A 144,179-nucleotide genomic window follows, 5' to 3' on the forward strand; every position below is an offset into this window, starting at 1 on the left:
ATGTGTACACTATTTAATCCAACAACTTTTTGAGTAGACACAAAAGTCCTACACGTTCTCTCTCTCTCTCTCTCTCTCTCTCTCTCTCTCTCTCTCTCTCTCTTTGCGCTTTCTCTCATTCTTTACGTTTTCCTCTCTCTCTTTTTTCTGCATTTTCCTCTCCTTCTCTTTGTCATATCCAACGACCGGTGATCACACATTTCTTATTCTCTTTCTCTTTCTAATATATAGTCACCGGTGACTGACAACCACCATTGATTGGGGTTCACTGGCAACCACCAACCACCGACATCAACTCGTTACTTCATCCTCATCGATAGCGAAGAAAATGAGTAGATCTATTCAAATTTGATGTAGATCTACATAAGATCCGACTAGATCTAAACCAAAAATAATTGCCGGAGTACAATATTCATTCCATATCTATTCTTTCCTTCGATTTCTCAATTTTTCCACCTTTCTCTATTACACACGTCTATTTTTCTATTTTAATGGAGAAAAATTTCAAGTTTTAAATAAGTTATTTTTAAGTTTTAGTTACAGGCGGTGAAAATTGTAAAATTTTACAGTTTCAGCTTTTTTGGTGCTGAAATGAATCATGCTTTAGAACTGTAAAATTTTGCAGTTTCATAACATGTTTTCTAGCTTAATAGAATAATGTTTTGAAACTGTAACATTTTACAGTTTCAAAGCTTACTTTCCAGTTTGATCAATATTACAGATTATTTGTTTAGTTGTTTGTTGTTGTTATGTTTTTTAACTATAATTTCTCCATTTATTCTTTTTTTTTTCTTTGGGCAATATTCTGAATATTCTAGTAAGTTTTCGAGGATATTCTTGACATTTTCCAGTGACGTTCAAAATACTCCGGCAAACTTCCGGCAATGCTCAAAACTCTCCAGCGAACTTCCAGTGATGCTCCGGCTACTTTTGTTTTGGGATTAGATGGACTTTGAACTTTGTGTATGAGACTTATTGGTAAGTGCCCCACCTAATAAAGACTTTACTATCTTTGGAAACAAAAAAAAAGTATGTGCAAATTTGAAATTGACACAAATTTTCCACGCTTACAGCTATATTAGCTTATGGCATTTATTTGTACAAAAATAAATGACAACTATTATTTGAAAACTGGACTATTTATTTTTTGAGAGATAAATGTAATAAAATAACATGACTATGGTTATCGAATTGATTTGATTTTTTCATGAATAATATACATATTATGCTCTAAAAAATAAATAATTCAAATCATTGACATGAGGTCCGTGATGAACCACACAAGCACGAATAGTACATTTAGTCCAATTTGTGAATTGGAGATAACTAGCTGCCTTTCAATAATATGCCATAAGATACCAACTAGTTTTCTAAAGAAAAGAATGAGGTTAGTGCTATTCCTTATGGGCATAGCACCATGTTGTGCGTCCATAAAGGCTGTCTTGAGTTTATTTTAATGATAGTGTTGGGTTCGTTGAGTAAATCATTTATGAAAAAAATTTAAATTAATTAAACATATGTAATCCACAACAAAATCACGTTTATGTTTAAAAAATAAACGGTTAGCATAATTTTAATAATTTTTAGGGTTACTATTCATCTTGATCATAGGGTTATACTTGTTTAATTAATTTTATTTTTTATATGGATAATATACTCAACGAATCCTAACATCATGAGATATGACAGCATGGATGACCTAAGTTGTTTGACATATAGTAGTTAGATTTTTATTTTATTTCAATATTTGGTATTGTTTTTCAAAATTATATATATGTATATATATTTACTTTTTATGTCAGTCTCGTACAAATAACTCTAAATAATAATAATTTTTTAAAAAAATACTAAATAAAGAAGGACAGTTGGTCTATAAATCTAAATTTAAATTTAAATTTTGTTTGGTTAAAAGTTTACATTCTAAAATAATTGGTCCATAAAGACATACTCAAACGAAATGACCCAAATAGCCCTCTGTGTATATATATTTTGTAACCACAGTTTGGGAGCCCAGACACCTATCTCTCTCTCTCTCTCTCTCTCTCTCTCTCTCTCTCTCTTCATTTCTGTCGCTGCCGTTGCCACTGACTAACCACCACCACCACTGTCATCTCATCGACTGACCACCTCTCTCTCTCTTTTTCTCTTCATCCTTTTGGTTCCCTCAGATCTATTGTCTCTGCCTTCTTCCTTCGGCATCGACCTCCTCCTCCTCCGCACTTATTCTTTGCCACCGGCGGATCTGTCAGAGGAAAAACCATGGCTCAAATCCATTTATTCTCTCTCTCTCTCTCTCTCTCTCTCTCTCTCTCTCCTGAGATCTTGAAAATTTAAAGCTTAAAAAATGCTAAGGCAAAATCAAAAACAGATCAACTCAAAACCACCACTGTTGTCCAAATCATGACAATCACGACGAGATATATGCAAAGTAAAAGCCTGGATCTGAGTTGATCTAAGGTTTTGATGATAATATCCTCAAACAGGTCTATATTTAGGGGTATATATATATATATATATGTATGTATGTATGTGTGTGTGTGTGTAGTGAATCAACAGAACTTGCTGGAAGATCCCCAATCTGAGTTTTTTTTTTTTTTTAACAGATAAGCAAATTCTCTCTCTCTCTCTCTCTCTCTCTATTATTATTATTATTATTATTATTATTATTATTATTATTATTATTATTATTATTATTTGTAGTTTTTGATTGTTGTTGTTGATGAAGATGATGAATGATGTTGATGATGAAACAAATTTGTAAAATGGATAAGAATTCTTAACAGATTTGTTTCAGAGTTGAATTGTTTCAAATATGTTAAACTTATCTGTTGGAAAATTGTTTAAGAGTGGAATTGTTTAACAGATAAGAAAAATGAATTCTTCAGATAGGTTAATAGATTTGTTTCAACCTATTTGTTAAAAATTGTAACGGATAAGAATGAATTCTTAAACCTATTTCTTATCTATTAGCAATTTAAACTTAACTGTTAAAAATTGCCAAATCCATTAAAATTTTTAAGAAATTCTTATCTTAAAAATGAATTCTTAAAATTTTAATAGATAAGAATTCTTATTTTAACAAATAAGAAATTATTATTTCAATAGATAAGAAAAATTGAATAGATAGCCCAAAAAAAATTTGAACAAAAAAAAACTGATCAAATAGTCAAAAAAATTAAACAAATAAATATTTGAATAGATAGTTAAAAAAATTAAACAGTTAGATTAAGGGTAAAATTAGAAACAAAATGTCTTACAAAATAATAAAGAGTGCTGCTATTAGCACCCCATCAATTATTTTGGACCCTTACTTATAAATTTTAAAACTTTTAAAATTTCTTTTTCCCCTTCAAATAATACCAAAATTATCCTTACGAAAACATTTCACCCGTTCAATTGAATGCACACCACTACACCCCAAAAAGCCTCTCTCTCAAAAACCCTAACAAAACCCACAAGGGTGATTACTACTTCATCTCCATATACTTGTTTGTAACCTGAGAAAATAAATATTCGGTTATCTGTTCTTGAATAAATAAGCAATGTTCGGACCTGTGTTCCCGAATTTTAGCCATATGTTCAGGAGTTTAGTCCCGAAAAAATGACGAATAGTTTTTTTATATTTTTATCATTTTTTTCAAAAAACTTATCCTTATAAGGATAATATCATTTAAGTTAGGAACACCATCAAAGTTATGAATCTCCTTTGAACTTTCGTTTTTGTATTCCTTTCGTCTCATGGTGTGGTTGACTGAAAAACTTCTATTCATTGTCATTGTCGGAGAAGTGTAGATAATCAAATGGTTGTCACCGTTACCACCGAAATATTGCCTCCAAAGGGTTTTTAAAGTTTTAAGGATAGATAGGTTTTGAAGGTGGGATTTGGAAAAGATGGATGGGTGGTGATGGAGGTGGGTACTCTTATAAACCCTAAGTCATGATTTAGTGGGTGTGTGAACTTAATTGTGAGACGGGGTGTCCCAAAATTATTGATATCCTTTTTAGTAATTTCATTTGGGGTTATTATTGTAATAAATTTTTTTTTTAAAAAGGCTAAAAAATGAGGGGTCCAAAATAATTGAAGGGGTGCTAATAGCAACACTCATGATAAATGGACTTCTTACCGAATTATTTCACAAATGGTGGACCTCTCACCAACAAAAAAAAAAAAAAGGAAAAATTGGTTTAAGATCCCTCATCTGCTTTTGATAGGAGGAGAGGTCCAAAATAATATATTTTGATGGCTAAGATTCCTCAAGTTTATTTTAGGTTATAAAGTACCTAATTTACCATTCTTTTATAACATAAATTTGTTTGAATATTAAATTGTTGACTTCACGGTGGAGATTTTGGAAACTGACTGGAGATTTCGTCGAATATTGCAGTGGAGTTGACGAGAAATTTGTTTGAATATTCTATTGTTAACTTCACGGTGGAGATTTTGGAAACTGACTTCGCAGTGGAGATTTTGTTGGAGATTTCAGTAGAGTTGACGAGAAAGATTGCTACGATCGCGTAGGTGTTACAGTGTTTTGATCGCGTAGGTTTTTCAGTGGAGTTGAATCAGGTATGTTTTCAATAGAGATTCCACATGGATTTTGATTTTTGTTTTGAATTTTTGTTTAGAGAGAGGCCAGCTTGATAGAGTTGATTTTTATTTTTAGAATTAATTTTTCATTCTCTGTTTTTTGATTAATTTCAAAAAGTGTTGATAGTGTAGTTGATTTTGATGTTTAGAGTTCATTTTTCGTGCTCTATATTTCATCAACATGCTGATCAATGATAAGTTTTGTTCTATATTTTTTCAAACTAGAGAAATTTTTTTAAACCAGAGAAATTTCATTCTCTGCACTTTTGTTGGTATAGTCCAGAGAAAATTATAAGTTTGTAATTATAATCCAACGAAAATCATAGAGAAAATTATAAGTTCATATGGATATATTATTAGAAGTTTCTAATGTAGATAGAATCTAAGAAAGTGAATGTAAGTTCATAAATTTCTCTGGACTTTTATTTGTAGTTTAGCGAAAATTATAAGTTTGTTACTCATTTTTAGCTTGTAGTTCAGAGAAAATTATATGTTTGTAGAAAGTGAATATAAGTTTTTGTTTCTCTAAACAAAAGTTATTTTTTATGTTTTTTCTTTCAATTTAGATGGACAATACAGTGTTTTTTGTTATCTCGAAGGTGTATAGAAGTTTGTAAATTTCTCTGGATTTTTCTATGAGTGCAATATTGCAGAATGACCCATAGAAAATTGTTAGCTTGTAGTTCAGTGAAAATCACAGAGAAGCCTATAATTTCATAACAGATATTTTGTGTGATTTTTTTCTATGATTGTGTTTAATAGTTAGAAGTAAATTTCTCTGTGATTCTTTCTGGATTCATTAAGTTTCTGTGATTTTGTTTTTGCTATCTTGAAGGTGAATATAAGTTTGTAAGTGTCTCTGGACTTTTATGTGAGTCCAGAGAAAATTACAATTTTTCGAAATTTCTCTTGACTTTTATCTTGTTCTTGTGAAGTGTTTTTATTTGAGCAAATTATTTTTCTTGTTTTTTCTTTCAGTTTTGATGGACAGTGCAGTGTTGTTGCTGTGCAAATATGGGAATGATACTATTGTCATTAATGTTTCATGCGAATTGAATTTTGCGGATTTGGTTGGCATTTTGTGTAAAACATGGGAGAATTTGAAATCTGAGACTATGTGTATTTCATATTCTATTGTGGGTCATTCGAATTGTATGGTTCAAAATAATATTGATTTTCTGAATATGTTGAGGTTTGTTTGTGCACGTGGTGTTGATATAGTTGATATTTCAGTTACTAGGTGTAGTACTTCTAATGAAGATGATGAAGTGGGGTCTAATTGGGTAGATGTTGTGGATGGTGAATGTGATAGGCTGGTGGATATTGAAAGAAATTCACTCTTTAAGTTTTGTTCTCACCAAAGAAAATGTGTTATTGTCAGCTGGTTGGTGAAATAACATTACGAGTGTTGGACAAAAGTTTGAGGGTAGTGTGGTTGAGTTCCGTACTTTTTTATGCAAGTATGCTATTGAGGTTGGTTTTCAGTTTACGTATGTTAAAAATGACAATCCGAGCGTTACAGCAGAATGTGCATATAAGGAATCAAGGTGATGTATGTGGCGTGTACATGCTTTAGTTGAAAAAACAAATGGGTTCTTTTACATAAGAACTTTGAACAATGAACATACGTGTGGTGTGGCGGTTCGTACTAGTAAACATGCTAAGATGACTTCCACTTAGTTTCTGGGCTGATACTTGAAGAGGTAAGTGCAAAACCTTTAACTCATCCAGTGGATGTTGTGAAAGAAATGAAAGGCAAGTATGGGGTCTCAATAAGTTATAATTGTGGTTGGTTGGGGGTTAAAAAAACAAAATGTAGTACATATGGGGATTCTTGTTTGTCATTCGATCAATTACGGTGTATTTTGATGCGGCATTGAAGAACAATCCAGGTAGTCATTTTGAGTTAGATTTTGAAGATAACAAACGTTTCAAAAGAGTGCTTGTGGCTTTTCATGCATGCATTGCTGGTTTCAAATATTGTCGGTCATTGCTTTTTCTTGATGGAACATTTTTGAAAGGACGATACAGAGGAGTAATGCATGTTGCGATGGGGAAAGATGAGAATAAAGGTAATTGTAAATATATCTAATTTTATCTAAGTATGTGAATTTTCTATACATATAGGAATTGAGTGAATGTAATTTTTCTCTGACACTTTGAATTTTCTCTGGTTTTGGGCACTGTGTGGATTTTCTCTGGTTATGGCCACTGTGAGAATTTTCTCTGGATTTTGGTCAGTGTGTGAATTTTCTCTGGATGTTGTCATTGTGTGAATTTTATCTGTAGTTGGTCACTAAGTGAATTTTCTCTGGATATTGTCACTAAGTGAATTTTGTCTGGATGTTGCCAATGTTTGAATTTTATCTGTAGTTGGTCACTAAGTGAATTTTCTCTGGATATTCTGATTGTGTGAATTTTATCTGTAGTTAGTCACTAAGTCAATTTTCTCTGGATGTTGCCAATGTGTGAATTTTATCTGCAGTTGGGCACTAAGTGAATTTTGTCTAGAGGTTGCCATTGTGTGAATTTTCTCTGGATGTTAGCAATGTCAAATTTCTGTAGTTGTTTATTGTTCTAATTTTCTTTGCATGTGCATATCTAATATGCTTATTCCTATTTGTTTTGTAGGTTTTTTTCCTATAGCTTTTGTTGTTGTTCATGCTGAGAATAAAGACAATTGGTGTTGGTTCCTTGAACATTTACGTGAAGTATTGGGATCAGAGAGGGTGATAAGTTTCATATCAGATCGACATTGCGGTATTGTGGAAGGAATTGCTAGGTTTTTCCCTAACTGCTTACATGGATTTTGTCTTGAACATCTAAAGAGAAATTTGAAGGATAAGTTGTCATGTGGAAACACAAATTTGGTTAGGGAGACGATTGTGTCCAAGTTTTCAAAATGTGCATATGCGCCAACAAAGGCATTATTTCATTTCAAGTTAAATGAATTAAAAAGCGAGGGAGGAGACGTTGTGAGTGTTTTCTTGAGAAGTTTATCATATGAAAATTGGAGTGATGTATATTTTGAGGGGAAATGTTATGGTGAGATGTATTCAAATGTTGGTGAGTCATTCAATTCATGGATACGAGAATCTCGGCACTTGCCAATAACAAATTTGGTGGACATGATATGGTTGTAAATCATGAATATGAGGTCTAATAGGAGGGTACTCTCTAGTAAATGGAATAAAGTTCTTTGTCCTCGTACGGAAAGTGTATTAGAGAAGTCTTTCTTGGATGGCAGGACATGGAATGTGAGTTTATCATCTAATAATATCTTTGAAGTGCATTGTTTTCCTTTGGTTATGGTTGATCTTGGGTTGAGAACTTGTTTATGTCGAAAATGGGAAATAAATGGGTATCCATGTCAACATGCTGTTGCTGCAATTTTTAGGAGTGGAAATAATTTGAATTCATTTGTTGAACCATTTTTTCATGCTGATATGTATCGTCAAGGATACTCGTTTTCGATTGGCCCAGTTCCAACTGTTGAAAAACCTGTGTGTAGCATTGATGATGCTATGATTTTACCCCCATTGAGTAAGAGACCAGATGGGAGGCCAAAAAAGAACATAATTGCTTTTACTGGAGAGTATAAAAGGGTGATTAAGTGAAGTCGTTGTGAAAGTATTGGTCGCCATAATAAGAGAACATGCAAGGAACCTTTGTTAAATAGTTGAGGATAATACATTTTATTGATTGAATAATACATTTGATGATTCCTTTGTGTATTTTGTTTTGTGAAATGTATTTTTTAAGCAGTGCATATAATAATACCAATCAAATTCATCCAGAGAAATTTTCCAATAGCAGTGAAAGTGTGCATTATGTTTGTTGATACATACTATAGGTAGTTGGTTTGTAACACTAGTCAAATTCATCCAGAGAAATTTGGCTATGGCAGAAAAAATTCTCTGTGCATTGTGTTTTGAAGCTTCAAATTCATCCAGAGAAATTTGCCAATAGTAGAGAAAAGTACTGTGTGCATTGTGTTTTTTGAATTTGATAATTGTTTTGTACTAACACAGTGCATTACAGATTGCATGATCAGATAGGCACCCTCTTTGGCACGATACGAGTTAAATTTCTCTGTGAATTTCTGGTAACTTCATACTAGTTAAAGTTATCCATAGAAGTTTGCCAATAGAAGAGAAATTTACTATGGGCATTGTGTTTGTTGAAATGTGCATTGTGTTTTGTGAGGTTCAATTCATCTAGAGAAATTTGCCAATAGCATTGAAAATTACAGTGTGCATTATGTTTGTTGAAACATACTATGGGCAGTCTATGTATAATACCAGTCAATTTCATCTAGAGAAATTTTCCACTAGCAGAGAAAATTATCTGGACATTGTGTTTTGAAGCTTCAAATTCATCGAGTGAAATTCGCCAATAGCAGAGAAAATTACTGTACGCTTTGTGTTTTTTGAATTTGATGATTGTTTTATACCAACACAAAGCATTACAGATTACATGATCATATAGGCATCCCCTTGGGACGATACGAGTTGAATTTCTTTGTGAATTTTTGGTAACATCATACCAGAGAAATTTCTGCAGAGAATTTTCTCTGTGTGGATTGTGTTGACAATCACAATAAAAAAATATATATATTTAACCATTAATAGGTATGAAATTTACATTAGTTAAAAAAGGATATATACATATATGTCAAGCATCATCATTCCTTCAATGTACGAAAAAACAAATTGAATGGTTAATCCTAATTATATTGTGTACATTGTCTTTCTTTCACTAGTTTCACTATTACACTTTTGGTTCTTCTTCTGGAGGTATTTGAATAGGTTCTATCCATGACCGGCCAACTTCGGTCATAAATCTCTCTATGATTTCTGCCATCATCAACCTTATGTCTTGTGTGGACAATTTCGAGCTGATAGGTTCATGCTTGCTATATTGTCTCATTTTATAGCATACAAAAGGTCACAATCCAGACTGCATACAAATTATAAGTATAGTTAGTTTTAAGAAACATTCAAATTAGATTATCTTATTTATAGATGTTGTATGAAACTTACAACTTACTGTCTTGTTGTGGAGCATTGTTGACATACTCAAAGTCGTAATTTGTGTTTTGTGAGTTTATCAATTTGAAAAAGGGTTGTGATTGTGCCTCTCTTTCAAGGCAAGCTTTCAAAAAATTCTCCACATAATCTTGTTGCAAAAAAATAATTTTTAAATAATAGAGAAATTTACAGACAAATCAATGGAATTCTATGAAAATTATCATCACATAAACATTATGATGGATCAGAGAAATTTGCACTCGTTACCAATTGTTTTGCATCTTTGAGATATTTGTCTTGTGCATCATCCCTCATTGGCCTTAGGGAGCTGTAGAACCTCCATCGATTGTCTTGTTTGTCCAGGACAAGCAAGGTCCAGTGATTTCCATTTGTTGATTTCTCATTACCCCCAGTATTTATCGGGAAATGGAGGAACCTGTAGTTTCTCTATGCTATTTCAATATGCTTGTCAAATAATGAGACTCGAAAAGTTTGGTTTTCTGTCATCTTGATGAAATTCTGTGGTCAAAGAAAATCAAAAAATGGTTATGTTATGAGAAAGTTGAAATAACAGGAATTTAAGAAATATACACACAGAGAAATTTTAAATGCATACAACTAGCCAGAGAAAATTAGACTAGTGACATAACTGGCTTCAAGAAGTATCTTAACAAGAGAAAGTAGTAAGTAAATTCCAGAGAAAATCAAATAAAAGAGTAGTAACATACTAAGCTCATGGATGTGAAAAAAAATGAAGTTGGTTGTTGTCTTTCTCTCCTTTGGGCAGCAAAAATGATCTCTCCATAGCCATCAATGACCTGAAAAATATAATTTATAATTGTAATATTGGTTTATAAAGGCTGACGGAACATTGCAGAGAAATTTTGATGAAAGACTTACATTGTTTGCAATTTCTTTTTTCTTTATTAGGTTTCTAATGTCTTTGAAGGTAATGAGATTCAACTCATTTGTCCAGATTAAAGCCCTACAAGATGACCAAGAAGGGATTTAATAGTTGTTAATGCAATATAAGTTAGTAAATTATTGTTTGTTATCTTCTATTTTATTTGTTGTACTTACTTAATTCCAGACACATTTGATATGTGCTGCAAGATGTCTTTTACATGATCTTTTATCAATCTTGAAACCGGTAGAGTTTGTGGAAAAACCCTAGATTTTCTAATACTTGTTGGTTGAGGCAAGATGTACGCATCAGCATCAAGTACTTCTTTGTCTTTCGTGGTTTGCTCGATTTGCTTTGCAGCTTGTTTTGAACCTCTAGTCACTTTCACAACTTTAGGTTGTTGAAATTCTAGATTCTGCTGCTTTTCTTTCCTTTCTTTTGCCTTTAAATTTTGTATCATTGATGTCGGATCTTTTTTGACTGTAGACAGTGAAAATAGCAATAAAAGTGAAATTTCTCTGAAGTAACAGATGATATTTCAATATGTAAATTTATTTGATTAAATATTTTCCAGTTACCATAGACTTTTGTCTATTGTTTTGGTTGTTCTTTGTGTGTCATTTGTTCTTGTTGGGTTGTTGGTTGTTGTTCCACTTGCATTCTAACTATAAACAGTGAAAATCAAACAATCCCCAAAAATTGAATAAGAAAATAGACAAAGAAAATCAAATGAGCAGTGGAAATCAATAGAAATAAGCAGTAGAAATTAATGTGTTCAGAGAAATTTAACTTCCAGAGAAAATTAGCATTGACAGAGAAAAATATAATAAATAGAAATTTCTCTGAGTTATGTCACTATAAGAAAAAGCAGAATTGGCGACTAAAAAATCCCCTTTCGTCGCTGAAAGTTGCATTTTCGACAACTAAAATGGAATTAGTAGCCAAAAGTGAAGACTTTTGCCAACTAAAACAATTTAGTAGCCAAATGTATACGTATTGGCGACTAAAAATCAGTTTGGTCGCCGATTATATGGGTTTTAGCGACTAAAAAAATTTTAGTAGCCCAAAGTGAAGGTTTTTGGCAACTAAAAACATTTAGTAGCCAAAAGTATAGGTTTTGGCGACTAAAAAATAGTTTGGTCACCGATTATATGTGTTTTACCGACAAAAATAAATTTTATAGCCAAAAGTGAAGCTTTTTGGCTACTAAAAAAAATTGGGTTTGGTTATGGTGTGCAACTTACACCTTACACCTTATACCTTGCACTTACACCTTACACTTACACCTTTTGTAAAAAATTAAACCTTACACTTACACCTTTTTTGAGGTTGCACACCATGTGCAACCCACTTACACCTTACACCTTACACTTACACCTTACACTTACACCTTATACTTATACTTACACCTTACACTTACACTTTTTGTGTAAGTGGCACATGGTGTGCACTTGCACACTTAAGAAAACTCCAAAAAAATTTAGTAGTTAAAAGTCTACAATTGGCGACTAAAATTCATTTTAGTTGCCAAAAGTGGAGGTTTTTGGCCACTAAAAATAAGTATAGTCGCCAAAAGTGGTTATTTTTAGGTGGGAATTAATTTTTTTAGCAACTAAAAGATAATTAGTAGCCAAAAGTGATCTCTTTTTTTATAGTAAATAATTTATTTTTTACATAAATTATGTTGAATAAAAATAATTATGTTTATTTATATAGTTTTATATTAATATGGGTCAATATACTATATAAATAATATATGTTACATATATAATCATGTGGTGTTGTAGAGGCATAGTGGAGATAGTGTGTTGCTTAAGGTTTAGAATGTGGGAGGTTGGTGGTTCGAATCTCAGCGGAAGAAAAGTTAGTATTTTTTTTTTCACGGACGTGCTAGGGGACTATAAGCATTTGTAGCACAATCTTTGAAAAGTTTGTACGTGCTAGGGGACTATAAGCATTTGTAGCACAATCTTTGAAAAGTCCGTACGTGCTAGGGGACTATAAGCATTTGTAGCACAATCTTTGAAAGTCCGTACGTGCTAGGGGAATATAAGCATTTGTAGCACAACCTTGTTAATGTCATCCTTTGGAACTTGAAAGTCTTGAAAGACTTTGATTGTTGAGACTTGAAGGATTTGTTAGATAAACTTGATTTGCCCTTGGATTTTGTACAAGATGTGATGTGCTTTGATTTGATAGAGATTGCGGAGATCATTCATGCAAACCCCTTTATTATTTATACCATTCACTGAGTATCCAAGCTCACCCCTCTCTATATATATGTAGGTGACGAGCAGGATGGCGGTGACGCCTAGGTGTACTTGCCACTTGTTTTGGATTATGCACTTTTGACGCATCTTGAAGATTATGCTTCTTAGTTGTATTTTATTGTATTTGTATTTGATGGCTGAGAAGCCTTTTGGTCAAGATGTATTTTTGTACTTCATTTGGTTGTATTAAAGCTATGTAAGAATGTATGCCATTCCATTTAACTTATGCACAGCTCTTATGGACTAATTAAATTTGTATTTATTGCTTCCGCACTTGTTAGCCCCATATGTAATACTCTGATTGTGTGTGAATTTTGAAGGTTGGTCTTCGGTAATCTCGGATTACTGGCCATCATGGCAACATTCTACTAGGGGCAGAATGGGGTCGTGACAGATTGGTATTAGAGCATAAGTTTCTTATAGTACGTTATTCACACACTTGAGTCCTAAAGAGCATAGGATTTTCCCTAGAAGAAAATGTTAGGATCTCATCATATTGCTTGCTATTTGACAAGGTGTGCATTATCTCGGCATGACCATTTGTTATTTGCATACAAGATTCTTGGTCCAGTTTGTTCTAAAGTTGCATTTTGCATACTCATAGCATCGTGAGGAGAGGTAGACCACCGATTGGCCGAGATCAATCAGAGGATAGACTGGACAGAGTAGAAAGACTAGTCGAAGGTTTAACCCATGAGTTGAGACAAATGAGGCAACAGAATGCTAGTGCTACATCTACCCAGGCCGAGCAGACGAATGATCAACATGCAGTTCCGCCTCCACCTCCTCCAGTGCCTCAAGTACCTCCGCAGCCAGCCTTGTATGGGGACGGCACGATCGCCTTGATTAGGGAGTTTAAGAAGATGAAACCGCCGAGGTTCTCAGGGGGTATAGAGCCGATGAAGGCCGAGGCGTGGGTTTTGGAAATAGAGAAGCTGTTCGAGATCTTTCCCAGCACCGACGCTCAGAAGGTGACATTGGCAGCATTCACATTAGACGACGATGCTCGAAGGTGGTGGATGATGATCCGGGAAGCTAATCCTGGTTTAACTTGGGCCAGATTTTTGGGGCTGTTTTACAACAAGAATTTTTCCCTTAGCGTTCGAGATCGTAAGACCATCGAGTTCCAAGCTCTAACGCAAGGCAACAGGACAGTGGCAGAATACGACCCTGCTTTCACCGAATTGGTGAGATACGCGCCTCATATGATCAGTGATGAATATAGGAAAGCCAAGAAGTTTGAAAGTGGACTACGTGGACCGATCCAGGATCGAGTCAACATGCTCAATATGCCGACTTACGCCGAGGTGTTAGACAAGTCCATTCTGGCGGAAGCCAACTTAAACCGATATCAAAATTCAGGAGAGAGTCAGAGGAAGAGACAGAACTATGAAGGTCGTTGGATGCTGTTTAATGTCAAGAAGAAGGCGAATGTGGGCAATTCCAGCAACTCAAATCGGGATGGTAATGCTAAGCCGACGTGTGCGAGTTGTGGGAAGCCACATCTTGGGGTTTGCCATTGGGCAACAAGAGCCTGCTTTGAATGTGGCGAGATAGGCCACCGCGTGAAAGACTGTCCGAAGGCAAGGGCTGATGATGGTAAGAAAAATAGGAGCACCTCGGGCTCTGCACACGGAAGCAACATCGGAAGGACACAGATGAGACAGGGCAGAGTTTTTGCTTTAGTGCCAGGAGACACCCAGAATGCTGAAACGGTAGGGTCAGGTACACTCTCCATTTGCTCTCAAGTTGCATACATCTTGATTGATTCGGGCTCTACACATTCATTTGTATCTGTTAAATTTGCCGAGAAGTTGAACAGACCGTTAGAACCCCTTGATTATGTGCTATCTGTATCCACCCCATCTGGAGGAACGAAAATTGTTGCATCCATATATAGGGCGTGTGTTGTGGTAGTTGAGGGTGTAGAGTTATTAGTTGATTTGATGCCATTAAGCATGACTCACTTCGATGTCATATTGGGAATGGATTGGTTAGTAGTGAATCATGCATCCATTAATTGTGTTACTAAGAGCGTCACATTGAAGACCCCAAGCCAAGCCGAGGTCATTTTCCAGGGTAAGGAAGTAGTACCCCCACCTTACTTAATCTCATCCATGAAAGCCTATAAGTTGATCCAAAAAGGGTGTCAGGGTTATTTGTGTAGTATACTAAGTGATTTGAATGGAAGTGTTGAGTTAGCCGACATACCAGTTGTTAAGGAATTCCCCGACGTCTTTCCAAATGAATTGCCTGGCCACTTAGTCGATAGAGAAATAGAGTTTACTGTGGACATCATGTCAGGAACGCAACCTATCTCCAAAACACCCTATAGGATGGCCCCAACTGAACTTAGAGAACTGAAATTGCAATTACAAGAATTGTTGGATAAAGGATTCATTAGGCCGAGCACTTCACCATGGGGAGCACCCGTTCTATTTGTTAAGAAAAAAGATGGCACACGTCGCCTTTGCATTGATTATAGAGAACTTAATAAGGTAACCATCAAGAACAAGTACCCATTGCCTAGGATTGATGATTTGCTTGATCAACTACGAGGAGCACGAGTCTTTTCCAAGATTGACCTTAGGTCGGGCTAGCATCAGTTGAAAGTTAAAGTCGAGGACATTGAGAAGACTGCTTTTCGAACAAGGTATGGCCACTACGAATTTTTGGTAATGCCTTTCGGAGTGACCAATGCCCCTACAACATTCATGGACTTGATGAACAGAGTCTTTAAGCCGTATCTAGATAAGTTCATAATTGTTTTTATTGACGACATATTGATCTATTCCAAGAATACAATTGAGCACGAGAATCATCTGAGACTTGCCCTGCAAATCTTGAGAGACAAGAAGTTGTACGCCAAGTTGAGTAAGTGTGAGTTTTGGCTTTTCAACATTTCATTTTTAGGGCATGTGATTAATGAAGAGGGTATATCAGTTGACCCCAGTAAGATCGAAGCCATTATGAATTGGCCGACACCGACCAACGTGTCCGAGGTTCGTAGTTTTCTGGGCTTGGCAGGTTATTACAGAAAGTTTGTGAAGGGCTTCTCGAGGATTGCAGTACCATTGACACAACTAACTAAGAAGGGAGCGGCATATGAATGGATCGATGATAGAGAATCAGCCTTCCAGGAGTTGAAGACGAAGTTAGTTACGCCACCAGTTCTCGTACTCCCATCAGGTAATGAGGAATTTCAGATTTTCAGTGATACTTCACATAAGGGTTTGGGTTGTGTATTAATGCAAGGGGGTAAAGTCATAGTATATGCATCTCGTCAGTTGAAACTTCATGAAAAGAACTATCCAACCCATGATCTAGAGCTAGCAGCCGTGGTGTTTGCTTTGAAGATTTGGCGTCACTACTTGTATGGAGCCTCTTGCCAAGTTTTTACAGATCACAAGAGCTTGATGTACTTGTTCACTCAAAAGGAACTAAATTTGAGGCAGAGAAGATGACTTGAATTATTGAAGGATTACGACATGCAGATTCAGTATCACCCAGGTAAAGCAAACTCGGTAGCCGACGCATTGAGTAGAAAGTCAGTGGGAAGTTTGGCATGCCTAGCCATGATTTCAGTGGAGCCGACTACTATTGGGGAAGTAAAGGCAAGGCAAATGGAGGATGAATTCCTGAAGAAGGTAGCCGACGAGATTATCACCAGGCCGAGGTCAGGTTACACCCTTGAGAATGGAGTGCTTAAGTTTGAAGGAAGATTGTGCGTGGCCGACGTCCCAGAGTTGAAAGGAAAGATTTTGCAAGACTCTCATGGATCCAGATTTGTAGTTCGTCCAGGGAACACCAAGATGTATCAAGATGTAAAACAGACTTTTTGGTGGCCGAATATGAAAAGAGAGATAACCGAGTTCGTATCCCAGTGTTTATATTGTCAACAAGTGAAAGCAGAACATCAGAGGCCAGCAGGACTTCTCCAATCTTTGCCGATTCCTGAGTGGAAATGGGAAGACATCTCCATGGACCTTGTGATTGGTTTGCCGAAGACACAGAAAGGAATGGATTTGATCTGGGTTATAATCGACAGGTTAACTAAGTCAGCACACTTCTTACCGGTTAAGACTTTGTTTAATGCTGATCGACTTGCTGTGTTGTATATGAACGAGATCGTTAGACTCCATGGTGTGCCGAAGTCCATTGTGTCAGACCGAGATCCAAAGTTTGTTTCTAGATTTTGGCAGAGTTTACAAAGGGCTTTGGGGACCGAATTGAGGTTTAGTATAGCTTTTCATCGCCAGACCGATGGCCAAACAGAGAGAACAATTCAAACACTTGAAGATATGCTTAGATTATGTGTATTGGACTTCAAAGAAAGCTGGGAAGTGCATTTGCCATTAGTAGAATTCGCTTACAACAACAGTTATCAAGCTAGCATTGGCATGGCGCCGTATGAAGCCTTGTACGGGAGGAAGTGCAGATCGCTGATATGTTGGACCGAGGTAGGAGATAAAGCTTTGATTGGCCCCGATCTAGTACAAAGGACAACCGAAAAGATCAAGCTTATCCAACAGAGAATCAGGACCGCTTAGAGTCGACAAAAGAGTTACGTCGACCAGAGAAGGAAGGAGTTAGAGTTTGAAGTTGGGGATCATGTATTTCTGAAGATCTCACTGATGAAAGGAGTTTCAAGATTTGGGAAGAAGGGTAAATTGGCACCCCGTTACATTGGGCCGTTTGAAATTCTTGAGAAAGTTAACCCGGTTGCCTACAGACTTGCTCTACCACCGAGATTAAGTCAAGTTCATAATGTGTTCCATATCTTGATGTTGAGGAAGTATATACGGGATCCATTGCACGTGATTGATCATTTTGGGATTGTGGTTGATGAAGACTTAAGCTATAAAGAGAAGCCGATGCGTATTATCGATAGACGAGTGAGGCAATTGAGAAACAAGGCAATACCGATGGTGAAGATTGAATGGAAGGAGCATTACGGCAAGGATGCTACATGGGAAATGGAAGAAGAAATGAAAATCCGTCATCCGGAATTATTTGTAGAGCAAGGTAAATTAAGTTTGGGGACCAAACTTCTTTAAGGAGGGTAGGATGTAACAACCCTCACTCTACCCTAGTCACGCTTGTGTACATTACATGATCTTGTCTCGATATGCTGCATCTTTGCAAACCTTGATTTGTCTTGCTTAAGTGTTTCTCGCATGTTTTGTATCTTGCTTGGTGTGAGTTTAGCCGAGGTCATCTTTAGTCTAGAATTTCCTTGGAACCACTTTGTTTGACCTCCACCTTCGCCCTGACATATTGGCCGAGATGTCATTATCTTGGCCGAGGTGTTCATCACCAAGGCCGAGATATGTATTATCTAGGCCGAGATGTTACCTTTGCACCTAAGTGATCTTGTCCTGGAGTGGTGTGACCTAGACCAAGGTGTGGCACATCTAGGCCAAGGTGTGGCACAACTTAGTCAAGTGTTGTCCTTCCTAGCCGAGATCATTGTTCCCCTACTTGCCGATGTCTTGTTCTTAGCCGAGATCATTACCCGCCGGAGTGCCCATGCCAGCTTGCTTGTTGAACACACTTTGTCATAGTCTTGTCTTTTCACTCAGTCACCTTTTTGAATAGAACCAACCAGCCGTTGCCACGTACCTCTGCAGAGGGTTAAGTCAGCCGGCAGACCCAGAAAATTTTTGTATAATATCTTTGCCTTGTAGAAAGAGAAGCTCTAGGAGGAAGAAGAAGTTTTAGAGTGAGAGAGTGGGCTTTCGAGCTTGATTCCTAGAGATCAAACCGTTAGATTCGTGTATTGAGGTTAGATTCTTGATTCACTTTTGTTGTTCTTTATGTTTATCTAGCTGCATTGCACGATCGAACCTGTTCTGCACGTCATGCATTGATTTAAAGTTGGTTTTAGAAAGAGAAAATAGTGTTCATGTGTTCTTGAAGAAAAAGTCTTGTTTTGATCCGAAAGTTTGCATTGAGAATCATGTTTTTGTGTTTATTTTCGCAAGATCTTCAAGTATGCCCAGGTCCGTGTTTTCGAACTCGTAGCATGAAAATCCCAGATTTTGTGATAACAGGTTATGATTAAGCATTCATATTTTTCATGTTCTTTATGCTCATGTTCTTCATGTTCATCAGCAAAGGGAAACACAGATTTTCCCGACTTCTTTTCCTTGAATGTGGCCCTCGGGAACACACCTCGGCGAGGAGGTGTGGGACCTCAGCCAAGACCTGGTTGGTGCCCAGCATGTTTTTCCGAGATACGAAACTATGTTTTGTTTTGATTGGACTTAGTTTTTGAAGAATGCCGAGATCATTTGTATACATATGAAGCTTGTTTGAAAGTGCATTCAATAGGCTTTGCCATGTGTTTGTAGGACTTGGACTTGCCTCGACCCCGACGTTTGAAGAACTATGTGAGTGGTATTTTTAATAAAGTTATGTTATTAAGTTTTGATAAAGTTTTGCCTTGCTTGTTTTGGAAAAGTATTTGTTAAGCATGAATGACTATCCCTATTTTGTGTATCAAGTATTAGCTTTGGTTTTGACAATCTTTGAAAAGTCCGTACGTGTTAGGGGACTATAAGCATTTGTAGCACAATCTTTGAAAAGTCCGTACGTGCTAGGGGACTATAAGCATTTGTAGCACAACCTTGTTAATGTCATCCTTTGGAACTTGAAAGCCTTGAAAGACTTTGATTGTTGAGACTTGAAGGATTTGTTAGATAAACTTGATTTGCCCTTGGATTTTGTACGTGATGTGATGTGCTTTGATTTGATAGAGATTGTGGAGATCATTCATGCAAACCCCTTTATTATTTATACCATTCACTGAGTATCCAAGTTCACCCCTCTCTATATATATGTAGGTGACGAGCAGGATGGCGGTGACGCCTAGGTGTACTTGCCACTTGTTTTGGATTATGCACTTTTGACGCATCTTGAAGATTATGCTTCTTAGTTGTATTTTATTGTATTTTGTATTTGATAGCTGAGAAGCCTTTTGGTCAAGATGTATTTTTGTACTTCATTTGGTTGTATTAAAGCTATGTAAGAATGTATGCCATTCCATTTAACTTATGCACAGCTCTTATGGACTAATTAAATTTGTATTTATTGCTTCCGCACTTGTTAGCCCCATATGTAATACTCTGATTGTGTGTGAATTTTGAAGGTTGGCCTTCGGTAATCTCGGATTACTGGCCATCATGGCACCATTCTACTAGGGGCAGAATGGGGTCGTGACAGGTATTGAATGTTGTAGTGAGCTTTCTTTCTTTAGAGTTTAACAGGTTTTTTCCCCCTTGAGCTTGAGTCTTTTGAAGTTGGGGTACTCATCTTGATGCTAGTTTCTTCATCACCTTGGACTTGTGTGTTTTTGCAAGGAGTTTGTGGTGTTTTGCTGTTGGTTTTTGATCATAGATCATAAGAAGACTGAGAGAGTTTATGTTTCTTGCTTGGTGTTTCCGGTATTTTGCTGCTGGTTTTTGATCTTAGATCATAAGAAGACTGAGAGAGTTTCTATTTTTTGCTTGGTGTTTCCGATGTTTTGCTGCTTTTACGTTTTTCCATTTCTAGACAATCATGAAAACATAAAGATGTCAACATTAAATCCCAGAGAAAATTGGACATGTTAGAGAAAATTACACATAAGGGAGAAAACTACGGTGGCCAGGGAAAATTATAAATGTCAGACAAAATCAGACACTAAAAATTAAATGTTAGAGTACTAATTGTTTTCCTGTGGAATACATCTAGCCACAAAAAATTTCCATTGCCAGAGAAAATCAATAAAGCATCATAAACATGGCAGAGAAATTTTCAATAATTGTTAAAATTACATATAGAAGTAAAATATAGCCAGAGAAAATTGAAAAAAGAAACATATATCTAGCAAGCACAGAAAATGAATGACAGAGAAAAGTAAACATGGCAAGCCAAAAAAAATTTCCATTCCATAATTAGCAAGATAAAATAAACAAAGTAATGTAAACATGCCACTGAAAATTATACCACATTAAAACCAAGAATTGAACAAACTAAACATACCAGAGAAAATTACACATTCTTGAGAAAATTTCCATTCCAGATAAAATTTCAAGTCCATAATATTAAAATTCCAAAGAAATTTACATACACAACCAGAGAAAATTAAACATGATAGAGACACACAAGGGAGAAAAGTGATGTGGCCAGAGAAAATTATAAATGCCAGAGAAACTTAGACACAAACAAAAGAGTAATAGACATTCTAGAGAAAAATACATATTCTAGAGAAATTTATAAAGCAGAGAAATTTATAGACAATATCACAGAAACATGTTTAAGAATAAGATCAAAACATAGAGAAATAACGTTTTTTCAAAATAAACATGCCAGAGAAAATTCAAAGAAGAAACATACATTCCAGTCCATAATATTAAAATGCCATCGAAATTTACATACACAACCAGAGAAAATTAAACATGATAGAGACACACAAGAGAGGAAAGTGATGTGGTCAAAGAAAATTATAAATACCAAAGAAACTTAGACAGAGACAAGAGAGTAATAGACATTCCATAGAAAGATAGACATTCCAATTAAAAATACATATTACAGAGAAATTTACAGAGTAGAGAAATTTATAGACAAAATCACAGAAACATATTCAAGAATAAGATGAAAACATAGAGAAATAGCTTTTTTCAAAATAAAAATGCTAGAGAAAATTGAAAGAAGAAACATACATCAAGCAAAAACCAGAGAAATTCAAATGCTAGAGAAATTTACAAATAAAATCACACAAACATGTTCAAGAATAAGTTCAAAACACACAGAAATAACTTTGTTCAAATTCATTAGCTTTTTATTACGAAATTGAAACCCTAATTTATGGAAGGTTAATATAAAATGCAATTAACAGTGTTTCCAGAGAAAATCTAGTTGTATTGTAGAAAAACTTACCAGAGTTAGGATGAAACTTTAATGACGAGCTGATATGCCCTGAGATGAAGATGCGACGTGATAAAGATGAACTGAGATGACGATCAACAGTGAAAACGGGGTCAGAGAAATTTGTGAGGAAGGAATGCGAATGATTTTTGCAAAAGATAACGAAGCTCTAATGTCGATGGTGAAGATGATATTAAAACCCTAGTTCTGCTGTTCTCTTGTTCGTGAAGATGGTTGGATGCTTGGAATGGAACTCAGTCGTCGGAATCACTTTCGTTTCTGTGTTGATTTTGTGAAGGGTATTTTGGTCCACCAAAATAATTAAAAATGCGCGCCATGTTGTTCAGGGACCTGATGCATCACTCGTTTTTTTGGTATTTTTTATCCTCTAAATTACTATTATTAGGGACCTTAAAAAAAATTTCTCAAAAAAATATCCACTGAACTTAATGCCTTAGATAACTACTAAATTGGATTTTTCAACAATTTTCTCAAACAAAAATGGTCAAAAAATAGCCAATTTTTTAACTTTTTTTAGACGTTTCTAATTTTTTTTTTTTTTTGCTGTGTGTCGTATCAAGTAGAGCTCAAAGTGTAAATTTTTTAAAATTTTTATTTGGAAAATGTCTCGTAACTCAAATTTTGTGGCTCAAAAGTGGCTCAAATGACCAAAACGACGTCGTTTTGGTCATTTGAGCCACTTTTGAGCCACAAAATTTGAGTTACGTAGCATTGTCGTTTTTATTTTTATAAAAAGCTCACAAAAGATTTTTAAAAAAAATCAAAAAAAAAAAAAAACTAAAACAAGCTAACCGCAAACACCCACCGAGTATTTTAATTAGGATAAGATTTCACAAGTACAAATTTCAACTTGAGACAATTGATTGGGCTCATGGTCACTATGACATGTATAAAAAAAGTGAGGTGAATTTGATAATTGTATTATTTTTATTTTATTTAATTTATTTTTAAAAATATGAAGTGATAAAATAAAATAAAATAAAAATTACAATTATTGGATCGATTTAATTTTTCTCATAAATGATATAAACAGACCTACAAAATAAATGGCTTTGTTGATTGAAAAGCTTGAGACATGTCCAGCCTTTATAATTTTTTTTCCCCAATCAATGTGAGATTAATTATAAATATAAAAATAATTATAATAAATTAGACAATTATATATCTATAAATCTAACAATCAACCCAAAGAAATCACACTTAGCCTAACCAATAACTACAAAGAAACCACCAAACTCAGGATGGACCTAGGGGGACAAGGGGGCCAATTGCCCCTTACGATTTCAAAAAACTCTCTTGTTATACTACTATTTCTATTATTTATTTTTAAATTATACAAATTTGTCTCCTAGGTTTTTTAAAAATAAGTAGCCATTCTTTATATCTATGAAATGTGAGGGTCAAAACTATAAGCTTGATGTTCATAAACATATTGGGTGTGTTTGTTTTGAAGGATTATATTGTAGTCCATTGTTTGTTTGAAAAATTTTGCTCCAGACTAATAGTTATTAGTCCCACAAATATGGGAGTATCTTATCCCATGGGGATGTGATAGAAACCATGGGATAACTCATCCCATGGGATTAGATAATGAAATTACATTTTTGCTCTCTAGTATTTAATTATATATTATATTTAGTAAAATTCAAAAAAATATAAATGTCTCAATTTAAAAATAAAATAATTTATTTAATTTTTATTTTTGTTTTACTTATTTAATTTTTTAAAATATTTTTTATAGATATTTTATTGATGTTTTATTTTAAAATTTTGTTTATATTTTATTTAATTTCATTATTTAAATTTTAATAGATGTTTTATTTTATTTCATTATTTAATTATTATTATTATTATTATTATTTAAAATAAATTTTTTTAAAATTTTAATTAAAAAATAACATATATTTTAATTTTTATTTAATTTTTTAAAAATAAATTTATTTAATTGTGCAAAAAATAAAATAAAATAAAATTTTATTTAATTTAGCTAAAAATAATTAAAATATTAAAGTTATGTTTAATATTGCTATTACTTAGTAAATAATTGAAAATGATAAAATAGTCATTTGAGTATTTATCCTTTTCCATAATATCCCAAACAAACATTGGATTCACTAAAAATAGTCTAATCCAGACATCTAATCATATGACTAAACAAACATGGGATATAAATCCAGTCCAACTAGATAGCCCGGGACAATGTATCTCAGGACCAATAGTCCGATGGATTACAATCTCCCCTATCCAGTCCATCCAAACAAACACACCCATTGAGTTCCAAAATTTGTCAATAATTTCGGAGTTGTGTCTAGCATTAGTGAAAATAGGAAAGTTAGTACTCAGTATCGATAGATTTATTCATTTTGTGTTGACTTTACCAATTTTAATAACTACAATAGAATGCTCATTTTTCGTTATAAAATTGTAAAGACTAGATTGCGAAATAGGATAGAGAATGATTTCGTATCAAGTTATTTGATCACATTCATTTATAAGACTTTGCTCAAGAAATTAGTGCCAATTCTATCATAGATGTATTTAATGACATGAAGAAACGTCGAGCACAATTTAAAATATCTCACAATAGTAAATAGATTATTTTACCATTACCATTTTTTTAGCTCAATATAGATACATGATAATATGCTTATTTATATTCATATATGATAATATGCTTATTTATATTCATATTTTATTTTATTTTTTACTTTTTATGCTGATAGAAATTAAGTGGTAGTACAGCTCTTCGCTTTTGTTTCCTCTTTACTTTTGGCCTTGCAATTCTGCTTTGATTGTTTGATTTTGGATCCAAAATCAAGAAGCCAGTTGCTCCATCTGCTTCTCCATTCTGAAAGATCAGTCTATTTTCTTTTTCTTTTTGTTTTTTTGTTTCAACATCACAAACCTATTTCAAGATTCTCTGGTCATCACCAATTTTCCTGCAAAAATCCCAATTTGTTGGCCTTTTGTCGTCTCAGAAAACTTACCGTCTCTTCCTTAGAAACCATTTGTTTCTTTCATTACTATTGTTTTCTTCTTAATGTCCGATACCTGGTTCTTGATGTTTGAGATTCATGTCTCTCCGACAGCCTGTGGACAAATTCAACCTTGGCTTCTACAAGTCTTTCTGATTCAGGTCCCCAATATCTAATCCTTTTTTAGACCACAAAAATTGAGATAGTAACACCGGATTGGGCTCAAAAAGCTGTAAAGAAACTGTGTGTGTATGTGTGTGGGAGAGAGGAGTGATGGATGGAACTGCTATGGATTCTGTCTTGAAGAAACTGGAGCAACTAATTAACTTTAAGGACAATTTGATTGTAAATGAGAGGTATCAAATTTAGTCTCTTTACAATCAGCTAAGATTCCTTGGAGCCATTCTCAGGGATGTGGAGGAGAAGCACCATGAGAACAGCGAAGCTGAAAACCTGGCGATAAAAATTAGTGGCATGGCCTACGAGATAGGAGAAATCATCCACCCTGCTCTTGCCAACTTTCTAAGGCTGAGGGAGAGCAACAAGGATAATAAAATTGGTTTTTGCTTCAATCTCAGTGATATCATGGAACAGATTAAGTGATGCAGTTTTATGACAAGATGTATCGGATTCAAGTCCTAGAAGCTGGAAAGTCTTCTGATGGAGAGCGCCTGTCTATGGGGAATAGAACCATGGTAGAGGAAGAAATTATGGTGGGCTTTGACGAGCAGGGATTGACTATAAAAAAGCAACTTGCTGGAGGGAAGAAGCAGCTAGACATTATACCAATTGTTGGGATGCCTGGACTCGGTGAGACAACTTTAGCCACAAAACTGTTCAATGATCCTTATATCACACACCACTTTCATATTCGTGCATGGACTTATGTTTCTCAAGTACCCAGGAAAAGAGAAATGTTATTGGACATTTTACATTTTTGGTAATGTCCTTACCGAGGAAGTTAAAAACATGAGCAATGAAGAGTTAGGTGAAAAATTGTAGAAGAAATTAAAGGGAAAGAGATATCTCATCGTCATTGATGATATATGGGATATTAGTGCCTGGGTCGATCTTAAAATGCATTTACCAAATGACAACAATGGAAGTAGAGTTATGTTTACTAGTCGGCTCAAAGCGGTGGCTATGCATGCATCACCTAATTGCCACCCTCATTGTCAGCATTTTCTAATGGAATGTGTTTCAGAATGGAAATTGCCCTGTAGACCTGATTGAATTTGGGAAGCAAATAATGAAAAAATGTGAAGGGCTTCCACTTGCAATTGTCATACTAGCAGGACTTCTTGCAAACAAGAAGACACCCAAAGTGTTAGCTCGTACATTGTTAGCGATCCAAACCAGTGCTTGGACACACTAGCACTGAGTAACAATCACTTGCCTCGTTACTTGAAACCATGCTTCCTTTATTTAGGAGCATTTCCAGAAGATCAGAAAATCTTGGTGTAGAGATTAATCTGGTTATGGATAGCTGAGGGGTTTATATGAAAAATTGGGCAGAGAAGCTTGGAGGAAGTAGCAGAGGATTACTTAGTGGATCTAATTCAGAGAGAAATCTGGTAATTGTTGCTCGAAAAAGGTTTGATGGTCGAATTAAAGCATGTCATATGCATGATCTTTTGCGTGATTTATGCTTGAAGAAAGCTAGGGAAACTAATTTCCTACGGCAGATTCACAATAATAAAGTCACTTATCCTTCTTCACGCGATTACAGAACAAATATTCAATGTCGCCGTTGCATCAATTATGACTTTGAAGAATTTGACCATGTTTCCTTTGGCTCTTATTCCCCAGTAGTTGTTCAGTCAATCTTGTGCTTTAATGCCTCAAATGGGTCTAAATATTCAAACAATGTGTTAAATGGTTTGTTGTTTATTTGTGAGACCTTCAAACTTCTTAGAGTATTGGACTTATGGTGTATCTGTGGCTTATTTTCAAGAAAATTAATAGAACTTGTTAATTTGAGGTATTTGGCAATTACGGTGGGGGGTTCAGTTCAATTACCGCTGTCAATATCCAATCTCTCAAGCCTAGAAACCCTTATTCTTTTTGCATCTGTGTCTGAGGTTACTTTGTCACGTAATGTGTGGAAGATTCCTGTTAGGTTTTATTTCTTGGCAATCCCGTTTGACAAAACTCCTTTGAGTTGTAATTTTATTCGCATTTCTATTTCAGTGAGGCTATGAGTTGTTAGAGGCGAATCCAACCCGAATTGTGCTTTTCAGAGAAGTTTGTGATGCTAATGTTTTCAAGATTGCCACTTCGCTGATTATGACGGGGATCAAGCTGCCCGGTCAGCTCGCGGGGGTCCAGGGGGCAGCGCCCCTTGGCGGGTCCGGGGGAGCGCCACGGCGGGATCGAGGGGCAGCGCCCCCGAAGCATAATGCAAAAATGCATTCAAAATTGCCTGTCCGCTTGAGCGGACATACCCGCGCTCGAGCGGAGAATCCCTGGTTCCAGCAGTTTTGGTCGCCTACAAAAGTACTAAGATGTGTGATTTCGCGCTCGAGCGGGATTTCTGGCGCTCGAGCGGACCTCTGTGATATCTCGCGCATATTTTGCTGAAGCCGGCTCGAGCGGGCTGTTGGGCGCTCGAGCGGAGATCGTGGGACAGATTCTATAAATTCGCGTGTTGAGTCAGATTTTAGGATTACTACTCCAGATCTTCTTTTTGTGTTTTAGGGTTTATATCTGGGGATATTTTGTGAGTTTTCTTTGATGTTTTGATTGAGTCCTCAACTGATGTTCTAAAGAGAGTACATCAAAGGTTGTGTTTTGTTCTACAAAAGAGAGAGTTGTTCTTCGGTGGATTCTGAAGAATTCGAGCCTGAAGCTTTGGTGGATTTCGAAGTGGCTCATCGTAAAGACAATTCTGAGGTGAAGACGGGTTGGAAGAGGCACATAGAGGTTGGTTCAATCAGGCGTGGATTCGCTAGGTAATTGAGAGTATACCTGTGTAATTCCTTTAAATCTTCTTAGTGGATTGTTTTTGTGGCTGTTGCCCGTGGTTTTTTGATCACAGTTGGAGGTGTCCAATTGTGGTTTTTTCCACGTAAAATCGTTGTGTTTCTTTGTCTTGATTGTTTGATTGGGATTGTTATATTCTGCTTAAACTTGATACATAATCACAAATCAACATCTAGGGGATTTCTAGATTTTTCAATTGGTATCAGAGCAGGTCGTTCTATTTTTTTTTAAAAAAAAAATTTCTTTTAGAACGAGATCTTGTTTGATTTGTGATAATGGATACAATTCGTGAAGGAAATTCTATGGTTCGACCACCCCTACTTGACGGATCCAATTATTCTTTTTGGAAAGCTCGGATGAGATCTTTTTTAAAATCTATTGATGAAAAAGTTTGGCAATCCGTCATGAATGGGTGGACTGAACCAACAATTACCGTTGATGGAGTTACAATCCCCAAACCAATTGATAAGTGGGACACAACTGATTACCAAAATAGTAGCTGGAATAGTAAATCTATCAATTCTCTCTTTTGCGCTGTCACACCTGAAGAGTTTAGTCGTATTTGCAATTGTGAAGTCGCAAAAGAGGCTTGGGATATCTTACAAACTATTCATGAGGGCACTCCTTCTGTGAAACGTTCAAAACTTCAAAGGCTCACATCTAGTTTCGAAAACCTTTCAATGAAAGATAGTGAGACCTTTGATGAATTTTATGCGAAGTTGAGTGACATTGTTAATTCCAGCTTCAATTTAGGTGAAAAAATTCCAGAATCCAAAGTTGTGGGAAAAATTTTGAGATCCTTGCCCGATCGGTTCCAACCAAAAGTTACGGCTATTGAGGAGGCCCAAGATGTTGACAACCTCAAGCTGGATCAGTTGGTTGGAAATCTCCAAACTTATGAGGCACACAGGAATTTCAAGATGAAACAAAAAGATATTGCTTTTAGTAGTGCTCATAAAGTTAGAGAGGATTCTGATGAGGATTGTGAGATAGATTCCAAGATTATGGTTGCTTTTGTTAAACAATTTAAAAAATCTTTTTTGAAAAAGAATCCTAATCTTTTGGAATCTACTCATACTCATAAATCTAAAGGCAAAGATAAACTCAAAATTAGTCCTATAGCCAAGAAGGAGAAAGGAAAGATACAAGGGAACTCTGAAAGCGTCCAATGCTATGAATGCCAAGGATTTGGCCACTTTGCTTCAGAATGCCCCACTCGTTTGAGGAAGAAGAAAGCCCTCGCCGTCACTTGGGATGATGAATCAGAATCTGATGACGATGACAGTGACAACGAAGATCAAGGCGAAGAGGGACATAAGCAATTTCTTGCTTTCATGGTGGCTTCTGAAACTGAAGGACAAACAGATTCTCCGAAGACGTCAGTTGAGAATATCACTGATGATGAATCCTCGGAGAGTGATCATGAAGAGCTTGAGCAAGCTTATGAAAAGTTGTATAAGGAATCTCTTAACTTATTCAAATTGAATGACAAACTCACAAAGAAACTCAAAACATGTGAAAGTGAGAATGTCAAACTTAAGGAGGAGATTTCTGAGGCCAGGATTAATGCCACCAAGGTAGCTGATGATCGACAAGTTCTTTGCGCAAAACTGTTGACTTGTGAGACAGAGAGGAATGAGCTACTGCAAACCCATGCCATGTATGAAGAAAAGATTGAATCTCTCGAGATGTCACAAGTTGCTTTGGAAGAACTAATGATCAAGAAAGAGGAAGAGCTCAAGTGTGCTATGGCTACCATTGGTCTTTGGAACAAAGGATCAAGGACTTTGGAGGATATCATTGGGTCTCAACAAATGAGTTGTGACAAGAGTGGCATTGGCTTTGGTGGTAAGAAAGAGCAAAAACAGATTGCTTCCACATCTCATGATACAAGAACTCAAGGAAAGGGGGAACAAAAAATTCAACATAAGGATGGACTTCTCAAACTTCCTAGAGTTGGTAAGGTAAAAGAAAACAAGGTACACCTTGTTTTTATTTGTCATCATTGTGGTATGCATGGTCATATTCGCCTTTATTGTTATAAGTTGCATGGGAGAGTACCTCAAAAGGGTAGAAATTCGACTTACATGTCTAGGCGGAATACCAAGATTCATGAGGGTGTTCACTACACCACGACACTTACCAAGACCGCTAGACCTGATTTTGTTAAGACCAAAAAGATTTGGGTGAGAAAACTTGACTTGTGTTAATTTGTTTATTTGTTTTAGCTTTTGGATTTTTGTGTGTTGTTTTTTAATGAAAAAAAAAATGTGTGTGCTTGTTCAATTTTTTTTTTTGTCTTGCTTTATTTTTGAAAAAAAAAAAGAAAAAAAAATCCCAAAAAGAGTTTCTTAGTATGGTTTTGCAAGCTTGAAATTTTTGAGTGGTCCTTGGTGCATATTGGAATTGATGAGAATATCCATTACATGTTAATATGTGTGTGCTTTCTGTGGTCATTACTCGTTTTGGAGTGTGTGTTTTTGATTAGTATGTCTCATTCTGTACACACTCTTGGATTAGCAAATTTTGGAGTCTTCCGCCTTAGTGATTATTTTTTTTATGGACTTCTGGCATTGTATCTTTTGCTTTTCTAGAGGAATTGACCTATACTAGCATATCTTGGGTGATGTTGAGTCTCTTAACCACCTACCATCTTTTTGCATCTCCATGGCTTTCCCCTTAATTCTTTGCAGTCTAGCCATAAGGAAAAGGCTACCTCAGAGTCACCAACCAGGCCATCCTTATTATATCCATGCTTCTCTGGTTCGGTTTCCATACTCTTGAGCGTGTCAGCCACCAATGATTGTGCAAAAGAAAAAGAAAAAAAAAAGAAAAAGAAAGAGAAGAAGAAAAAAAATATGCAAAAGAAAGACAAAATGTGTAGAAAGAAAGAAAAAAAAAAGATTCATTGATTGAGGGGGAGCCTCCGCCTTTACTCACCAAATACCCCTTGATTCCTAGTGGTTTGACTTTCCTTTGTCATGCTTAAGATTCTCTTGTCGGAGGTCCGGCTTTCATATCACTACTAGGATTGAATCTAGTGTTTGTCGAACTCCAAGAGTCACACACACACTTTTTATCATGGGATCTATGCTTTTCACATAATGCATCACTTTCTTTCATGAGGAATCTTCTACAAGCTGCGCACATTGTATTTTCTTGTAATGGTGCTTCTTGGATAATCTTATGTGCTTTAAGGTACTAATCTGAAATTCCTTGCTTGCTCCACCATATTGTTTTTATCCTTTTCTTCTTGTTCACTGTTTTCAGTGTTTGTGGTTGCTTTTAGTGAGGGGGAGTTTGGTTCATCTTGATTTGGGTTGGTAAGGGAGTTTGGTTTCTCATTGCAAGAATTGTTTAGCATGAACACTTTGATATGTTTGGTAAGGGAGATTGGCTATATGTTTTGTATGTTGCTATGCACTATTTGCCCTTCTTGTATGTTCATGGTATTTACATTGTCATATCATTGCTTGTGTGGTTTATGATCTTGCTTTTGTTGTTTGAGAGTTATTTTTCATGAGTCTTAGTTTTCATCTATTCATGTTTTCCATCTCATATTTCAAGATAATCGTGTCACATGTCTATTGTTTTTTCATGTACTTTTGTGGGACTAATAGTTGTTTTCGAGATTGTGGCACTAATAGCTGTTTTGCAGATCATGACCTTGAGAAAGAAGTTGGTTTTTGTAGGCTGTAATGGGTTGGGGTGTTTAGGATTTTATTTGTTAGGTGTGTTTTGTTACGGCATTGCCAAAGGGGGAGATTGTTAGGTTTTATTTCTTGGCAATCCCGTTTGACAAAACTCCTTTGAGTTGTAATTTTATTCGCATTTCTATTTCAATGAGGCTATGAGTTGTTAGAGGCGAATCCAACCCGAATTGTGTTTTTCAGAGAAGTTTGTAATGCTAATGTTTTCAAGATTGCCACTTCGCTGATTATGACGGGGATCGAGCTGCCCGGTCAGCTCGCGGGGGTCCAGGGGGCAGCGCCCCTTGGCGGGTCCGGGGGAGCGCCACGGTGGGGTCGAGGGGCAGCGCCCCCGAAGCATAATGCAAAAATGCATTTAAAATTGCCTGTCCACTCGAGCGGACATACCCGCGCTCGAGCGGAGAATCCCTGGTTCCAGCAGTTTTGGTCGCCTGCAAAAGTACTGAGATGTGTGATTTCGCGCTCGAGCGGGATTTCTGGCGCTCGAGCGGACCTCTGTGATATCTCGCGCATATTTTGCTGAAGCCCGCTCGAGCGGGCTGTTGGGCGCTCGAGCGGAGATCGTGGGACAGATTCTATAAATTCGCGTGTTGAGTCAGATTTTAGGATTACTACTCCAGATCTTCTTTTTGTGTTTTAGGGTTTATATCTGGGGATATTTTGTGAGTTTTCTTTGATGTTTTGATTGAGTCCTCAACTGATGTTCTAAAGAGAGTACATCAAAGGTTGTGTTTTGTTCTACAAAAGAGAGAGTTGTTCTTCGGTGGATTCTGAAGAATTCGAGCCTGAAGCTTTGGTGGATTTCGAAGTGGCTCATCGTAAAGACAATTCTGAGGTGAAGACGGGTTGGAAGAGGCACATAGAGGTTGGTTCAATCAGGCGTGGATTCGCTAGGTAATTGAGAGTATACCTGTGTAATTCCTTTAAATCTTCTTAGTGGATTGTTTTTGTGGCTGTTGCCCGTGGTTTTTTTATCACAGTTGGAGGTGTCCAATTGTGGTTTTTTCCACGTAAAATCGTTGTGTTTCTTTGTCTTGATTGTTTGATTGGGATTGTTATATTCTGCTTAAATTTGATACATAATCACAAATCAACATCTAGGGGATTTCTAGATTTTTCAATTCCGAAGTTGAGGCATCTTTATACTAAAGGAGAGAAATATTCTGTGTCTTTAAGTTCAGCAATGGATCATAGCTATCCCTGTATATTAGAAAACTTACGAACCATCACAAACTTAAATCCTTGTGGAGCTGTTCGGGATTTATTAGCAAGGACTCCTTATCTGACAAAGCTTGGATTTTGTGGGCCTATGATATCATATTTAGGGCGTTGGATGTTTCCTAATCTAGACTTTCTAAGACACCTTGAGACTTTGAAGCTATACAACAATTTTTGCAGTCAACCAACCACTTTCCGAGGGGTTAAGTTTCCTGCAAATATTAAGAGGCTAACCTTCAGAAATACAGGTACAAAGTGGAAGGAGATATCAATCCTTGGGATGTTGTTACCCAACCTTGAGCTTCTCAAATTAGAAAGTGAGGTTTGTTGGGGACCGCAATGGGCAACAACTGATTGGGTTTTCCTCAACTCAAATTCTTGAAACTGAAGTACCTCAATGTTGGGCGATGGATCACCTGCTCTAGTCACTTTCCAAGTCTTCAGCACTTACTGTTGGAATCGTGTGACAATCTCAAGGAAATACCATCTAGTTTGGCGGATATACTCACTCTACAAATGATTAAGGCAGCCTTTTGTCGTCCCACTATTGTGGAATCTGCCAGGAAAATTAAAGAAGAGCAAGAGAGCAATGGAAACAATTGGCTGGAAGTGCTAATTAGGAATGCTTCGAGTGACACAGGAATATTAAAAAGGACCCACCAGAAGCACTTCCAATGTTGCATCTGGGTCCTTTTTAATATTTCTGCGTCACTCGAAACATTCCTAATCAGCACTTCCAGCCAATTGTTTCCATTGCTCTCTTGCTCTTCTTTAATTTTCCTGGCAGATTCCACGATAGAGGGATGACAAAAGGCTACCTTAATCATTATTAAAAAAGAGTACAAGAGCATTGTTTGCTAAAAATGTTGATTAGGAACGCTTGGCGTGACCTTTCAGTCAAAGTGTATTGATGATGCAACTTCAAAAGGTATGTTCTTTTTTATATTTATTTTTAATATTTTCTTTTCTCTATCATATTCTTTTCTCTATGTTTTATTGTGTGTTATGCAATCACATATTCAATGACGGAGAATTTTCATGAAATTTTTCATGGTATGAAGGCTAGAATACCATGAAAAGCTTCATGAAAATTCTCCACCCTTGGATTAGTTTGTGATATTTTATTGTGTGTTATGCAATCACATATCCGAGGGTAGAAAATCTTCATGAAACTTTTCATGGTATTTTTTTCATGAAGCCTAACATTACTCTTTTTATATTTATATTTATGTTTAATCTTTTCTTTTCTTTAACATATTCTTTTCTCTATCTTATATGGGTCATGCTATAATAGGGACCCTTTTTGGGGTGCTTACATATGCAAATTATGATATTTGTGGTGTTAATATCACACGTCGCAACTAAATCATTTTCTAGTCATAATTAAAAATAAATAAAATGGGTCATAAACCAAACACCACGTAAATCCTAACCAAAAACCTTTTCTATCATCACTAAAATCATAATCACATTAAGTCATAACTAACATCACAATGAGTCAACCAAGTCATAACTAAGGGTTATAACCAAACACCACTTAAGGCATAATCAAAGACTTCTCCTGTCATAACCAAAACAAAACCATGAGAAGTTATAACTAAGTCATAACTAACATTACAATAAGTCATAACCTACAATACAATGAGTCATACCCAAAAATCATAAACGTCTAACTGGGTATGTGGTGCACATCCCGAAAAGAGGTGTACATTATAGAATTTCCCTATATATATGAGAAATTCTATATCTATATCTATGTCTATACTAATATATATATATAAACATGTTGTAAAGTCCTTGTTGACGAAAACCTCAATCTATTTTTCTCAAATTTATGAATTTTTATATTGTAAAAATATATGTGTCATCACATTATTGGTTCTCATCTATTTTTATTTTCATTTTTATAATTTTAATGATCAATTTGGGAATACCTTTCAAATTTTGTCCATTAATTAGAGAATAACCCTATATAACAACTTTCTTCTTCTTATATATACTAGCGAATTACTTATGTCTGAAGGCACTCATAACATAATTTGACACCACTTAAAATCAATCACTCTCATACAATTGACCTATCTCTTCCCATTTCATTCCCGATTTATATGTAATTGCAATTTACTTTAGATGAGTTAAAAAATATTGTACACAACCAAATGATCAAAATTGAGTTTTAGGACTGATTAAAAAAAATAACCTTACCTTAATTGTTGAATTGAGCTCAATCAAAAATATATATATATATATATATATATGGTCTAATAAAAAAAATGGTAGAGAGGAGACCTCCTAACTTATTTTAAAAAGTATATAGTCAAAGTAACGTTTAGTCAATAACATAGATATCCCATTTCCATCGTCATCGGATCCACCTGTTGAATCTACAATGAAAAAAATAATAATCAGGAAAAAAAACTAAACAAACTATGAACAAGATAATATAATATATATATATAAGAACAATATAATTTATATAATATTTAAGAACAATATAATATATAATAACTCTCTCATCCACTATCACTTCTGCTTTTGGCCAAGCTACGAACAATGGCAAGGGAGACAGGGGTTTATGTGATGGTAGGGAAGGGATAGGAATGGGTTCCCACACCAACAGCACTATGCAAAATGAAAAAGTTCACCAAAGCTGAAAGTCCAACAAGAAAATAGTTAGAAATTTACAAACTCATGAACACATTCTAGGAGGAAAATAAGCAATTTCTATTAGGAGTGAAAATACAACATAAAAACAAATATAGGGCAACCAATTATTATAGTCAACTCATTCAAATTTACATGAACAGGGAATCCTACCTTTTATACAGGAAAAAAAAAAGAAAGAAAAGGAAAGAGTGAATTGCAAATGGTTAGGAAGAAAGAATAGAGAAAAAAAACAGGAAAAGAGAAAAAGAAAAAAAAGACATGAATATGCTAGGAAAGTGTTGAAGTTTCTATGGCAAGAAGTTTATTTTTGGTCAAGCAAATCCAACCGTTAATCTCATAGACGGATTGATCTCAACCATTCTAACTAAATATAAACGAAACATTTTCAAAAACCATTCTACTTTATTATAATATATATATATATATATATATATATATTTGCATAGTATGATTTGTAGACGGGTTATGCTACGGTGAAGGATGTGTACTATATGTAAGTTATGAGGGTTAATTACTGTAAATATCATAAATGAATCTGTTTCAGTCATAATTTAAATAAATAAAAAATGAGTCATAAGGTATAACCAAAGATCTTTTGGATCTTAACCAAAATTATGTCATAGCCAACGTTACAACGAGTCATAACTAACATCACAATATGTATAACCAAATCATAACCAACACGACAATAGGTCATTGCCAAATATCACAAACGTTCTGTATGTATTAATCCACATGGATATTGTTATTTAATACTTATATATCACACATTCCAAAAATATTTACAAAAACAAAACCAAAAAAAAAATCAAAATTTAGTAATCTCCATTTTTTGGAGAAAAAAATTAAACACCAAACAAGTTTCCCCCTTTTTGTTTTTTAAATTTTTGTAAACATAAACAAAAAAAAAAATTATAAACGTAAATTTTTCCAAATGGGAGTTTAAGAACTTGACATTAAGAAAAATCATGAAAGTGGAGGAGGGGATGTTGATCCTCGGCTTGCTACCCAATCCTTGTTGGGAAGTGTTGATTCTGATAACTATTGAATATTAACCATTCAACTGCAAATCCAACGAAGTATATGTAATTGCTGGGTGGCTATCTATGTATCTTGGTTGTAATTTTTTTCTGATTGTTAGGTCCCTTATGTTGTCAATTCCACGAACAAACGTTTTCTCTATTTGTAATCAATGTTTAGTTTTGTCTTGGACTGCTCGAGCAACGGAATGGTCGCTCGAGCAAAGAATCCTATCTCCTAGAAATTGAGTCAACCTGCAAAAGTTCGAGTGAACTTATTGGTGGCTCAAGCGAAGTGACTAGTGGAGTTCACGCATATGAGGCACACCGCTTGAGCGACCATTCTATGGCTTAAGCGGTCTTCGTAGCCCTGTTCTCTATAAAGTTGCGCGAAGGGCAGAATTTAGGGTTAGATATTCCAGAGCAAATTCTTGAAGGCTAGGATTTCTCTCTGGAGATTTTTTGCTTGTTTCCTTTGATGTCTTGTTGAGTTTGTCTCATGATCTAAATTGTTTACATCAAAGGGTTGGTTGGTCATTCATATCAAAGAGTTCTTGTTCGGTGGATTCCGAATATTCGAGCGTGAAGGCTTTGAAAGAGTTTGAAGCGGCTCGTTGTCGTGGATTCGGCGTGGGTGTTGTGGATTCAACATTAGACTAATCAATTCTGAAACGAAGGCGTTGGTAAAAGAGGCACAAGTTGTTGAAGACAATTTTACAGAGTGTTAGGTATATTGTTTGGTAATCTTGTGTATTTTCATTCTTCATAGCAGATTGATTAGTGGCGTTTCGCCCGTAGTTTTTTTTATCACAATTGGAGGTGCTCCAACAGTGGTTTTTTCTACGTAAAAAATCGTGTCAATATATTAATTTTGAAACAACAATCTAAATCACTTTCGTATGTGCTAGATGATTTAGATTGTTAATTTTGTTTGTTTGGGGATTGTCGCAATTAAATCTGTTTCGAATCACGAATCACTTAGGTTTTTCAATTGGTATTAGAACAAGTCACTCATTTTTTAAAATAAAATAAAAAAAACTATAGGAGTGATTTTTTGTGATTCATGTTAATAGATTCGATTCGCGATGGTAACTCGACCCATAGACCTCCTTTACTTGATGGAACAAACTATTCTTATTGGACAGCTCGTATGAGGGCATTTTTAAAATCAATTGATGAGAAAGTTTGGCGCTCTGTTATCTATGGACAGAGTGAACCTATGGTTACCATCGATGGTGTTGATATTCCTAAACCAATTGATAAATGGGATATAATTGATTATCAGAATTCGAGTTGGATTAGTAAAGCATTCAATTCTCTTTTGCTCCGTCACACCTGAAGAGTTTCGTTGTATTTGTACGTGTGAGGTAGCAAAAGAGGCTTGGGACATTCTTGAAACTATTCACGAGGGTGTTACTGCTGCTAAAAGGTCAAAACTTCAACATCTCACCTCCTCTTTTGAAACCCTTTTTATGCGCGGGGATGAGACGTTTGATGATTTTTATGCTAAACTTAGGGGTGGTTTGGGATGATCTAAATAAGTGCACTTTTTGACTTTTTGTGAAATATGAGTTGGGTATGGTATGGGTTGGGTTTGAAGTGATGTGGTAGAGAGGTGATGTGACTTAAGTAGGATAGTGACTTTTTGACTTTTTGGATTTTTTCGGTGAAAAAATCCCTAAATCTAAAATGGTTGGAAAAATATTGAGATCCTTACTCGATAGGTTCCAATCAAAAGTGACAGCTATAGAGGAGGCTCAAGATGTTGAGAACCTTAAGCTTGATCAGTTGGTTGAAAACCTACAGACTTATGAAGCCCATTTAATTTCAAAGAAAAAACAAAAAGATAGTGTGATCTTTACTAGTGCTCATGAGACTGCTAAGAACCCGAAGGTAGAAACTGATCTAGAGTTCGAAATGACGGCTATGTTTACTAAACTATTTTTAAAAAAAAAATTAAAGAAAAAGAAGCCTAATTTCAAGGACTCTAGCTCTAAAGATAAGGGGGTTGATAAACCCAAAGTTGTTCAACCCAAAGTTGCTCTGAAGACTAAAAAGAAGACTATGAGAGGACAAGGAGTCAAGTGTTATGAATGCCAAGGGTTTGGGCATATTGCTCTTGAATGTCCTTCAAAAAAGAACCGGAAGAAAGTCTACACAGTGACTTGGGATGACGAAAGCGGGTCAGAGCAAGAAGCTGAGGAAACCAAATCTGGTGAAGACGGAGATAGTACGTATATGGCATTCTACTCTAGCTTCACTCAATCAACTCCCAAGCTGGTTGAGTTTGCTTGTGGGCCTAATCTGCATCGTGCTCCTACCTTTGATGGGAGTAATTATCTGTACTGGAAGTGCCGAATGAAAGTTTATCTCCGAGCTTGGGATCCTGAAGGTTGGCACACAATTGAGGAGAATGTTGAGGCACCGTTTGTGATCGATCCAGACACCAATCAAAAGATTGCCAAGCCGACTGAGGAATGGAGTGATGTTGAAAGGGCTGACATGGAGAGCAGTGAAAGAGTCCTGGACACCATTCGAGATGCACTCTCTGAAGGAGAACAAGATCAGATCTGTCATAGCAACAATGCCAAAGATGCATGGGTTGTTCTTATGCAATTTCATGAAAGAACAAAGTCATCTTCACAGCCATCCAGTAATACCCACATTAGTGCCTTAGTCGCTTGACTGGATGCTCTCGAGGAGAAAGAAGAACAAAAAAAAGATGATGAAACCTTAGAGGATAATGATGAGATAGATGGTGAAGAACTTCAGCAAGCGTATGAAAAGCTATACAACGAATCTCTAAACTTGTCCAAGTTGAATGACAAACTCACTATCAAACTCAAAGCATGTGAAGGTGAGAATGTCAAGTTAAAGGAGGAGATTTCTGCAGCTGAAAAGGATGTCATCAAGATTTCAAATGATAGACAAGCTCTCTGTGCAAAGCTTCTGACCTGTGAGACCGAGAGGAATGAACTTCTAAAAATCTATGCCACAGATGAAGAGAAAATTGAATCTCTCGAGATGTCTCAAGTTGCCATGGAAGAGCTGCTCAATTAGAAAGGGAAAGAACTCAAAAATGCTAGAGCCACAATTGATATGTGGAATAGAGGATGAAAGACTCTTGAAGACATCATTAGGTCTCAACAAATGGGTGGTGACAGAAGTGAGATAGGCTACGGTGATGCAACACAGCAAAAAAGAAAGGCTCCTACAACTCAAGCCAAGGAAAAGCTGAAGATTTAATAGGATGACAAGCCTCTCCATCAACCTAAAGATGGTAAGACCAAAGAAAGGGAGGTAAAACCTGTTTTTATTTGTCATCATTGTGGTAGGTATGGCCACATTCGCCCTTATTGTTTTGAGTTATTTGGTAGAGTCTACCAAAAAGTTAGAAATTCTAATACTTCATGGGTTAGGAGACAACCTAGCATGTCTAGGCAGAATACCAGGATTCATAATGGTGTTCACAACGCTAAGACATTTACCAAGAATGCCAGTCCCCCTTCTGTGAAGACCAAAAAGTTATGTGTAAGAAAGAGTGATCTTACTTGTTTTGTTGTTCACATTGCACTGAAAGCACATGACTTGCACATGTGGTATCTTGATAGTGGGTGCTCTCGTCACATGTGAGGTGACCAATCCTACTTCACATCTCTTGAGAAATATGAAGGAGGAATTGTTACCTTTGGAGATGGTGGCACTTCTAGAGTCATTGGAGGGCTTTATAAGTGTCCCCGGTCTTCCTAATCTGGAGAATGTATTGCTTGTTGGCGGCCTTAAAGCTAATATTTTGAGCAGTGTTTTGAAAAGCGTGCTTAGGCGCACGCCTATGCTCAAGGCGACGCAAGGCGTAGCTTTGCACCTCAGGCATGGTGAGGCGAGGCGACATAGGGGAAGCGTTACCTAGGCGATGAGGCGAGCGCCTTATTACGAAGCGCAAGGCGAGCGCCTTGTGCGCCTCGGCTTTTTGTGTGGATACCCACATGGGATGAAATCACATTTACAATATAAAATTTTCAAAACGTGAGTCAAAAGAGCAAAAACATTATAAAAAAAAAAAACCCTAGTGGAGAAGAAGAAGATGACGCGACGAGTACGCGCCACGCCACGCAAGTTCTGCTCTCTTCTCTCTCTACTTTTTCTCTTCTGCTTCTCTTCTCTCTCTGTTTCTTCTCTTCTGCTTCGTCTTCTCTTCTTTCGTCATCTTCTCTTGCTTCTGTCTTTCTCGCGATCGCTCTCTCTCGCGATCACTCTCTCTCGCCTTCTCCCTCGCGATCGCAATCTCTCTCTCTCTCTCTCTCTTCTGTCTCTTTCTTTATCTTCCTGATTCATATATATATATATATAATATTATATAATACCTATTATATAATATACTTACAGATATTAGATAATATAAAATATATCTGCTATACTGGTGTACTTACATAACCACACCCTTAGGCATTTGTAATCCACCTCATCCTAACCACACCCTTAGCCATATAAAATATAAAATATATCTGCTATACTTACAAATAATATAAAATATAATATATAATATATAACCACACCCTTAGGCATTTGTTGATTAAAAAAAAAATATGTAAAATATAATATACACTTATACATAGTAATAAAAAAAAAATACACATGTATATAAAATAAAATAAAAAAATTAACTGAAACACATTATTTAAAAAATATAATAAATAAATAAAATAATATATATATATTAAAAAAATTAATTGTTTTTTTTCTTCTTCTCTTCTTATTAAAAAAATTAAAAATATACATATTAAATATTTGCTTATGTTGAAAATTGTGCTATATTAATATTTTGCTTAACTTCTATAACTTGCGCTTTGATTTGGTGAGGCGCGTGCCTCGCCTCGCGCCTCAACGCTTAGGCTGTAGGTGACCTTGGCGCCTCGATGCGCCTAGAACTTTTTAAAACACTGCTTTTGAGTATTAGTCAAATGTGTGACTCACATCATGAAGTATTATTTTCAAAAAATAAATGTGAAGATTGTGAGAGGAGTGCCCAAAATGGGTAAGACTGTAAGCCAAATGTGCGGGCCATGTCAATTGGGGAAGCAAATGCGTGCCTCTCACAAGAAGGTGAATAGCTTAACAACCAAGCATCCTCTTGAGCTTGTTAATATGGATCTTATGAGATCCACTCGTACTGAGAGCATTAGAGGTAAAAGATATATTTTTTTAACTGTTGATGATTATACTCGTTTCACATGGGTTAATTTTTTAAGAGAAAAATCACATACGTTTGATGCTTTCAAATCCTTAGTCCTTAAAATCCAAAATGAATAAGGTGTTTCTATCGGACATATCATAAGAATCCAAACTAATCATGGTCGAGAATTTGAAAATAAATAGCTCATTTTCGGATTTTTGTGATATGCATGGCATTAAGCATGAATTTTCTGCATTCATTACCCCATAACAAAATGGAGTTGTTGAGAGGAAAAACATTGTCGTTCAAGAAATGGCTGAGGTCATGCTCCTTAGTAAGAAAGTTCATCCCAAATTTTGGGCTGAAGCCTTAAATACCATTGTTTATGTGGTGAATCATGTGTATTTAATGTCTGACACATTACAAACTCCATATGAACTGTGGAGAAGGTTGAAACCTAATGTAAAATACTTCAAAACTTATGGGATTAAATGTTATATTTTCAAAAATAGAGAGCCCTTGGGCAAATTTGACTCTTCAACCACAAGTAGAGCCTTCCGTGTCAATAATCTTCATACTTTATCTATAATGGAATCTATCAATGTGGTTGTAGATGGCACAGGCACCCCAATTGCATCTGTACATGAGGAAGAAGATGGTGACCCCCAAATTCTGGATATGGCACCACAAAATCAAGGAGAAGCACAAGGCAAAACTCAAGAAGGCAAACAAGCACCAACTCCTATCGCAAGCCCCAGTCCAAAAAGTACATAAAGAGACACCACCACTGATATTCAAGTCATTACCAGTCCTATCTTGAAGCCATCAGCAAGGGTGAAGCCGAATCATTTGATACAACAAGTGATTGGGAGTGTCTTAGAATGAAAATCGAAAAACAAATTCGGAAGGAGATATCTCATATGTGTTATGTCTCGTTAATTGAACCTAAAAATGTAAAAGAGGCCTTACTAGATGATAGTTGGGTTAATGCTATGCATGAAGAATTTGGTCAATTTGAACGTAACAAAGTTTGGACTTTTGTTCTTAGACCTAGAGATATGAATGTAATAGGTACCAAATAGATATTTAAAAATAAATCTGATGAAAATGGTACAGTGGTTAGGAACAAAACTAGGTTGGTTGCTCAAGGTCCCTTATGTTGTCAATTCCACGAACAAACATTTTCTCTATTTGTAATCAGTGTTTAGTTTTGTCTTAGACCGCTCGAGTGAAGGAATGGTTGCTCGAGCGAAGAATCCTATCTCCCAGAAATTGAGTCAACCTGCAAAAGTTCTAAGATGTTTCAATGTTCGCTTGAGTGAACTTATTGGTGGCTTGAGCGAAGTGACTAGTGGAGTTCACGCATATGAGGCACACCGCTTGAGCGACCATTCCATGGCTCGAGCGGTCTTCACGGCCCTGTTCTCTATAAAGCTACGCAAAGGGCAGAATTTAGGGTTATATCTTCTAGAGCAAATTCTTGAAGGCTAGGGTTTCTCTCTGGAGGTTTTTTACTTGTTTCCTTTGATGTCTTGTTGAGTTTGTCTCATGATCTAAATCGTTTACATCAAAGGGTTGGTTGATCATTCATATCAAAGAGTTCTTGTTCAGTGGATTCCGAAGATTCGAGCGTGAAAGTTTTGAAGGAGTTTGAAGTGGCTCGTTGTCATGGATTCGGCATGGGTGTTGTGGATTCAACATTAGACTAATCAATTTCAAGACGAAGGCATTGGTGAAAGAGGTACAAGTTGTTGAAGGCAATTTTACACAAGTTGTTGAAGGCAATTTTACAGAGTGTTAGGTAAATTGTTTGGTAATTTTGTGTATTTTCATTCTTCATAGTAGATTGATTAGTGGCGTTTTGACAGTAGTTTTTTTTTTTATCACAATTGGAGGTGCTCCAACTGTGATTTTTTCCTCATAAAAAATTGTTCCTATCGATTTATTAATTGTGAAACAACAATCTAAATCACTTTCGTATGTGTTAGATGATTTAGATTCTTAGTTTTGTTTGTTTGGGGATTGTTACAATTAAATCTGTTTCGAATCACAAATCACTTAGGTTTTTCACTAATCATTGAATAATCACAATGACTATAGACGTATGCCTAGTTTTGGGATGAACCACCTTTAATCTTGTGTTTTTGTGTGTACATGTGATTAGCAATTTCTATTTTGTTCCTTCTTATTTTCATATCATACCTATCCTAATTAAGTATTCCGCATGATAAACAAATGGCCAAAAATCTTGATCAACGAAGTGAAACATTCTAGACTAACCTTTGAGCTAGTGCATTGAAACATCTAATAATATCATGTCCTTTGTGCTGCTTTTATTTTTTTGTCATGTTCTTTTGTTTTTCTTTTTTTGAGATTTAACATGGGAAGATTAATGAGGATTGCAACTTCAAGGTGAATTTTATTTTTTTCTGAAGTTGAATTGCATTGTTTTGGTAGTACATATATTGATTTACATAACATTATCCTTTGGCTGAAATTGTAAAACCACTTTGATATGTTTCAGGATGAAGATTGTCATCCTTCAGCTTTCCTCCCCTGTTCTGAACCAAACAAAAATTGAGTTTTCGAAGGTGCTATCAGAGAAAATGTACTAGAAATTGGGCATGGAGATTGAGAGTTTGATTCAGCATTATTGTGCTAGAAATTGTTAGTTAAGTGTGCTTGTATGTAATATAACTGTTTGTGAGTGCTTTTCTGTTATTTAACTGTTTGTGAGGAAACTGTTGGAATCTTATTCCATGACTTGTTTGCGGTCAAAATTTCAATAGGAGTATAGATTGCAATAAAACTGTTTGTAAGTGCTTGTTTACAGAAAAATTTATACATAATTTCTATAGAGAATAATGTGATTCAATGTGAACCTTTTATTCTATAAAAAAAAAAGAAAAAGAAGTCATTATAGAGTTCCCTAATTACTTTGTTGTTTTCTAAGTAATAATGGCTACCCGTTGTTAATGAAATAAATTAGGACAAATTACATCAATAGTCCTTATATTTTTTCTACCCTTATGTTATTTGATTCTTCTAATTTCAATTGGCTCAATTTTAACTCTAAATTTATAATTTTGTTTTAATTTGGTTCAATTGATTATAATATATATATATTGTGTTTATATATATATATATATATATAGAAAATGCACACATAAGCATCATATTTTTATAGACAAAATTCTAAACTCGTTCAATTTAGTGAGTTAACATTAATAAACTCAGTGACTATTTTCTTTCAAAAATCGTAATCAGCGTTATCAATTAGACTAAATTGATACAAAATTTAAAATGAAGTGTCAAAATTGAGCTAATTGAAATGACATAGAGCAAAATGACACAAGGAGCAAATTACAGGGACTAACGATGTAATTTATCTAATAAATTAATATTCTGTTAGCAAAATGACCCATTTCAAGGTACTCTCAAAATCACAGGCTACAAGCTGTTTGATGAATTGCCTCAAACCAATCATTGATTTCTGGTATTTGGCTTGATTTCTGCTGCTGCTTTTTTTTTTTTTTTTTTTAATTTTTTTTTTCTGGGCTTTGATTTTTTGCACTGTGGATGGTGGTGGGAATGGGTGGCAGTGGGGATGAATTGCCACAAGTCTTTCTGATTTAAGTCCCAATTCTACTCCTTTTTCAGACCACAGAAATTGAGAGAGAGAGAGAGAGAGAGAGAGAGAGAGAGAGACAGCTGTGCCTGTATGTGAGTGTGAGAGAAAGAGATGAGTGATGGATGGAATTGTTATGGATTCTAGCATGAAGGAACTGAAGCAGCTAATAAATAGTGAAGACAATTTGATTGCAAATGAGAAGCCATCAAATCCAATCTGTTTACTATGATATAAGATTCCTAGGAGCCATTCTCAAGGATATGGGGGAGAAGCAGCTGCATAAGCAGAACGATGAAGCGAAAAACCTGGCAATGCAAATTAGCTGTGTGGCCTGCAAGACAGGAGAAATCATCCGCTCTTTTGAGGCCAACGTTCTGAGGCAAAGGGACAGCAACAAGGGTAAGAAAATTGGCTTTGTCTTTGATTTTCGTTTAAACCTCAGTGATATCATGGAACAGATTAAGCCCATTTAGATAAAAGTGATGCAGTTTTATGACAAGATATATCAGGTCCAAGTCCTACAAGCTGGAAAGTCCTCTGATGGAGTGCCATCAATGGAGAACAGAACCATGGTAGTAGAAGAAATTACGGTGGGCTTTGATGATGAGGCATTGACTGTAAAAGAGCAACTTGCTGGAGGGAAGAAGCAGCTACACATTATATCAATTGTTGGGATGCCTGGACTTAGTAAGACAACTTTAGCCAGAAAAGTGTACAATGATCCTTACATCACACACTACTTCCATATTCAAGCATGGATCTATGTTTCTCAAGTACCCAAAAAAAGAGAAATGTTGTTGAACATTTTACATTTTGTTAATCTCCTTACCAATGAAGTTACAAACATGAGCAATGAAATGTTAGGCGAAAAGTTGTACAAGCACTTTAAGGGGAAGAGATATCTCATTGTCATTGATGATATTTGGGATATTGCTGCCTAGGTCGATCTTAAAATGTATTTACCAAATGACAACATTGGAAGTAGAGTTATGTTTAGTAGTCATCACAAAGAGGTGGCTATGCATGCCTCACCTGATAACCAACCTCCTTGTATTCGTTTTCTAAATGAAGGAGAAAGTTGGGAATTATTTCAATGGAAGGTGTTTCAGAAAGAAAGATGCCCTTCATAACTAATTGAAATTGGGAAGCAAATAATGAAAAATGTAAAGGGCTTCCACTTGCAATTGTTGTAATTGCAGGTTTTCTTGCGAAGAACAAGAAGACAGAAGAGTGTTGGAAACAAGTTTCCCAAAGTGTAAGCTCGTACATTGTTGGTGATCCAAACCAGTACTTGGACACACTAGCACTGAGTTACAATCACTTGCCTCGTTGCTTGAAACCATGCTTCCTTTATTTAGGAGCATTTCCAGAAGATCAAGAAATCTCGGCACAGAGATTAATTTGGTTATGGATAGCTGAGGGGTTTATACAAAAAATTGACCAGAAAAGCTTGGAGGAAGTAGCGAAGGGTTACTTAATGAATCTAATTTAGAGAAGTGTAGTAATTGTTGCTCGAAAAAAGGTTGATGGTTGAATTAAAGCATGTCGTATGCATGATCTTTTGCATGATTTATGCTTGAAGAAAGCCAGGAAATAAATTTTCTACATTGGATTCACAATCATAAAGATGCTTATCCTTATTCTTCAAGTAACTACAAAACAAATAACCATTGTCGCCTGTGCATCCATTCTGACTTCTTAGAACAATTTGATCATGTTGCCTTTGAATCTTATTCCCCAGCAGTTGTTCAATCATTCTTGTGCTTCAACAATGATTCAGTAGAAGAAATTGATTATTTGAACTATACGTTCAATGATGTGTCCTCGTTTATTTGCCGGACCTTCAAACTTCTTAGAGTGTTGTGCTTCTGGTACGAGAGTACCTTCTTTTCAACCAACATAACACAGCTTCTTAATTTAAGGTATTTGGCAATTATTTTGGATGGTTACTGGAAATTACCTCCATCAACATCCAATCTCTCAAACCTAGAAACAGTTATCATTTTGACATATACAAAAGTTATTCTGTCACATAATTTTTGGACGATTCTGAAGGTGAGGCATCTTCATATGAAAGGAGTAAGTTTTTTTTGTGTCTTTGTGTTCTGATGAAGCAGCAATGGATCACAGCTATCCCTGTGTATTAGAAAACCTACGAACCATCACAAACTTAGACCCATGTGGATCTGCTCAGGATTTATTGGCAAGGACTGGGATTTTGTGGATATCTGATATCAGATTCGAGGCATTTGGTGTTACCTAATCTAGAATTTTTAAGACACCTAAAGACTTTGAAGCTACACAATTTGTCATTACTTAAGTCAACCGATCTCCGAGGGGTCAAGTTTCCTGTAAATATTAAGAGGCTAACGTTGAAATATACAGGGATAAAGTGTGAGGAGATGTCAATCCTTGGGTTGTTGTTACCTAACCTTGAGCTTCTCAAATTAGAAAGTAATGCTGCGTGGGGATTGAAATGGGAAACAATTGATGGGGGCTTTCATCGACTCAAATCCTTGAAACTGATAAGGCTCAATCTTGAGCAATGGATCATTTGCTCCGATCACTTTCCAAGCCTTCAACACTTATCATTGGAAATGTGTGCATATCTAGAAGAAATACCATCTTGTTTGGGGGATATATTCACTCTACAGATAATTGAGGTAGCCACTTGTCATCCCTATGCCGAGGAATCTGCCAGGAAGATTAAGGAAGAGCAAGAGAGCATTGGAAACAGTTGGCTGAAAGTGATGATTGACAACACTCTAGTCTATGGTGACCTTTGAGTCTGTAATGATACAACTTCCAAAGGTATTTTCTTCTTTGTATTTATGTTTTGTTTATTTTCTTTTCTTTTCTCATTTTGGATTCAACCCTACATCAAATAAAGGAGATCTATCTTAGATATGCTTGTTTTCTAGTGTTTTTGGTATCTTACGATTCATAATACATATTTTATAGTTGATATTTTTAGAGGTAAATCAAAACGTTCCATCAATATGTGTCTCAAGTTAAATGTATATTACAATACACAATATAGTACGAGATCACAACATATATGATACATGAATACTTAGACTTTTTTAGCAATTTTGAAACAAGTAATTGAATTTGTTTTATGTAAATTAATATTGTTATAAATTTTCATTTTCTTATTAATCCAACTTTTTGTTTTATTTTTGTCTACCTTTATGACAAATTTATACTAGTATGGTTTTAAGTATGATGTACTAGTACTATAGATTTATGCCAACTTACACCAGTTAAAGCTTAAACTTTTCAAACTATTTGAGAACTTAACAGTTGTAAATTAAATATTAAAACCTAAATGGAGAGTGAAGATAATATGAAAATCATATTACAAAATTACTAAGAATGAGTAAAATTTTGAGTAACCTAAATTTTGCAATTTTAAGGATTATACTTTCATGTGTTCTCAAAAGATATATATTTTTTTCATGACTATATTTATTTTACCTATTTTTGAAGATGTTAAAAATCTTATGATACACAATACGGTACAATACAGGATTAAAAAAAATGATACACCAAAACTATCATAACTTAAATATGATACATGGACTTATACTAACATGAGAGAGCCTCAACCACACTCACATAAGAGGCCGATGGATGAAAATGAAGTGCCTCGAAATGCGTGCACACGGCACGCAAACCGAGGCAATGGCATATGCAATGCAATAGCATGGAAAATGATATGCAAACATGCTACACCCCTTTTAGAGGGGTGTGTATTGTAGCATACCCTCCCAGGTTGCATACGCATAATATATCACTTATTCACCAGGCATTAGTAATTTGAATAGTTATTTAGAAACAAAATTTATTTTTTCAGAATTTTATATAGAGAATGAAGTGGCATATTGGGGTCTCTTCATTTATAAACAGATTTCCCATCATTGTTATCATGATATACAAACAGAAAATTTTAGAGGTGTGGTTGAAATTGTTCTATAATCCCAATAGATCATGCATTATCTGAAAAATCAGAGGTATGGTAGAAATTGTTATATGGCTCTAAAGCTTCGCATGAGCAAGGCCTATGATAGAGTTGAATGGCCGTTTTTGGAGGCTATTATGAGCAAGTTGGGATCTGCAATGCGGTGGATTTGGTTGGTTATAGGATTTATCTCTATTGTATCTTATTCTTTGCTGATTAATGAGCGCAAACATGGGTTCATTGTTCCATCTCGAGGATTGAGACAAGGGGATCTTTATCAGTGTTTCTCTTTTTGATTTGTGATGAAGGTCGTCACCTATGTTCAAGAAGGCAGAGTCAGTTAAGGAGATTCATTGGGATCTGGGTGTGTAGAGGGAGCATTTCTGTAAGCCATCTTTTATTTGCAGACGATACCTGAGTTGGTGGCAAGCCAAGTGAATAGGCAGGACAGAAGCTCCGTGATATTTTAAGGGATTAGAAGCAAGCTTCAGGTAAGCTTATTAATCTTTTGAAATTAGTGTTGGCAAAAGATTAGCTTGGTTTTATCCATTCCTATTAGTGTGTAAAAAAGCATATTGACTGAGCGTAAAATTATATTTGTACTCATCAGTATTTTGTGTCAAAAACACATGTTGTGTGGCTAAAAAGTATGTTGTTTATATGCCCCAAGTTTACTCTATGGTCAGTGTGTATTGCAAAAGTGAGGATCAAAACTAAGTGTCAATAACGAACAAGATGAAGTAATAATTTTTATTTTTTAAAAAGGACAAGTGCATTTGATATTTACATTTGTTCCACAATCTCTTATGTTCTTGACTTTGTTTTCCACATTACTTTTTTTTTTTTTTTTTTTTTTATCAACAAAGTGAAAATTTCATTGAAAAAATGATATTGAAGGTACAAAGAAAAAGTTCCCTTGTATATATAGCAGGGCCACTCAACCATGTAGCGGTAAGTCACGAACTCACACACAAGCGGAGATTCAAACCTACACTCCTAATACTGGGTACGATTCGCCCAGGTGTGAAAGTTTCGTCCTACCAACCATATGTGCTGTCGCCCCGGTGGCTAGCCCTGGGGAAAATGGAGCCTGGGACCTCAGGGCTTATGCCTCAAAGTCTTACCAAGGTGCTACACCCCCTTGGGTTAGAGGAATAAGTTCCCATTCACCATCACCACCGTACAAAGGGAAAAAGTGCACCAAAGCTGAAAGTCCAATAAAAAAATGTAATAAGTCATAAATTTACAAACTCGTGAACACATTTTAAGAGGGAAACAAGCAATTTTTATTAGGAGTGAAAGTACATCTATCTATCTATACTATATATTAAACCAAAGGGTCTTTCTAACCAAGAGCCATTTGAGAACTCTAATCCTTTATAGTAAATTTTTGTATTTTTTGCAATTCAAATAAATTTAAAAAATTCTATTTGCTAACCTATTAAACTAAAAATTATTCTTGATCTTTAACAAATAGAAAACTAAATTAAAAACAGCATTCCATATTTCATTTCATGCAATTAGGATCTATATATCTCTCATGTGTTTGTACACATTTCTGTCTGGAGACAACTCTTTTTTCTTCATTTGTTTTTAACAATTCTAGTCTAGCCCTGCTGTTGCCTGACCAAAATTCTAGGTTCACATTTGAAGAAATGCCCAGAAACCAATCTAGTTCAAAGTTGATCTTAACCTGCCAGGAAATGTAGAAGAAATCATGATATTTTGTAAATCATCCTTTTTTTAATTTATTTTTATTTTTTATGACCGGGTGTCTGAGCTAGCTTATGCACACCTCGACTAATTTTGGGACCCACGCAAAGTGCTCCCTCTATGTGGATCAGGAAAATCTCAGACAGAACCCATAGACATAGCCCCAAGGAGTTGGTAGCATCTAATGGGAGTTGAACCTGAGAATTGGAGAGAGCACACCCCCAGGCTCTAAGTTGCACCCACTAAATCATCTTACCTTCCAAAGAAGAGATCCAAGCAGATTTTGCTTCTCAGACCCTCCTAAAAACTTCCCTTGAGATGACATTTCTAATGTACTTTCATTCTTTTCATTGAGAGAACGCTGTTGAATCTTGTATTGGTCATCATTTGAACCTGTCCAGATTCTCAGAGAGAAGAGCAACCAAAGTATTCTATATTAGAGGGTGCTTATATATTGGTTTCCTTGATGAATAGAGGGTAATCAATGGATCAATGGACTACATATTGACAATCATCAAGGGATTTCTTTTGTTTAATACAAATTCAAAGAGAGAGGTGTTCATCAGTAGATTCCTGGGAACGTGGGTCTGAAGTTTTGGTGGATTTCTGAGTGGCTCATTGTCGTGGACTTGACATCGGCATTGTGGATTCAACATCGGGCAAGATAATTCTAAGGTGAAGACAGTGATGGAAGAGGCACATCGGATTCGGTTCAATTCGGGACATGGATTCAGTAGGTAATTGAGGGTTCTCGTGTGTAATTCTTGTCTTCATAGTGGATTGTTTTGTAGTTTTGGCCAGTGATTTTTATCACAATTGGAGGTGCTCCAATTGTGATTTTTTCTACGTTATATTATTCTACCGATTTGTCGTTTGTTTTGTAGATGTAATTCAATTATCGTTTAATTGGATTAGATCTACTTTTGTTTGATTGGGAATTGCTTTTCGTTGTTTAATATTGAATCATAATCACAAATCACAATCTCGGGATTTTCAAGAATTTTCAACTGTTATCCTTCAACTTGTTACTATTCTTATGACGATGATAGTGGTGGTGAGTATGGTTCCATGCATTGGTTCCTTTAGAATTCTCTTCAATATACCTCATGATTTTCTCTACAAGATGAAAAAGTACCTATCCCAGCTGTGGCAACCAAATATCACAATAATCCAATCTGCAATGTGCTTGATGAAAATCATATTAGGAAACAATAGCCGGAAAAAAAAAATGAATGATTAGGAAAGCAAATGAAAAATATTAATATTAAGCCATATGATGAAATTGAAATGCAATAATTCATTAAATGGCTTTCTCAATGCCTTTTTGCATTTGAATAATCTTCATTCACTTATTTGATACTTTTTTATTTGAACATTTGTAAAGTTTGATGGAACCATTAAGGAAAATAGATTGAAGTGCCTATCTCCTATGATATCATTGTTAGGTTCTTGTGACATGAAAACTTAAAAAAATTGACGTTTTCTAAGATGCTTGCTGTTGAATCAAATGGCCTTCATTCAAGAATATGAGTTTCTACATTCTAACCAAAAAAAAAGGGGGCCCTTCTGTAGACGCGCCCGCGGAGGGACCTCGCTACTACAGTTCGGACTCGATTTGTGTCACGGTTCTTAATCTGAACCAAAGAGTCCAAATCTGGCAAATCGTTTTGAGAAACAGATTTTTGAAAAAGTAGTATCAAACATGGACTGCTTTGCCAGATACAGAGTCGCCACCTAAATATTTTAAAATGGGAGAATTTAGGAAACCCTGACTTGGTGCCGAAGGCCACATGTCCGTCATCACCGGAGTTGTCTCGGCTCGGGAGCTTGGGTACGATCGGGGAAGGTCAGCTATGAGCACCCCCTTTCGCCCGGTCCGAAGACCGGCCTCTACTAACCGTGATATCCGTTTTTGAAAACTTTACGTGTTCTTATTCCATTTATTAGCCTAGAATTACTATGTTATGCGCACAGCAAACAAGTATAGACTAGATTGCCTAATTTGGAAATAAACATTGCATATCCGTCTGGTTTGAAAATGCTTTGGAATTTGCTACTCGCAAGTAGGCTAAAATACGGATTTCAACGAGTTTTTCCAACTCAAACAATCCCACCTCCACCCACAGGCATTCAAAACATTTTAACACATAAGCATCTAGCCACATGTTAAGCATGCTGTCATGTTAACATTCACACACATGCGAGATGCTAAAGCGGAAATACTTACATAGTACTCCGTGCCAAAACAAAGAACTTGTTAGCAAACATGCATGATCCAAGTCCATGTGAAGTGCCTAATGCATCGCATACAAAATGTCGCTAAGATAGGCTCGGCTAATCCTAGACATGTCATGTGAAAATGCACAATTATCACATATTCAATTTTTGATTTGAAGTACGAATGCAGTTAGCGTGATGTACCGAGCCTAATGCATGTAATACAAATGCATGGATGCACACATGCATAGCATAAGGTATGCTAAATTAAACGTGCCCTAATACTAACCATTAAAGCGGGTAAGTAAAAGGGAAGAAAGAAGTGAGGTTGGAAGACATACACACCACCCACACACACTTATTACAGATTTGCCCTCGCTCGGAGGGACCGAATAAATATTACAAATTAATTAACTACGCAAGCTAATTAATATTACAAATTAACAAATTTAATTAACAAATTAAACAAATTAATTAAAGCAGGAAAACGCCTCGGGAAGCGTGCCACCATGCGCAAACTGCCTCTGTTTTCCTTCCCTTCCTCCTCTAGAGGTTGTCAAAACCTCAGGACTACATCCTTGGACAGAGGGGATCATCACCGGCTAGATGAAGTTTCCACCGGCAGTGTTGTATGGCCATCGGCACAAAGTTGAAGCTGTCGGCAGAGAAAATAGTGCCGGTCGGCAGAGTATTCCTGCAGAACCTGCAACTCACAGCAACAGAGGGCAAAACAAGGCATGGCAGCATATTTCAAGGCATGTATGCATCAACCATGTCTCTTATCATTGTGATGACTCAAAGGGACATGTGCCTCGATTCTCGGACCACCAATCACGCATTTCTATGCATGATGGCCCAAAGAACCAAGTATGCAACTTTGGTTTCAAATGCAATGCAAACCAATCGAACAAAACTCCCAATCCCTATCACCCAAGTCAAGGGACAAGGAATGCATGCAAGATGCAATGCAACCTAGGCATACAAGCTAGGAATGCAACATGGCATGGAAATTAACTTATGCAAGCATACAAGCATGCATATGGCAATACAAATGAGTGCAAAGATGGACTTAAACATGAATTAGGCGACTCTAAAATAGGCCTAAAACAGTAGCCATTGTGCTAAAAGGTGAGGGCTAAATGGCATGCACACACACATGCGCATAAGGACCAACACTTAAGCATGAATCAAACAACATTCAAGCACACTTGAAAGGAGGAAACATGGACAATTAGCATGCGACATGAGCCCTAAAATCATGTTATAAAATGATGCCAAATCAAGTTATAAATCAAGCCAAGCATGCACCAAATGGCCTAAGTGTTCAAAGTAAACCAAAGTGGCATTGAGCTACACTTAACAAGACCAAACAAGGCATGCATTAAGCGACCAAAAACAGGTTTATAGCACATTAAAACAAGGCTAAAGGACTCTTTAGATGGCATCTAAATGGCCCAAATACAAAGGCATACACCATGGCCAAAACATGGAGCATTGCAACACATGCTTTCAAAGCATTAAAGAGACATGCAAGGCAATCAAACAAGCATGGAAATGGGACTGAAATGGCATGTAGGATGATTCCAAATCATCAAAACAATGCAAAGATGGCATGCTACACATGCACATACTCAAGGCCAACAAGCCCAAATACAAAGGAGCTATATAATGCATGCAAAGATCAACCCAAACGACTATGGACAGAGCTAAAACATGTCAAAATAAGCACATAAAATTCACAAGTGCAAGCCTAAAACATGCTCCAACAAAGGCTAACAACCTAGAACATGTTAAGGCACAAATAAGGCATTACATGGCAACTATGCTAAACATGCATGGAGTTCCAAAACCAACTTGAAATCATGTTATATCATGGATATATAAGCATGAAAAACAAACCAAACATGCTCAACACACACTCAAGCATAGGCTTCCTTAGGAGGCCAAAATATGCCCTTTTCAAGGACAACAAGGAGAGGGGGTGGCCCTCTCCTTCTTGGGACTTCAAAGCATCATCTTCACCACTGAAATCCCTCAAGATTTTAGTGGTTAAGAGACCTCAACACCAAAATCCCGGAGCTAGCACAAAATGGTCCAAAAAGAGGCCTTTCAAGGCCTAAGGGTGGTCAACAACCCTCAAACAACAAAACACTCTTAATAAACAATAAAGAGGGCTTAAAAATAGAACTTTTTTATGTTATACAATAATCACAAAAACAGCTCTAAGACTAGTAGAAAATTGATGCAAAAAAGGGGAAAAAAAGGACTAGGATCTCACCCTTGATGCCTTCTTCAACAAAGATGCTCCAATGGCCTCCTTGAGCTTGAATCCAAGACAAAAAATTCAAAACACACTCTTTAGAACCTCAGCTCCAAGAGGAAGGTGAAACACTAGGTGTTTGTGTGCAATAGTGAGACACAAAACACCTAGTGTGCAAAATGAGAGGAAAAGAGAGATAGGTTGTGTATGTCTAACCCTAACCCTAGAAAACCAGAGCACTCCTCTGTATTTTCTCTCTCAAAAATGTCTAAAGGCTCCTCCTTTTGCCTTAGAGAGAGACCCTCTCTATATGCCTCTTGTAAAGCTTACAAGACAAGCTTTGCAAGAGGGAGATCCCTCCATACACGTGTATGGAGGGGAGCAAAAGCTATACAGCTGTCTGAAAATATCTGCAAAAGCAGATAAACAGCAATCGGCCGGCAAAAAATGCCATCTTGGCCAAACAAAGTGCCGACCAGCACAAAATAGTGCTGACCGGCAACAAAGAGTGCCGACCAGCAAACTATATTGCCGGTGGCAGCAAAAACCAGCCGGTGGCATCTAGCCACTGCCGGTGATGGGTGGGGATGGTCTACAAGCCCTACCCTGCCTCTCAAAGGCAAGATGCAAGTGTTTGGTGCAAAACCAGACACTAAGTGGTCAAGTTCGGGGATCCTGAGGCAAGGCGCGTGAGCCGAGACCTCCGGGAACTCCAAACGAACACAAACATGGAAGATCACCGTGTGTTCAAACAGTGACGTCCAAGTCTTGAGGACGGTCAAAAATGGGGTGTCTACAGTTGCCCCTCTTTGACAGAACTCGAAAGTCATAACAATGACGGGAGTGAATGTCAAAGCCCAAAGACGACCCATTTTTGACAAGGCCGAAGACTTAGACAAACATACAAGACAAATAAGGTATGCGCCCGGAGGCAGGGGCAAAATGCAAGACAATGCACAGAGCCGAGCATAACTTATGATCATGCAAAGAAAGCTGTAATGAAGCAAACATGCGACAGTTTTAAGCTATCATACCAAACTACACTACAATGCAGAAAGGATGTAAGAGAATTATGGAATTCTCAATACGTCTCACTCGGGAGATACAATACCTGTGCGGCTCGTCTGGTTGCACCAGCTTCAAATGAACCGTACATACAATATCGTGCCTGAAAAGAAAACAAACTTAACACACGCAATATGGTTAGCAACATGCATGACAATGCAAAATGGATGCAAAACGAAATGCAATATATGCAAAACAATGTATAAACAATGCAAATGAAGATGCAATGTATTTGAGACAATGCAAGCTACATGCAAAGCATTTGAATCGTGATCCAATCACGAACGGTTCGAAACCACACCTATGTCAAATAGATTGATGGAGGTAACAAGTCTGTCTACCATAGAACGGTCAACTGAACTATGAGTATTGTAGACAAACGGAAGAACAAGTATTGGGTGGAATCGACATAAGTGGGGAAACAACCCGCTGGAGAAAGGACTACGATCCTAATGCCGGATGCAAAAATTACACTACAATGTAATGGATGGATATGGCACGCAGGCCAAACCAAATCTTGCCTAGGAAAGGCATGCATACATACAAGCCATGTGTAACACAGAAAAGGTGCCGCAACCCTCAACCAACATATCAACGTGGAATCGGCGCGATACACATACAGAACTGTGTTTTAACATGAAAAGTAAGGGCACATACCGGACCAAGCTCAACCTGGAAAGGCGCAAGCCATAGGCGGAAGGTGATGCAATGAATGCATGCAAACTACAATGCAATATCTACAAATATGCAATGGAATGGATATGGATACAATGGATATGGCACGCAAGCCAAACCAAATCTTGCCTAGGAAAGGCATGCACACGTACGAGCCATGTGTAACACAGAAAAGGTGCCGCAACCCTCAACCAACATATCAACGTGGAATCGGCGCGATACACATACAGAACTGTGTTTTAACATGAAAAGTAAGGACACATACCAGACCAAGCTCAACCTGGAAAGGTGCAAGCCATAGACGGAAGGTGATGCAATGAATGCATGCAATCCACAATGCAAATGCATGACAATGCACTATGATGCAATGACTATGATTGCAACTTTCCCTATCTTACCAACAGGGTGATATACTAGGTTGGTTCAGTATCCAGAACTGAGGCGTAGACATGCCGCCTCAACCTATGGGGCTTCCATACAGATTTCAAGCCGAGGGTAAACCTCTGGGTATTTAAACCAGACTTTAGTCTCGGAACTCCCGAACCTTTGCGTTCTAGGCATAAGCCGTTCGAACTCTAGTTTCCACCGTCCCAGTTGGTCTTCTAGGAACTCATCGCAAGCACAGACAGGTGGCTTTACCAGACCACCGAAAAGTCGTTCGGGCACGACAAACACCGAAGGAATTGCACCTTCAGAGGATTTAAGGTCTCCTAGACCGGAATGCAAAATGTATGCATGACTATGCACGTTTTTTTTTTGTTTTTTTTTGAAATACAAATGATGCAAGTGATGCATGTTGCATGGAATGCGCGACAACACGCGGCTCTCGAAGTGTACGACAATGCGAACACTAAAGGTCTTACACCTTCCAAGGATTTAAGGTCTCCTAGACCGTACGTGTTTAAGGTCTCGCCAGACCATGCGTGTTTAAGGTCTCGCCAGACCGGCGGTATTGCACGACGGTATGATGTGCAAAATAGCGCAATGCGTTAGGCAACGCGAGTGCACAGGACAGTGCGATGGAATGCATGCAAAATGCAATGAGATGCGCAAAACAGCGCGAAATTGAAATGCACAAAACAGTGCAATGCGCAGAACAGCGCGAGGTTTGAAATGCACAAAACAGTGCAATGCGCAGAACAGCGCGAAGTTTGAAATGCACAAAACAGTGCGATGCGCAGAACAACGCGAGGTTTGAAATGCACAAAACAGTGCCATGCGCAGAACAGCGCGAACTTTGAAATGCACAAAACAGTGCGATGCGCAGAACAGCGCAAGGTTTGAAATGCACAAAACAATGCAATGCGCAGAACAGCGCGAACAATTTTGAAATGCACAAAACAGTGCGATGCGCAGAACAGCGCGAACAATTTTGAAATGCACAAAACAGTGCGATGCGCAGAACAGCGCGAAGTTTGAAATGCACAAAACAGTGCGATGATTTGAAATGCACAAAATAGTGCGATGCGCAGAAAAGCGCGAGGTTTGAAATGCACAAAACAGTGCGATGCCAAATGTGACATGCATGCCATACGGAGTGTAAATGGGCTTGAATGCGCAACAACGCACGTATTCCGGAATGCATGACAATGCATGGAATGGAAATGCAATGATGATGCATGAGAAATGTGCACGACAATGCAAAGGGGTGCGTGTTGCAACGCATGTAACACGTGCATAACAATGCAAATGTGTGGCGCATGACAGCGCGATGCAATGCACAGAAGTAGTGTGACGAACTCGCGCAACACACATGGGGCAACTTTTGAATTTCAAAAGGATACAAAAAGGATACACCTTGTACGAATTCGAGTGCCACGCACTAGAGACACGGCCCGAAGTCAAAACGGAGGCCGGTTGAATGTCGAAGATGCACTTTCTTGCACTCTCTTGAGCTATAAAGACCCAAAACAGCTCAAATGGCCTAAACAAGGCTGTGGGAACCCCACCGGCCGAACGATGAGGCCACCGGCTGGCCATCGGCACAAAAACAATTCCATCGGCACAAAAAAGTGCCGACCGGCACAAAACATTGCCGACCGGCAAACAGTTGCTGGTACGGGGCAGTTTTGTCTTTTCACCTCGGGTGTTATAAAATAGGGCTTCAAGCCCTATTTTCTCACTTCTCCACCGCCGAAATCCCTTCCTCTCTCTCTTTAGAGTGCTTCTCTCTTATTTTTCGCCCGTTTCTTCGCGTTCTACGCCCGTTTCGTCGTCGGATTCGCGATCCTCTTCGCGTTTCGGACATTTTCCACCGATCACATTCTCGTTTCGGTGCCTCGTTCGGCGTTCTCGCCTTTTCGGGGTTCGTTCCCCTCACTTTCCTCTTCATTTCCGTGCCTTTTCACATTCCGGCCATTTCCGACCCTCTCGGGAGTTGACTTTTCAGTTGACTCTTCGCATTCCGGCTCGGTTTTCCCTTTTCCGGCCATTTTCACACCACTCTCTACATGGCGGACGACATTCCACGTGGCGGGACTCCCCCGGACCACGAGATGGATCCCGGGGTCGAGCTCTTACCACTGAGCAAGCGCCCGTTCGACCCGGCGACCTACCGGCCGGCGATCCACGTTCTGTCCCCAGACGGCCTGCGTCAGTTCCGGAGCTTTGAGAGGTACGCGGCGCCTGAGCTACTACTACGCGAGCCTACCTCCCACCTTTCATTCGGCACTTCCGAGGTAATTTTTCTTCTTTTCGCTTTACTTTCTGCAATGTAGGATACAAAACTGCCATAGTTAGTTGTATTCTCTAACTGCTGAAATCTGATATGCCATAGACCGTAGTTGACTGTAAACATACATACAACTGATATCTGCTTGAGACTGACACATGCACACAGACTGCACTAGCCCTGAATCACTCAAACACACGGCACACACTGTATGCTACTGCACACACACTGGTACCCAGTATTTGTCTGAATCTGTTAGATTTGCACACATGCTACATCTGTTCTGAAACACCCAAACACGCTGACACAGCACATGTATTTTACTGTAAGCACACCGGCACCCGGTATTTGCCTGAATCTGACAAACTTGCATACATGCCATATCCGTCTTTTCACAACTGCATTTTGAATGTTGTCTTGCAATTGTCATTTTCTGTTTGCAGGAGGGTTCCCATACCATTCGCGGGTATGGGAATACTGGTGCGCGGGAGTGGTATGATGAGCTCCCTGATGCGGTCCAGCGCATCGTAGACCGAGCGGGCTTCGGCACCTTCTGCCGAGGGCTCTCTAGGCTCTCCACATGCAGACCTCTCCTTGCTGCTTTGGCGGAGAGGTGGTGGGACACCACCGACTCTTTCCACTTCTCTGCTGCAGGGGACATGACGATGACCCCTTATGACTTCTCGATGCTCACAGGCATCGGGGTAGGGGGTGATCCGATCCCCTTCGACACCAACATGGATGAGTGGACCGCCGCTCAGGTCCATCTACTGGGGGAGGCGCCACCGCTAGCTCGTCCAGGCTTCGTCCGATACTCCTGGTTCGAGGCACAGTTCAGGGTCCAGCCCGCATTGGGGGAGGAGACTCAGATGACCGAGGAGGACGTGGAGAGGTATGCCCGCGGCTTCCTCATGTTCCTGTTCGGGACTACTATCTTCGCCGACCGGGCGAACACCGTGCCTCTCTGTCTCCTCAGCGCACTGGTGGACGTCCGGGACATCTTGCACTACGACTGGGGCGGCGCTGCTCTGGCCACCCTGTACGGCTATATGAGCTCGGCTTCTCGCGGCAGCGACCAGCTGCTTGGAGGCTACTGGCGGGCTTGGGAGGTACATTTCTTCTCCACTTTTTCATTCCTGTCTCGTACTTTCTGTACTCTGTACACTGCACACACTGCGGTCTGCTTTACACTCACTGTATACTATACACACGGCACACACATACATTCTGCTTTACACTGACTGTACACTGCTCACACTGTACACTGTACACAATACACTGCACAACACACGGCTCTGCCATTTCTGCTTTATTCTGCTTTACCCGATAGTCATACTGACATCTGTTTTGCAGTTGTGGGTTTACGCCTACTTTCCTAGGCTTGCACCTGTACCAGTTGCGGAGCCTCCTCCGGCCGTCCCGTTCTCGAGTCGCTTTGACGGGAGATGCACCCGGCGACCACGGGAGACGTTCGGCTTCTTCCGCCGATATTTCGACACCATCACCCCGGCCGAGGTATGCTTTACTTTCAGTTCATTTAGCTTCGCTTTCCCACTGCATGTTTCAATAACAGTAGATAACAAACTGTCTGTCACTTTCAGATCACATGGCGGCCATGGGCCTCCTTGCCGTCGGCGATGCGGGGTCGGTTCCCTGGTGCTGAGGAGACCTCGCGTTTCCGGATCTTGCTAGAGGGTCCGGTCTGTCGGGCTTGGTACCTGGGGGAGCGTTTTCTACGCCAGACCCGCGGGTTACCTGAGCAGATAGTCCCGGCTCACCCTCCTGCAGAGATGAGGGAGACCGAGGGGCTGACCCCTGAGCAGCTGGATGATTATTCCATCGGCTGGGAGGAGGCCGGCTTCCGAGGCATCGGCGACTATCAGGAGTACGTGCGGACGTACCTGATGCGTCCCTTGAGCGGTCGTCAGGCGGAGGGGGCCAGGCCTGTGGCATCGGCAGCTGGGACCGGAGCGGGAGCAGGGGCTGGATCTTCGAGGAGGGCCCGGGTCCGTGGCAGGGGCGGAGTGCGGGGAGGACGAGGAGCTGGCTGGCCTGCCCTGCCTGCTGTACTGACTTTCCAGGGGCAGGGTGGGTCGACCTATCAGATCCCCTTCGCCCCTCCACCGGCTGGTCACGAGTTCATTGACATCCCCGACTTACCGCCGGTATGTATCACTGCACTTCGTACAGTTATTCAATTCAGTTTACTTGATATTCCACAGAATACTAATGCATCTGATACCTTTGCAGGCTTCTTCTGAGTACACCCGTCAGTCGTTGGCGATGAATGCCTCGATGATGGGGATGCTCCAGCGGACATTTGACCTCCTAGCCCTCTACAGCATATCGGTATGTCCTTCTGACACTGGCCTGAAACCATTCATACACTGATTCGCATAATCTGATGCACGGCACAACACCCGATACACTGATCTCACAGTATTTGAACACTGCATACACTGCATTCTGCACCGTACTCTGTACTGATAAACTGCTCACGGCGTTCGTACACTGTACTCACATTCTGCATTCTGCACTGTTAAACTGCTCACGGCATTCATACACTGTACTCACACACTGCATTCTGCACTGATAAACTGTCTACAGTATACTGATGCATTTCCTTTTCGTGTACTTTTCAGCCTCCTTTCCAGATTCCCATGGCAGGAGGTGCTCCAGCTAGACCTGCTGTCCCTGCTCGGGGGAGAGATGAGGAGGGCAGGATATTTCCCCGTACCAGGGGAGGGCGTACTCACGTCGGGAGTAGCTCGCGAGCTCCAGTCCCGGACGACGACGACGAGGAGTCAGAGGCGGAGGCAGGGTCATCGGAGGAGGAGACCGGAGGCGATTCTAGCTCGGGCTCTGACGACGACGCTGATGATGCCCCTGGACCTTCGTCCAGGAAGAGGACCAGGACGGACTGACGGCCCTTGGAGTGATCGACACAGATGTAGATTTTTGTTATCTTTTCTTCTTTCTTGTGCTTTTCTTTTTATTGGTAGATAGATTACCTTGTACTGCCGCAGGCAGATTTTATTTTCAAAACTTGTACATTTGAAAAGACAATGAAATGAAACGGACTTTTTATCTGAAAAAGTGTTTACATTTACACATTTCATGCATTGCATCTCATCTCATCATGTTACACATCAATGTAAATGAAAGTGATTGGTTGTCTGAAAATTGAACACTTGCACTGTAATAATCAGATAACTAAAACAGCCAACAGCAAAATAACCCAAGCAACCCACTGCCTGATTCTGGACACACAGCCCTTGCTCTACTGGGGATTAATCTGCATACAGCCCATAACACAGCATTCGATTCATTCTGCACACGGCAATTCTCAAACAAACAGCCCAATCTGACAAGACGGCCTCAAAGGTGGAACCAGTTGAAGTTAAAACACGCTCGAATGTAGAGAATGGCACAGCATTCTTGAGCATAGATGATTTTTGAAATTGGATGAGGGTTTTTCAAACCGGGATATCGAGCCTACAACCGAACACAGCGGGGAGGACTCAAACAAAGAGGTACACGACCTAAACACAACGAGACACACTCGAAAAAGACCTAAAACAAAGGTGGAGATAAACAAAACCAAAGACACGACATACAGACGCGTAAACGAAGATGGGAGACCTCGGACCACGAGGAGCCAGTTCAATCTGGGTATTGTTTCCCACCCTTTCTCATTTGTGATCCTCACATCACTCGACTCTCAAGCTCGGATTTTCTCTCAAAACCCTTTTTTCCTCGCTTTTCTCTTAACTTACACCTCTCTATTCTTCAATCTCTCATTTTTCATCCCTCCCCGGGGTGATTGATGGATGAATAGGAAGTTGTGGGTTCATGCTCAACATCGTTAGCTCACAGCTATTTCCTCTGATGGGTAGAGCGCTCTTCTGGCAAGTACGTCGATGACGGGGGAAAGACAGAACGCCTGGCTCAACTGTGCCCCTAGTTCATCATTTTAACCATTTTTTGTTTTTGCTTTCTACTAAAACAGTTTTGATCAAAATGAGAGTCGGATTAACGTACTTGTTCGATTTTTGATTTGAAAAGCGTGCAAGTCAGGCTGCAAGCACTGAAAATTTTCCTTTTGGGGTCCAAGACAATGGTCCGATTTTGGAAAATGGAATAGTTTTCGAGAAAATAGTCAACCTCAGTAAAAATTTTCAAAAACTATTTTTCCAAACAGCTGATGCTGAACAAGCATGGAACTTACTCTTCGAGATGCGCAACCTCGGATCGGAGGCAATGGAAAATTGCCCCTGGTTTAAAGGGGGGTGGGAGGCAACAGAAAGTTGCCCCTAGTTTGGAAGGCGGCTTGCAGCGGCTCGTGGCAACGGAAAGTTGCCCCTTGTTTGGATGGTGCCGCAGCAGTCTGTAAACAGTCTTCGTTGGCGGTGGTCGAGCTTTTGAACACAGAGACGGCGAAGACGGTCACAACAAATATATGGACACAGTCGCCTTGGAAGCGTTGGCGACTAGACTTTGGGACGAAATCGAAACCATTGCATGGACTGAGACGCTATGAAAGCGTTGGGGGCTGGACTTCATGATGAAGTTGCCTACGTATCCCATACATGGGAATCAAGCCTTACGTAGTTCCGGTTAAGGTCCTCTCGGGTATTTTAACCTTCACTTTGTTTGGCTCTCACTTTTGCCAAGGCGCCCAATGCGGGTTTTCGACCTTGCGAGCTTCTTTTCATTTTCTATTTCTTTTCATTTCTTTTTCTTTTCTTCTTTTCTTTTGTCTTTTCTTTTCTTTTCTTTTTTTTTTCTTCTTTTGTCTCTTTTTTTGTATTTTTCTCTTGCTCTAACTTTTGCCTGGGTCGCCCTTCCGGGTTTTCGGCCCAGCGAGCCTCTCAAAGGGTAAAAGTGTAGCAAGTCCATGCCAAATGGTTATTCTGAATTGAAGCCTCTCTGTGTCTAGGAGAACGGCTATTGCACTGATTTGCAGAAGAATCCATCACGGTTGCTCCACGAGCTTCTTCCGACGAGATCTACTCCTTCTGATTCGGCTTTGGTGCCTCCTGCTCGAGGGCTGTTTCAAAACTGGCCACACGGGCCTTTCACGGCGTTTGTCCGTTGAACTTTCTGAACGTTCTGAACGGGTTCAAACTCGGAAAACAAATAGGTTGAATCTTGAGGCTGAGAGCGATCCTAGGCTGCGCAATCTCAAGAGCGATTCCACACAGGTCTTCGCAGGGCCGCGTAAAACATTTGTTTTTGAAAGCTTTTAAGAAAGCGACAAATCGCTCGCGCCGAAGATAGTGTGGAACCAATCTGGATCAGGCCAGGGTCCTTCTCAGTACTCATGCCGACAAGCATGGCTTCATTCATAAAAAGGCTTAGCACGCCTCTCTTTCTCTCAAAATGATCAAAATTTTGCAAAACCCGAGGAATTCCTTCCTCTTCGTTTTCATCACCGCAGTGTTCAAGAGGTTTGTTTTCTGAAAAACTTGGGTTAATGCAATGAGTTTGGCACACAGGAGAGCAGGCGAGATGTACTGTCAGCTCGATCAAGTTCTCCGGTCCTTATGTTGAAAGCAAGCATGAAGTTGAGATAGCAACAGCTGTTTCAATCGGCTCCGTTGGTGCAACTGGCCCCTCGGCAGAAACAGACTCAAGACAAAAACAGATAATTACAAAACAAGACGGTGTTCGGGACAACAACCCCTGAATCACCGGGTATTATACACAACGGGGACTGACTCGATACAACCAGACAGACCCTTAAGCACAAAAGGCTGACTCAAGACAAAGAGACAGACCCAAAACAAAAGACTGACTCGACATCCAAGCCAGGATTTACAAAACTTGGTTTCACCGATGCTCAAAAATGCGTGCCAGACGCTTCATCCAAAATACACCGAATGTTGCCCGCAGGCGATTCACTTTACATACTCGCAGTATCTGAGCCCTCGAAATCCAACAACTGAGTGGTGACGGGCTTGCCTGAGGTGGGCGGTAGGATAACCTTGTTATCAATCAAATCCTGCACTTCATGACGAAGGCGGGAACAACCATCGGTGCTGTGACCGGACTGTTGATGGTACGCGCAGTACAAAGTAGCATCATGAGTGGTGGGGAGATTCTTCGGGAGTGGCCGGGGCTCCAAAGGCTTAAGATGCCCATTCTTCGCCAATATTAGCAATGCCCTAGACAAATGCATGTGGAGGTCGTGAAAGACTCTGCGCCCTCGGGGCAGGTACTTTGCAGTTTGAGGATTCTTGCCAGATGCGCTGGCGAAAGGATCGGCTGGCGCTGCCTTGGCTTTTTGAACCTTTCCCGGTGCAGGGGTAGGAGCTACTGGAATTGTCTGGGCATGACGGGACCCATCCCGGTTTTCTGCCTGGCTTGAACTGCCTTTGATCGGAGTGGGGAAAGCATCATCCACAGCTTTGGTCACTATTGTAGACGTTTGTTGCTTGTTCATCCCTCTGACTTTCAGAGCCTCGACTGCCCACAGCAGTTGTTCAATAGGGTCGGCGTCTACCTTCGCCTTGTCTTTTCCTTTGGCCTCAGCCTGATCGAGGGTCTGGGTTGGTGCTGGCATGTCGTGGCTATGACCGGAAGCCACCTCTGGCTGGCTGAGCTCTATCACAATCCGCCCCAGTAGCGGGGGCTCCTGTGGTACAAAATTCCCGGCATACGGTGCCGCTGGCGGTGAAGCCGACATTCCATAGGCGAGGTCTGCCACAGACCTTTGGAGATCGCCTATCATCCCCATTAATTCGAAAGTGGTGGGCTCACGGGCCTGGTATAACTGGGGAGTCCAGACCGGGTGTACAACGGGCATCCTGGGCGGATATGACATACTGATGCTGGCCTCACTTTGCAGAGTGGTTCCCTGCTCCGATACAGCCGTCATAACCACAATCTCTTCTGAACTTGGCGCCGCCATAAATCCTGCCTCAGCAAGGGGGAGACACTGGTTATTCTGTATCAACTCTGCAACTCTCTGAACTGAAAGAAAAATAGACAGCATTTCAGCCCAAACTGACCAATCACGGGTGTAGCCAAACAACTGTACCCTACTACTGATCACTGTTCCCAGAAGTCACTGTTCCCGAAAACTGAACCAATACCCGCGGACAACTGATTCTCACAACTGATACTGATACTGGTGTCCCCAGGTTTGATACCCGAACTTGCAAACTGACATGTGCGTTCCTGTAGAGCAACACTCTAAAAGCACATAGCAAGTACAGAGAACAAAACATCCCTATGTTGGGGTAGGGTTTCCCTGTCCTATTTTGTCAGGAGCTAGGGTTTCACTATGCACACAGCGGTTTTCAAACAACCTAACATCGGGTAAGCAACCTGTCCTATTCTTGGGATGGTCACTATGGATCCGAACATGTACTAGGTCGAATGGTCAAAAGGGATGCCCCGGTAAACCGGGGTTTGTGCTCCCATGCTGTCAGAGCCCATAGCCGGTCAGCCTTATGGACATGCCTTGACAAGACAAGCCTCCGGCAAACCGTTCAGGAATGGCAGATGGCAAACACTGTGTTCCTAGGCGCACCAATGCACATGCAATGCAAAGAAACACATAAGCGAAATCAAAACAGGATATCATGAGTTCGAGTCAAGCTCTCTAAACTCCCCAGCAGAGTCGCCAGAAACTGTAGACGCGCCCGCGGAGGGACCTCGCTACTACAGTTCGGACTCGATTTGTGTCACGGTTCTTAATCTGAACCAAAGAGTCCAAATCTGGCAAATCGTTTTGAGAAACAGATTTTTGAAAAAGTAGTGTCAAACATGGACTGCTTTGCCAGATACAGAGTCGCCACCTAAATATTTTAAAATGGGAGAATTTAGGAAACCCTGACTCGGTGCCAAAGGCCACATGTCCGTCATTACCGGAGTTGTCTCGGCTCGGGAGCTTGGGTACGATCGGGGAAGGTCAGCTATGAGCACCCCCTTTCGCCCGGTCCGAAGACTGGCCTCTACTAACCGTGATATCCGTTTTTGAAAACTTTACGTGTTCTTATTCCATTTATTAGCCTAGAATTACTATGTTATGCGCACAGCAAACAAGTATAGACTAGATTGCCTAATTTGGAAATAAACATTGCATATCCGTCTGGTTTGAAAATGCTTTGGAATTTGCTACTCGCAAGTAGGCTAAAATACGGATTTCAACGAGTTTTTCCAACTCAAACAATCCAACCTCCACCCACAGGCATTCAAAACATTTTAACACATAAGCATCTAGCCACATGTTAAGCATGCTGTCATGTTAACATTCACACACATGCGAGATGCTAAAGCGGAAATACTTACATAGTACTCCGTGCCAAAACAAAGAACTTGTTAGCAAACATGCATGATCCAAGTCCATGTGAAGTGCCTAATGCATCGCATACAAAATGTCGCTAAGATAGGCTCGGCTAATCCTAGACATGTCATGTGAAAATGCACAATTATCACATATTCAATTTTTGATTTAAAGTACGAATGCAGTTAGCGTGATGTACCGAGCCTAATGCATGTAATACAAATGCATGGATGCACACATGCATAACATAAGGTATGCTAAATTAAACGTGCCCTAATACTAACCATTAAAGCGGGTAAGTAAAAGGGAAGAAAGAAGTGAGGTTGGAAGACATACACACCACCCACACACACTTATTACAGATTTGCCCTCGCTCGGAGGGACCAAATAAATATTACAAATTAATTAACTACGCAAGCTAATTAATATTACAAATTAACTAATTTAATTAACAAATTAAACAAATTAATTAAAGCAGGAAAACGCCTCGGGAAGCGTGCCACCATGCGCAAACTGCCTCTGTTTTCCTTCCCTTCCTCCTCTAGAGGTTGTCAAAACCTCAGGACTACATCCTTGGACAGAGGGGATCATCACCGGCTAGATGAAGTTTCCACCGGCAGTGTTGTATGGCCATCGGCACAAAGTTGAAGCTGTCGGCAGAGAAAATAGTGCCGGTCGGCACATTACACTGCCGGTCGGCAGAGTATTCCTGCAGAACCTGCAACTCACAGCAACAGAGGGCAAAACAAGGCATGGCAGCATATTTCAAGGCATGTATGCATCAACCATGTCTCTTATCATTGTGATGACTCAAAGGGACATGTGCCTCGATTCTCGGACCACCAATCACGCATTTCTATGCATGATGGCCCAAAGAACCAAGTATGCAACTTTGGTTTCAAATGCAATGCAAACCAATCGAACAAAACTCCCAATCCCTATCACCCAAGTCAAGGGACAAGGAATGCATGCAAGATGCAATGCAACCTAGGCATACAAGCTAGGAATGCAACATGGCATGGCAATTAACTTATGCAAGCATACAAGCATGCATATGGAAATACAAATGAGTGCAAAGATGGACTTAAACATGAATTAGGCGACTCTAAAATAGGCCTAAAACAGTAGCCATTGTGCTAAAAGGTGAGGGCTAAATGGCATGCACACACACATGCGCATAAGGACCAACACTTAAGCATGAATCAAACAACATTCAAGCACACTTGAAAGGAGGAAACATGGACAATTAGCATGCGACATGAGCCCTAAAATCATGTTATAAAATGATGTCAAATCAAGTTATAAATCAAGCCAAGCATGCACCAAATGGCCTAAGTGTTCAAAGTAAACCAAAGTGGCATTGAGCTACACTTAACAAGACCAAACAAGGCATGCATTAAGCGACCAAAAACAGGTTTATAGCACATTAAAACAAGGCTAAAGGACTCTTTAGATGGCATCTAAATGGCCCAAATACAAAGGCATACACCATGGCCAAAACATGGAGCATTGCAACACATGCTTTCAAAGCATTAAAGAGACATGCAAGGCAATCAAACAAGCATGGAAATGGGACTGAAATGGCATGTAGGATGATTCCAAATCATCAAAACAATGCAAAGATGGCATGCTACACATGCACATACTCAAGGCCAACAAGCCCAAATACAAAGGAGCTATATAATGCATGCAAAGATCAACCCAAACGACTATGGACAGAGCTAAAACATGTCAAAATAAGCACATAAACTTCACAAGTGCAAGCCTAAAACATGCTCCAACAAAGGCTAACAACCTAGAACATGTTAAGGCACAAATAAGGCATTACATGGCAACTATGCTAAACATGCATGGAGTTCCAAAACCAACTTGAAATCATGTTATATCATGGATATATAAGCATGGAAAACAAACCAAACATGCTCAACACACACTCAAGCATAGGCTTCCTTAGGAGGCCAAAATATGCCCTTTTCAAGGACAACAAGGAGAGGGGGTGGCCCTCTCCTTCTTGGGACTTCAAAGCATCATCTTCACCACTGAAATCCCTCAAGATTTCAGTGGTGAAGAGACCTCAACACCAAAATCCCGGAGCTAGCACAAAATGGTCCAAAAAGAGGCCTTTCAAGGCCTAAGGGTGGTCAACAACCCTCAAACAACAAAACACTCTTAATAAAAAATAAAGAGGGCTTAAAAATAGAACTTTTTTATGTTATACAATAATCACAAAAACAGCTCTAAGACTAGTAGAAAATTGATGCAAAAAAAGGGAAAAAAAGGACTAGGATCTCACCCTTGATGCCTTCTTCAACAAAGATGCTCCAATGGCCTCCTTGAGCTTGAATCCAAGACAAAAACTTCAAAACACACTCTTTAGAACCTCAGCTCCAAGAGGAAGGTGAAACACTAGGTGTTTGTGTGCAATAGTGAGACACAAAACACCTAGTGTGCAAAATGAGAGGAAAAGAGAGATAGGTTGTGTATGTCTAACCCTAACCCTAGAAAACCAGAGCTCTCCTCTGTATTTTCTCTCTCAAAAATGTCTAAAGGCTCCTCCTTTTTCCTTAGAGAGAGACCCTCTCTATATGCCTCTTGTAAAGCTTACAAGACAAGCTTTGCAAGAGGGAGATCCCTCCACACACGTGTATGGAGGGGAGCAAAAGCTATACAGCTGTCTGAAAATATCTGCAAAAGCAGATAAACAGCAATCGGCCGGCAAAAAATGCCATCTTGGCCAAACAAAGTGCCGACCGGCACAAAATAGTGCTGACCGGCAACAAAGAGTGCCGGCCGGCAAACTATATTGCCGGTGGCAGCAAAAACCAGCCGGTGGCATCTAGCCACTGCCGGTGATGGGTGGGGATGGTCTACAAGCCCTACCCTGCCTCTCAAAGGCAAGATGCAAGTGTTTGGTGCAAAACCAGACACTAAATGGTCAAGTTCGGGGATCCTGAGGCAAGGCGCGTGAGCCGAGACCTCCGGGAACTCCAAACGAACACAAACATGGAAGATCACCGTGTGTTCAAACAGTGACGTCCAAGTCTTGAGGACGGTCAAAAATGGGGTGTCTACACCTTCAAATCCAAGGACCACTGTTGTCTATCTATTCTTTTGGCAAAAACCACTGCTGAGATTAGCAGAGACCAATTCAGAAATTCAATCATTCATAATACAGATTGCTTGTGCAAGTTTGGGAGAACAAAAGGGGAAGAAGGGTCCAAAAGACAGAAGTATATGCCTCTTAATGATTCTGTTCACAATTTAAAACAGATCAGAGGTGTTGCTAGAGAACAGATTTTCTGTGATTGATGTTGATTTTGCTGGTTTTTGGATTGGATGCAGCTATCATTTTGGAGTGCTGCTTATGTCCGACCTGTGCGCAAATCAAATAGCTGGCCGTGGAGTATGGAGATTTCAATGAAGATTGGTTGATAGGTGCTGCGAGATGCTCTGCTTCTGCTTGGTTTTGAAGCTTTTTTGTTGCCACCTAGTTTGATGTGTTTTTGGTTTTCCAATGCTGCTTTTCTTGGTGTAGCAATGGTGGCTCTGTTGTTGCTGTTGTGCTTTTTTTGTTGTCTTGAATTTGTTTTTGCCTTTCTCTGTTCTGTTTGTTTTGTTTGTCGCCTTTGGTTGGATCCTCTCCAACCATTTTTGTTTTGGGTTGTGCTCGCAAATGGTTGGGTTCTCTTTTCTATGCCAACCTAGTTAGGATGGGAGGATTTAGCTTTGAAGCGTCCTGCACTTCCCTTTCCTTTATTGTTGTTGGGCCTTTGTCATATTATGTTCCTTTTGGTGATTATCAATAAAGATTTTTTGCCGATCAAAACAAAAAATCCAGCTTGATCCATTGTTTCATTGCAAATATTCTGACAAATCACATGACATCAAAATTTTGTTTAGATATTTAGGCATTAGTAGTCTCGCTATTACACCAAAAGGTACGTTCTCTCACTCTCTCTCTCTCTCTCTCTCTCTCTCTCTCTCTCTCTGCCTCTCTCTATTTCTTCTCTTCCATGGTTTCTTCTTACGATTTGAATTCGTTTCGTCTTCATTTCAATATTTGCTAGGGTTTGGGGCGATGCACTCATGTGCCCCTCGCGATTTCTGTTCTTCGCAATTTCTTCTTATGATCGATGCATTCAATTTCATTTGGAATTCTGTTCTTCGCGATTTCTTCAAAGGTACTCGATTTGTTCTCCTCGGTTTCATTTCATTTAGTTACAATTTCCAGTAGAGAATGGCTTTGTTCGCACTTTCAATTGAAGCCATATTTATATGCATTTTAACTTGTTGAGATTATGTTTCAATTCTTGATAATTTTGTTTTTCTATTGAGAATTCTGAGCAGCAATACCTTTTAAGCATATGCATAAATTGTTGAATATATAGGTCAATGGTTATATATTCATAATCTTTGCTTTATGTTAGTGGATGTTGTCAATGTGCTTTACACTAATTTATCTACTGCAGTTTTTTGATAAATGGGTTAGGATATTGCTCTTCTCATCCCCTGTGTTTTGTTTTATTATGTTTTGTTCAGGAGATTGCTCTTCTTAGTCAGTTTGAGCATGAGAACATAGTTCAATATTATGGCACAGGTAAGGTATTCTTACTTTCTATGTTATCTTGTGGTTGATGATCTCTCAGTTTTTTCTATCTGTCTATGGTTTTGAGGGTTGTGGAGTGTTCGAAATAGTTGAAGTGAAACATAAAAGAATTTATTATGACATTATTTAAACACCTAGTACAAATATGAAAAGATTTGTTTTTATGTTTCTTGTCTTTCATTTATCATGGAATCTATATGAAAAGATTCTGCATTGAAAGAAAAAATTGATAGGTGAGCTTAATGAAAGGTTTTTAGAGTATCTGAGCTTACACTCATGCTCATGCATCTATAATTGTAGAAATGCAGTTCAAATCGAAGCCATTGTGTGTACTCTGTTATGAATGTTAGCTATTTATTTTATAATGATTACATTTGTATTTTCTTTCTTTACATCTATATGAAATTTGCAGTTTAATATCTTGAATTAAGATTGATTAGGTTTTGTTATTTACTATTTGCTACTAAGAGCATCTCCAATCATTAACCTCTTTTTGATAGTACTCAGCCATCTTCAATCCTTTCATCAAATGTTCATCAAATTGTTTTTTTTTTTTTTTTATTTATTTATTTATTTTTTTTATGGGATTTTGTTTATTTCCTAGCTAAGCTATGAAGCACGGATACTCCGAAATAGGTCACGTATGCGTATCGGATACGTATCAGATACGGATACGCGCCCGATACGCGAGGATACGTATCAGATACGGGAAATGAAGTATCCGTTTTTTTTTTTTAATTTTTGAATTTCGGATACGTCTTGGATACGCGAGGATACGGTCTGGATATGGAATGGATACGGCGGGGGCAAAAAAATAATTTAAAAAACTTAAAATGGGGTGAAATTGTAAAATATGAAAATAAAGATGAAATTAAACACAAAAAAAATGAAAAATAACAAACCAAACTCTGTCTTACCTACGAATTCGACGTAGCCGCGAAAGAGGAGGAGAAGCAGCTCGCCGATCGTCTCGAATAGCTCGCCGATCGTCTCGAACAGCTGATCGTCGCGAACAGCTCGCCGATCGTCTCGAACAGCTCGCCGATCGATCTCATCTTGATCAGGTTCGTCCCTCTCTCTCTTCCTTTCACTCCCTCTGTCTGTCACGAACTCTCTCTCTCTCCCTCTCCCTCTCCCTCTCGATCTCGCTCGATCTGTCTGTCTGGACTCTGGTTCGAGATGTCGATCTGGACTCTGGACTTGGATGTTTATTTATTTTTATATGTAGACTCTGCAAATCACGTAAAAAAAAAAAAAAAAAAACTTATATATTCGGTTTATTGAATAAAACAAACAAATAAATAAATAAATAAAATAAGGTAAAAAAAACTTAGTAATAAATAAATAAATAAATAAACTTATTAAAAATAAAATTTGTCAACTTATAAAATTATAAACTTTGTAAACTTATTAATAAATCAAATAAGGTAAAAAAAATTTATTAATAAATAAATAAATAAATTTATTGATAAATAAATGAACTTTGTAAATTTTTTCCCCCTTAATTTGGGATTGAATTGCATTATGGTTATTATGGGTGATGCTATATTGTTAAAATTGTTGAAATTTAATTGAATCAATGAATTTTTTGCTATGGATGAGGATGATGCATTATGGTTGTTATGGGTGATGCTACATTAATGTTTTTTTTTTATTTGTTTACCATAAATTTTAGGAAATGAGTTCAGGTACGGGAAGTTTAGGTTCAACAAGTGGTACACCAATGGAAGAAGATGATCATGCTCCTCTTTGGTGTTATGTTACAAAACTAGAAAAATTGGGAGGAGGTGGTAATACTAGGTTTAAATGCAATTACTGTCAACAAGAGTACAGGGGGTCATACTTTAGGGTCAAGGCACATTTGTTAAAACTTTCTGGCAATGGGATTAGAGTGTGCCCCAAAGTGACTCCACAACACCTTGCTGAAATGCAAAAGAAAATTGAAGAAGCTGAGAAGAGGTTAAAGATGGCTATGCCTAAAAAAATTCCTTTACCACCTTCCACCCAATCTACTTCAACAAGTTCAGGGGCTTTAGATATTGGAGGATTTAGGATGGAGGGGTATGAGCCAAGAAAAAGAAAAGCTACTGGAACTTCTGCTCTAGAAAAGGCATTCAACCCAGTTATTCGTGAACAACTACATTCTGAGATTGCTCGCATGTTTTATTCAGCGGGGTTACCTTTTCATTTATCAAGGAACCCATATTATGTTAGTGCATTTCAATTTGCTGCCAACAATCCAATTCCTGGTTATGTACCACCCTGTTATAACTTGTTGAGGACTACATTGCTTCAAAAGGAAAGGGCTAATGTAGAGAGGTTGTTGGAGCCAACTAGAGCATCATGGAAGGAAAAAGGGTTGAGTATTGTTTCAGATGGATGGACTGATTCTCAAAGAAGGCCCCTTATTAATTTTATGGGAGCATCAGAAGCTGGGGCAGTGTTCTTGAAAGCTGTTAATTGTGAAGGCGAGCATAAAGACAAGTTTTTTATTTCCAACTTAATTAGTCAAGCAATTGAAGAAGTTGGACATCAGAATGTCATTCAAGTCATTACAGATAATGCTCCTGTGTGTAGTGCAGCTGGTTTACTCATTGAAAGTAAGTACCCGAATATCTTTTGGACACCATGTGTAGTTCACACATTGAATCTTGCTCTTAAGAACATTTGTGCTCCAAAGGAAATAGGGGGTACTGCTTTTGCTTATGATGAATGTCACTGGATCACACTTTGTGTTGATGATGTGATGTTTATCAAAAACTTCATCATGAACCATTCCATGCGGCTAGCTATTTTCAATGAATTTGTACCCTTGAAGTTACTTGCTGTTGCAGATACACGTTTCGCATCTGCCATTATCATGCTCAAAAGGTTTAAACTTATAAAGCGTGGCCTCCAATCAATGGTTATTAGTGACCAGTGGGTTTCTTACAAAGAAGACGATGTTGGGAAAGCCGCATCTGTGAAGGAAAAATTATTGAATGATGTGTGGTGGGATAAGATTGATTATATTTTGACTTTTACATTGCCTATCTATGAGATGCTTAGGTTTTGTGACACTGACAAACCATGCCATCACTTAGTCTATGAAATGTGGGACACCATGATTGAAAAGGTGAAGGCAAGCATCTTTAGGCATGAAGGGAAGCTAGATCATGAGGAATCAATCTTTTATTCCGTTGTGCACAATATACTAGTTGAGAGGTGGTCCAAAAGTAACACTCCTCTTCATTGCCTTGCACATTCTTTGAATCCAAGGTAATAGCTTAATTCATACTCTTACTAATTACACTTCTTTGTTGACATTTGTCTTTTAATATGAATAACATAATTTAATTTTAAAACTTTCTAATGTTGTAATCTAGGTATTATAGTTCAACCTGGCTTGATGAAAATCCCAATCGTGTCCCTCCTCATAGGGATGAAGAAATTTCAAGTATGAGAAACAAGTGCTTCAAGAAATACTTTCCAAATTTAGAGGAGAGACGGGTTGTAAATGTGGAATATGCCAAGTTTTCAGGAGGTTTGGATATGTTTGGAGATTTTGACTCAAAGATTGATAGAGGAGTATTGGATCCACTTATTTGGTGGTTTACATATGGGTCTCCTGCTCCTATGCTTCAATCTTTAGCATTAAAATTGCTTGGCCAGCCATGTTCCTCATCATGCTGTGAAAGGAATTAGAGCACCTACTCCTTTATTCACTCCATGAAAAGAAACAAAATGACACCACAACGTGCTGAAGATTTGGTTTTTGTGCACAACAATCTTCGTCTCCTATCAAGGAGAAGTCAACAGTACATTGAAGGAGAATCTAAGTTATGGGATGTTGGTGGAGATGCTTTTGATTCATTGGAGGGTGCAGGCTTACTTGAAATTGCAAGCCTTTCTCTTGATGAACCAGATATGGAAGCTGCGATATTCACTGATGAAGGGGAACAAGTTGAACCTATTGATGTTGAAGACTCTTAGTTCATAGGAATCCCTCTTTTTTTATGATGTTGTCTTTTGTTTTAAGTTTTATTTTTATGTATGCTACATTACTAAAAATTATTGAAGTTTTATTTTATGTATGTTACATTACTAAAAATTGTTGAAGTTTTATTTTTGTGTATGCTACATTACTAAAAATTGTGAAAAAAAATATTTTTTTTGAACGTATCCCCGCCGTATCCGTATCCTACTTTTTTGAATTTTGCCGTATCGCCGTATTCGTATCGTATCGTACCCGTATCCTGTATCCGTATCCGTGCTTCCTAGTAGCTAAGGCTTTTTGCATGGATTTTACTGATTTTTTGGATTTTATTTTTATTTGTGTGTATCTCTCACAACAGTCAGATTGTTGATTCTACTTTTTGTCATCGTAATGAGAGGAGGTTTTTGCATGCAAGATGTTTGTGTAAAGGTCTGGACAGTTTTTGCCAATAGGTTTCAATCAATTCCTACGTACATGTTAGTGGATCAAGTAGTTAGAGCAGTTCTAGCAATGACTCTGGTTCTTCTTCAATTTTGAAAGAATACAGCACACAACTCTTTTTTTCCCTTTCCAATTTCTCAACTAGTTTGTTTGTCAATCAGTCAAATCTCCCTGCAAATACATACTCGCTATCTTCCCCATTTCATGGGAAGTGGGTGGAGCAAATCAGAAATTCCCACACTGCACGTCAAGAGTGATATAAAGAGGGATGACAGAATTACACAAATTTTAATCGATACAAAAATTTCCACACGCTGGACTCTTGCAATCAATATTGAGGAAATAGAAGACTTAAAAGTTTAAAGGTAATGTAGATGCTAGTAAAATCCTTTCTTTGTTATTTGTCCACTCTTAGTTTTTAGACATTTTTTGTTAATGACTGAAATGCCATCTGTTCTTCCGAAAACATGCTTGGAACCTCCTCAATTCTAGAGTAACCATTGCTAACAGTTTTTTTGTGCAAATACTTGGAAAAAACCTAATTTCATTCTATTAAAATTTTATGATATATAATACTAGTTATTACTATCTATGATAGAGGCTTTTAAAGCTCTAAAATTATATAAAAAAAATATTTACATGACTTGCGAGATTTTTAATAACATGTAAACAAATGTTACATTACCCAATAAATTCACATTGAAACTCAAACTTTCTGCTCACCTCTCATGTAAACAAATTTATACCAAAAACTCAAACCTTACAATACATCTAAAGTCATATAACTCATCAAGGGTAGGGAGAGGGGAAGACAGAGAGAAGAGAGCAAGAGTTAGAGAGGTGATAGAGGGGGAGAGAGAGGGCCTGAGAGACCAGTGAGAAAGTCAGAGAGGAGTGAGAAAGAAAAGAGATTGTATGAGAGAGGGAGGGTGCAATGAAGAGAAGAATGAGAAGGTTCAGTGACCAAGTGAGATGGAGACTTTCTTTTGAATCAGTGAGAGTGAGGCATCTATTATTTTTTCTTATAACAATCAGTGACTGTTAGAAGTATGTTGATACTAATTTAGCTTGAAGCTTAGGAAGACAAAATTCCATTTATAGAGAGAGATGTGTGCATGTATATTTATGTATGGTTTCAATTCAATTTTCACACAAGCCTTCTCATCTTACTAATAAATGGATATACTTGGTGAGAGGCCTTATTGAATTTCATATTGCGTTCTCTTTCATTATTAGACATTTGGAAGACAATCAGCTTAGTGGAGAGTTACCCCATCACTTAACAAGCTTGCATAAACTGTAAATTCCCATGGCCTGTGTTCGGTTAAAGCAACTAATGACATATTGATAGTTAGTCCTAATGAGCTACTGTTTAACATTCAAGGGGTTAGGAGATTAAAGTTTTGAAGCAAGGAAGGTTTTATTTGAACTTTTTGAATTGATGATAACAAACATTATTAATCAGTGTTACAAGCTACTATAATTTTATTTGGATTAATTGAACTGTTATGTTTGTTGAATTAGAGCTTTTCGAATGCTGGATTCTTGAGCAAAGTGATGGTTTCTTTTGGAGTTCCTTCACTTTCAAATAATTATTTCTGCATTATATTAGTCTATTACTAGTAGTCTTTTCAATGCAAAAAATTACGTAATGGCTTGGAAATCAAGAAGTAAGAACAGGTGAAGTGGAGATTTTAGGGTGCTGGAACTTAAACATTTTCACAAAACAAAACAAAAAAAACAAAAAAAAAAAGAAGAAAAGAAAAAGAAAAAAAGGAATGATTCTTAATTGAATTGGCTTCAATTGCGTTAATATATGTTCATTGTGGTATATTTAAGGATTTGTTCACTAGTTATTCACATGTTGTGAAGCACAAATTTGGAGAATTGTCTAAGTATCCAAAAAGTTTATTTGGACTTGCTTCACTAGTTATTCACCTAATGTGTTCTGCTTTTTGCATAAAGGCAGTTTCTATCTCTTAGTTTTCCTTTACTTTATGAATTTTTTTGTTTTACAAGCAAGTGTTTTGTTTGAATCCCAAGGTAGTTTTTTTTGTTGTTCCAAAATTTGTTTATTTTGGATTTAGACGTACATACCTTCTGTGCATACTACATGTTTTGGATTTACACATACATACCTTCTTTGCTAACAAGTGCATCTAATCTAAGGCAAGAAATAGACGAAAAAAAAAAAGAAAAAAAAAGAAAAGAAAAGTGAAGAATACGCATTTTTCACTTTTTAGAAAACACTTTTCATTGTTTTCAAAACTTTTTAAAACCTTTTTACTATTTCCAAAACACTTTTTGCTGACATTGGCTGGTTGTGTCTTGGACCAGGTACTAATTTTGGTACTATTGGATCTGCCTGGACTTATTTTTTTCTCAACTTACACGCTTCTTGTCCCCTTTTGGGCAAGGACGGAACTAAGAATTTATTTTTTTTTTTTTTTTGGGGGAAGACATGAATAATTTTTTTTATATGAATTGATATGAACTATTATTTTTTTGAATTCAAAAAATAAACTAAAATTTGATATTAAATTAGAACGTAAAAAATAAAACAATCATATTTAGTGATTTTTTTTTTAGATAGGTATATTTAGTGAATTTCATATATGAATAAAAGCAAAGTCGTGTATTAAATAATTCTTTATACAAATCAACTCAATCATCTATCAAACTGGAACTCGATGTTTTTTCATATCTCGGAAGTGTTCAATGATTGGCTCTGTAATAAATTTTTCAGCAATTTCCTTTTTAATGCACGCAAGCAAAGAGTCTGTAAAAAATTATATTTAATATATGAATAAAAGAAGTGAATTTTTAATTATATTTTATTCTTTATGTTAGGTTTTATTCTTGGCAACCCCGTTTGACAAAACTCCTTTCAGTTGTGTTTATTTTCGCACTTTTATTTCAGTAAGGCTATGAGTGTTTAGATGCGAATCCAACCCGAATTGTGCCTTTCAGAGAAGTTTGTGATGCTAATGCTTTCAAGATTGCCACTTCGCTGATTATGACGGGGATCGAGCTGCCCGGTCAGCTCGCGGGGGTCCAGGAGGCAGCGCCCCTTGGCGGGTCCGGGGCAGCGCCACGGCGGGTCGAGGGGCAGCGCCCCCGAAGCAAAATGCAAAAATGCATTCCAAGTTGCCTGTTCGCTCGAGCGGACATTCCTCCGCTCGAGCGGAGAATCCCTGGTTCTAGCAGTTTTTGGTCGCCTGCAAAAGTATTGAGATGTGTGATTTCGCGCTCGAGCGGGCTCTCTAGCGCTCGAGCGGACCTCTGTGATATTTCGCGCATATTTTGCTGAAGACGCTCGAGCGGGCTGTTGGGCGCTCGAGCGGATATCGCGGGACAGATTCTATAAATTCGCGTGTTGGGTCAAATTTTAGGATTACTCCTCCAGATCTTTTTTTTGGGTTCTAGGGTTTATATCTGGGGACAAGGTTCTGAAAAGCGGTTGCGGTCGTCGTAACGGTGGCGGTGACGCGGTTGCGGTTGCGGGGTGTAAAGGCTGTAGTGTAACGGCTGCGGTAACCGGAACCGTGAATTTTTTTATTTTTCGCACAATTTGAAAAAAACTTACCGATACACATATTTTTTTTTCCATGATCATATTTATTGAGTTAAAAATAAATATTGATCAATTTTTGTAAATTTTTAAGTATGATGCAATATATTTCATATTTTTAAATCACTATAAACTGAGTTTTTTTACATTTTATTTTAATAATTAATGACTTTATATTATATAAAAAATCAATCACTAACTATTATATATAAGATAAATAATGACAAAAGTAAGAGAATAAATAAGAGGCTAAATATATATATATATATATATACATATTTTAACCAAACTAAATAGATAATGACCACACTTATTATTATTATTATTTTCAAACAATATATAGATAGACACACACAAACAAAATGGTTTAGTGATAGCAGCTGAATAGAATAGCATAGGTCTTACAGTTTCAACAAATTAATAACATGTTCTTCATCTTCCCTTTTCTCTCTCTCTATCTCTTGCTCCTCCATTTTCTCTCTTTATCTTCTCTCTTCTCTCTATCCTTCTTTCCTCATTTTCAGTTTTTTTTTGTGTGTTTTTTTGGAAGAAACAGTTTGCAACCGTTACGTAACGCTGCGTAACAGGCTGTTACGGCACCGTTACGACCGCTACGGCAACCGCTACGGCCGACACACCTGTGAATCTCAATCACACTGCAAAAGCGGCCGTAACGGGTGGCGGTAACCTCCAAAACCGTTACGTAACGGTGTTACGTAACGGTTGCGGCCGTTTTTTAAAACCTTGTCTGGGGATATTTTGTGAGTTTTCTTTGATGTTTTTATTGAGTATTCAACTCATGGTTTAAAGAGAGTACATCAAAGGTTGTGTTTTGTTCTACAAAAGAGAGAGTTGTTTTTCGGTGGATTCTGAAGAATTCGAGCCTGAAGCTTTGGTGGATTCCGGAGTGGCTCATCGTAAAGACAATTCCGAGGTGAAGACGGGTTGGAAGAGGCACATAGAGGTTGGTTCAATTAGGCGTGGATTCGCTAGGTAATTAAGAGTATACCTGTGTAATTCTTTTAAATCTTCTTAGTGGATTGTTTTTGTGACTGTTGCCCGTGGTTTTTTGATCACAGTTGGAGGTGTCCAATTGTGATTTTTTCCACGTAAAATCGTTGTCTCTTTGTCTTGATTGTTTGATTGGGATTGTTATATTCTATTTAAAATTGATACATAATCACAAATCAACATCTAAGGGATTTCTAGATTTTTCACTTTATTTTATGTTGAGCTTTTTTTTTTTTTGGAAAGAAGAGGCGAAGAAAAAGGAGTGGGCCATCTAATAAATAGGTGAGGCCCATACTACTTGATAATGACAAAAGAGGGGCATATTTCCTACACAATTATATATTATTAATATTAGGTTAAAAAATAATATATAATATAATTTTTTTTTTTTTTTTTATAATTTTAGCGGGAGGGCCGTGGCCCCTATTGGTCCACGCATAGGTCCGTCCCTGCTTTAGTATCACTAGGCAAGTCAAAGTTCTATATTATTTTGTACCCCATGTAGTGATCTATGCCTTGTTTGATTACACAAGATTAATAGTGAGGTGTAAATAATCCTATCAAATTAGTGTGGTATTCACAATCTCACCCCTACCTCATTATTAATAATCATACAAATTTGTTGGATTAATTATCCATTGAATTAATAATCCTAAAACAAATTGTCAAAACAAACATGGGATAATTGGGCCGACGAATTAATAATCCCAATCCCATGCTCTAATCCTTCCAATCAAACATACCCTATGATTCTAAGGCTAATCCCTCACTAAGTGTGGATTTATCGATTGCAGTTTATCTATGTAAGTTGGGCATGCTTTTGATTTGTTTTCATGCTTATCAATGGTCAGGCAAGAAGTCTACCATAACTAATTTTCCAGTAGAGCATTGAAACTGATATCAAGTTTAACGGTCCATCTATATGGTTTTAATCCATGAGAAAGAAAATAGATTCATTTTATAAAACAAAAAATATATTGAATTTAAGTATTTGGTTTTGGTAATTGTTAATTGCTTTTGTTGTTGTGTGTTTGCACTCGAATGGATGTGGGAGTTTTCATTGTTTTTTTTATTCTGGCTGTCTAATGGTTCATGGACTTTTTTTGTGGGTTCTAACAACACCTTATGATTTACCCTTTGGTGTTTAGGGCAAGAAAAGAAAAGATACGATCTGCATTGCACTTGCTGATGACACTCGTGATCAATCCAAGATTAGGATGAATAATGTTGTTATTACTCCATTCAAGGTACTCTCTCTCTCTCTCTCTCTCGTTCTTCTTTCTCTGTTTCTTCTCTGCCTTCGTTTTTTCTTGTTTTTCGGTTTGAATCTGCTCCTAGAGTAATGTTAATTTCATTGTTGTTTATAGCATAGCTAAATGAGTTGAGGTTTGGAAGTTTCCATTGTTCGTTAGGCTTTTGCAGTCCATGTCATATGTTGTAATGGCATCCCCATCTGAAATTAAGGTTTCTATTGCCTTAATGATAAATCTGAACTTCCCATAACATTGAAGAGAATGCAAGGTTGCCACCTTTATGAAAAAAGGAAATGTAGAGGTTGTCACCTATGCTGTGGTAAAATAATCTATTTATTCTACTAGGTATCGGAGCTTTAGGATTTGGATCCTATTCTTCCAATTTTCGAGTTGAATCATCACCTAGAAACTGACCTGGTTCAATCTCTGTCACAACACATAGTTGAAGCACCTGGGTTCAGGCGATTTGAGATCGCAGCCCCGCTAGACAACCACAATCTGATTTACGTATCTGTTCGGAGCCTTCATTCGAGTTCAAACCCCAGTTCAAAGGCCTTAATCTGTTCGAATCTGTCAGAAAACCAGGGGATTACCATCGCGATCTGATGTCTCTTCTGAAGTCGAAGTCACAATCTGAAGAGCATGAGAATCTGACCAGATTTTCATCGACTCCACTGGACGAAGGAGGGACTCTGTTTGTTGGTTCTAGTTCGCATTTGATTTGCAACACCTGGGCTTTCTTCAAGATCCTTGTTCGAGAGTTTTGGGCTTTCTTCGAAGTTGAAACCCATAATCTGTGAAGTCGACTTCCTTTTTCAGAAGTGAAGAATACATCGTAATTCGAAATTGAAGAACACATCGCAACTTGGTTTCGCAACTTTGATTAAATCACCTAGGGTTCAAGATCGACCATTTTCGACTTAATTTGAGTCTTGTTCCAGCATCAATCTGAGTTTCAATTTGTGATCTGAGTTTGCGACACAAGGAATCCAAATCTGGATCCATTTCGGATCGCCCATGAAGCTCTACCCTATATCGGATAAAGATCATATTATATCGGATTTTGATCAATTCATCACCTAATTGGAAGTTGTGTGCCTGATCTGGATTGGATTGAACTTTCAGAATCCCTAGATCAACGACCTTCACAAAGTCACAACTTGATCTTGATTGCGACTGAGTTCTGAGGCAGATTGAGATGCCCAGGTTCAAATTTTAGATGTTCTAATGTTTGAATTAGGAACGAACCAAAACCGCAAGTCGAGTTCTACTTGAAGCACAGATATCCTGCGAACTCGGTCAAACAAAAAAAGAGGATTCGAGGTCTCCTGCGAATGTGAATCGAGTTCGGCTTTGAACAATTGTGTGACTCTCCCAATCGAAGCCTTGAAAGCAATTTGTGACTTGAAAGGATTTGATTGTGGTATGGCATTTGTTGCAAATTTGGGTGAAGGTACTGTGATGCATGTGATGAATCTTTCAATTGGAAGAAATGATGCAAATCCAAATCAAACTCATAATCAATGAGATGAGTTGAAACAAATGAGTAACAAATTGTGTCTACATTCAAAGAGGTACAATCATATTTTTGGAAAGCTTCAAAGAGTTTATTTGAAGTTGTAAGTGTTTCCTGCTTCTATATGCCTCTATAAGATGTTGGCTTGAGTTGAGTATGCTGTTGGCAGTAATGTTCATTTGACGTTTGTGTCTACGGGACAAAAGGAATAATGCAATGCAGTTTCTTGATCTTGATTAGCTTTTCTCATGTGGTTCTTACGCAGTAGTTGCAATGTCGATCCTGTCGCAATGTGTCCCATCTTTCAGCTTGGTTGGTTTTGAACAATATCATTTGCCAGCCTGGTAGTCTCGTTCCAATAGGACGAGTACTCGTTTTCCGGTCTGCATGTCAGAAGTGAAGCGGCTCGGAAAAATGAGTCTGTCCAAGTGTTAACATGGGGGAGTATGGTCATGATGGGAGTTGTCAGTTTGCACCTATGGTTGTTTAGCCAAAGACACGGATTGATATATTCGCTTAAGGATAAGTTGTGAGGAGATATGTTTGTGTTGAGCATGGACATGCAGTGCCTACTCCTACCCTACAGTCAATGCATGGTGTTGCATTGAGCACACTTCGTTGCTACTTAAACTTGAGGACAAGTTTCTTAAAGAGGGAGAGTATGCTGTAGTAGAATAAATAGATTAGGTGTCTATTAAATAGCTTGTTAGTTGTAGTCTATAAATAGGAGATGTAATATCCATTTGTACGTAGTTTTTAGAATAAGAATATACATTAAGATTGGAGTAGAGCTTGATTTCTCTCTATGACCCTTTGGGTTTTATCTCTAATTGGGGCATTTGTTTTCTTTCTCTCTATGTGATTCTTGATTTGCATTTGGTTTGCAACACTATGCACATGCCCCTCTGTGGACTTATCACATCCATTGCTTGTTGCTTAATTTGAGAGACATTACACATCATGTTTCATTAATTATTATTCAAATTCTCACTTTCATCGAAAATGTTACTACGATAATAGTCAATAGAAAAAATCTTTCGGTTTACCATGGAAGTTGTAGATAATGATTTCTTGCGTGGTATATGAAAGACATTATTTGAGAGAAATTACCTATCAACAAAAAAAATAGGATTATTGGGTGATAATCTTTTAAGGATAGGAGTGAGAATTTATTGATTGGTTAATTATGATCTATTGATTTGGTGAACTTGTGCCCCTCTTTGGTTTTGAACTTGTGAAAAGAGAGAGTAGAATTATTTGGTGATTACTCTCTAAGGATAATAGCGAGAGAATATGTTGATTGATTAACTATGATCCCCTCTTTGGCTAAACCAATTTGTCGCCAACATTGGTTACTTGTTTTAGGATGTAGATATACATATATGACAACTAGGCACCTAATTTTTGTGTTTTTTTTTTTTTGGATTGACAACCAACTGAATTTTTATTTTTTATTTTAATAATAGGATCAGGTGAGTTATTTATTTATTTGAGTCTTTACAGTGACATCTCTGCTCTAGTCTTGTTCCCTGTGGGACCTCAGTGACTTAAGGTAGTCAATTTGGTCCACAGAGCGGGTTGCCCTTCTTGCTGTCTCTTGATATTCTGAAATTGTATTTGCCTCTGATGAGCCTATTGCATCTATTTTGGACTTGACACTGAAAACATCTATGATAAATTCTACCTCTTATGCTTTCTGCTGGAGTAAAGCCTTGGAAGCAAAAGATCTTGTAATTCATATTGTCCATGAAAATTGCTAATTGAAATTCAATTTACACCAAAGAAGTGAAGAGTTAGTCAAAACTGTATTTTACTACTTCATAACTTAATCTCAATGACATGTCTGGCTTGGAATGTAAAAAAAATTACAGGAATATAAGTTACACAGCTTAACTTTGGTGTGGGTACCCACTAGCTTGTCAATGAGTATGATAAGCAGAAATTGAATTTTCTTCTTGGTAATTCACAACTGACAAGAATGCTTGGATGAGGAAACAATGAAACTATAAGAGGCAATCAAAGCTAAGCTAAAGACTTACTTGTCTTTACTTTTCTCATTTCCTTATTAGTGGATTAAATATTAAATGGTAAATTTGTTTCCTGATGGACATCCTTTATGTCCTTGAGTGTTAATTTTTGTTAGAAACCAGTTCAGAGTACTTTGTTTTTCAAGGCCTGAGGCGAAACAAATTTACGAAGCCAGTGATTGTAATTGTATTGGTTCTCTCATTTTATTTGCACAAGCCTGATTTTTTCTCTTCCAATCATTCAGATGCAAACAAGAATATGGCTTGGAGAAGTCCTGCACAAGCGATTGCATGACCAGCTGACAATTTCTGATTTACTTGCCGATGGGGAACTGCTGTATGTTTTTTTCTCTTATGTATTGTGACACGGGATACATATTAGATACTAGATGTGCATGCCTCCATCTCTTATAGTGTCTGTGCATTGTTGGCTATCCTATAGGATAAAACAATGTTCCTTTGCCTGACACATGTTACTATATTTAGGTGAAGCATATTACCTAATGTCCTGCCTTTTCTTGATATTAGTACTTCTTGTTCACACTCCTTTTCATAATTCTTTGTGTTTTTTTCTTTTTGGTTTGTGTGTGAGATTGTGTTGTGCTTCCATAACAAAAATGCCTTCCAAATTGCCTTGGTTATGCCATGAAATTGAATATAGGGAAAAGTTCAACCATCTACCTCTTAGGATAAAACTTCGTTAAGTATTGGTATTTTGATTTTAATAGGAAAGCATCAGAATTTAGTTTCAATGTGAATTAGATAATCTAAACTATGAATTATGTTCAAGATCAATATGACAAATAATATTGCCTTGATTTGTATGCTCATACATATATTAACACCAGCACACATTTTATACTAGCTCTCTTAGTGTGTGTGTGAGTGTGACTGACAGATTCTCTGTTGCATGTTCAGTGTTGTTGCTACTACATATTGTGTTGATTTTATTCTAGTGGAATCTGTTAATGTTGAAAGGCTTTCTGTGCTTATTCTTGCCTTGTTTTCTTCGTACATATATTCCTACATGACAGTGGAATCACCACTGAAGGGCGACGAATAACAAAACTTGACCAAGCGGATTGTTGACAAAGCTGCTTTTTCCTGAATGTGAGTTTTTGAAAATATTGATTATGTTGATGATGATCTGTGTTTCTTCAATTTTGATTTTGTTGCCATTTTGAAGACTCAGATTTAGAGTTGTAGCAGTGATTTGCTTCGTATTTGGAAGCAATTCCAGCTACTCTATTGTAATTTTCTGTGCATATGTAGATGTTCCCTTGTCTTGCGGAGGAAATTTGTTTCATCCTTCTTTCTTGGGCATTTCTTGAACCCACACTTTTAAGAAATTGCATTATCTTTAAGATTTTGAAATCTTAAAAGTTTTGAAGTTTTATGTCAATATATCTTATTGACTACATGTTTAGTTGCTGATGAACAGTCACAAGTCACTGATTAGGTTGTGGTTTGAGACTTTTCAATGTCTCTTGAGTCCTCTTGATCCAGTGCAGAAGTTTTTTAACATTTTTATCATTTGAAGGAACTAGTAAATGGTTTTCTGTTTTCTTTTGTATTTTGCTGTCTTTCAGAATAGCTTTGTCAACATGGCCCTGCCTTGTGGAAGTGATAGCGATGAATTTCTTATTGATGGCCTTGATGATGATTCTTCCCATAGAGGGGCTTCCAGATTTTGGAGGAGCCACTTCAAGTTTATTTGATTGTTTAGGTTTTCTTTGGAATATTTTACTATATTTGTATCTATATTTTGCCTCATGCTTCAAATTGTACGTTGGGTTGTGATAAATTTGTCTTAGTTTGGTAATAAAATTAAGGTCCGCGCCTTGAGCTCATTGTACTTATCTCTATTTTGGTTATAAAATTTCTTGCCGAATAGTGAGAAAATGTGTTGAGAAAAACATCTCAGTTTTTCAAAGAAGTGATATCTTTTTCTTAAATAGATCACAATTTTTATGAGAAAACTGAGATTATAGCTTGACAAATGGTCACAATTGTGATCTTATTGCTACTACCATTCATATTTTTAACATTTGATCTCCAATTTTTAAGCGTTTTATCACGGTTAAAATTGTGATGGAAAAATTGCATAAACAATCACACATACATCCATCACAAAAGAAAAAATTAAGATGGAAAGTTAACTTTTAGTAGTGTTGGGGCCATGAAAAAATTTATATTATTAATTTCTCTTCGAAAGCTCTATGATGTGCACTTCTTGCGGGTGTATAAATTGATGTAATTTTATTAAAAAATTTATAACATCAATTATAAAATGTATAACCTTGTAACAAATTGACATAACAAAAAATATCGTGATTAAGTCATAAACTTTTATTATATGAACTACAAAATTTGAGATATTTTGTGATGTTAATTTATGATGAGGTTAAGCATTTTATAATTAATATTACGAAATTTTATAGTAAAATTATATCAATTTGTGATGGAATGCATATGGTATGTACCCCTAAATATACTTTCCCATTTCTCTTTCAATTACATGGCACAATTTAAAATTTACGAAAGAGAAACCAGTGCACCCCCTTACGGGTGCATACTATATGTACTCTATTACGAATTAGTGTAATTTTATCACAAAATTTCATAATATTAATCACAAAATATGTAATCTTGTCATAAGTTGGCGTAATAAAAAATATCATAACTAAGTCACAAACTTCGGTTATATGAATCACAAAATTTAAATATTTTATTAGATTAATTTGTTAGAAACTTCCGTATTTTGTGATTGATATTATAAAATTTTATAATAAAATTTCTCTAATTGTGATGGGATGCATATGGTCGGCTAGGCTGGGGGCACAATAGTCATTGTTGTGCTGCTAAATGAGCTCATTCTTTTAATGATTCAAACTATTCACGTTTTAAGATATATCGAGTACACACTTGCAAAAAATTAAATTAATTAGATATTATTAATAATTTCATCTACTTACCTTTGTATTTATTTTAATACTTTAAATCATAATTATTATTTATTAAAATAAGTGAATGAAATGAATATTCAATTAGCTTAATTTTTTTATAATTATATTCTGCCCAATATATTTTAAACAACAATGATTCATCTCACTAAAAACATCACCACTAATAGCACTAATGCATTAAAAAAGTAAAAAAAAAATAAAAAAAAATACAACTCCAAAACCAAAACATCACATCATTAATGACGAGACCCACTGTCACCTAATTAGTGGGAGCACTAATTAGTGCTCCCAAGCATTTTTCTATTTCAAAATATAAACCGTATGAACTATTAAAATAGATCCCAAAGGCGGCTGTGCTGGAAGCATAGCAGCCACCCTAAATCCCATAGGTTTTCCTTTACGAAAATAACAAAAATTGATTCCGGCGGCCGAGTAGATTACTCCAAAGTCGGATTGATTAGAAGGTGGCTTCACTCTGCTGCTTTTAGTTTTCAAGGTACGAGATTCTCAGCATAGTAAAAGTAAAGTTGTCAGCTTTTGTTTTCTCTTTAATTGCTTTTGGCTTTGCAATATATGGATCCAAAATCAAGAAGCCAGTTGCTTCTTCTGCTTCTTCACTCTGATAGATCTTTCTTCATTTTTCTTTTGGTTCGACACCACCAACCCATTTCAAGATTCTCTGCTCAATCACCAGATTTCCCGCAAAAATCCCAATTTGTTGGCTTCTTGTCATCCCAGAAAACTCACTATCTTTTCCTTAGGAACCAGTTGTTTCTTTCATTGTTATTCTTAATGCTAAATATACCTGGTTCTTGATGTTTGAGACTCGTATCTCTCCAATAGCCTGTGGACAAATTCAACTTTGGCTTCCACAAGTCTTTCTGATTTAGGTCCCAGTATCTAATCCTCTTTTAGACCACTAAAATTGAGATAGAAGCACCGGAAAGCAGTAAAGAAACTGTGTATGAGAGAGAGTAATGACTGAAAATTATTCTGTGATGACGAAACTGAAGTATCTAATAAAGAATGAGGACAAATTGATGGTTGATGAAGAGAGGGAAGAAATCGAATCTTTTTACAATCGGCTAAGATTCCTAGGAGCTATTCTCAAGGATATGGAGGAGAAACACCATGAGGAGAATTCCTCAGCTTTTTTGTTGCCGAAGTTGTAAAGCAGAGGGACAGAAACAACAATGGTAAAAGCATTTGTTTGTTTGATTTTTTAAGCCTCACAAATATCCTGGAACAGATTAAGCCCATTGAGCTAAAAGGATGCAGTTTTATGACAAGACATATCAGATCCAACTCTTACAAGATGAAAAGTCTTTCGACGAAGTCCCATCAATGTCAATTGGGAACAGAACCATGGTGGAGGAAGAAATTATGGTGGGCTTTGATGATGAGGCGTTGACCATAAAAGAGCAACTTGCTGGACGGAAGAAGCAGCTAGACTTTGTGTGAATTGTTGGGATGCCTGGACTTGGTAAGACAACTTTAGCCAGAAAACTATACAATGATCCTTACATCACACACTACTTTCATATTCGTGCATGGACCTGTGCTTCTTAATTACCCAGAAAAACAGATATGTTGTTGGACATTTTACATTCTGTTAATGTCGTCTTTACCGATGAAGATAAAAGCCTGACCAATGAGAAGCTAGGCGAAAAGTTGTACAAGCAATTAAAAGGCAAGAGATATCTCATTGTCATTGATGATTGATGGGATATTGGGTCTATCTTAAAATGTATTTCCCCAATGACAACAATGGAAGTAGAGTAATGTTCACTAGTCGCCTGAAAGAGTTGGCTATGCATGCCTCACCTGATTGTCATCCTCATTGTCTGTGCTTTCTAAGCGAAGAAGAATGTTGGGAATTATTTCAACGGAAGGTGTTTCAGAATGAAAGTTGCCCTGCAGAACTAACTGAAATTGGGAAGCAAATAATGAAAAAATGTAAAGGGCTTCCACGCACAATTGTTGTAATAGCAGGACTTCTTGCAAAGAACAAGAAGACACGAGAGTCGTGGACACAAGTTGCCCATAGTGTAAGCTCATACATTGTTAGTGATCCAAACCAGTACTTGGACACACTAGCGCTGAGTTACAATCACTTGCCTCGCCACTTGAAACCATGTTTTCTCTATTTAGGATCATTTCCGGAAGATCAAGAAATCTCCGTGCAGAACTTAATTTGGTTATGAGTAGCTGAGGGGTTTATTCAAAAAATTGGACACAGAAGCTTGGAGGAAGTAGCAGAGGATTACTTAATGGATTTAATTCAGAGAAGTCTGGTAATTGTTGCTTGAAAAAGGGTTGATGGTCGAATTAAAGCATGTTGCATGCATGATCTTTTGCGTGATTTATGCTTGAAGAAAGCCAAGGAAATTAATTTCCTACATTGGATTTACAATTATAAACATGCTTATCCTTCTTCCAGTGATTACACAGAAAAAAAACCAATGTCGCCTGTGCATCCATTCTGACTTCTCAGAAAAATTTGATCAAATTCCCTTTGAGTCTTATTCCGCAGCAGTTGTTCAATCGTTCTTGTGGTTCGGAAAATGCCAGAGAAAGAAATTGGTTATTGCGACAATGCGCTTGGTAATGTGTCCTCGTTTATTTGTTGGACCTTCAAACTTCTTAGAGTGTTGGACCTACAGTACATGATTGCGTTCTCTTCAAGCAAAATAACACAAATTGTTAATTTGAGGTACGTGGCAATTAATTTGAGAGGTTGCTATGAATTGCCGCCATCAATATCCAATCTCTCAAACCTAGAAATACTTATTATTTTTACACGTTGGACTGAGGTTATTCTGCCACGTAGCCTTTGGAAGATTCAGACATTGAGGCATCTTTATGCTAAAGGAGGAGCGAAGTTTTCTTTGTCTTTATGTTTTGAAGAAGCAGTATTGGATCATAACCATCCCTCTGTATTAGAAAACCTACAAACCATTTCAAAGTTAAACCCTTGTGGACTTGTTCAGGATATATTGGCAAGGACTCCTTATCTTACAAAGCTGGGAATTTGTGGAGAAGTGTTTTCATTTTCGGAGAATTTGTTGTTTCCTAATCTAGAATTTTTCAGACACCTTGAGACTTTGAAGATACGCCATCAGTTCCTTCACTCAACCAATCTCCGAGATATCAAGTTTCCTACAAATGTTAAAAGGCTCACCTTGAAAAGTACATTTATAGAGGGAGGAGATATCAGTCCTTGGGATGTTGTTACCCAACCTTGAGCTTCTCAAATTAGAAAATTATGCTGCCTGTGGACGACAATGGGTAATAATTGATGGTGGGTTTCCTCGACTCAAATTCTTGAAACTAAAGGAGCTCAAAGTTGAGCGATGGATCACCTGCTCTAGTCACCTTCCAAGCCTTCAACACTTATCGTTGGAACGGTGTGAAAATCTTGAGGAAATACCATCTAGTTTGGGGGATATACTCACTCTGCAGATGATTGAGGTAAACCTTTGTCATTTCTCTGTTGAGGAATCGGTCAGGAAAATTAAGGAAGAGCAAGAGTGCATTGGAAATAATTGGTTGAAAGTGCTGATAAAGAAATTTAGTTGAGACTTTTGTGTCAAAGTGTAAAGATACAACTTCTAAAGGTAAGTTCTTTTTATATTTATGTTTATTCTTTTATTTTGGGGAAATAACAATTCAGTCTAAAAGTACAAAAAAAAATTACATATCAGTTGAATATACTTTATAGAGTCATGCTACAATACACACCTCTTTCGGATGAATACCATATGTAACTTCTGCCATTTGTGGTATTTGTTAGGATTTTTAATCCTAATCTTGTTGTATTATGGGTGGGCAATTCCATTCCAAAGATTTTCATTCCTTCTCTTATTTTATTTTTATTTTTTGATGAATCTTGTTCATTATCTTTTCGGTCTTATAAATTAACATGATTCATAATGGTTGTGAGTTTCAATGAACAAAAGTGACAAATTTTGTGAAAGATGGTTGTGAGTTTCATACATTTGAGAAACAATTATTCATTAATTTAAAATAATTAACCATATCAATCAACTTTTTGATTTTTGCCAATAAAAACAATCATCTATTTGTTTTAAATAATTCATCACATTAACCAAGTATTAGTTTTGAATTTTTACTAAACTTTATTGGGGCTTTTCAAATTCAAATGGATTTTTTTTTGTGGACTAATATGATAGCAATACATTGAGTCATAACAAGTCATAACCAGCAATACATTGAGTCATAACTAAAGACCACAAATGTCATAATTAGATATATGGTGCACATCTCAAAAAGGGATGAATATAATAGAATTTTCTAATATATATGAGAAATTCTATATATATACACACTCTTATATATGTAAACACGTTGTAAAGTTTTTGTTAATCAAAATCTCAATCTATTTTTCTCAAAGTTTTGAATTTTTATAATATAAAAATCTATGTGTCATCCACCTTATTGGTTCTCATCAATTTACATTTTTATTTTTATAATTTTAATGATCAATATGGGAATATCTTTCAATTTTTGACCATTAATTATAGAATCTTTGAAATTTTCGTCAATTTAACAACTTTCTATACTTACATATATATATATATATATTCATAGTATGATTTGTTGGATTGTGCTATAATATGTAAGTAATGATATTTATGGAGTTGACACTATAAATGTCATAACCGTCTTTTTCAGTCATAATTAAAAAAAAAAAAAAAAAAAAGTCATAATCAAACACCATATAAAATAGAACCAAAGACCTTTTAGATTCTAACTAAAATAATGTGATAACTAATGAGTGATAATTAATACCACAATATGTATAACTAGATGATAACTGAGCTCTGGCCAAAATGGGTTCAATGCAACACTGAGTTCTAGCCGGCAAAGCATCCGATTGAGCGGCCGGATGAAAACCAACCTGTGAAATGCCCAATGCCAGACTTAGTTATGAATGTAAGTGAATAATTTAAGTTTTATTAAATTGATATTGATTTATTATTATTATTGATTAGTGAGTTTTATAAAATTGATATTGATGTTGTTGTATGTGAAGATTAACTGCACTTATTGGTTCAAGTAATTTGCTTTGTGTAATTGGAATTTTTTTGCTACATACCGATTCGCATAACTCAATGCTCTACCAGTGGCATTTTGATTTATTTTTCTAATTGTTGTGCTTATTGTCTGTTTTGAAGTGGTATGGCATAACAAAATATGTAGAAATGTTTAGAGAATAACTGAAGTTTGATTTTTTGGAATTTCCTTTAAATTTATTGTGGCATGACATTTAAATTCAGAGGATGTAGAAGTGAAAGAGAAACATTTGGTTGTGTTTGGTTTAATTTTGGAATCGTGATTTCAATCAAAAAATTTTAAAATTCTTTTCAAAACTTATAACAAAACTCTTTTCAAAACTCTACTTAAAAAAAAACTCAAAAAAATATTTTTTTATTTTGTTTTTTAAAATCATGATTTGAGTGGAGTGGTGTTTTGAGTTATGAGTTTTTAGTTGAGTTTTGAAAAGAAAAAAATTTGTTTGGTTATGAGTTTTGAGTTGTATTTTAAAATTTTTTGGATTTATTTTTTTTAAATATTTCAAAATTTTCTTAATTTTATTTTTTTAGGGTAAATATTTTATATTATAAATATTTATTTATTTATTTTAATGTGCATTGTATTTCATACATTTATGCATTGTATTTTTTTAAAACATTTTAAATATTTAAAAAAAATTTAACAATTATTTTTAATTTTAAATATATAATTTTCATCTTAAATATTTTTTATTATTTTTATTTAAAAAATTTTATTTTACAAATATTTTTAAAAATATTTTACTTTTTTTAAAATTTTTATTTTTTTTTTAATTTTTAAAAAAAATTGGATTGCCATATATATCTAAATCATAACAAATTATTTGACCAATATTTAAAAAAATAACAAAAATTATTTTTCAAAAAAATTATTTTTTGAAAAAATAAAAATAAACAAAAAAAAATTGATTTTTTTTTCAAAAAACTATAAAATAAAAAAAATTAAAAACAAAATAAAAAATATTTTTGTAAAAATAGTTTTTGAATTGAATTTTGAATTATATGTTTGGTTATGATTTGAGTGTGGAATTGTGTTTTGAGTTTAAAATATTTAAAAAATAAAATAAAATAAAATATTTAAAATAAAAAATAAAATATGTTTAAATAAAAATTATATATATAAAATTTTCATAAACATTTTAAAATATTTTTAAAAATACTACTCAAAATTCTTTTCAAAATTCAAAATTCAAAAACTCAAAACTTTTTTCAAAACTCATAACCAAACAAAATTTCTTAATTAAAACTTAACTCACAATTTCACACTTAAATTACAAGTTTAGACTCAAATCATAATTCTAAAATAAACCAAACGGATTGTGTTGTTCCTTTGACAGTGAAAAACATTCTGAGAAAAAAAAAATATGATAGAAAGAACAAACACATAACACTCCAATTGGGATACATCCATTGAAGAGGATGACAATCAAATTCCCCTATAAAATGATGGAGATTATGGGTCATCGTTTGGATTGCGACCCGGCCTGGCCTAATCTTGTTGTGCCTAGTGGACTTTTACCCAGCCCTAAATTCGTATTCTATGCAAGCTAGCTTGGCCTGAATGAGGCTTGGGATAGGCCTGGGGCCTAAGATTTGAAGTTCGGTTAGGCCCGTTGGCTCATGAGAGGCGGTTGGTGGGGCCACCCATTAACTTGCTTGGACTGTGAACTGGTATAAAGTATGAAAAATAAGGAAAAAACTCTAAAAATAGGCCTAAATCTTGGTCGATTGGGCAAAGCTCGATGGCCTATGAGCAGTTCGACTAAGCTCTTTGGGCAATTTTTGTGCCTAAAGTTTTGACCTGTGGACCAACCAGTCAGAAAAAGCCCGCTAAGCTTAGCCCATGGATGGGCTTGGGCACCATTTTCGTGCCTTGGTTAAAGCGGATGCCCACTCCTTGTGAGACATTTGTCTCTCATTCTATATTTGACTTCTGTGCATTTAAACTTATAGATGATCTAAGCAACCTTGAGAGTGGTGTACTAGGAAGCATCTTCTAAGAAGATTCGCATAGCTGCAGCCAGAATGATTACCTACACTGCTTTGCTCTGGGACAAATTACTTTATTGAATTGAAAGAGTATTTGTCCAAAACATGGCATTCATAAAAATATTCAAGATGAAATACATTGCTCATCTAGGTAAATTTCTAGGAAGATTTTACATTGGAACTTAGAGCTAGAGTTCTTCTGACAGTCTATAATTGACATATTTGTTTTGTTGTAATCTATTGGGAATATTCATAATTTTTTTTTTTTTTTTTTTTTTTTTTTTTTTTTTTTTTTTTACTATCGATGTTTGGCTCCATTTGGATCATGAGATGAGGAAAGAAAGAAATTTATTGAAGTATCTCTTCTTCTTTTTTTTTTTTTTGAGTATATCGGAAAAGATTGTTGAAGTATCTCGTCAAGGTGAGAAAATAAAAGAAATTATTGTATTTTGTCACATTCTTATTTATAAGGACAATGATTAAATGATGACACATGTATGTTTTTATTTTATTTGTTTTGTATTTAGATGGGTAGTTTAGGTATTATAACTTTTTTGTAAAGAGTAATTTTGGGGTTATTCTATTTCTACACACTATTTATTCCCTATGCACACACTTTTAATGAATTGAATTTTTATTATAATTTTACCATTAAACAAAATGATCACTATAGACATCAATGCATACCAACTCTTAAAACAAAGCTTTCTCTACACACATCTTTTAGAAAGAAAAAAAAAATTCCCAATGAACATCTTAAAAAAATAAAAAAACTTAGAATACATCACTCTAAGACCCGAGTGATTTTTGTATGCCTATAGGGTATATGCCGTGTGGTACTTTCTACTATTATGATTAGCTTTGACAGTAGGGTCCACTACATTTATATTGGGTGTTTGGAGAATAATAGGGGACATATATATTTGTGATTAGTGAAAGTACCCTATTGACATACAAAAATTTCTCCTACGACCTACATTGTTCTTGGCATTGTTTTTCACTTCCTCCATTGTTGTACTCTATTACTCCTTCCGTCATTCTTAATTTATGTAATGAAAGATTTACAAAATAATGAAAGTTCGGATTTGAAGAAGAATATGTGTTTACAAACAATGCATCAATGAAAATGTGATTTTTTATGTGCAAAAGTTGCTCTTTATTTATTTATTTATTTTTTACGATCCTCATTTGGCAAACCAGTGCTGGATAGGTGCAACCTTTTCAAAAATCAACAACCAAAATTATTTCATTCATTTGAAAGTTAACTTCTGAAATATAGAATTTTATTTGAATTTTTCCTTTCAGATATATAGAATTGAATGGATTCAAATTGTTTGGTAGTTGTGTGTCGAACGAATTATTTGGTTCGAATGTTGATCGTCATTAATTACTCACCTCATTAATATAGAACTTTAATTCGATTTGTTTTTATTTCTCACAATTACTCACCTCATTAATCATCTAAATAAGTGATGAGAAACATTATTATCTTAATTTCTTTTCTTTTCTTTTCTTTTCTTTTCTCACTAAACCCTTCAATCCAAATAGAATTCCTTCTACTATAACCCGTTTTGGAGTTACCCTTAGTGTTTTAAACTTCACACTTAACTCCAAAATATATGAATTTTAAATGTTACTAACGCCGTTGTTAATGGAGAATACCGATTTACTTTTTGGACCTAGTTTCTCTCCAGTAATTGGAAGGGGCTGTTCAAGCCTAGTGGGCCCTGATTTGGATTAATATCGATGATCTAAACTGTTCAATATATAAAACCCATCAAGTACATCATTCCTGTAAAAAAATCATGTTGATCGGATATCAATAACTAGTTGATCAGATCATGTTTTCAAAATAATTTTCAAAATAAATTGTGACAGAAATGTGATCTGATTAAGTGATTATTGATATCCGATCAATGTAATTTTTTGCAAGAATAATATACTTGACGGATTCTATACATTGAACGGTAATCGACATGAGCCCAAATCAAGGCCCACTAGTGCAGAACAACTCCCTCGGAGAAGAACTGGGTCCTTACTTTTAATCCTTTATTCATAACTTACCATTATCTCATAAACCATCAATTCTCTATTTAGCAGGGGCCAAAATAATAATAAGAATAATAATTGAATAAACCCACCACCTGCCAACTCCAACTCCGAACCCGGATCCTCCGTCGCCCTTTCCTGCGACGCATCCCTGTGGCCCTCCAAAACGACGTCGTTTTGGAGGTTTTTTTTTTCTTTTTTCTTTTTTCTTCTTCTCACTGATCTCTCTCTCTCTCTCTCTCTCTCTCTCTCATGGAAGGGGCTCAGAAGGACAATACAGTGAGTCACGAACCCTCTTTGGGTCTTCTTCTTCTTCAAGGACAATCTCAACCATTCTCTTCTCCCAGCTCCTTCCTCCTCCTTTGCAGCAAATAGCAACCTTCTACCACACACATCCACCACTGACCACTGCTCCGACCACCCGTACCAAACAATACAATCATTGTAATAAGGTGACCAGAGGGAGAAGGAAGGAAGGAAAGAGGCAAACCAGAGGCAACAGATCTGTGATAATAAGGTGTTTGAAGATTCAACTTTGTAATTTCTTTTCTTTTCCTTTGTTTTCTCGGTAACCAAACACGGATTTTCTTCCTTTAGTACTTCTCGTCTTATCTTATATGTATTTTGTTTTAATTGTAATTTTCAGCGAAAAATAGAATTTTTGAGGAGGATACTTCATTGCAGAAGTCCGATGAAGAAAGGGTTCATCAAAGTGTTTCTGAAAATTTTCCCGAGAAATCAGACAATTTCAAATTTTCCGGGAAAGGAATGAAGTTGGGTGATGGGTTTGAGAATGATGTTAAATCTAGTAGCAGGTCTTCTAGAAGAGCTGATAATAGGGAAGTTTTGAGCAATATAGCTGACAACCAAAGTAATGGTTCATACATCAATCCTGATAATTGGGTTGTTGGTGATAATGATCTTCAAATAAATGAGAATTTAAATGAATCTGATCGTGCAGAAATGGTAAATAAATTCGATGAATTGAAACCCCCAAATGGGATTGCACATGGGTCACAAAGATCAGGGAGTTTTTCTGGATGGAGGAGCGGGGAGGGAGGCGAGCTTGATGGTTTTTGGAGGAACCCTAGAAGTGTTTGCATCTGATTTATATATATATATATATATATATAAATTTGTGTGTTTTTTTTTTTGGATAAAATTGTTTGTATATTTATGTGATTCTCCCTCTGCTGCTCCACAGATCTGTTGCCTCTGGTTTGTGAGAAGAGAGAGAGTTATCAGTGACAGAGAGAGAGAGTTATCAGTAAGAAAGAAAGAAGAAGAAGAAAAGAATAAAAAAAAAAAACCTCCAAAACAACGTCGTTTTGGAGGACTACAGGGATGCGCCGCAGGAAAGGACGACAGAGGATCCGGGTTCCTCCAACTCCACCCCTCTTTTGCCCTTCCCATCCGCATTACCAAAGGTTTACTATATTTATCATGTAGCGATTTTGAAAGATGAAAACTGGCCGAGAATAATGGTTAAAAATGTAGAATTTGCTTGAAGTTTTATTAAAACAACTTTTATGCCTTAATTTCTTATTTTACATATCATTTGGCAAGTTTAATCATTGATTGTATAAAATTCAGATATATAACACGGAAGTTGATTTTGAAAGATTGTGTGTAACTAAATATTTTAGGGTTAATTATACAGCCTCTCCTCAAGTATTTGACAAATACACGATTCTTACCTGTGCTTTTTGAAATTATACTGCCGTCCCCTGTCAGATTTGTCAAGCAACATGGTTCACAAAAGATGTGATTTAGCATATTTACCTTTCTACTCTTACCATTTTCTAAAGCCAAACAATATTTCAAAAAATCACATCCCACTACTTAATCTCTGTAACCAAACATACCGATCGATTTTCTTTTCCCTCTTGCTTTCTATTTCTAAAACCTACCCAAAGACATCATCTTGTAGCGTACCCGATACACCATCACCACCGTCAAGCTTCTTTAGGGCTAATGACCCACACTCATATAGGCTCAATTATTAGGTTAGTTAGGCTGTCGTTTAAAACCCATAAGAAATTTTTGAAAATTTCTTATTGTTGAAGGCCCAAATTTTCAAACGCTTAGTTATATAAGGCCTTATTTTCATATTTAGTCTAAGATTTCCAAAACTCTTAAGTATGTTTGCTACAATGGAATGAAATGAAGTAGGAATGGAATGAGAGTAAGAATGGAATATAAGGTTGAATATAATGGAATGTCCATTCTTATTCCATTGTTTGGTTGTCAACATGGAATGCTATAGGAATATGATGATAATTCTCATTCTCATATTTAGTTATACTTATTAAACTCATGGAATGGAATAAATTTTTATTATTTTTTTAACAAGCTAGTAACAAATAAATTAAAAATTTATATAGATCATTATAATATTAATAGTTCTGAAAGTGATGGTGTGAGTCATAATAGTGGTGATGATGGCGGCGACAGTGGTGGCATTGATGGTGGTGATAGCAATGATTGTAGGATGGTGGTAGTAGATTGTTGTGGCCTTAGTGGTGGTGGTAAGGTGGTGTTGTGGTTGCGGCGGTAGTGGTGGCGGTGGTTGTGACAGCTAACAGTAGTGGTGAGGATAGTAGTGGCGATATCGGTAGTAGGGTGGTGGTAGTATGGTGGTGTGGTGGTTGTGGTGGCAACCGTAGTGGTGGTGGTGGTAGTAGTGGTGGCGATAAGGTGGTGGTGGCAATATAGTGGTAGGAGAACGGAATGGTGGTAGTAGTTAAATAATAATATTTTTTTAGTCGACAAAAAAATAATAAATTTTTTTTATGGTAATTATGATGGAATGGAATGACCATTCCTTAGATTGGAAAAAGGAATAGGCATTCCCATATTTTGTTGGAATAGTCATTCCACACTTACATAAGACGTAGCAAACAAGAGAAAAGGAATGCAAAGCTAGAATGGGGATTCCATTCCAGCCAATTTCATCCTACCAAACTCTTAAGCCGCTACTGCACTCACATAATGAGATTTATAGCTTAAATTTGAAGGGAGCTAATCACATAATTGTTTGTGCAGTCAGCAATTGTAGCAGCTATCTCTTATTGATCACATTTTCTTTCAGTGTGTTAAATTTTCATAAACGTTTCCTTGAACACTTTTTCTGTCTCAGCTCATGAAACTCATATGTTTGTAAATCCAATACTTCTAGAGCTCTTACTCTTTGACTATATATGAATACACACATATGCACACCAATCCCATGGGTTGATTGCCATCACAAATTATATAAGTTTTGGTACGTAAGTGAGGGGGGTTTTGTAGCATGACCTCAAGATTTGATTTACCCACATCAATCTGAGTCGAGAAGCGGTGGTGGAGACTCAACCTAAATAGAGAAGTGCCCTAGCTCCTAAGCCACCGTTCCCGTGGAGACAGGAAAGGAGGATGTGAGAGAAAGGAGATAAACATATCCATTACTAGAATTTCACTAAAAATTCAAAAAAATAAAATAAAATAAACATATGCATTATAATTCGATTCCATGTATCACAGTTGAATTTCACTATCACTAACAACAACAAAAAAGTAAATTATTCAAATACATTTAACAGATAAACTTCTCTATTCATATACACCCAGGGATTGGCACCTAAGCAGATGAAATAAAATAAGGCTTTGGGACCCAATAATATTCCTATTGAAGCTTGGAAGTGTTTGGGTAAAAAGGGGGTTGCTTGGTTGACTAGGTTGTTTAGCAAAATTTTATTGACTAGAAACATGCTAGATGAGTGAAAGAAAAGTATTTTACTGCCAATCTATAAGAATAAAGGAGATGTCCAAAATTGCAACAACTATAGAGGAATCAAGCTAATGTGTCATATAATGAAAGTGTGGGAGAAGGTGATGGAACGTCGATTACGAGATATAACAGAGGTGTCAGAGAATCAATTTAGGTTTATGCCTGGCAGGTTAACAATGGAAGCGATCTATCTTATAAGGAGAATAATAGAAAAGTATAGAGAAAAGAAAAGAGACATTCATATGTTGTTTATCGACCTTGAGAAAGCATATGATAGAGTGCCTCTGGATATAATATGGTGGGTGTTAAAGAAGAAATGGGTGACAAAATATTACATTGATATGATTAGGGACATATATGAAGGGGTAGTGACCACTATTAGATCGCCTGTTAGAGAGACAAATGAATTTCTTATCACTGTAGGGTTACACCAAGGATCTACCTTAAGTCCTTATCTTTTTGCTTTAGTTATGAATGAATTGACAAGAAATATTCAGGATGACGTGCCATGGTATATGTTTTTTGTAGACGATATTGTGCTAGTGGATAAAACTAGAGAAGGAGTTAACACGAAGTTGGAGATTTGAAGAAAAACTCTTGAATCTAAAGGATTATGGATAAGTAAAACTAAGACAGAGTACATGGAGTGTAAATTTAGTAACAATAACAATGAAAGCAGAGGAAAAGTGAAGATTGAGAACCAAGAATTGCCTAAGAGTGAACATTTTCGTTATTTAGGGTCGATTATCACAACAATGTTAAGGCGGGATTGTGTAAGTGGAGAGCTGCGTCTGGAGTACTGTGCGATAAACGAATACCCACTAGAATAAAAGGTAAGTTCTATAGAACGGCTATTAGACCAGAGATGTTATATGGGACAGAGTGTTGGGAAACCAAGAAACAACATATAGATAAGATAAGTGTGGCTGAGATGAGGATGCTAAGGTGGATGTGTGACAAGACTAGACAAGACAGAATTAGGAATGAGTGTATTCGGGAATGGGTAGGAGTAGCACCGATAGAAGATAAATTGAGAGAGAATCGATTAAGATGGTTTGGCCATATTCAACGGAGACCAATAGAGGCAGTATTGAAGAGATGCGATGCTGTAACGATAGATGGAAGTGTTAGGGGACGGGGTAGGCCTAGATTAACATTGCTAGCATTGTAAATAGAGATATGAATCTACTTAATTTGACTAACGAAATGGCCTTTGATAGGGCCGCGTGGAGAAGAAGGATTCATGTAGTCGACCCTATTTGATGGGACTTAAGGCTTGGTTTGGTTGGTTATATATATATATATATATTTGTCAAAATATAGGGGCAGTAATTGACACGTACAATGTATGTAGTATGACCTATATGTACAACTGCCACATCTTCCAAACAGGCCATAGGTTTCTACTTGTATGAGAGGGTTCAAGAATGTTGTTGAAAAATTTGAATTCTCTAGAAATAATGGGAGGCTTAGGCCTTGTTTGGTTTGTTTTTGATAAACAAATTTTAGAGAAAATTTTCTAAAATTTTGTTTGGTTGATTGATTTTGGAAAAAAATTTCCAAAATCACTTTCTATCTCCTATACATTAATCAATCACTATTTTTTTCTCTCTTTTCTCTCATTCCCAATCACTTTTTCTTTTACACACATCTACTCAACTATAACCAAAAATCAAATCATCCTAACTCCCATACTCCAAAACTATTTTCAAAATATATAACCAAACAAACCAAAAAAAATTCTAAACTCTTTTCCCAAGATTTTTTTGAAAATTTATCTCCCAAAACCAAACCAAACACACCCTTAGATTCTTTAACAGTCACAACTAGGAACACAATAGCAAAGAGATGATAGAGATTGGGTGAAGAAGAAGGCAAAGTAGCTAGAGAGAGAATAATGGCAAGGCTCTCACATGGATCTCTCACTTTCACTCTCAAGGTAGATAATGGAGAAGGGAAATTAGTTTTCTCCCAAGAATAATTGTCTCTCCAAAATCCATCCTCTTGTAAAGCCATGGGTGGGTTTTATTTATAGGCACCTTGTGATGTAGGATGGAGCTCATGTGTAAGGCACATGGGGAATATTCCCTCTAACTATCTTGTCCAAGGAGGTGACCTCTCCGAGGATGAGGAAAACTCCGAAGAGGAGATCAACCTCTCGGCGAGCCCTTCTTCATAGCCACACCTAACCAATGATCCCCGATCATCCCAAAGGGTCAAGGGTAGTCCCAGAGGACGCCCTACCGCAGAAGGGTCAGGGGTAGTTCAAGAGAACGCCATGCCGAAAATATTGCAAAGTCTCAGGGACCCCCTAGATCGTGTCATCTCGACCCGGGTATAAACTAGTTTAACCGAAGAGTGAATTTATCTCCACTCACCGTCCTCGGGATCGGGTCCTTTGTTCGGACTCCATCACGCCAATGGTTCTGGTGCATAGATGTAGACCGCCCGAACTCCCTCCTCGCACCCCCTTTTTGGAGAAGGTGCAAATTAGGTCTAACTACTATAGTTCGGACTCCTGTCACGGTTCTGAATCTAATCTCACAAAGTGCAATGTGAGATTGATAAGCACCAAAGAGTCCAATCCGGCAAATCATTTTGAAAAATTGATTTTGAATCAAATAATGCCAAAATTGGACTGCTTTGCTAGATTAGAGAGTCGCCACCTAAATATTTTATTTTTGGAAAATTTAGGAAACCTTGACTCGTGCCAAAGGCCACGTGTCCGTCATCACCAAAGTTGCCTCGGCTCGGAAACTTGGGTACGAGAGGGGAAGGTCCTGAAATGAGTACCATCGGCCTCTACTAAACATGATATGTCATTTTAAAAACCTCATGTGTTCTTGTCTGATTATTAATGTAACATTACTACGTGATGTACACAGCATACAAGTATAGACTAAATCGCGAGAATTGGAACAAAATAACTCATATTTGTTTTTGAAAATGGTTTGGAATTGCCACTCGCAAGTGGGCTAAAGCACGGATTTGCCACCCTCAAGTGGGCTTTAAAACATGATTTGCCACTTCGCAAAGTGGGCTTAAAACTCACATTTGATGAACTATCCCAATTCAAGTAATTAAGCCTTCATCCACAGGCATTCATGCAGTTAAATCACTTAAGCAAATAGCCTCATGGCAAGCATGCTATCATGGCAACACTCATACTCATGCAAGGATGCTAAAGCGTAACACTTACAGTGTACTCCAAGCCAAAATAAAGTTAGTTAGAAATCAATGCATGACCCTAACTGTACAAAATGCCTAATGCAACACATGTAATAATGCAACTAAATAGGCTCGACTATCTAAGATGACATATGAATGCAACAATTTGATACATGTATTCAAAGAGGTATTGAAATACGATGCAGTTTGAATGATGCACCGAGCCTGGTGCATGCAAGACAAATGAATGATGCAAACATGCAAGCATGAGGTATGCTAATTGAAAATGACTCTAAACTAACCATCAAAAGCGGGTAAATAAAAGGGAGAAAGACGTGGGGTTGGAAGACATTCACGCACACACGCACACTCATTACAACATTGTGCCCTCGCGAATGAGGGTCCGAATGGATAAGTTAAGCTAATTAACTAATCTAATTAAACTAATTAGACTAATTATTACAAACCAATCGAATAACTAGCAAGCTACTTACTAATTATAACATCACTTCAATTAATTAACAATCTAATTAATTAAATTACAAATTCATACTAACTAACAAATAAACTACACTGCCTCAGCTTTGTTTGAAGAAGATGCATGCATGCATTCGGTTTCTCGCCCCGAAAATCCTTCCGATTTGCTCTTGAGAGGCTCTGTTTGCAGGGTGTCTCCAAGAACTTCCTGATTTGCCTTACCAATTCAATGCTGGGGATTGCACCAGTGGCTTGCCGGCCACCTGCCGGCCAATGATGTGCACTGCCGGCCAAGGATGAAGCCTTGCCGGCCACTGATGGGGCACTGCCGGCCATTGGTGTCCTGTAACACCATTCTGTAACAGAGCTCAAATAGAGAAAATGAGAGGGTCTCCCAAGGGTATATATGTACTATGCCACTCCTTATCACCTCAAAACATCAAAGGAGTTGCACCATTAGATCCAAAACTATCAATCAAGCATCTCAATGCATGATGGCCAAAGATCCAATTTGTACAAATTCAATAAATGCACAACACACAAGACACTAAGACCACTACCTTATCAAGGGTGATCAAAGGCAATGGAGACAAAGGAAGATTGGCTTATTTTCATCACTTTGAGTATGAAATGGACCAATCTACCTTGTGTTCAATATAACATCTGATTGAACACAATGTAATGCAATCATAACAATGCTTATCTTGGCATGTTTTACTTAGTTTAATTCTTGTTTACACATTTAAAGTTACCAAGCCATTCTTTAGTTGATTTGTCCAATATGAAAGTCCTCTAATGAGAGAGGGTCAACCAAAAGAATGGTTTAAGGCATAGGAGAGACCATGCCTTTAACTAGGAGGAACCCTCAAAAGAGGGTTAAAGCCATTTAAGCATAAGCCTCAATCCCAAGCATTAAATACAACCTCAAGACTAACTAATCCTCAAAACAAATAGAAAAATGAAGAAATGAGGGAGGTGGTAGAATTTCAGTGCTGAAATGGCATGAAATACAAGACTCTAACATGCAAACAACTCATGCACAATATATTAGGAGACTTAAGCATTAAAACTAGTGAAGAGCTTTACACTAGAACCATGCAATATGATGCTCAAATATCCAAACCAGCTCTGGACAGAGCTCAAACATGCCAAAATAAAGGCCAAAACATGTTGAGATCGAAGTCCATAAGGCAAGAAAATCATGCTCAAGTATTGGCTCACAAACAAGGCAAAGGCACAACTCTTAAACACAATGAAAAAGTGATATAATTGAGAGTGTGACAGAGGTATATGCACTGAAATTACATGCAAAATGATGTTATATCATGCAAACATCACAAACAAAGCATGCTAGATGTCCCAAAACACAAAGCTAGTAAAGGTCACTTACACTACAACCATGCAAGGAAAAGCATATATGACCAAGAAGGCTCAAAACAGAGCTGAAACATGTTAAAACATGAGCAAAACATGCTGGAGTGGAGCCAACACATGCTAGAATGATAGGCTAACTCATTAGGCATGCTAGGCTAGTAAGCAATATTACACTACAAGTGTAAGAAGCAAACAAGAGGTGACCCAACCAGCCAAAAATAGAGTTAAAATATGTTAAAACAAGGCCAAAAACATGCTGAGATCGAGCCATGAGATGGTAGAAAAACATGCTCAAAGGGTAGGCCAACTATGCATACAAACAAGATACAAGGAAAGGGGACCACCCCCTCCTATTTTGGACCACAAAACCAACTTTCCACCACTAAAATTCCTCTGAGTTTCAGTGGTTAAAAGGCCAAGAAAAGGTTATTTCAAAAGCTTTGAGAAATGGCTCAAAAGGCTTTACAAGCCCAGGAGCAAAAGGGGGGGGGGGGGAACCACCCCCTAACCAAACAAGGTTCAAACCTCAATTTTAAAACCTTAAAATCAGAGTTTTTAGAGGTCAAAACTAGCCTCAAAGTAGTGTGAAAAGATGGCCAAGCACTTAGCTAAAACAAAGCTTAAAAGGGACAAGTTCTTACCCTTGAAGCACAGCTGCAAAACAGGTATAGATCTGAGCTCAAACCAATCTTAGGAGATCCAAATAAGCCTCAAAGAACCTCAGCTCCAAGATGAGGAAGTTTGATTAAGGGTCTCTTTGCAAAAGTGTAGAGAATTCTAAGCGTAAGGCACAAAACAAGAAGAGGGAGAGGCTCCTAGAGAGAGAGGCTGAAATTTTGCTCACAAAATTTTGTAGAGAGAGAGCCTCCCAAACTTGTCAACCTTCCAAAATGATAGATATGGCCTTCATATATAGTAAAAACAAGAGCTTGGTCGAAAATATCTGATCTAGGGACAGCTGGAGCAGTATGGAGACAGTTGGAGGTAAAATATCTGCAAAAAACTACTTTTTCTCATCAATGGCCGGCATTGCTTCATTGATGGCCGGCACTTGATCATTGTTGGCTGGAAAGAAATACTCTTGGATGGCAGGGGGCCGGCATTGGCCATTCATGGCCGGCACATGGCCAAAAAATCCCATTCATGGCCAGAAACTTCCACCTCTGGTTGGCCAGAAAAATTTACTTTTAGGGCCCAACTTCAAATGGGAATATCTCCTTTGTATGGACACCTTTTCAGGTCATTCTTGAGCCTAAAATGAAGCCCTGGAAGTTTTCTTTCCAATGGTGGAAGCCTCACTTCAAAATTCCAAGTGTACAAAAAGTTATGCCTCTTTTAGTGAAGATTGCTCAGTTTCGATCCTACCCGGATTCATGCCGAACTTCTCCCAAACTAGGTTTCTTCTCTCCTCTCCCATTTTCTCCAACCTCAAACCCCTAGATAAGGTGTTTTGAAATATGTTTCAAAGAGTTCACCTCTCTTTCATTCATTTTCACTTTGTCCTTGCTGGGTTTACCGAAAAGCGCAACATTTAACAAAATGCGAGCGTCGGAACATCGTAGGAACTTTGTTTCAATTTTTTTTTTTGAAAGAGAGGGTTTTAAGGTCTAAAAACCATTCAAAATAGTTTTGGTCCACAATGGGGTGTAAGGTTGGGATTTGACTCTCCTCCTTGCCGAAGAAATTGAATCTTTGCACTGCACATCTTTCACCACCAAGTAAACAATTAGTGGCGCCCAAGTCTTAAGGGCGGTCAAAAATGAGGTGTCTACAATAGATCTCGGAAAGCTTCGAGCCCACAAGTGTTCTAGGACTCACTAATGGAGCGGCTTCTAGATTTCGTCTGAATCCGTTTGAAGCTAAGCGCTTCGGATCTCTAGATTCATAGATCCAAACCCTTTCGAGTCCGAGCTCAAATAGGCCTCTAGGTTTGTGGTTCTGAACCCTTTCAAAACTAGAGCAATCTGGCCCATTCGATGATGATATCTCTGGGTCCACTAATTTTATGCTTTCTGACTGGGCTCCGATTGGGCTTAATCAATTAGATGGGCTCGAGTTAACTCCTCTTACACTACTAACCTCAACTTTTCATTAGCTCACTAACCTTGGCTATTAGGTTTTTTTAATTTTTTTTTAATTTTTAAAAGATAAATAAAAATTTGGGGAGTTGGGGAAAAAAACCAAGAAAACAAAACAAGGGTTATGGAGATGTTCCAGCTATCATAGTACTCAGTGAAACCATAAATGAAACAAAACAAAATTTGAGTATTATTTGGAAAAAAAAATTCATTGGAAATGACAATTTTAAACAATAACATAAACAAGAACAAAAAGATATATACTTTTCTCAGTATTCATATTAACCCAAATCGAAAAAGTTAGAAAGTATGTAACATATATACGAGTCAAACAATCAAAGATAGTTCATCAGAACATATTATTATTTTATCCATATTGGATCCAAGTGAATCCACAATGACATGTACGTTAAAGCTGGCACCTTTGTAAAACCCTAAAGACAAAAGGGTTGATGGAGATTTTAATGCATTCAATACCCACTACTAATCTACTCGCAATATAAATCTCAATGTTTTTAATACCAACAGGATCAAACATGCTTCCTCTACTAGGGGCAATTGTGTAAACCACCTCGGTACATTATCAATCCTTTTCACTATGTAATGATCCCCACTATCTACAATAATAAAAAAAAAAAACCGTAGATCATCCATTCTATTATTCTGCAAAATAAGGTATAGTTGAATACCGTATTGAACCAACGACACCATATCAAAATCATCATCACCCAACAACCCATGTAAGTGGAATGATCTCAACCCTTCAATACAGCTGGTGAAACAGTAGCCTAATACAGCTCAAATTCATTGCTCCCACATTCCACTACATTCTGTATGACATCCAACTAGATGACCTCTTGTGCTCCATCATTATCGCACCATCATTGGCCAACTATGAAATATGGTTCTATTACCATGCACAACCAGAGAATCTCAAAATGTTGATAGGTGCCTTCATCCAATTCCCAAAGTAGATATGGTAAATAGACATGATCTTTGTACACCACATTCAAATAAAATGTAACCCTGGTGTTCTGAAGAAGGACCTAACCGGCCACGATCGAAAAATCAGTCAATGGAGGATTTCCAAATTCATACACACAATTCAATGGAGGACTTCCAAATTCACACACACAATTATTCTCTTGCATGATTGTGTTGAAAAAATGAATATAATGAGGCAAAGTATAATTATGAATTGTTTGCTTTTAATTAGGCACTTTGTTTCTTGGCTCAAACTCACCCCCAAAAAATGAAAAAATCATAAATTTATAATCTCTAATATTCCTAAATCATCTTTGGATAATTGTTTACATCATCAATTGCTCAAAATTTTGATATATTTTTTGGTTCATTTGTGCAGGAGCTATGGACACAAATTTTAATTTTTTGTGGTTTAACAGCGGCGTGTCAGGGACCTTGATTTTTCCAAGCCAACCGTGCATCCTGAGAAACTTGTCACCCGCCTGATTTGCACCTAAGTAAGCCTTATTGGAAGAGAGTTAGGAGAGATTGACACACTCACAAGGATTTTTAGAGAGAGAAACACTTTCTAGAGAGAGAAGCTCTTGTAGAATGCTTTGTTTTCTATTCACTTGGATGATTTGGGCAAATGAGGCCCTCCCTTTTTATAGGCTACAAGGAACATTACAGAGATGTAAGGATGGAGAGGATTCTAGATCCTTCCTACATTTTCTCAAGTGTCCTATTCTAGAATATACAAGAAGAGTATACAACCTTCTAAAATTATGTACAATATTATGCTATTCTCTCTAGTGTTTGGGGAATTCTAGATTTTTCTATTAGTCTCAAATTTTGTAGCATTTCCCTAGGAACTTTTGGCGGGACGTCACAAATGGCTGAAAAACCCTTAGTTAATCTGAAAAAGTTCATTAAAAGGAAGACTTCCGAGTACATAGCTAGGATGTTTTATAGAGGTACCCCTTGTTCCAAGAAAATAAACTACAATCCTTTAAAAGACATGACTTAGCTCTTGTAGTAATTGAACATATGGTTATTAACTCTCACATTGTAACACCTGCATCCTTTAATTCATTGGAGAGTGTATTTAATTCCCTTATTTTCATTTTTGGGAGTCTTTGGAGTTGTTGAATGTTGGTTTTGGAGGAGTATGATTCGATTTAAACTCATTGGCTTTGTTTGTTTGCGCATGTTATTGTCAAAAAGTTCCTTGGGAACTTAGAAATTCTATTCTGGGGTCGACACCACCAATTGGTGAAGTTTTTGGAGGTGTTGCTGGAATACAGGGTTGACACCAACCTTGGTGGTGTCGACACCTACCTCTTGTTGTTGTCCACAAGGGTCGACACCAGTTTGGGAAGGGTCGACCCTTGTATATTGCAAAATCTGTGTTAGTTGCTAGAAAATAGTGTCGACCCTTCCTGTTTAAGGGTCGACACCTTGCCTGTTGCACAGATTGCTTTTCTTCCTGGAGGGTCGACTCCTCTGCCCGAAGGGTCGACCCCTGTGTGTAATTTTCATCTTTTTGGGCTGGTTTGGGCCCTACTTTTAAGGGGTTTTTGACTTGTTCTTTTCATTTGAGTTTGGGACTATTATTCTATTATTACCTTGCTACTATAAATAGGCTCCAACATATTTCATTTCACTTTTTCTCCTCTTTCCTCTCTCTCAAACCGTGAGTTCTCTTCTCTCTCTCTAAAACTCAAACTTTTTCACTTAAATCTCTAGATCTACTCACATGGAGTGATCTTTTCACTATGGTCCTTTGAGAAAGAGTGTAGATCTCGTCGAGGGCTTCCTTTGGTCCGATTGGTTCGTGGTTTCGTCGCCATTGATTTTTGGATCGTCATCTCTTGGCTTTAAGAGGTAGGGGTTTCTAGTTCTCTTTCAATACTCCCATATATAGATAGATTATTGGTATTTTCTTTATATAAATACAAAATTTTATATTTTTATGCATATTGTGATTAATCATGAGATTGGGGGTTCGGGTTTGAAGAGAGTTTGCGTTTACTTGTTGGGTTATAGTCTTGGGTCATGAGTTTGGGTGTAAAAGTAATAGAAGGGTTGGAATAAAATGTGTTTTTGTGAAAAACTTTAATTTCTCTTAAAAATCCTAGTTTGGCTCATGAAGATGGTTAATGGTTTTGCTTCAATTAATGGTAGAATCATGAAATTTAGGTGTTTAATTACACTTTTACAAGTTTAATTGAATTTTTAAAGAATTTGAGAAATTTATGTAAAAGTTGCGATTGAACTCATAATGTTGATATTTTAATTTATGTTATAATGTGAACCAAACTTGGGGGAAAGAAAATACTAATGGTATGGATGATATGAGCTTTGTGTTGAAATGGTTGTGTAGAATTTTGTTGTGTGTTATGTGAATTGTATTGGGTTATGTTGTGTTGAGTTGGTTGAGTTGTGTTGTGTGGAGTTGAGTTGTGTTGGGTTGAGTTGAGTTGTGTTGGGTTGTGTTGTGGTTGGTACCCGCGCGGGGAGTTAAAAAATGGTTTTTTGGTGCCCACGACCGTCCGTATCATAGCTGGTAAATGTGGGGGAATGGTTTTAAAAATTGAAAAATGGTTTTTCGGTGCCCACGACCGTCCGTATAATAGCCGGTAAATGTGGGGTGGTTTGAATTCAAGGTGCCCAATTGCCCTGTCTAGGCTTATCGCTGGACGAATGTGGGAAAAGTGTTTTTGGGTGTCCACACAGTCCTGTCGTATTGTAGCCGGCGAAAGTGAAAAAATGATTTTTGGGTGTCCATATAGTCCTGCCGTATTGTAGCCGGCAAAAGTGGAAAAACGGATGGTTTTCGAAAATGTTTTGGATGCCCATGTCCTGCTGTATAATAGCCGGCAAATGAGGGGGATGGTTTTGAAAAGTTGAAATGGTTTTCGGAAAAAGATATGGTTTTTGAGAAAATGACTTTTGGGAGTTCACTTCCCGCCGTATAATAGCTAGCAAAATGTGGAATGTGCTATAAATTGGGTGCCTGCTATCCCGCTGTATCAAGCTGGCAAAAGGTGGAATGTGTTGTGAAGTGTGTTGAGTTCAATGATGATATATGTGACTTGTGATGAACTTGTGAAATTACCATTTGATGTGTAAATTGGATAATGAAATGGTAATTGGATAGGGGATTGGTGATAAAGAACTATCTATAAGGAAAAATTAAGAGTTTTGTTTTGTGTTAATTGAGAAATTGAATTAGAAGGGTTTATTATCCTTGTGATATGTTGAATTATGATTGACAACACACATGTGGATATGATGTAGTTGTGATATGTTGAATAATAGTTGATAATGCAAATGTGGATGTGATGTAGTTATATAAGTAAGAGTTGAGTGTAGGATAACAATTATTGACTATAAAAGAAATTTGGATTTCTACATTAAGGAGTTACAACAAATATGAATAGATTGGTGGGAATAGCATGTATGTGGGATGTTTTGGAGTATTAAGGGAACTTGTACTTGAGGTTATGGTGTTATAATTAATGTAATTAGTATAAAGGGAAAATGGAAATAAAAAGGAGGAATGTTAATATGGAAATCAAATGGGGAATATTTTGGAATTGGTTACTAAATTTAAAATGATGTTGTTCCTTAAATATATTTGTTTTCAAAAAGGATTTTATGGTTTTCTGATAAAAAGGGATAGTTTTGATGGTTGAAGGTTTTTCTTTAAATGTTCAAATAAATTATGAGAAAAAGGTACTCTACGTATGATATTTTGAAATTACAAAACATTACTTTACTATATGGTATCACCTTGCATGCATGATCATTTCTATCTATAGGATGATTATTGTTTTAGAACTATGAGATTCCTACTGGGCAATTGTGCTCCCCCCTCGTTGTTTCATTTTTCTTACAGGAAGAGAATTTAGATTGATTGATTGGAGAGTTAAGAAGTTAATGTACCTCTTATGTGTACCCTTATTAAACATTGATGTTTGTATTTATTTATTTGTAACTCCGTAGCGGGAGCTTGGCTTGTATTAGTATTATTGTTGTATTCATCATGAGAGAACATGTACTATTATGTTTCTATTACTCAAGGGTAATAGATAATCGTTTAAAAAAAAAATATGGGCCTAAATTTCAGGCTTTTGGTAATGTTTTCGAGTAATTAAAATTTGGGGCGTGATACACATGACTTTTGATTGTCATAGTAATTGAACATCTAGTTATTAACTCTAATATGACTTTTGATTGTCGTTTGTGTAGGAGCTGAAGTCTTGTGTTGCAATAGACAAAAAATAAAAAGCTTTGTGAGGCTGTTGGAAGCTTCCAATAGAAGCCCTTCTTGGTTGATTTGAACACCAACAACAAAATAGTAGCATGGTTTATTAAACCCGATGATCTGAACACCAACAACAATGTAGTAGCACGGTTTATTGAACCCTATGCAGATTCATGATATAGTGCACCAGTAGCACGGTCTATTTCAACGATACACTCGAGGCAAGAAGCAAGTTCTTCTTGAACACCAGGTTTCCTCATCTGCAATTGGAAATTATGCAAGGACAACGACATTTTCTATCAATCTTTCCAATTCTAGGAATAATGTATTCAACACAACCATTACAAATTTTGAGTGTTGAGAAATTGCCAACTGCTTGTTTGACAGTTGAAGGCCAAACCTCTATTCTGTGTTGTTAGACATTGACTTGGAAGTTGAAACAACTTGGTTTCTGAACAAAAGCAGTGGATGAATGCCCAATAGCAAATCTCCAATCACAAAATGCCAATTCAGATGCACATAATAAATATTTGATGGTCCAATCTAATGAGCTAAGTTCAAGAGACAATTGACTTCAGTGTTTTTCTGTCATAAAGTTTTCAAAATTATTAGTTTTGCTACTTTCCACTTTTTTGGGTCCCAAAAAGTGTTATATGACATTCGTTAATATTTATAGAATTCGCATAACCTACGGCCCAACACAAAAATTTTAACAAATAATTTTTTTTTTTTTTTTTTGGATCTGCAAAAAAAAAGTAGTTTTATTGATGAATAATGAAACACGGCGTACATCAATAAAAAGGTTGGATGCACAAGCATCAAAGCAAAACAAAATGATTCCAACTAAGTTGGCTCAATAAAGTGATCCCAACTAGGTTGGCACAATAAAGTATTCCCAATCATCTACAAGCATCACATCAAGTTGGTGAGCGACCAACCAAAAACAAAAAGAACAACCACAAATAAACGTAAAAAGGAACAAAACCAATGCAGGCCCCCCAAGCTACCATTCCTTGTACTAGGTACATTCCATTCATCAGCAAATAAACATAAACACAATCTTTATTAGCAGCCCCTTCAATTCGTTAGTAGCAACAAATACACACCTCAGTCACAGCAGCAAGAGCCAATAGCAGCCTCTGTTTCACCAAAAAATAATCCCATACCAGCAGAGCACTCCAAAACTTATCAAACCCTTCACGCCCAATCCAATCTTTAGCATCATCTAATGTTTCTCCTAACCAAAGTAACAATAAGGACAACATCATCACATCAGCCCCAAACAGAACCAACTTACATAGGCATTCAGAGGCACAATGATAGCTAATTCTGACAATATAACAACTCCGACACTGATGGCTTTTAGCTCTCGCAATTTCAAATTAGCCTAGAAAATTACATGAACTTGATCAGATCGATAAGTTCCCCCCAATTCGGTTGCGCATTATTGAACAAACATCGATTCCTCAATTTCCACACTGACCATAACACAAAAAATGGTATTGCCTTCCACACCACTTTCTTTGCTTCCTAAACTTCCAACTCTGCCACCAAACCAGAAAACAATTGACTAAACAAGGTACCACCCAGACCAGACCCAACCAATTCACAATCACATACCATACTTTCCAAACATTTCTGCACCAAAGCAGCACATGTTAGGATGACTCTACTTCTTCCCAACGGAAACAACACAATCCCTCATCTTGAGTACTTATAATCCCCTATCTTATCAACCTCTCCGCCGATTTGATTATGCCACACCAAGCCAGCCACCCGAAAAATCTCACTCGGTGAGGGGCTACATTTTTCTAGACTAAATTTACTCCCTCCTTCTTTGGTCCCAACGATAACTCGTAGCACTTATGCAGTGATGCAACTGAGAACATGCTACTTGAATCAGCTGCCCATTTTAAAACATCCAAACACCCTTGCCTAATTAATGGAGCCTCCGGTAATTTCAGCTGTAATCTAGATGACTCCTCTTCCCATGAAAATAGGGTTCTCCTAAATGTCATGTTTTGGCCAGCTTCAAAGTTGTTCAAAAAATCTGCTACACTCCCTTCCTTGTTCAAACACAGCTGGTACAACCTTGGAAAGCTACATTGAAGTGTCTCCCCCTTCCTAATCCACTCATCTTTCCAAAAGGACATCCTACAACCATCGCCCAAGCTAAAAATCACATGAACAAAAAAGAGGCCAAAAAAGTGGACTCCTAACTTGCACCAATAAAATATCTTTCTATAATCTGGAAGCAGACTGTCTAGAGATCATATTTGGAAACCAACACCTTCTATCACCCCGTACACCTCGCAAATAAAATTCATCCATAGACTCTATTTCTGTCCCAAAGCTCCACCACCATTTAAGAGCAAAGTATCGTTCATAATTCTAATATTTCTAACACCCAACCCTTCCCATTCCTTACCTTTTGTCACTTTTTCCCACTTGACCAAGTGTAACTTCTTCTGAACATCACTATCCAATTTCTTTCTCCACCCCCACAGGCATTCTGAAAATTAAGAGACAATACACTGGCAATGCGCTTAACACCGATTTCACCAAAGTCAGTCTACCCCCGAACAATAGGAACCTTCTTTCCCATGATGCCAACTTCAATTTGATACTTTGTGTTGGTGATAATTACAAATAAAACACCAGAAAATAAGAATAATAAAAATTACAATAACAATTGTAAGGGCTGAGGCGCAGGAAATTCGCTCTCTTTAAGGAGATTCAAGCCCTCTGCGGTTAGGCAAAGCCTCACACCGGTGCAACAGAAAAAACTTTGACTTGTCCTCCCCCCCAGGATACAACAGTCCGACTAAGTCGTATGGTTCACCCATACGGCACAATTGGTTGAACTCAAAGCTTTATCACATACACCCTTTTTTATTTGCCTGATAATCTCACACAAGTCATAACAAAGCAACAAAAACTCCTTCACTCGTATCTCCCAACATAGAGATTAGCTCAATATATATAAAAGATAAGGCTTGGAACGTTTTTCCTTGGGGATTAAGAAAAGGATAAAGACTTGGAGAAGACTTGATATGGATAAGTCTTGGCGAAGACTTGGAGAAGACTTGACAAGGACTTGGATGGCTTATCTTGGAAGACTAGGAGTGGATAAGAATGGGGAGACTTGGGGAAGGCTAGGAAGACTTATCTTGGAAGTCTTGGAGACTTGTATGGTAAGCAAACTAGGTAGAAAAGAAAAGAAAAACAACCTATAACACAATATAATATTAAAATACTTGCTAAAATTCCCCCACCTATTTTAATATTATAGGTAACACAAACTGAGATTATTAGGCAAATAAGGATATTATGCATCATGGTAGGTGTGCTCTTCATTGAACCTCCATTAGTGAAACAATAATATCTAGTCCAGAGCCAATAGTATGCTCAGCATTGAACTATGACTACTTAAGGGAAATAAATAATTATTGCACACACATAATATTCCAGGTGTTTACATAAGCTTTAAAAGCTATCACATTACGGCCTTGTGCGATCCTAGGATTCATGAGTGTGTTTGAGAATTAGCCCAAATCTCATAGGTAGCGGCCCCACTACCACACTCACATAGGTGAATTCTGTCAAGGGTGCTCCTGTAACTATGACACCCCACTCAACAAGAGTTGCAGAAATTCATTAAGAGTTTTTTTTTTTTTTTTAATAACTCCACCTCTACAACGTTACATGATAAATGCACTTACATCATAGGGATGGGTAAAAAGTAATTTAGTGCATTTCTCACGGCCATCATATGATCGTTTTTCTCATTAAACCCAGTTACAGGATCTCTGGTCCCTGGGTTGAGTATCCTCATACATGGCTCCTGCTATATTCAATGGGCTTCAACCCCATCCCCCTCGATGTATTCTAGACTCTATCTCTTACTAAGGCCTTAGTTAATGGATCTGCAAGATTATCACCAGATTTAATATAATCCACATTTATAATGCCATTATTCATATAAGATCTCACAGTACTGTGTTTTCTTCTGATAGGTCTGGATTTACCGTTATAATAACGGTTATTAACTCGACCAATTGCTGCGGTGCTATCATAATGAATTAATACAGGTGGAATCGGTTTTTCCCAACAAGAGATTTCATTTAACAAATCTCTCAACCAATTTGCTTCTTCACTAGCTGTAGCTAAAGCAATAAGCTCAGCCTCCATTGTTGAATTAGCAATAATGGTTTGTTTTTTCGATTTCCAACTTATAGCACCACCTCCCAATGTAAATAAGTAACCAGTGGTTGATAATGAATCACCTGACAAGGTGTTCCAATCGGCATCACTGTAACCTTTAAGTACTGCAGGATATTTATTATAAAACAAGCCATATTTTATGGAATCAGATAAATATTTCATAATCCGCTCAATGGCTAGCCAGTGATCACTGCCAAGCTTGCTAGTAAACCTGCTAAGTACTCCAACTGCATATGCAATGTCAGGTCTAGTACAATCAGTCGCATAACGCAAGCTACCAATCATACTAGCATACTCCTTTTGATTAATTACATCCTCATCATTTTCAATAGGAAATAAACGCACATGAGGATCAAAAGGAGTAAGAACATGCTTGCACTTATAAAAATTATATTTTTTCAAAATTTTCTCAATATAATGCGACTGATCAAGAAATATACCATCACAGGTTTTGGTAATTTTTATTCCCAAAATATAATTAGCCTCACCAAGATCTTTCATATCAAAATGGCTACTAAGCATATTTTTTAGTTTCCACGATGATATGCAAATTAGAGCCAAATATAAGTAAATCATCCACATAGAGGCCAATAATGACGTGTGAATTTTCTTCAGATTTATAGTAGATACATTTATCACATTCATTCGTTTTATAGCCATTCTCAATCATGAAGGAATCAAATTTTTCATGCCACTGTTGAGGGGTCTGTTTTAAGCCATATAGGAATTTAACTAGATTGCACACTTTGCTTTCTTGACCGGGTTCCACAAAACCCTCAGGTGGATCCATATAGATTTCTTCACCCAGGTCTCCATTTAAAAAAGCTGTTTTAACATCCATTTGATGAATTTTTAAATCATGAATTGCAGCCACTGCAATTAATAATCTAATGGATGTAACCCTAGTAACCGGAGAAAATGTATCAAAAAAGTCAAGATCTGCTTGTTGTTTAAAACCTTTTGCAACAAGCCTTACTTTATATTTATCAATAGTTCCATCTGGTTTAAGTTTTTTTCTCAAAACCCATTTACAGCCAATAGTTTTACAACCTGGTGGTAAATCTACTAATACCTAAGTTTTATTGGATAATAATGATTCCATCTCATCATTTACAGCCTCGTTCCAAAAAACAGAGTCAGGAGATGCCAAAGCTTCTTGTAAAGTTAATGGAGTTTCCTCCACATTAAAAACATGATAATCAGGGCCAAAATCTTTTTCTAATTTGGCTCTTTCACTCCTTCTTGGTTCAAAAACTACAGTATCTTGGTTTTGTAAAAGAGGAGTAGAGGAACCGGTTTCAGATAAAATATTTTCTTGATAATTTTAACCCCCACCATTTTTAGATTTAAAAGGAAATTTTTCTTCATGAAAAATTGCATCACCTGATTCAAAAATTATTTTGTTTTCAATATCAAAAAATCTATAGGCTATACTATTTGTTGCATATCCAAGAAAAGCACAAGTGACAGCTTTCACACCTAATTTAGGTCTTTTAGGGTCCACAAGTCTAACAAAAGCTAGACAACCTCAAACCCTCAAATATCTCAAATTTGGCTTATGCCCTTTCCACAACTCAAGAGGTGTAACTTTTGTTTTTTTTATGTGGCACTCTATTCATAACATAACATGCAGTTAAAATTGCTCCTCCTGACAAATTCGAAGGAGCACCTACTTCAATTAGATAGCATTTGTTAAATCAGTTAAAGTTCTATTTTTCCTTTCTGCTACACCATTCGATGCAGGTGAATATGGTGGAGTAGTTTCATGGATTATTCCCAAAGACTGAGCAAACGAGTTGAATTCAAAAGATTTATACTCCCGGCCTCTATCACTTCTATATCTTTTAATCTTTTTACCGAATTGATTTTCAACTTCAAGAAGGAATTCTTTAAATTTTTCAAAAGCATCACTTTTATTTTTCAACAAGTATACATAAGTGTATTTTGAAAAATCATCAACAAAAGTGATAAAATATCTATTTCCACCACGTGTTAAAATTCCTTCAAATTCACATAAATCAGTGTGAATTAATTCTAACAATTTAGTATTTCTCACCACACTTTTATGAGGCCTTTTTGTTATTTTTGCTTGAGTGCAAATTTCATATTTCTCAAACTTATTTGTTACTCTGGGAATTAATCCTAAACTACTCATGACTCCCACATATCAGCTATTAATATGACACAGACGAGCATGCCAAAAATTCATAGAAGACAGCATGTAAATAGAAATATGTGCTTTCTTATTCTCAACATTTAATTTAAACATTTCATCACAGGCATACCCTTTCCCCACAAATATGCCTTTTTTAGTAATTACATATTGGTCAGATTCAATAGTCTGCTTGAAACCAGCTTTGTTGAGCAAATAACTGGACATCAAATTTTTTCTCATGGACGGTGTGTACAACACATCTTTTAAAACAAGCACACGTCCAGAGGTAAAATTCAGCTCAACATCCCCACACCCGAGCACCTTGGTTAGACTGGAGTCACCAAGCATAACAGTCATCTCCTCATTAAAAGGAGTGAAATCTTTGAACCAATCTTTATCATAGCAGACATGCCTATTGGCACCAGAGTCTGCCCACCACCCTTCTACAGATTGAACCATAAAGATATCTGTGATCATAGCCACAAATGGTTCCTCGGTAACATTAGCCTGTGGTCGAGACTGTTGTTTCCGAAATTTGCAAGTTCGAGCAATATGCCCACTTCTGCCACACACAAAACATGTCACATTTGTCAAATCTTGTGAAGGGGGTTCTTGGTTCCATTTCTTTTGCCTCAGGTAATTTTTATTTTGTGGCTTTCTAGTATTTTTTCAAATTTTCTTAACTGGCTTCAAGTGACTATTTTTATGAAATCGACCTTTAGGTAAAGTATTTCCAGAAGTTAAATTTACCTTTGCAGTGGAATGCTCTTGTGTCATAAGCGCATCTTGTCCTCGTGCTTCCTCCTCCACCCAAATCCGTGTGATTAGAGTCTCCAAGGACGTCTCTTTTTTCTTGTGACACATCGACTTCTGGAACTCCCTCCAAGATGATGGAAGTTTGTCAACAATACCTGCTACAACAAGATTGTCTCCAATTTTGATGCCTTCAGATCTAACTTCAGCTACTAACATCTGAAAATCTTGAACTTGCTCCACCACTGATTTTCCATCTATCATCTGATAGCGAAAAAAACGGCTTGCAACATATTTTTTGGCGCCTGCCTCTTCAGTGTCATATTTGTTCTGCAAGGCTTTCCAAATTTTCTTGGCAGTGGTGTAAGTAGTATCATAATAATCATAAAATTGATCTGAAAGACAATTCAAAAGATAGTATCGACATTTATACTCATCTGTGTTGTATTTCTCGATTCTTTCAAGATGAGCAACATACTCCTCGTCGGTCATCTCTTCAGTGGGGACTTTGTTCGGATTTTTCTCGGTTAGGATATAGGCCACCTTGAGGAGACTGAGGTAGAAAAGCACCTTGCCTTTCCGTCTCTTGAAATGAGCTCCCTTGAACCGGAAGGGCTTGTTGAGATCGCCAGTATTCTTGTTGGGCTTCTCCAGTACTGGCGCCATGGATTTTTGCTATTTGAATCTCCTTAAAATTGTTGGTGATAATTACAAATAAAACACCAGAAAATAAGAATAATAAAAATTACAATAACTATAGTAAGGGCTAAGGCGTGGGAAATTCGCTCTCTTTAAGGAGATTCAAGCCCTCTACGGTTAGGCAAAGCCTCACACCGGTGCAGTAGAAAAAACCTTGACTTGTCCTCCTCCCCAGGATACAACAGCCCGACTAAGTCGTATGGTTCACCAATATTGCACAATTAGTTGAACCCAAAGCTTTATCACATACACCCTTTTTTATTTGCCTGATAATCTCACACAAGTCATAACAAAGCAACAAAAACTCCTTCACTCGTATCTCCCAACATAAAGATTAGCTCAATATATATAGAAGATAAGGCTTGGAAGGTTTTTCCTTGGGGATTAAGAAAAGGATAAAGACTTGGAGAAGACTTGATGTGGATAAGTCTTGGCGAAGACTTGGAGAAGACTTGACAAGTACTTGGATGGCTTATCTTGGAAGACTAGGAGTGGATAAGAATGGGGAGACTTGGGGAAGACTAGGAAGACTTATCTTGGAAGTCTTGGAGACATGTATGGTAAGCAAACTGGGTAGAAAAGAAAAGAAAAACAACCTATAACACAATATAATATTAAAATACCTGCTAACACTTTGCAACGCCGGCTTCCACGTTTTTCTTAACCTAGGATGTGCTCCCAACGGAAGACCCAAGTACTTCATTGAGAAATTTTGAACTTTGCAATTCAGAGCTGAAGCAAAATCATCTAACAGGCTATCCTCAACAGATAAAGTTAATACATGAACTAAATGCATCCAGGAAAGAAAATTTGTGCAGCTATGTAGAACCTTACTTTGTTCAACATAATTATTCTAGTAGTAAGCATCAACTGAGCCTCTTTGAAATAGATTTCACAAGGACAATATCCGAGCATGGAGGGACAGTAACCTTTGGATTTACCCAGCAATTTAAATACAAGTGGTGGATTCCAAGAATAACCCTGATAATATTAGATTTCTGATTCCATTATAACAACAAAATATTATAGCTATTTCAAACCCTACTCTTTTACCTTTTTACAGTTGTGCCTATAATTCCACTTTAAAACAAAGCACGTGTTACCCATGGGGTGAAAAATGAAAAATCAGTAACAAATGTAGCATCACAACCAGAATGACTTAATTTGAAAGCTCAAAATCTTTGGATTGATATTCACGGAGAAACAAAATGTAGGTCAAATGTAGGGAACTGTCATGACTCGAACCCGCCCCCGTGGGTTGAGGACATAACCGGCCAGTAATCATGAGATTACCTACGGCCTCAAACCAAACCAAATGTATGTTAACAGAGTTAATGGGGGCCAAACAGAAGCAGTTTAAAACTTTGTCCATAGAGCTGTGCTTACATGGCACATCATAATAAACCATACATATGCATATTAATAACTCACAACAAAATATGTACTACACAAGGTTCTATACATATAGGATCATATAAGTCTAAGTCAACCCAAGAAAACTATATAAAACATATTCAAAGACTTCGCCCACATGACAAAATAAAACATAATGACAAAAAGGCGAAGACGGGCCTCGTGCGTGAGACGCAAGGGCTGACTCTTCAAAACCTTTGTTGTTCCTCACAGACTTTACTGGGGCTGGGTTTGAACTTCTCTTGGCTCACCTACAAACACATGAATGAGCGTGAGCGAAAGCCCAGTGAATAATATCAAATAAAGGAGTTATACAAACGGTATGTAGAACAACATGCTTCAAACGGCCTTGGGCCCAATTCATATTTTCATTTATGTCAAACTGGCCTTTGCCTCATTCATTTATTCGTATCAAACTGGCCTTTGGCCCATTCATTTATTCATGTCGAAACGGCCTTTGGCCCATTCATTCATTCGTGTCAAAACGGCCTTTGGCCCATTCATTCATGTCAAAACGGCCTCTGGCCCATTCATTCATTTGTGTCAAAATGGCCTTTGGCCCATCTATTCATGTCAAAACAGCCTCTGGCCCATTCATTCATGTCAAAACGGCCTCTGGCCCATTCACTCTATCATTCAGATCAAACTGGCCTCTAGACCATTCATTTGGCATAGCAACATTGTCCACCAATCAAATCAACGAACTTATAAAACTTACATAGAAGTAAGTAATTTGGAAAACAACATATTTTCGATATCTTTGTTAAGATATTACTCACAGTGATTGGTTGGTTGGTTTGCCCTGGAGCTCGACCCTACACATTCTATGAACACAAAAGGGTCACAAACAATTCAATCTGTTCTAAATTCACATTTTCCTCTTTAGGCTTCATTCTTATCTCTTTAACTCAATTACAATGCTCAATACATGCCTAAGAGTACTTAGAAGTGAAAGAGGATGGAAAACGAAACTCAAAATGCCTTTTCAAAATTTTAGAAAATAGGGACCCCGCTCGAGCGTGGACTTCCCCGCTCGAGCGGACCCATGGGGTCTGCAAAAGTGCTGGATGCATCAAAATTACGCTCGAGCGTGAAGTCTGGCGCTCGAGCTGAAGGTCTGTCTACATAGTTCCCCGCTCGAGCGTGAACTTCCCCCGCTCGAGTGAACATCCAAGTCTGCAAAAATACTGGAAGCATGAAATTCACGCTCGAGCGGTGGTTTCCCCGCTCGAGCGGACATCAAATTTTCTGAGTTTTCCAGAACATGTTCTTGAGCTCCAATTCGACATTCAATGGTTCTAGATGCATGCTTTTGGCTCAAACTTCACATAATCATGTACTAACATGGTACCAATACCAAATTACAAATGGAGCTCAATTTCACAAATTAATCACATGCATGTCCCAATCTACACCAAGTTCACTTTCAACATAACAATTTCATACATTCAAGCTCATACTTCTTATAAATGGTACATGCATGTGAGTTATAACTTCCATTTCAACTCAAATTGTACAAATGGTGGTCACAAGCATGGATTCTAGCCACAATTCTACATGGATCATATTTTTCATGCTCAACTATACAAATTCATGGCTATTATGCACATGCATGCATTCCATGTCTTCAAATACAACAAAACCAACTCAATTTCCTTATTAGGAATTTAATCCATGTTCTTGACCATTATTCAAACTTGAATTCAAGATCAATTACCTACCTAGAGGCTTAATTTCTCTAATCAATAGCAAATTCTTGAGTATAGCTTCAAAGTTATAGCCGATCTTCTCACCCTCTCAAATGTATATCTTAGATTTTGAGCTCAAAAGAAACCATGAGAGTGTATATGGCCCTTTATATAAAGCCCCACTAATTCCAATTTAATAATAATAAATAATTGGACACTAATTCATCAATTTAATCAATTTAATCTGGTCTGAATCAATTTTTCAATTAAACTTCACCGTAGGCTCTAAAAATTATGCCAATCACAATGGCGCGACCAATTTCGATTTCGGTGGCCGATAAGGCCTTCAATTTAATTTCCAAAGCAGACAATCAAACAGATATTCCTACGGTGAACAGATAGAAATTCAAAACCACATATTTTCACATAATGTCACACAAATTCATATCAAACACATAATGATATTCATGTTAAGGACCAATTCGCATACTACAGAACAAGGATATTACAGTCTTCCCCCCTTTAGGAAGTTTGGTCCTCCAAACTTAATTTACCTTCGTCAGGAAGCAAATGTGGATAGCGTAGTCGCATTTCATCCTCCTTTTCCCACGTGGCATCCATCCCATAGTGTTCTTTCCATTCCACTTTCACCATTGGGATGGACTTGCTTCTCAGTTGTTTCACTTGTCGGTCAACGATTCGTTCCGGCCATTTGGCGTATTCCATATTTTCATCAATAGCTACCCAGTGATAATCAATCACATGAAATGGGTCTCGGAGGTAACCCCTCAACATCGACACGTGAAACACATTATGGATTTGTTCGAATCCTGGTGGCAAAGCAACTCTATAAGCAACTGGACCAAGCCTTTCCAGAATCTGAAACGGCCCAATATAACGGGGCGACAACTTGCCCTTCTTTCCAAACCTGACTTGGCCTTTCATTGGGGATGCACGGATAAACACGTGGTTACTGACCTCATACTCAAGAGGTCTTCTTCGAACGTCTGCATAGTTCTTTTGTCTGTCATGAGCTGTTTTGAGCCTTTGCCGAATAGTTTTGATTTTCTCAGAAGTATCTTGCACAATTTTAGGCCCAAGTAAAGCTCTATCCTCGACCTCTATCCAACAATTTGGTGATCTACACCTTCTACCATACAAAGCCTCGTATGGTGCCATACCGATGCTGGAGTGGAAGCTGTTATTATAAGAAAATTCCGCAAGTGGCAAATAGTCTTCCCAACTCCCCTGAAAATCCAACGCACACATCCGAAGCATATCTTCCAAAGTTTGTATTGTTCGTTCTGATTGCCCATCTGTCTGTGGATGGAATGCAGTACTGAACCTTAGTTTCGTCCCCATAGCTTCCTGCAAACTCTTCCACAATCTAGATACAAATTTCGAATCTCTATCCGACACAATAGATACCGGAACTTCGTGTAAACGGACGATCTCATCAACATAAATAGTAGCCAATCTATAAGCATTAAATGTAGTTTTGATAGGAAGAAAATGTACAGATTTAGTCAGTCTATCAACTACAACCCAAATAGAATCCATGCCTCGAGAAGTCAGAGGTAGGCTAACAACAAAATCCATAGTCACATGCTCCCACTTCTATTCAGGAATAGGGAGAGGTTGCAGTAGACCGCCTGGTTTCTGATGTTCAGCTTTAACTTGCTGACACTAAAGACATTTGGACACATATTCTGCAATCTCTTTCTTCATCTTAGGCCACCAATAGGTCTGTTTCAAATCCCGATACATTTTATTGTTACCCGAATGCATAGCAAACGCTGATTTGTGGGCTTCATCTAAAACCCTCTTCTTTAGTTCCGGAATGTCTGGGACACACATTCAGTTTCGAAATCTCAACACTTCATTTGCAACGCCAAACTTTGCTTTCGGACTTGTCTTAAATTCATTTATCACCTTCTTGAGGAATTCATCCTCTTTCTGTTTCTGTTTGATTTCATCAATGATTGCCGGCTCGGCTGTAATAGTGGCTATCAATCTGCCATGTTCACACATTACCACTTCAATTTCAGACTTCTCAAAATCTTGCAAGATCTCTTTCTGTTCAGTAAGCAAACAAGCCATACTCCCCGTTGATTTTCTGCTCAAGGCATCAGCAATTGTGTTAGCTTTTCCGGGGTGATACTGAATCTCTAAATCATAATCCTTTATCAGTTCCAGCCATCTCCTCTATCGCATATTCAACTCCCTCTGCGTGAAGAAGTATTTCAGACTTTTGTGATCCGTGTAGACTTTACACTTTGCTCCATACAGATAATGCCGCCAGATTTTCAAAGCAAAAACAACTGCAATCAATTCTAGGTTATGTGTTGGATAAGTCTTCTCGTGTGGCCTCAACTATCGGGAGGCGTAAGCAATAACCTTTCCGTTCTGCATTAACACACAACCCAAACCTTTATAAGACGCATCACTGAAAATTACAAAATTCTCCGTAACTAAAGGTAGTGTCAAAATTGGTGCAGTGGTCAATCTTGTTTTCAGTTCATGAAAGGCAGCTTCTCTTTCGTCGTTCCATTCAAACGGTTACCCTTTTCGTGTCAATTGGGTAAGAGGCACAACTAATTTCGAAAAGTCCTTCACAAACCTCCTGTAGTACCCAGCCAAGCCCATGAAACTGCGGACCTCTGTTACATTCGTCGGTGTGGGCCAATTCACAATTACTTCTATTTTCTGTGGATCCACTGAAATCCCTTCTTTGTTGATAACATGCCCTAAGAAAACAACTTCATCCAACCAAAACTCACATTTCTTTAGCTTAGCAAATAATTTCCATTCCCGAAGTATTTGTAGGACAGTTCTCAAATGGTGTTCATGTTCAAGTCTATCTTTAGAATATATCAAAATGTCATCAATAAAAACCACAACGAATTCATCAAGGTAGGTTTTAAAAATTCAGTTCATTAAGTTCATAAATGCTGCCGGAGCATTAGTCACTCCAAATGGCATAACAAGAAACTCAAAATGTCCACACCTCGTTCTGAATGCGATTTTCTCAACATCTTCTGCCTTAACTTTCAGCTGATGATACCTGGACCTCAAATCAATCTTAGAAAACACCAGTGATCCCTGCAACTGGTCAAATAAGTCATCAATACGGGGTAGGAGATTTTTGTTCTTTATTGTTACCTTGTTCAATTCCCGATAATCGATACACAGGCGTAGGGTTCCATCCTTCTTTTTCACAAATAATACCGGTGCACCCCAAGGCGAAGTGCTAGGTCGAATAAACCCCTTGTCAAGCAAGTCTTGCAACTGTTCTTTCAATTCTTTCATTTTGGCAGTAGCCATTCTGTAGGGAGTTTTAGAAATGGGCTGGATGACTGGCACAGTTTCAATAGTAAACTCTATCTCCCTATCTACCAATTCCCCTGGTAATTCATTTGGAAACACATCTGGAAATTCTCTAACAATAGGGATATCATTCAATTCAACATTCACAGATTGTTCAGACAACACATAGCACAAATAACCCTGGCACCCTTTCCTGATCAGTTTACATGTTTTCATTGCAGATATCAAATAAGGTGGAGGCACTACCCCATTACCCACAAACACAATTTCCTTATGTTCTGGTGGTTTAAACACAACCTGTTTTGTCACACAATCAATGGTGGCGCAATATTTGGTCAACCAATCCATGCCCAAAATTACATCGAACTGCCTAAAGTTCAAGGGTAACAAATCTACATATAGGATAGCATCCTCGACACGCATATCACAAAACCGGTATATAGATTCACACAATACAGATTCCCCAGATGGAGTAGACACACATAGCAGATATGACAGTAATTCTAAAGGTCTATTCAGTCTAGATGCAAATGCACATGTTACAAATGAGTGTGTTAATCCAGAGTCAATTAATACAAAGGCATCCTGATTACATATAGCAATGGTACCTGAGACAACTGCGTTGGCATTCCGTGTATTGCCCGGAACAAGCGCAAAAACTCTCCCCTGTCTCACGGTATCCCTGGTAGTAGCAGACTTCAAAGTATTTCTTGGCTTCGGGATCGATGCAATTGAGCTATCAGCTAGCTTTCCACCATTCTGATTACAATCTCCGGCCATATGCCCTTGTTTCCCACATTTGAAACAGGCTCCTGACACATGGTAACAAACTCCACGGTGCTTTTTGCTACAAATATTGCACATGGGAGCTGTGTCTCGGGAAGAATTTGAAGTATTTGAGGAGCCCGTATTTTGCTTTTTCGAAAATTTCTTCTTTGAGAAGAAGCCTTGCCTTTTGTTACTTTTCTAGTTAGTTGTTGACTTAGTCTATCTAGCTATGTTAGCCTCTGGCCCTGTCTAGCACCCCAATGTAGGTCTCCAGCTTCAAGACATTCACTCTTTCTAAAATGTCACTTCGAAGTCCACCTTTAAATGTCTCGCCTTCTTATAGTCAGTATAAATTACATGTGGTGCAAACCTGGCCAATTCAGTGAATTTGGCCTCATACTCAGCTACAGTCATGCTGTCTTGCCTAAGTTCCATGAACTCTGCTACTTTCCTATCCCGAACACATTGTGGGAAGTACTTGTAGAAAATCTCCAGAAATTTCACCCAGTCAACATCTTTATGATTTTCTCGCATTAACATCCACCATCTTCTTGCCTCGTCTTCTAGCATAAAAGTGGCTAAAAGTACTTTCTGTGTCTCTGAACACAGGAACACTTCAAACAGTTTCTCAATGCCGAGGACCCATGCTTCGGCTTTTAACGGATCTAGTCCCTCGTGGAACTGTGGTGGTTTCATTTTCTTGAATTCTTTGGTGAGTGTTATTATCCGATCGTCATTCTGATTATCTGGCACATGAGGTGCCGGAGATGGAGGTGGAGGATGTGTTTGTTGCCACTGTTGTTGCCACTCCTGTTGTTGCCTCAACGTTTCTGTCATTTCCTGAATCAATCTTTCTATTATGTTTATTCTGGCAGTAGAGGACTCCTCTATCTCATCACCTCTTGTTCTCACCATCTGATTAAACTTACATTATACTTAATACAAAAGATACACAAGTATGCATATACTAGAAAGCACACATATTCAAACAATTGCAATGCAAGCAATTCACAAACTTATAGCACATAATCGTTCATATCAAAACAGTTAGGCATATTCTCGATGCTTCCAAATTCATACTTATCACATGAATGCATCCTAGATCTTTTCTAGACGCTTACTGCTCTTTTGGACAGGTATGTGAGTTATTAACCTAGCTCTGATACCACTCTGTCATGACCCGAACCCGCCCCCGTGGGTTGAGGACATAACCGACCAGTAATCATGAGATTACCTACGGCCTCAAACCAAACCAAATTTATGTTAAAAGAGTTAATGGGGGCCAAACGGAAGCAGTTTAAAACTTTGTCCATAGAGCTGTGCTTACATGGCACATCATAATAAACCATACATATGCATATTAATAACTCACAACAAAATATGTACTACACAAGGTTCTGTACATACAGGATCATATAAGTCTAAGTCAACCCAAGAAAACTATATAAAACATATTCAAAGACTTCGCCCACATGACAAAATAAAACAGAATGACAAAAAGGCGAAGACGGGTCTCGTGCGTGAGACGCAAGGGCTGACTCTTCAAAACCTTTGTTGTTCCTCACAGACTTCACTGGGGCTGGGTTTGGACTTCTCTTGGCTCACCTACAAACACATGAATGAGCGTGAGTGAAAGCCCAGTGAATAATATCAAATAAAGGAGTTATACAAACGGTATGTAGAACAACATGCTTCAAACAGCCTTGGGCCCAATTCATATTTTCATTTATATCAAACTGGCCTTTGCCCCATTCATTTATTCGTATCAAACTGGCCTTTGGCCCATTCATTTATTCATGTCGAAACGGCCTCTGTCCATTCATTCATTCGTGTCAAAATGGCCTTTGGCCCATTCATTTGTGTCAAAACGACCTCTGGCCCATTCATTCATTCGTGTCAAAACGGCCTTTGGCCCATCCATTTATGTCAAAACGGCCTCTGGCCCATTCATTCATGTCAAAACAGCCTCTAGCCCATTCATTCATGTCAAAACGGCCTTTGGCCCATTCACTCTGTCATTCAGATCAAACTAGCCTCTGGCCCATTGATTTGGCATAGCAACATTGTCCACCTATTGAATCAACGAACTTATAAAACTTACATAGAAGTAAGTAATTTGGACAACAACATATTGCCGATATCTTTGTTAAGATATTACTCACAGTGATCGGTTGGTTGGTTTGCCCTGGAGCTCGACCCTACATATTCCATGAACACAAAAGGGTCACAAACAATTCAATCCATTCTAAATTCACATTTTCCTCTTTAGGCTTCATTCTTATCTCTTTAACTCAATTACAATGCTCAATGCATGCCTAAGAGTACTTAGAAGTGAAAGAGGACGGAAAACAAAACTCAAAATGCCTTTTCAAAATTTCAGAAAACAAGGACCCCGCTCGAGCGTGGACTTCCCCGCTCGAGCGGACCCATAGGGTCTGCAAAAGTGCTGGATGCATCAAAATTACGCTCGAGCGTGAAGTCTGGCGCTCGAGCTGAAGGTCTGTCTACATAGCTCCCCGCTCGAGCGTGAACTTCCCTCGATCGAGCGGACATCCAAGTCTGCAAAAATACTGGAAGCACGAAATTCACGCTCGAGCGGTGGTTTCCCCGCTCGAGCGGACATCAAATTTTCTGGGTTTTCCAGAACATGTTCTTGAGCTCCAATTCGACATTCAATGGTTCTAGATGCATGCTTTTGGCTCAAACTTCACATAATCATATACTAGCATGGTACCAACACCAAATTACAATACAATGGAGCTCAATTTCACAAATTAATCACATGCATGTCCCAATCTACACCAAATTCACTTTCAACATAACAATTTCATGCATTCAAGCTCATACTTCTTATTAATGGTACATGCATGTGAGTTATAACTTCCATTTCAACTCAAATTGTACAAATGGTGGTCACAAGCATGGATTATAGCCACAATTCTACATGGATCATATTTTTCATGCTCAACTATACAAATTCATGGATATTATGCACATGCAGGCATTCCATGACTTCAAATACAACAAAACCAACTCAATTTCCTTATAATGAATTTAATCCATGTTCTTGACCATTATTCAAACTTGAATTCAAGATCAATTACCTACCTAGAGGCTTAATTTCTCTAATCAATAGCAAATTCTTGAGTATAGCTTCAAAGTTATCAAGCTTCAAGGCCAAAATTGCACAATTCTCCACTCTCTGTCTCTCTATAGCCGGCCTTCTCACCCTCTCAAATGTATATCTCAGATTTTGAGCTCAAAAGAAACCATGAGAGTGTATATGGCCCTTTATATAAAGCCCCACTAATTCCAATTTAATAATAATAAATAATTGGACACTAATTCATTAATTTAATCAATTTAATCTGGTCCAAATCAATTTTTCAATTAAACTTCACCGTAGGCTCTAAAAATTATGCCAATCACAATTGTGCGACCACTTTCGGTTTCGGTGGCCGATAGGGCTTTCAATTTAATTTCCAAAGCAGACAATCAAACAGATATTCCTACGGTGAACAGATAGAAATTCAAAACCACATATTTTTACATAATGGCACACAAAATCATATCAAACACATAAATATATTCACGTTAAAGACCAATTAGCATACTACAGAACAAGGATATTACAGGAACTCTCCTAGGACAGTGTAGTAGGAGAGATTTTAAGGCTGATTTAGTTATATTTTAGAGCTAACTAGTTAGTTAAAATATAGGATTTTAGGATTTATTGTAAGGTCAGAAAATGGTAGGGTTTTAGGAATGGAAAGGCAAGTAGTATCCAATGGCTCTTTTGATTACTATCAACAGTAGCATAGGCTGGTTAGATTACTCTTTTGTTGTGGTTGATTGGTTAACGACTTAATGCTAAGCAGACTAGGCTAGCAAAGCAGGGTTAAGAATTGGTAAAGGATCTGAGTAAGATTTTGCTTTGGAGTTGTAATGCATAAAAGTGCGGAGAATAAAATATATGAAGAAGAAAGAAGAAAAAACATGTAGGCATCATACTTGGATTTCCATAGATATATAGTTTCTTGGTTCTTTTTACAAACTTGTTAGTGATAAATCTATCTCGTGTTAGAATTGTGTCAACATCAGATAATCCATAAAGAGCTTCAAAGTTTTCACCAAATTATCCCAACTGTTTTGTGGAAAACTATAAATGAAGGATGTTGGTATTTATAAGTTTTAGCTTTGAATAACCAAAACGGGACACATCGACATGACATGTATCTAAAAATTAGAAAACAGAGATATCTGGTACACTTTTAATTATGTATTTATAAAATAAAACAACATTATTTCACTCCAATTAGGGATAATAAAAAATAAAAACATATTATTTCACTAATTAATCTTTTTTTCTCAAGTTATCAATTTTCAATTTTAGATTCAGTCAAATTGTTCGCAATTTTATACTATACAGATGCATTAAGTCTTGTCACATTTTTTTTTCTTTTCAACACTGCCCCTAAATTTGATGACTGCTAAAACAAACATCTATAACCAATTTGTTAGTGCATTATATTGTTAGTGTATTCTATGTTGTTATTAGCTGTAAAGTGTGTCCTAGCTGATCATGATGTCTTTGCTTTCGGTTGCTTTTGGGTGCATTGTTTGTAAACTTCTCCTTTATAAGGAGCTCCTGAACCATTGTACAAAACACATTCAATACATAAATCAATATACATAATTCATTCTCTCTTCTCTCTTTCTCTATCAATTTATCTTACATGGTATCAGAGCCCGGTTCTTAACTTAGTAATTCTGCTTCACCGGCGGGCGGCAACCTCACCTTGGCCGCCCGCTGGACCTCTACACATACCTTCACTCCGCTGCCACATTTCTAGCTGCCGTGAACCATCACTATTTCTTGCTGCAGCTTTGTTACAACATCAATCTTACCCACGTCGTCGAGCACTCCGTCGGCCCACACGACAGCCACCGACGCCGTGATCTGGCCAATGCCGAGCCACCACCAGCGGCACTACCAACTACACCATTGCCGAGCCGTTACCGCTGCAACTCCACAACCGAGCCACCATCACCTACAGCCTCACTCACCTTGGCTGCTTCATGTTCCTAGGCCGAACCTTAAACTAATCCAGCACCCCAAACCGTGACCATGCACACATGCAGAACTTCTCTCTCTCACAGCAAACACCCACACCACCCAACACACCATTCACACCCAAACACACGGCACAGCGCACACACACACAAAAACACATGGGGCTTTCTCTTTCTCTCGCATGGAACACACACCACACATGCATGGCACCTTTTCTCTCTCTCTCTTGGTCTCTTATCTCCCTCTGTCTAGGCTCTTTCACTCTGCAGCTTTGAGCTTTGAAATGTATCACACCCACAGGTAGCACCTTCACACCTAGCAGAGGCATACACAACACACACAAGAGACATACACACAGAGACACCATTCACACAAGGCACACTCACACCACCCTTGATCTGAGCACACCACACAACTCACTCTCCTCTCATACACACACACGCCACCAACTTCGTCTTCTCACACACGGCAAACCCATACACACAGAGGACCAAACCCAGCTCTCTCTCTCTAACAGAGCTCTCTCACTCTCTCGGCACCTCTCTCTCGGACTTCCTCCTTTCTTTTATTTTTTATTCATCATCATATCCTCCACCACCTCCCTTTCTTTTTTGTTTAAACAATATTTTTGAACCAACAAACCATGTGCTGGTTTTACCCAAATCAATGGGCCACCCTACACCCAAATCAATGACTCTTTCCTATTTTATTAATCTCATGGCTGGCACCATCATGGGTTGGTTTGAACAAACCCGTGGGCCTCATTATCACTTTATTTTATTTTATTTTATCTTTTTTTTTTCATTTAAAAAAAAAAAAACATCATCTCTTTTCTCTCTCGCGATTTCCTTATTTTACCACTTCATTGGTGAGCTTTTCCAGATTCCTATTCCCACTACCTTCTTTTTATTTTATTTTATTTTTTCTATCTTTCTTTTTTCATCAATATTTCATTATTATACATCTCAGTTGGTGAGCATCATCCATTTTTTCATTATTTTCTTATTATTATTGTTTTTTCACCACCAAAAAAAAAAAAACATTTCCTTTGTTTCAACCTCCAATAGCTTTCTATCTTCAAACCTATTTGAGTTTGAGGGGGGGTTATACATATATCATGGTGAGCATGGTTACACACCATGCGAACCATCCACGCCACCCCATGGCGCACTCCCTAAGTCGCCCCCTTGGTGCACCACCACAAGCTTCTACATCGGTCCGGCATGACCCCGTAAACTGTCCCGACATTGATTCCGGTCACCTTTTACAACGGTCCGGCATGACCCCGTAAACTGTCTCAACATTGATTCCGGTCAGCTTTTACAACGGTCCAACATGACCCCGTAAACTGTCTTCTACATCGGTCCGACATGACCCCATAAACTGTCTTCTACATCGGTCTGACACGACCACACAATGTCTGCTACAACGGTCCGACATGACCCCGTAAACTGTCTTCTACACCGGTCCGACATGACCCCATAAACTGTCTGCCATAACCATACAGTCTTCTACAATGGTCTGACACGACCATATAGTGTCTCCTATCCTATTTTATTTGTCAGTTTATTTTTCTATTTTGTTACTCTCTTCAAACTCAAGTTGGTTTGTGCCTATCCTCCTTGAGTTTGAGGGGGGCTGTTAGTGCATTATATTGTTAGTGTAGTCTATGTTGTTATTGGCTGTAAAGTGTGTCCTAGCTGATCATGATGTCTTTGCTTTCGGTTGCTTTTGGGTGCATTGTTTGTAAACTTCTCCTTTACAAGGAGCTCCTGAACCATTGTACAAAACACATTCAATACATAAATCAATATACATAATTCATTCTCTCTTCTCTCTTTCTCTATCAATTTATCTTACACAATTGATGATCTTTTTTCAAATTTAACACATCAAAATGGGAAAGTCCATGGTGTGAATCCCTTTAGGAGTGCATAACTCAACAAAATATGCCTAAAGGGGTGCACATCATAGAGTTTTCCGCAATTCATTTGTACCCACTGCTAATATACATCTATTCTATTATCTTTTTATCTATCTATCTATATCTATCTAGTTATACTATTTATAAAGCAAAGACTAGACTTGATGTCTTGAAGACTTTGTTTTTCTTTATTGGCACACCTGTGCGGATATGTATTTCCTGTAGTCCTTAAACTATAAGTAGACATGAGCCCTTTTCTATCATAGCTTTTTATATTCCTAAATTACCCTTATGTAATTGTAAATTCAACCACACCATAAATCTTGTGTAACTGTCAATTTCAAGCACACCCCTGCACACCTTTCTAGCACCCAAATTGGTGATAAAACCTAGCTAGCGACGACAGAACTGTAGATCTGGGCTGATACGAAACTTTGGGGGGCCGACTGGAATAAATAATTTTAAAATAATCCATTAATATGTCAATGTACTATAATACAATTTTTTTTTAAATTATACTTCTTCCAGAAACTAACATGAAAAGATTTTTAAAATTGTAGAAAGTACGTTATGTCACAAAAATGATTAATAATTAATTGTTATTTTTATTAAAATATACTTATCAGATTTGTTTGAATTAATTTTTGATTTTTTTTTTGTTTTTAATAATTTTTTTTTATATTTTAGTTAAATGCATCTAAAGAATAAGATATTTATGATTTTTTTTTAAAATTACTAAAGACAAAAAATGTAAAACATGTGTCATTTTTTATTATTTTTACCTTTTCATTTTAATGATCTTTTTTCAGATTTCTTCACATATTTTATTTTTAGATGCAATTAGATTACGTGTATGTAAAAAAAAAAATTAAATAATTTATTAAAATTTGAAAAAAAATTAATAAGTATAAAAGATACGAAAAACAAAAACTAAAAACTAAAAAAATTGTATTTGAGTTTCAAAATCAAGCAGAGTAATTCTAATTAAATTATACTTCTTAATGAACTTAGTTATAGTTTTCAAATACCATAAATCACACATTTATAAAATAAATAAATAAATAAATCACATTATCCTAACATTAATTTTTTTAGTGCAAATATTACAAAACTATTATTTTGGTCATTTTAGTTTTCTTTAATCAATTTTTTTAAAGTTTTGTGCTATTGAACTAAATAATATTTTTTAAAATAATTTATTTCTAACATTCTACATATTTACATTTTTCTTTTCAAAACATTTTTAACAAAATAAACAATAAGAAAATATATATATCCATGTATATGTGTGTTTTGGGGTTTAAACTCAAACATTTGTCAAAAGTTCAAAAGTCATTTATAGTTAACTTTTTTTAATGGTCCGAATTGAAATTGATAGGTATGGCCCAGGAGGGCGCAACTTGTAGTCTACACGGGTCGCCCTGGCCCAAGAGGGCCCAACCCGTAGTCTGCACGGGCCGCCTGAATGACCATTCGATAAATTATCATCATAAAGCCCAATAGTTGGCTCAATCAGAGAGCCCATGGCAGTCAGATCCAATTGCTTATTGGGTACATGTCAAGTAGGAAATTGACCATGTTGTAGATAAAAAACCTTACAAGCCACTAGGCCCTACGTGCCAAGCATTAAATAAGACTATCAAGCATTAAATGTGATAAGGTCGTCTCCCTCTGCTGCGTGGTGAAACCGCCATGGCTGGCGGCGAGTAGGACATAGACTTTCGGCCAATAGGACAGTGTGAATAGATAGGGGAATGATTGGTAAGAGATATAGGGAAGCTGAAGGCCATATGGTAACAGATTACTTTCTCACTTTATGATACTACTCTCTCAATTCTCTCATTTCTCTCTAAACCTCTTCCTTCTTCTCAGATACTTCACTAACTTGATCGTTGTAGGGTCCTCAGAAAGGAACCACCCTCACTTTGGAACCTTCCGGCTAGACTTGTCGTAGGTGTTCTTGGGAAGACGAAAGCCAATCAACTCGTGGAGCATTCGGATCCTATCTGACCCATCTCCTGCCGACCGAATGGCATCATCAAAAATTATTATTAAAAAGTATAATTCATTAAAACCAGTCTGAGACACCGCCAAAAAAATATATAAAAAAATAATTAATAATAATCAATATATATTGAGTTAATGAGCGAGCTTAAAATTTAGAATTTTTGTAGGGTTAAACTTAGGATGAATATATTAGTTCGAATGTTGTGTGAAAGTTGAGTTGACACATCATATTTCTTTGTAGTTCAAGCTCAATATGACCCTAGCTCAGTTGAAACCTCTATACCAAATATACTTAGTAAATAATTCATCTAATCAATACAGAACATTGATAACAAAATATCCCTTAATGAAATTTGGCATTCTTTTAACAATTAAATTTTAATAGTTAGTTTAACATTATTCAACTATTTTTTAATTTATAGAAATTTCTTTATATAGTTCAAATAAATACAATAAATTATTTTCATTTTACAATATTTTGTATTAAAAAGATACGAAACTTTCATTTCGTGCATAGCTCGAGTTTGTTACTAGTACTATATATAAAGTAAAAGAATCTTTCTAACAATGAGGGCTCTAGGAATTCCAAAACTTTAACCCAATTAATAATTGGCAATTATGTTGATTAGCTACTAAAAATTAGAATTTAAAAATTAAATTTGTAGACAACACACATTAACAGAATGGTCACGTATAATTTTGGGATTCAAATTGTAAAAGTTTACTTGACAAATTACACCTATGATTCGGGGAATTAGTTCCCATAATAAAGCTTACCTAAATCTCTTCCTAAAATAAAGGTTACGTTCTAAATCTCTCACTGCTTTCATATAAATTTTTCTCTCACACGTCTCCATTGCTTCCTCTCTATAAGAAAAATGTTCTTTACACCTCTCTTTCTCTTTCTCTCTGAAAATAGTGATTTTTAAAATTTCATTTGTTTTTTTGTAGTTACTTTGGCGTCTTTCATTCACGTTTAGTCTCTGGCCCTCATCCCTATTAGTCTTATTAGGTAATTGACAAATAGTTAATTTTTATGTTTGTTATTTCTAGGATATGTGTTTGTAAAAATTTAGTTTATGCCTAATCAACAGTGATTAACTTAAATTAATTTTCACACAAACACAAAAAAGATCAGACTTGTGATTGAGTTCTATACCTTAAACAGGTTAAGGATTTCCTTGGAGGTAATTAAATAAAGAATAAACAGAACATAATATGTATTATTCAAATAAATTGTCACTTGTTACAAGTTGCATGAACTTAAATAAGAACAAAGAATTGAAAAATATAGCAATCGACAGAAGAAAAGAAATGGGAGTTGGAAAAAGCTATCACTAATCTACTCCTAATTGGATATTCACAAATTGTGAGTGGTTTAGTTTTTTTTTTTTTTTTTTTTCCCTTCTTTGTATCTATTTTGTCCTATTTATAGGCTCAATCACATGAGAGAAAGACATATAATCTAAGCCTATGATTTCCTCAACAAGCCCATAATTTCCTCAATATGCTATGATTTCCTCGACATTATTCATATCTCATATTTGATAGAAACCACTTTGCAGATTTTGTGTTTGACTTGATCTTGACTCCTTGATCTAAGCAACTAACTTTCAAATGGCTGCAATGGCTAACTCTTCTAACCCTCTATTTGATATATCATCATGCCACCTCATTGGCACACTCATCATCTCACGTCAGCATTCCTAAAAAATGATATGTGATACACGTGCTTGATTTCCACTTTATACTTCTACTTTTTTGTACAATAAAACAATAATAGTAAGATTAATTGTCGCTGACTGACAGGCGATCAATTCTTCTCTGTTGATAGGACTGATTTGGGGTTACTGTTGTAATCCCTCACTAATGTGCCTCTACTGTACTTTGAAATGAATCCGTTTCATTTTATTTATTTATTTATTTGTTTATTTTTTGGAGTAGTAAGCTAGGTTACTCTCCCGTGCATCCTTCCAAATTAAATTGAAAGTTGTAGTGCTTTTGGTGCTACAAACCTGGTGATCTTCTTTCTTTATAGTTTTCTTGAAGTTGTTTGCTTCAAGGTGTTCATAAGTACCCTCAATTTCAGAGCCTTTAAATCTACGTGGTTTCAACTATCGAATCTCCAATAGATTGTGCCAGAGACCACTCCGAAAAATTTGTCTTCAATGAATGATCTTAGAGCATCATCAAAATTTTCATTAAATTTGAGTAAAAATTTGATTTGATATGATGCGCTCCAATCGTTTCATTAAATCATATTGGCCATCCGGCCGGTCGTTCGGCTTAGAGTAAATTTTCATCAAATCATCCCCAATCCAGTCATCTACCTGGTTGTCTGGAAGGTCATCCACCCAATCGATCGGCTGGTCGTCCACCCAATCGTCCACCAACAGCCACCTACGAAATTTGATGAAAAGGTAAACGCTCCCTTGATTTGATGAAAGTTTTGGTTTTGCCTTCATTTGGTATGAGTTTGATGATACGATTGGAACCCAAAATGTAAACGTTTTTCATCAAATTCAAATTTGATGAAATATCTGAATGTAAACATTTTTCATCAAATTTACTCAGATATTTCATCAAATTTGAATTTGATGAAAAATGCCTACTTTTTGGATTCCAACCGTGTCATCAAACTTATATTAAATGAAGGCAAAATCAAAACTTTCATCAAATCAAGGGAGCATTTAACCTTTTATCGAATTTCGCAGGTGATGGTTGGTGGACGATCAGCCAATCAACCGAGTGGATGACTAAATTAGGGAAGATTTGATGAAAATTTATTCTAGGCCGGATGACTGGCCAGATTTGACAAAACAATTGGAACGCATCATATCAAATTAAATTTTTACTCAAATTTAATGAAAAATTTGATGAAACATTAGAGATGCTCTTACTAACCTCATTTTGGCACTGTGAGCGTCATATGCAGTAGTATTAATCCAAATATGTTTTTATTTATTTATTTAAAGATCAATATAATTTAAATTCACGTATCAATATTTGTTAGAGTAATGCTACATCTACTTAAATTCTATGCAATACACTTGACTTTTCAGTAAAGTTGGGGCATGATATAGTTTGTTTCAGTCAAAATGTTTTTTCTATATTTTCTTATATTTGGTTGCAATTTAAAAAGTGGTGGAGGTGGTGTGGTGGGGGGGTAGCGTGGTAATATTGGTATGATTTTTGTCGAAAAGATCAACGGAAAATGTTTTCCATCTCTTAAAAGGAAAAAATGTTTGCCACCTAATTTAGTTAACTGAAAACATTTTTCTTTTTTACTTTATTTTTCTATTATACCAAATGCTTTCTGGTTTTTGGTGAGCACAAATCTTACTAACACTGTGTTTGGTTGGAGGATTTGGGAAGAGATTTGGAAAATGAATGAGAAAATGTAGGTGAAATGTGAATACATTTCATCTAGTTTCACACATATCTTCCATTTCCATTTCTAAATTCTTTCTCAAATCCCCCAACCAAACACAGTATAACAGAATATTAATGCATTTCTTGTAACATTAACAAATTTCAAGTGTAAAATAAACATGAACTTTTAAGAAATATTTTAGGGTAAATTATTGATAATTTGGAAGACTTATACAAGATATATCCTATGAAAAAATTTATAATCCAATAGGTCATGTGGTTTTCTTGTGGACATATTTACCCTCAATCTTAATTAATTAATAACTTGATTAATGATAATACCATATATGGGAAATCAAATGTTATCATAGATTGTGATCATATTTATATGGTTAGAAATTTGAAATTCAAAATAACCTAATTAATGGTAATACCATATATGGGAAATCGAATGTTATCATAGATTGTGATCATATCTATATGGTTAGAAATTTGAAATTCAAAATAACCTAATTAATGGTAATACCATATATGGGAAATCAAATGTTATCATAAATTCTGATCATATCTATATGGTTAGAAATTTGAAATTCAAAATAACCTAATTAATGGCAATACCATATTTGGGAAATCCAATATTACCATAGATTGTGATTATATTTATATGGTTGGAAATTTGAAATTCAAAACGTAAATGTAACATGTAACATCTCAAACCCAATATGACATTTCCAAACCCAACATGACATTCTCATATGCTTTTGAAATTCAAAATAACTTGATTAACGGCAATACCATATATGGGAAATCCAATGTTACCATATATTGCGATCATATCTATATGGTTGGAAATTTGAAATTCAAAACATAAATGTAACATGTAACATCCCAAACCCAATGTAACATTTTCAAACCCAACATGACATTCTCATATGCTTCTTATCCCAAACTCAACGTAAATGTAACATATAACATCCCAAATCTACCGTGACATTCCCACCTGCTTTTCATCCTGAATCCAACGTGACATTCTGATACTCCAGTTGAATTGTGAATATTGTAACCTCCTAAATGTAACATGTAACATCCCAACCCAACCCATATATTGAACCACCATCATCTCCAACCTAGCGTAACTTCAACATCGAGCAATGGGATTCAATCCACATTCAATTACAAAACCAGATCTCTAATAATTTTGCGCAATGTACTATGACATGTATGTAAACACTGATTACAACAAAGTCACGATACACATTCAAAGACATATACAACCGAACAACACACACAAATGTCGTCTACTACATGGTGTATGTGGATTAACGTTACACACTAAATGCAACATGCATCGTAACACGATCATCCAGGTCCCAATATACAATTGACATCCTACAACGTGATTCACATTCGACATCCAATTAACAACCAAAATCAAATACCCCCAACACAACCCTTAAACCCATACACACCACCCCACACATCGATTATATCAATACACATCAACCATCACAACGTCAAATACACACATTCAATCAGAACATTGGCCAAAGTGTGCCTATCAATGAGTGTAATAGATTGCCAATGCCCTATTAAAGATGAACAATTCACACTTCAACAAGCAACATCATTTCAAAAAAAAAAAAAAAAACTCTCTTCCCTCAACCAATTGGAGTTGAAATATGTTGAAGGAATCAACACACAACCCACAAACTTCATCATATCATCGACTATATCCACATCAATTTAAGCAACATTTTGAAAATGCACTGGAATTTAGAGATCAAGGTGAAAAAAAACTCACACAGTCGTTGCCTGTAGACTTGTCTTTTGCTAAAAGCCTTCCCAAACATGATATGATGAATGAGAAAATAAGGTACAATATAGAAACAAATTAGGGGTATAATAATATACTAATATCATTCATTTACAACTCATAGAACCTTATGGAACACATTCCTATTTATAAGACTTCAAACTCTAAAAACAATATTCATAGGACTTCACATTAAATAAGTCTTCCAAATAGGACTTATAAATAATTTTTTCAATATTTTAATTTAAGCTCTAAAATGAAGTGTATGGATATATACTTTTCTTTATCTTTTATTATTTTTCTAGTTTATTTTGTAGCTAAGAGCATCTCAAATGGAGCTGCTATTCAACCCACCAAAGCTAAAACTTGACAAGAATGACAAAACGAGGGTCTCCAATGGCCTGCTATT

General features: G+C 37.2%; 3 protein-coding genes and 1 long non-coding RNA gene across 13 annotated transcripts; all 4 read left to right on the top strand.

The window, feature by feature from the left end:
• The first annotated feature begins 33,264 nt into the window (after positions 1-33,264).
• Positions 33,265-44,507, top strand: LOC145801903 (uncharacterized). The gene is made up of 3 exons (XR_014343726.1): positions 33,265-33,536; positions 36,819-37,022; positions 43,992-44,507. It is a non-coding gene; the product is annotated as an uncharacterized LOC145801903 (long non-coding RNA).
• A 4,861-nt stretch (positions 44,508-49,368) lies between these two features.
• LOC114288902 (uncharacterized) lies at positions 49,369-88,213 on the top strand. 10 transcript variants are annotated; one of them, XR_014343727.1, is made up of 9 exons: positions 49,369-49,550; positions 71,296-71,891; positions 72,021-72,134; positions 72,493-72,550; positions 77,138-77,341; positions 82,707-82,805; positions 86,600-86,691; positions 87,389-87,464; positions 87,944-88,213. XR_014343727.1 is itself a non-coding variant. In XM_082893720.1 (8 exons), exons 3-7 carry the CDS (start codon positions 72,087-72,089, stop codon positions 87,441-87,443), a joined length of 357 nt encoding a protein of 118 aa, XP_082749846.1. In that variant the 5' UTR covers positions 49,369-49,550; positions 71,296-71,891; positions 72,021-72,086; the 3' UTR covers positions 87,444-87,464; positions 87,944-88,213. The 10 variants fall into 10 exon arrangements, 7 of the variants coding, with proteins under 7 accessions (XP_082749846.1, XP_082749840.1, XP_082749843.1 ...); XM_082893720.1 differs by lacking the exon at positions 77,138-77,341 and having other exon boundaries at positions 72,493-72,555; XR_014343728.1 differs by lacking the exons at positions 71,296-71,891; positions 72,021-72,134.
• LOC114314097 (uncharacterized) lies at positions 74,283-76,243 on the top strand. The gene is made up of 2 exons (XM_082896547.1): positions 74,283-75,817; positions 75,925-76,243. The coding sequence occupies exons 1-2, from the start codon at positions 74,283-74,285 to the stop codon at positions 76,241-76,243; spliced, it is 1,854 nt and encodes a 617-aa protein (XP_082752673.1).
• Positions 88,214-91,065: 2,852 nt separating the features above from the next.
• Positions 91,066-91,524, top strand: LOC145802244 (late blight resistance protein R1-A-like). The gene has a single exon (XM_082894929.1). It carries the CDS (start codon positions 91,066-91,068, stop codon positions 91,522-91,524), a length of 459 nt encoding a protein of 152 aa, XP_082751055.1.
• Positions 91,525-144,179: the final 52,655 nt, after the last annotated feature.

The sequence above is a fragment of the Camellia sinensis genome, chromosome 11 (assembly GCF_055761805.1).
Source record: "Camellia sinensis isolate YWXY chromosome 11, ASM5576180v1, whole genome shotgun sequence".
NCBI classification, from domain to species: domain Eukaryota; kingdom Viridiplantae; phylum Streptophyta; class Magnoliopsida; order Ericales; family Theaceae; genus Camellia; species Camellia sinensis.

What these genes read in the sequence shown, in the direction of transcription:
- LOC114288902 (XM_082893714.1), top strand. Translation starts at nt 72,087, where the DNA reads ATGCATTCAATTTCATTTGGAATTCTGTTCTTCGCGATTTCTTCAAAG. An exon ending in TTGTTATTACTCCATTCAAG is followed by an intron (nt 82,806 to 86,599) that starts GTACTCTCTCTC and finishes CCAATCATTCAG; the next exon opens with ATGCAAACAAGAATATGGCT. An exon ending in CTTGCCGATGGGGAACTGCT is followed by an intron (nt 86,692 to 87,943) that starts GTATGTTTTTTT and finishes GCTGTCTTTCAG; the next exon opens with AATAGCTTTGTCAACATGGC.
- LOC114314097 (XM_082896547.1), top strand. Translation starts at nt 74,283, where the DNA reads ATGGAAGAAGATGATCATGCTCCTCTTTGGTGTTATGTTACAAAACTA. An exon ending in GCACATTCTTTGAATCCAAG is followed by an intron (nt 75,818 to 75,924) that starts GTAATAGCTTAA and finishes GTTGTAATCTAG; the next exon opens with GTATTATAGTTCAACCTGGC.
- LOC145802244 (XM_082894929.1), top strand. Translation starts at nt 91,066, where the DNA reads ATGTATTTCCCCAATGACAACAATGGAAGTAGAGTAATGTTCACTAGT.